Source organism: Cydia splendana, chromosome Z, assembly GCF_910591565.1.
Source record: "Cydia splendana chromosome Z, ilCydSple1.2, whole genome shotgun sequence".
NCBI classification, from domain to species: domain Eukaryota; kingdom Metazoa; phylum Arthropoda; class Insecta; order Lepidoptera; family Tortricidae; genus Cydia; species Cydia splendana.
Window position 1 is genome coordinate 8,408,824 of NC_085987.1, and position 144,179 is coordinate 8,553,002.

At 38.4% G+C, this 144,179-nt stretch overlaps 5 protein-coding genes across 14 annotated transcripts; 2 read left to right on the top strand and 3 right to left on the bottom strand.

Annotated features, from left to right (window-relative positions):
* Positions 1-41,108: 41,108 nt before the first annotated feature.
* Positions 41,109-53,570, top strand: LOC134804235 (uncharacterized). The gene is made up of 4 exons (XM_063777208.1): positions 41,109-41,184; positions 41,340-41,400; positions 50,270-50,388; positions 53,412-53,570. The coding sequence occupies exons 1-4, from the start codon at positions 41,136-41,138 to the stop codon at positions 53,549-53,551; spliced, it is 369 nt and encodes a 122-aa protein (XP_063633278.1). The 5' UTR covers positions 41,109-41,135; the 3' UTR covers positions 53,552-53,570.
* A 137-nt stretch (positions 53,571-53,707) lies between these two features.
* LOC134804229 (mediator of RNA polymerase II transcription subunit 18) lies at positions 53,708-57,463 on the bottom strand. The gene is made up of 5 exons (XM_063777196.1): positions 57,280-57,463; positions 56,985-57,116; positions 56,425-56,629; positions 56,030-56,142; positions 53,708-54,805 (listed from the first exon to the last, which is right to left on the bottom strand). The coding sequence occupies exons 1-5, from the start codon at positions 57,373-57,375 to the stop codon at positions 54,686-54,688; spliced, it is 666 nt and encodes a 221-aa protein (XP_063633266.1). The 5' UTR covers positions 57,376-57,463; the 3' UTR covers positions 53,708-54,685.
* Positions 57,464-59,137: 1,674 nt separating this feature from the next.
* On the top strand, positions 59,138-63,259 carry LOC134805220 (exosome complex component RRP4). Its single transcript, XM_063778529.1, has 5 exons — positions 59,138-59,338; positions 59,429-59,666; positions 60,369-60,503; positions 62,620-62,805; positions 62,987-63,259. The coding sequence occupies exons 1-5, from the start codon at positions 59,214-59,216 to the stop codon at positions 63,257-63,259; spliced, it is 957 nt and encodes a 318-aa protein (XP_063634599.1). The 5' UTR covers positions 59,138-59,213.
* A 343-nt stretch (positions 63,260-63,602) lies between these two features.
* LOC134804198 (choline transporter-like 2) lies at positions 63,603-89,581 on the bottom strand. Of its 5 annotated transcripts, XM_063777150.1 has the most exons (14): positions 80,579-80,703; positions 76,127-76,227; positions 72,194-72,316; positions 71,415-71,578; positions 70,816-71,008; positions 70,420-70,634; positions 68,081-68,246; positions 67,527-67,755; positions 66,989-67,160; positions 66,560-66,689; positions 65,977-66,130; positions 65,030-65,321; positions 64,445-64,670; positions 63,603-64,098 (listed from the first exon to the last, which is right to left on the bottom strand). In XM_063777150.1, exons 2-14 carry the CDS (start codon positions 76,170-76,172, stop codon positions 64,001-64,003), a joined length of 2,208 nt encoding a protein of 735 aa, XP_063633220.1. In that variant the 5' UTR covers positions 76,173-76,227; positions 80,579-80,703; the 3' UTR covers positions 63,603-64,000. The 5 variants fall into 5 exon arrangements, with proteins under 5 accessions (XP_063633220.1, XP_063633221.1, XP_063633223.1 ...); XM_063777151.1 differs by lacking the exons at positions 76,127-76,227; positions 80,579-80,703 and adding an exon at positions 89,382-89,581; XM_063777153.1 differs by lacking the exons at positions 70,420-70,634; positions 80,579-80,703 and adding an exon at positions 69,865-69,980 and having other exon boundaries at positions 68,081-68,234; positions 76,127-76,414.
* A 19,771-nt stretch (positions 89,582-109,352) lies between these two features.
* On the bottom strand, positions 109,353-140,132 carry LOC134804184 (protein PRRC2C). 6 transcript variants are annotated; one of them, XM_063777112.1, is made up of 15 exons: positions 139,948-140,132; positions 139,285-139,447; positions 137,940-138,085; positions 136,829-136,889; positions 130,691-130,862; positions 129,121-129,248; positions 128,537-128,799; positions 127,427-128,401; positions 123,991-127,291; positions 123,694-123,835; positions 123,099-123,388; positions 122,268-122,438; positions 116,665-116,853; positions 114,868-115,099; positions 109,353-114,292 (listed from the first exon to the last, which is right to left on the bottom strand). In XM_063777112.1, exons 2-15 carry the CDS (start codon positions 139,396-139,398, stop codon positions 114,180-114,182), a joined length of 6,297 nt encoding a protein of 2,098 aa, XP_063633182.1. In that variant the 5' UTR covers positions 139,399-139,447; positions 139,948-140,132; the 3' UTR covers positions 109,353-114,179. The 6 variants fall into 6 exon arrangements, with proteins under 6 accessions (XP_063633182.1, XP_063633184.1, XP_063633183.1 ...); XM_063777114.1 differs by having other exon boundaries at positions 114,901-115,099; positions 139,948-140,131; XM_063777113.1 differs by having other exon boundaries at positions 114,901-115,099; positions 122,268-122,441; positions 139,948-140,131.
* Positions 140,133-144,179: the final 4,047 nt, after the last annotated feature.

Here is a 144,179-nt window from a genome sequence, read left to right on the forward strand (position 1 = left end):
CCAAGGGTTTCGTTCATTACACAATTTTTAACAATGTATTTTTTTATGTGAAACGTGAGTGAAATGTCTATAATAACCCCGTAAATCAAAAACTAAGTAATTAAGTCCGATTCACGCTTGACTGCAAATTTCTAATAGGTTTTCCTGTTATCTATTCTAAATTATTTACTTTAAAATTATAAAATTAATACATTTGAGATTCTCACAGTGTGCTCTTTCATTTTTTATAGGTACTTATAACACGATATATTTTGAAATTTTTCTTATTTATCCCCCAAAAGTGCTCCCCATTTTTAAAATTCATTTGTTTACATTACAAGTCCGTCTTTGGGTCACAAACTTCCATATGTGTACCAAATCTGAGAAATTAGGCTGTGACAGACGGATAGACAGACAGACAGTCGCACGAGTGATCCTTTACGGGTTTCGTTTTTTCCTTTTGAGGTTCGGAACCCTAAAAAATAGTAAGTAGGTATGTTTTTTATATAGTGTTCGGATTTATGATAAAAATTAAAAATCCTCAAATGCGTTACACGATGAAATTGATGAATTCATTAATTTTGTAGGTATTTTTGTCAGTTCCTTGCAGCGATGACGGACGACGGACTGATCAACGTCACTACTAGGGTTGCCAACCGTACTATATTATATAGTATTGTACTATATTTTGGCTCTCTGTACTATATACTTTTGGAAAAATACTATATAATATATAGTACGCTAAAATACTATATTTCCAATTAAACGTATATTACACTCATGTTTAGTATTTTATCTAAAAGTACTATATTTTTTTTGAAATGTACTATATTTTTGATGCCTTATTTTGGAAAATACTATATTCCACCAAAAAAAGTTGGCAACTCTAGTCACTACGTTGATCAGTCCGTCAATTGTAGTTGGTGCCACTAGCTGGCCCCTTATTATTTTATGTCAATTGTAGGCTTGTTTAACCTATTGTTTATCGAACATGACGAATAAACATGTTAATCATCACAGTCAAGGAAAATATAACAATGGGCCCAAAGAATGACCCTACGTAACACCAGCAAGTCAACTTGTAGCGTAGCCACTAAGCTAAATTTAACGTTTATTGAGACACTCCACACTCTGTCATTGCAATGTGCAGCGTTAGTTTGAATAGTTTGGTCCGACTGTAACCGCGTCAAGTTCCATACGGTACAGAATCACAATGCAAAAAATAATTTAAGTACTTATTGAATAAGTACTAAGCACTGTTAACATTTTTTTGTGTTGTGCCCGATTTGCCCGAACTAACTAGGTAATTCATTTAAGATGTCACTAACCCCAGTGAATGTAGGTACCTATTGTACGTACCATCTACTTACTTTACGTCTAGAATAAACGATTTTTGTTTTTAGTATTTATTTATATAATATACAATTATAAGCGATATACAATTTAAAATCCGTGTCAATATTCCTTAGTTTTAAATACTTTATAGTTGTAGCAGCAGGTACTTGTTTTAAGTTAGGTGCTTTAATTATTCGTGTAGGTATATAAATTACTAAACTTATGTGTGCAATACACGGTTGAAATGAAAACTCGATAAGTAGCTAAGTGTTTGTTATGGGTGTTAACTACTGTAGGTAAGTACTATTTATTTCGACGTCCTGCTGTTTGGGCTTCAATAGAACAGCCCACGCCCGATTACCTACTGCGCAAAAACACGAATTGTTCAGTTTACGAGAACTAGTTTTTAATTAATAGAAGATCGTTTAAATACCTGCAGCTGTTTATTAATTGTATTAATTTACCGACCGTCCCTGCTCCAGTGCTCTCGCAACCATAACGACTTGTTTGGCTTAATGATAGATGTTTTGGTCGAGTAACCGTCCCACGGTATCGTTGTCATCTTGTACTGATCATTCGGTGACAGAACACTTGTAATTGTTCGTATCTTCTACAAGTAAATATAAGTGGCCGAGGTTGGATTATTAATGGCCAGTGATTCACCGACCTGTGAGGGTAGGGCTGGCTCTAGAGCAGCAAGTATTTCGGTGCTCGTGCCCCGGCCAGCCTGACGCGTTGGCGTCTTCGACAGACGTCACGTCACATTTTCGAACTTGGAACATTTTGCCCGGTTGCGTCATTTGCGAGCGTTGTGCGGCGTGGCCAGCCAGATATTTTATTAAAGTCCCTATATTTTGCAGGACGGAGAAGAATATTTTTCGAAAATCCGATACAATGCAGTTTTCGCGATGGCGTAGGTACAGAAACACAAGCGTGGCAGTGGCAAGTTGGCAACCAACGGTACCTAATTGCTAACTCGTGGAAAGTCTAATGAGCCTCTATAATTATGTTTTTAAGTTCGTAACCGGCTACAACGGACGTGGCCCTGCCTTATATAGGATGGGCCTGAACTTGGGGCTTTGGGCTTGGGGCTTCTTCCTTAAATTGCCAACTAGTTTAAGCAATAACTTGTGTTTAGTTTCTTAGTGCTTAAAAAATATTTTAGCAAGTTTGATATTTAAAGTAGAGTAGAGACCCTAAGAGAAGTCTGCAACGATATTGTGTGAATAGGCCTGTTGCAAGTAACAAAGAATCATGGAAATAATGGTTTCAACGAAACATATATGTTAATATGATTCTAAAAATTGGCCCAATCTCAGTATAAACTGAAGGATTATTAATATATTCAATAAAATAAAACTGCAAAATTCTCCAATCGGCCATTTTTACTGAAACGCCAATCAGAAACGTTCCAAACAGTGACGTCATCAATCCATAACATATTTCTTAGAGCAACATAGACAACCTCATTGACCGAAATATATACGTGGGCACCAAAGAGTTCGAAAGGTGCAAAAAAAATGTTATTTCGCCACTAAACATTTATTACGTCCAAAAAATATTATTACACGATATAAAGTACATATCTATTTGTTATTACTTAAATAAAATGCTAAATAATACGATATTTCAACAACAAACATTTTTAATTATTTGGCTGAATGGAACTATCATTGCCATGTTGGCTGTCGTAACTAGAAAAAATGAAAAATGAAAAAGTAAAACCGGCGTTCGGTGATTTTCACTCAAAATTTACATGTATCTAAATAATTCATCTTAAACTGCAACCGTGTGAGAGTTTTTGTGTAAAATGAGTTATTGTGATAAATTTTTGTAATGTATTTATCATCCCTAATCGTAATATATGGTGCTGAATTAACAATATCATTCGGATTCAAGGGAAATTCGTAACTGTAAGTATGTAAACAATATCTACCACCCTACCACGAACTAAATGCTGACGTCACAAATGGCATGCGAGGCGTTTTCGCGCGAAGTTTAAACTAGCTATAATAAAATGCAATTATCTATGTTAAATCTTATGAGTATAACTGAAATATAGTGTTTTTCGGAACTAATACAAGTGTACCGACGATATTAAAAGGGTTTTCAAAATTTGTCATCAGGCCTATTGTTATTTAAACGTCATAACTTCATAGAAGTTTGACGTTTAAAATAACACTTGCACTGCGTGTGCTATCAAAATCGTTGCACACTTATCTTGGTCTAACTCTACCTAAATGCATTTGTAGCGGGAAAATCCTCAATTGTAACCGAACTATACAATACCTAAAATTAGGTTAATTCAGAAGCAGTTTTTTGCACTTGCATACTTTTCTGAGGTGACAGTAATGTCAAAATACTGTTTTGAGAAGAACAACACCGCGCTTTTTGGCAGCGAACGACGCATCTGTTACGCTTAATAAGTAGATGAATGTAGCACACGTTTCCCGCACGTCGTCGCTGCATTTGCAAATGTACTCCGAAGCCATACGATATTTTACGAGTGCGCCGCGCGAATGTGATGGCCCATAAAGCACAAGTTGTAGCATAGCACAGCCCACGATGATGTCAAGGATATTCTTGGCACGGCACCAGCCCGCACTAGATGCGAAGTCTGCTTTGGATAATTTATTATAATATTTACTTGATTATGTAACAATACTTAAGCTTGCGTTGGAACTGTCACGCCACGCATAGCTACTTATTATTTTATAATCCTTGTCAGTGAATATTATCAAGTACCTAAGCGCGATTGGCATGACATTATGAGTATGTGAGTGAGTGTGAGGTAAGTATGTGACAATAACTAATGACACTAACTGCTTCTTGTCTTGTGTAGGTAAAATTTATCCTTTGGTAAAATATTCATTTTATTCAGCCTGTGGCCTGTAATACGAGCAAAAAATTAAACTGTAGGCTGTACTCCTCATACAGACCAACATTTGTTCAGCAACTTTTAAAAATAACTTGTGGTTTGATGTTTAATACACTTTAAAGTTTATTCTAAGACGCAATGTATTGCGAATTTTGTTATGTTTAAGGCGTGACAAGAAACGTCAATCACAATGATATGGCGTGGCGATGCTGTCCATTGAAGATAACATTTATTTTGTATGAAAAATAGGGACTATAAATACTTCATAATTTTTAAAAGTTGTTGAACAAAAGTGTCACCGTTTGAGGAGTACAGTCTATGTTTTAATTATTTGCTCGTGTAACAGGCCACACCCGGTATATAAAACTGCAGATACATAATAGCTTTCTCTGTGATCTACGGGTTGCCTATTTTTAATACAGTATGAGTAGGCAAGTAGGTAGTGTACTTAATTCCCCATTTCTACATACTAACGTGCGCTAATTTAGGTCCGGCTTGCCCACTCGCTAGTAAAGTGTCGCCCCGCTCGCTATTACTTAATATTTTTCAAGCTCCAGTCCGGAACCAATTACCATAATGCAATGATAAATCCTCGTGACAGATAACTCTTTTGGCCGCCCTTACCTGCCTGCAGCGAGCATTGTGCGCTGGTTGGTCCTATGAATGAGTATGTTTCTTCGACGCAAACAGCGAGTTATTAGGCGGCCCCTTTGTCCGTCTCTCCCAGAAATCCCTTTTGAAGTGTTGTTTGTGGTAACCGACTAATGTTGTTCCTTATAACTTCAGGACTGACCGTTTGTTAGAATATCTACCTACTCTTGCAGCTTCTATGTAGCTTATAGATTTTACAATTTTTAAAGTAAACGCATACCATATAAGAAATACAATAATGCAATTAATAATGAATTAGAATAATTAGATCAATCACGTGTCGCCACAAAACTAAACTATAAAACAAAAGATATCTACTAACCTCTTTTTCCGTAGATAAACTTTGTATATTTAAATTTAGGTTGTATAGTAAAAAATGTATTATTTTAGTTGACTCATAGAATAGGTATTGTATACAATAGTGATATAATTAAGCTCAGCAAGTTTCGTGGTCTAAACACAGATACTCGACTGAAAAGCTCTCCATTACTTATGTATATCTTTTACTTAAGCAGTTAGGTAAATCATGCGATAGTGACAACTGGTGTGACAACCCTAAGTTATTTTTGGTGATGGGCAATGTTGCCTTTTATAGGTCTGTAAATTACTGGGTTACATGTTACATTGCCCACCGTCGCAATTAACTTTTGTCTTATTAGGACTTTTTCGTTTAGACCGTAGCAGAAACAATCTACGCTCCATGTTTTATAAGTTTTATAACTGAAACCCGGAAATATTTATCAAAACTTATCCATTTTTAGGGTTCCGTACCTCAAAAGGAAAAAGCGGAACCCTTATAGGATCACTCGTGCGTCTGTCTGTCTGTCCGTCTGTCACAGCCTATTTTCTCGGAAACTACTGGACCAATTAAGTTGAAATTTGGTACACATTACACATGTGTACCAAATTAGTGACCCAAACATGGACATGTAACGTAAACAAATGAATTTTTGGGAGCCACTTTTGGGGGGGTAAATGAAAAAGTTTAAAAATAAAGTATATCGTGTTATATATCAAATGAAAGAGCTCATCTTGAGAATTTCAAATATGTATATTTTTATAATTTCAAAATACAGAAGTTCGAAGTTATTTAAGAAAATAGCCAAAAAATGACCATCCTCCCCCCCTTTATATCCGAAACTACTGAGTCTAAAATTTTGAAAAAAATACACATATTAGTTCTTTATACCTATAGATGACAGGAAAACCTATTAGAAATGTGCAGTCAAGCGCGAGTCGGACTTAATGTACGGAACCCTTGAAACGCGAGTCCAACTCGCACTTGGCCGGTTTTTTTTATAACTACATATATATACAAAAATATACCCTACATTTAACAACTCGCTGAAAATTCCCTAGTTAAGTTAAACACAATATGTGTATTATTGTATAGTCTTGTCACAAATATAACCCACTTTCTACTGAAAATAGTAGTACATATAACCTACAGTTATTAAATTACTATAATTGTAATACAATTACGTACTTACCTACATAAACAAAATTGTTTAAAAATGTGATTTTGCGCAAGTATACCCCTCGACGCAAAGTTGGCTAGTTTGACGGTACAGAACTTCGTACCATTAGTTTCAAACCTCCGACTCTCACTCTCAGAGCGTTTTTAAGTTGTGCGATCCGGTATCGGATGACGGATGACACCACCCAAACCAGATCTTCCGGGAAAAGTTAAAAGTAGGCTGATGCATACTGCCCTGCGACGATGTTCTGGAGTGGGTCGCGAGTAGGCAAGCTCCCGCGCGGTGTGAGTTCTTGCCGTCCATCAAGTAATCATTTTGCATTATGGTTTCAGCCTTCGACTCCCCCCGACGTCCTCTCACGGTCATTGATAATGCGTGTTGATAGGTTCTCATTTCAAACTGGGCCGGTGCGCAACAGATCACTCTACTCGCTTAGGATCCTCGATTTATTGAATGTACAAGGCACGCATACAATGTATACGGACAATATTTGGTGACAATGAACACAAACATAGTTAAATCAGGGATACATTTGATGTACGAGTACCTACACATTGTACATACTACATTACACTTCATCTATGTACAAATATAAGTAGATACTACCAATGCATAAATATGTGACAGTGATAATATTGTAGGTAATTGGTTTTTAGATAAATAAAATGTAGCTAATGCTCGTAATATTTGAGGAGTTCCCTTGATTCTTCATATTACCTTAACAGCAATATGGTTTGTAAACCTAACTTGCTGAACAAACATAAAATACGTGGCTTTAATTTGTTCCGTCCTGGTCTTCATCAGCAGCAGTTCCACTTCATCCAATACAAATAATTTATTATCATAAAAGTTGTATAGGTACATGTGCAGAGATATATCTATCAGACTCAACTAGGCTGAGCCTGTATCTTGGAAGTCTGCGAGAGCAATTGACAACTATATATATATTGTATATTCAATTTTTTTGATACAGTGCTTATACAATATAATGTCATTATCTATGCTAAAAAAATCTATGAAAAGCATTTTTCTTACATTGGTTGTTGTCATCATACGCATACATTTTTAAATCATCATTAAACCCACTTTATTGGCAATTTTGACGGCGGCAGGTAATGTTATCTCACGTCTTTGCCATCATTGCTCACGTCTACCTATATCCTATAGAAATAGAGCTCAAGGCGTTGAAACAAGGATCACTTCGAGATAAAGATTACCTACTTAATCCTTTCAAACGTATTAGGGTTTTTTAACTATGTAAACTTCTTTAAAAAAAAAAGGAGTGGGCAATGTCACCTAGGCGTTTTTATCTAGGGGCACGGTAGTGCCCCCGCCAAGACAAGCCAACCGAAGCGCAAGAGCACTACCAAAATTCTCGGAATATGAGGTCAATAGTGGACTTATTAAGCTTAAAAATATTCAATTGCATCCCATATAACCATTCCAGTCGCAGAATCACAAAGTGGTAACTAAATGTCAGATGTGTCGTAACAGAGTCCACACAATGTGTCTAGAATTGTTTCGAAACAAAGTGTCGTCGCCGTGTCTACACTTTTCCGTAACAAGGTGTCGACACATTTGTGTGCACTTTGCGTGCGGTTTGCGACTAAATCTGACAGCAAATTTGTGACAGCAAATGTCAATATAAAATACCTCTTGAAAACCAAGGTTTGTCAAACTACTATTAGTGTCTCGTGTGCTCGTAATTCTAGTAAGTCATCATGGGCAATGCAAATGATAATAATCGACCGAAACCATATAAACACCCAACACCCGTCAACCTTTTACAGAAAAGTTTTTAAAGAAATGCAATAAGCTACTTAGGTCAGGCAACGAATGCTCCAAAAGTTGTAGAGGGAAATGCTCGGAACACAATTTTTGACTCCGTAACTCGGTTTGACAAGTTAGGAGGTGAACATATCAAAAGTCCCCGGCCGTAGCCCTTGAGCGGGGGGGAGAGAGGGGGCTTTGAAGGTCCCATTTTCCGGTTTTTCGATTATATCTCGGAAACTATGCATCTCAGCGACATGGCCACTTATACAAAATGAAAGTTAATTTAATTTGTTACAAGTTTATTCAGTCAATTTTTTCGATATGTTGAATAGTTTTTGAGATATCCGCTCTTGAAAGTTTATTTAGGGCTCTCAATTTTATCTTGATATATCTATATCAGTGAAGGTGCTAGGCCGTGTTTGGTATCGTTTTCGTATAAATCTGGGGTGCTGAATTCATTTAAGGTATCACATTGACACCATTCCACAAAATAAAAAAAAATCTTTTTAGGGTTCCGTACCTCAAAAGGAAAAAACGGAACCCTTATAGGATCACTCGTGCGTCTGTATGTATGTCCGTCTGAATACACAAAATAGTTATTTACCTATAGATGACAGGAAAACCTATTAGAAATGTGCAGTCAAGCGCGAGTCGGACTTAATGTACGGAACCCTTAATACGCGAGTCCGACTCGCACTTGGCCGGTTTTATTGAAACTCCTCTTGACGCTTAACCGCTGAACCGATTTCGTTGAAATTTGGTATAGAAATAGTTTGCGTCCCGGAACAGGACATAGGATAGATCTTATAACCAAAATCATCTTTTGAAGGTGTGAAAAGTGGCGTGGAAATTTGTACGAGAAATCAATAACCGCTGAACCGATTTATATGAAATTTGGGATGGTCTACATCTTTGATTTAGTTAAAAATGATAAAAAAACATGACTTCAAACCTAAACTTAAACAGTATTAACTTCAAGAAGTCAATTCTGAATTCCCCCCTACACCTCATTTCACACCTTTAAAGGATGATTTTTGAGATAACTTATTATGTCCTGTCTCGGGACTCAAAATATATGTGTACCAAATTTAAATTAAAACTGTTCAGCAGTTTAAGCGTGAAGAGGAGTTTACTTCGGAATGGTGTCAATGTGATACCTTAACTAAATTTGGTACTGCGAATTTATACGAAAACGATACCAAACATGGCCTCGTAGCTTTACTGTTGTAGAAGTCAAAATAAAATTGAGAGCCCTAAATTCTTATTACTTGGCCAAACTTGTGTAGAAGGAAAAGGTAAAATAAAAGTCTTCGGCAGGAATATAAGGGGCTGTCCATAAATTACGTCATCGATTTTTGACGATTTTTGACCCCCCCCCCCCTATCATCATCCAAAAATCATGCTTCAAATGACCCCATTTCCTCCTACTTCATGCTACCGTCATCCGATGTCCAGACCCCCCCCCCCCCCCTAATTTGAAATGACGTAATTTATGAATAGCCCCTAAGACACAAATATATTTTTTTTTTGCGTTACTATTTCAATCATCAAATATAAACATACCTTGATTATATTATTCTAGTGAGATCCTCATAGATAAACAAAAACATTTACTTAAAAAATTACAAGGTCGAAATGTCACGGAACTTGTGAGAGTAATATGTGAAAAATAAAAACTTTTATGACAAAAAAATCTGGACACAATTTAAGAATCACCCAATTGCGTCGAGGAATCATCGGTATTTTTGCTTGTTTCATTACCTCCTCGCTTCTTTTTTGTCCTTTGGATTCTGTAGCAATTTGTTAGATCTGAAAATAAAGATAACTTGCGTCGTCACGGATGTCGATTTATAGGTTTTAGGGAGTGCAGAATTCGAAAACGATGATCATTTTATAATCCAAGATGGCGGCTACGTATTTTGTCATAAAAGTCGTCATGAATATCGTTTTATAGGTTTTAGGAAGTGCCGATTTCGAAAATGATGACCAGTTTGGAATCCAAGATAACTGCCGTGCACTTTGTCATAAAAGTCGTCATGGATATCGTTTTATAGGTTTAAGGGAGTGCAGAATTCGAAAATGATGACCATTTTGGATTCCAAGATGTCTGCCGTGCACTTTGTCATATGACCCGTCATGGATGTTGATTTATAGGTGTTAGGAAGAGTAGAATTCGAAAATGATGACCATGACCAACGTGCACGGCAGACATCTTAGATTCTAAAACGGTCATAATTTTCGAATTCTCCACTCCCTAATACCTATAAATCGAGATCCATGACGACTTTTATGACAAAGTGTACGGTAGACATCTTGGTTTCCAAAATGGTCATCATTTTCGAATTCTGCACACCCTAAAACCTATACATCGCCCCGAACTGTGAACTCGCGGTTCGCCAAACAGATCAATTGAATGCAGTGCTACTTAGTCTGAGATGGGCATTTCGTAATTGATTCCTGATTCCACGATTACTTGAAATTACTTTGTAATCTGATTACCGATTCCTAGATTACTTTGTAATCTAACAATACCGAATTACCAAGTACAATTCCATTTGAGGAATCAGGAATCAATTTTTCGAATACTACAATTACTAGTAATAGAAATCAATGTCGATTCTTCATTAGGTACAGGAATATATATTACTTGATTCCTTTCAGATTACATTTCGTACTACTACATAAGTACTATCAAAAGTACATTTCGATAGTAGATATAGATGTTGTTGACTTAGGGTCGGTTGCACCAAACTGTTCGTATCGTTAAAGAGTTCGCTAAATTTTTATGTATGGAAAGTTTCATAGTAAAGTGCCGGGGCGCGCCGGCTGACGTTGATCAGTCTGTCAAATGTGGTTGGTGCAACTGGCCCTTACTAGGATGCATCTACCGATACCTTATTTGAAACAGGTGTGCAGATTTCGAAATTGATGACCATGACCAATAAAACGACATCCATGACGACTTTTAACATAGTGCATGGCGGCCATCTTGGATTCCAAAATAGTTATTATTTTCGAAATCTGCGCTCCCTAAAACCTATAAAACGACAGCCATGACGACTTTTATGACATACTGCATGGCCGCCATTTTGGATTCCAAAATGGTCATCATTTTCGAAATCTGCGCCCCCTAAAACCTATAAAACGACATCCATGACGACTTTTATGACATAGTGCATGGCCGCCATCTTGGAATCCAAAATAGTCATCATTTTCGAAATCTGCGCCCCCTAAAACCTATAAAACGATATCCATGACGACTTTTATGACATAGTGCATTGCCGCCATTTTGAAATTGAAAATGTTATCATTTTCGAAATCTGTGCCCCCCAAAACCTATAAAACGACATCCATGACGACTTTTATGACATAGTGCATGGCCGCCATTTTGGATTCCAAAATGGTAATCATTTTAGAAATCTGCGCCCCCTAAAACCTATAAAACGACATCCATGACGACTTTTATGACATTGTGCATGGCCGCCATCTTGGAATCCAAAATAGTCATCATTTTCGAAATCTGCGCCCCCTAAAACCTATAAAACGATATCCATGACGACTTTTATGACATAGTGCATTGCCGCCATTTTGGAATCCAAAATGGTTATCATTTTCTAAATCTGCGCCCCCCAAAACCTATAAAACGACACCCATGACGACTTTTATGACATAGTGCATGGCCGCCATTTTGGATTTCAAAATGGTCATCATTTTCTAAATCGGGGCCCCCTAAAACCTATAAAACGACATCCATGACGACTTTTATGACATAGTGCATGGCCGCCATCTTGGAATCCAAAATGGTCATCATTTTCGAAATCTGCGCCCCCTAAAACCTATAAAACGACATCCATGACGACTTTTATGACATAGTGCATGGCCGCCATCTTGGAATCCAAAATGGTCATCATTTTCGAAATCTGCGCCCCCTAAAACCTATAAAACGACACCCATGACGACTTTTATGGCATAGTGCATGGCCGCCATTTTGGATTCCAAAATGGTCATCATTTTCAAAATTGGGGCCCCCTAAAACGTATAAAACGACATCCATGACGACTTTTATGACACAGTGCATGGCCGCCATTTCGGATTCCAAAATGGTCATTATTTTCGAAATCGGCACTCCCTAAAACCTATATATCGACACCCATCTCGACTTTCATGACAAAGTGTTTTGCTAATACCATCTGCATGCAAGACATTTCTATTATTTTTACGTACAAAAATGGCCCCCTGTCAACTTTCAATCGAGATTTAATGGATAATTTATTCGATTAATATTCAGATTAATTCAATTTCAATCTATGTTAGGTCGACTAAACTAATCGCGATTAAAATTTGAGAATTAACTTTTTTTATTCCATTAATTAGTCGAATAAACAGTTAATCGATGAAAGCCCATCTCTGACCACGGCATTTTTACACTTTGAGAATATCTGAAAACAAATCAACACAAGGAGCCATTTTGCAAATCCAGTAACATACCAGTAACTTTGTTATTACTTTTGACAGCGCGTGTCATGTGTCAACACAGAGTCGACACAAAGTCGAAACATTGCAACTACTTTGTGACTGCAATATTTCTCAGCCTTAAACCATATTTATACATCATAATTAACAAGTTTCGTAGTATGTAAAGCGTTATTTCTGTTATTTAAGTATAGTATACGCATCGAAGTACTAAAAATGCTTCAAATAATATAGTTATGAACATAGGCACTGAGAAGTAAACAATTTCATTTCCGGCTAAACTAAAACAATGTGGTGGCGCGTTGATTATATTACACTTAGTTTATCAAATCACTCGAGCAGTTTAATTCCCCATAATAATTTAAGTACTATTGTAATATAAATGCAAACAATATATTATTACGTCTTGTAATCCGTTTTAGAGATGGCGTATTAATGTCACTTATTTTTATTTAAGTATTTTTCCATCTGACAGTTTCCATTTGACAGGAACAAAATGAACGAATGAACGAATGATTTTGGCATAAAGTAGTCGCAAACCCGAAACAATGTGTGCACACGGCGACCACACTTTATGTCACTTTGTGTCATGTGTCGACCCTTCCCCATTTCTGGTAACTGTGTCGACACGGCGACGACTCTGCGACTGGAATTGTGACCGAAACAGACGGTGTCGACACAAGATGTGTCAACACCGCGTCGTAACGGCGACTGGAAATGGTTGTATGGGATAGCTCTTATACATGAGATTTTATTGATATCTAAATAAAACTGATTTCGTCACTGACTCACTCACTGATGATCATCAAAATCCTTAGGGTACTTCCTGAAGTCCTAGAACGCTGAAATTTGCCATGGAATAGTTTTAGTACACAAGTAACAAAAAAAATGCTAAAACATGGAACCAACCCCTTAAACTATGGAATGGAAGTATGTCAAACATCTATGAAATTATGGCGTATACAATATATTTAAATAACACTTGCAATGCGAATGCTACCAAAATCGTTGCAGACTTTTCTTGGTCTAATTCTATATGAGACTTCTGCAAATTTTGATGCTAGAGGCGTGAAAATTTAGGTAAAGTTGGTCAAGCAGATCTTGTCAGTAGAAAAAGGCGGCAAATTTGAAAAATGTAGGCGCGAAGGGATATCGTCTCACAGAAAATTTGAATTTCGCGCCTTTTTCTACTGACAAGATTTGCTTGACCATCTACATATAAGGCACTCCTTGTTTTAATTAATATAATACTTTTTATTTATTTATTATCTGAAGCTATAAGAAGCGGACTTGGGGGATTGGGCCTGTTAATAAGACCTTTTTTACTATTGTACATATCGGCCCTATCAAGTCCGTTTCTTATAGCTTCAGAAATTATGACAATAACATCCATATAAGTGAATACATATTTAAAAATAATTAAAATCTATTTATTTAGCATCTATTTGTGCCAACTTCATCCAATCTATTTGTGCCACGAAGATTTCGACGATTTCTACTCTACAATAAGTATGTGGTAGACATCTTCTACTGATCCACAGATGTCGCAGTTAGGAGAGTCGATCTGCTTCATTAGAAACCTTTATTTATTGAGGGGCACGGGGCACGGCACGTGACCAGTTCGTAATCTATGCGTTGTTACGGCAGTTTTTCGACCCATGTCAGCATTAAGGCACCAAGGAATCCGCGGAGGCTCACTTGCTATGGCCTTGTACCAAATCCCTTTTTCTTTAGAGCTGCTCCTATAGCGACTAAAAGAGTATAAAATACTTAGGGTAATGAAGTTTGAATAAAGAATATTGTCACAATTTACAAAAATAAGTGAAATCCCACCAAAAACATTCTGAATTGAAAACCTCTTCTTAATAGAATTTTGAAGGCGGTTAAAAATTTTAAATGGACGGCGGTCAGAGCGTAAGCTAAGTAACAGGGATCCAATGGACATTCCCTCGGGCCTAAAAAACTCGATCGTCAAATTAATTGGACTGTTTCAATAAACCTAACCGAAGGCGTTTAATTCAGGCCTTTTGGCGCCTTGGAACATCCTCGTACTCTCTGCCCCCGTCTAAATTAAGGCACCACTTAAACTCTCCCCTCCTCCCCTCCGCTAGGCCTTTGGCGATAGAGTCAGACCAAGAAAAGTCTGCAGCGGATTTGATAGCCTACGCAGTAGTACGCAGTGCAAGTGTTATTTTAAACGTCAAACTTCTATGAAATTATGGACGTATAAATAACACTTGCACTGCGTGGGCTATCAAATCCGCTGCAGACTTTTCTTGGTCCGACTCTACCAAGTTGCCCCTCCCCCCCCTAGTCCATCAGCTGGCGATGCCCTTGCCAAGCACATTTTTCCTTATCTATCTACCTGAGAATAACTTACTTAGTTTCAATTAAATCTTCTAAGCCCTACTAGTCATTACATAGCATTAATAATAGAAGTCGCATTTAAATCTCTGAGAGCTAAATTTCTAAATAAATCAGCTCACCGTCACACAAGCACATTAAAATAGCTCAAGTCACAAGACAGACGAGGCGGCGGCGGCGGCGCGGCGCGGGCACGGCCGCGCGCTAGTGACCGCGCGGTGATACCCACCTACCGGCTCCCTTTCCCTGCGAATCTAAAACGAGATAAGTTTAACAGTGAAATGAATCTCGCATGTAATTTGGCTTTAATAAGAAAAGTTTAAGTTCCAGTCTGAAAACGAAACGAACCATACGTAGCTAGGTACTGGACACCAGTTTCGATAGTCAAGGTCCTGGGCCTGGGAACGTTACGTAAAAGTCTTATGCGCTTTTAGCGATAGCAAACAAATAAACAATTTATGTTTTCATTCAGGCTGTATAATGCCCATCTCATTAAAAATTCCTTACAAGAAGGAAAGTGTGTAATGGTGATCGCGCTACGTGCGCTTGCGTTGCTCGGGCTGCGCCCTGCGCCGATCGCCCCGCTTGGCGCCAACGCGCTCCGCGTGTTATTTCCGACGCCATTACTCACACCGACTTCGACTAATTATAATATTATCACTGTGCTGCGGCTCACATTGCCAGCGTCCTCTGTGAACGCAGAGCACCCTGCCCTGTGGTGTACCTAACTAGTTACATCAGAGGTCCCTGGCAATTCTCCTTCGGGGCTGGTGGGGGGCACGTGGCATTTGCCCATTCTATCACCTTTAAGTAACTCCAGGTTGCTCGTTTTCTATGATTTTCACACGAAAACAACGCAAACAGTTGGTAATGTTTAGGGTAATTGATACGTCTTATCAACAGCGATAGGTGTCGGCGCTCTTCAGAAGTTGTGGACGAGGCGAATGCGCGCTGACGCAATCGGGACGCCCTCTGACTCTGGCCGCTCGAGCAAGTTAGTAGTGACCACTGTACCTATCTGACATCTGTTATTATTAATATGTAAGTAATGAAATTATTCTACTTGGTCTAGGTTCTAGGTACAGAAAGTCTTGGAACATCTTTTTAGGGGACAGTGAACAATGAACATACGTAAAGTTCTACTGGCACCAACCACTAGACAGCTTAGTGGTCTGATTAGTAATCAGTCTGACCACGAACCGATTAGGATAGTTGGTGTTATTATAATAGTTTATTGCCATATTTATCGACAATCCGTAGGTAGTACCTACACCTACAAACATATGCAGGTATATGTATTAAGCGTAGGTGTATTTCAGCGTAGAGGTCACAATTTATCCATGTAGGTTCCAAAATATTTCTGAACAAATGGGTACGTCAGAAAGTTAAAAAGGTGGCAATAAGTTTTTCTTTCTGACATTTTGTTCTGTTTGTCCTTTCTAGACTGTATCATGTACCTTGTTTGTATAAATACTGTCTATTATAAATTTCACAGTGTATTAGTCCGCTGTAATGCTGTGTAAATTATATGAATCTATAAAATAAAAAAAAATAAAAAAATTAGAGACCTTTAACTAAATAAATGTGTAAATATTTGTCTTAGGAGTTTGCTAGAATAACAATTTATAAATTAAATCGGAATATTAGAGTGGCCATGTTGCAGTCCATTAGGGAATTCCGTTATTTACTGGAATGACTAGTATTTCAAACAATCAATAAACCATTAGGTACCTATAACTGATGATTGTGTTTTTATCATTTGCTTCTATTTTAGGTTCACTATTAAGCAGACACGTTTTTAATTTGATTGCATTAAGGCACTTGGTTATTCCAGTTGTTGTTGCATTGTGTCAATGTTTATCCAAAGTTATTATTTCCCATCGCATGTAATTTGTAATTGAATTGATAATGATAAGTTTTTGATAAATAGGTACTTAATGCAATGCTGATCGATAACTACGTAGATATTATGCAAATTTTGGGCAGAATCGAATAATTTCTTACAACAAATTTATCCCTTGGGCTGCATGTGAGGTACAAATGTTTAATTTTGAGGTTCACAGTACGTAATACGTGCAGCTTCTTTTACAGATCACAGTGTAACGATGCATTCACATGAACGTTCAAAGAAAAGCCTTTGACTGTTGTAGGGTAGTACATTCTTCTTCTTCTTAGTCGGTTCCTCAAGGCTGAGGGTCGTGACCATCAGGAGTGCAGTTCTTCACCACCGCTCTCCAAACCCCCCTGTCTTGGGCCAGCTGTATTGACCCCTGGATGTTGACGCCCGTAGCGTCGCGTATGGCATCAGACCACCGAGTTGGAGCCCTGCCTCTACTCCTTCTCCCTTCGACGCACCCAACCAGAACGAGCTTTTCAAAGCTGGACGGGTCTTGGCGGGCCACATGGCCAAAGAAGGTCAACATTCTCTGGAAGCATGTAGTTGAAAGCCGGGTGGTAATATGTAGCTCTTCGAGAATAGACGCGTTGGTGCGGCGTTGCGTCCAGGATATGCCCAACATTTTGCGCCAGCACCACATCTCGAATGCGTCTATCTAGGTCTAGGGTAGTACATTAGGATGGCTGGTAATGCTTGTTTGCCACCGGCGTGGGGTATAAAATGAGAAGATAAAATGTGGGTAGGTACTTTAATCATTCTTCGGAGTTTTACAACGTACGCTGTACGGTATCGGTACCTACCTACCTACGTATGCTATACCTATTTTGCAGGGTATAAAAAAAGCTCGCACGTACTATCCATCCATTCCGTCCCACTCCGAGTTGAGGGCTCTGACGCGCATTGACAAATTTGTAGAATCAGTCATCTCATTAACCTTGGCGTAATGTCGGACGCTTCGCCTCGCAACGAGGGTCAATGCCGTGACAGTGACTTTTTACTTATTTCAGGAACGACGTCCGATCATGACATGACGTACTGTGAATGAAACTATATTACTATTATGTTTCAATTGTTAGAGATCAAAAATGCTCTTTGGCCTGATTTAGGTAACTAATTTACTATTTACAATTATTATCCTTAATTGAGAAATAATGTTAAATTTGTATTAAAATGTCCGTGCTACTACATACATAAACTTCTAAAATAATATACATAGTTACTTAAGTCAAGTTAGGTACTTAGTTTGCATGAGGTACTCAACATTTCATTTACGCACAATAAGTAGGAATCACAGACCAAGGAATATAACCTTTATAGTAGGTACATCCAATGGTGCTACTTTACCGCACTAGTGCGACAATTAGCACATTATGTAACTATGCCGAAAATGTAAAGGGCCATATGTATTGTATACTGTAAATAAACGTTGCCCGATACATGTGCGAATAGGTAATTCGCAATTAACTCGTATCGATTTAAACACTGCCTTCGCTCGTGTTCCTACTTTCCGCACTTGTATCGTAAATAGGTAACTATTATTTTAACGATAGATTAACAAAACAATGCTGAACGTGGTATATGCTTGGATTTTCGCTTTAGTTTCATTCCACCTTAATTTAATTTTACTCGTTTACCAAAATCCCTAGATCTCAATAAGGAATAGTGACAAAAATGCTGGAATCACTGAATGCCTATTTTTTTTCTCAAATTACCACACTCCCATTTCTTTGTATCGTCCAATTTCCAAAATACCTAAATGTCAAATTAATGTGTGCTATAATTTTATACAATTTTATCGTCCTTAATTGCCATTGTTACAAAATACCTAATTGTTAATACGACAAAGGCTATAAAAATGCACTTAAGTATAACATTGTTAAACTGAATATATTTAAAAAAGACGTTCCTATCGGAAATTCGGCATCTGATGAAACGTTCTGGGGGCCGATTTTTGAATTTCGATCGCACGATTTCGTCACTCGAAAATCGGTTGAAAACGGCGAAATGCTAATTTTTGAAATACGAGCGATAGAAATTGCGAATCGAGTGGTATTGACCACTCGTTTTCAATTCTATTAGTAGAATTTAAATGCCTAGTATTGGAGATATTATTGAACGAAATACACGAAATCGAGTGGGCGAAATTCAAAAATCGGCCCCCTGTTTGACATTTAGGTATTTTGAGACTTGGACGATATGAATAATAATCATGATGACATTCGGCCGTTTTTTTCAATTAATTATTATTAGGTAACGTAACTGTCTTGTTACACTTAAAATGTAAACGCTTGCCACTACTTTGGTTGATAAGATGTAAGTACTTACTAAGTATGTGCACGACCACCCGAGAGAGGACGTAATCGAAGTCGTAAATATCGTGGCGCAACGGGATGATGCCTCGCCTCGGTGCTTCTGTCACGTAATCCCTGATAAGCCAGATACGTCGAGCAGCTTTGTTTGACTTGTTAATCCACGAATCCTACGAAACATTAGCTACGAAAAGCAGTGGAAATGTGTAATTCTTATCAATATCTACTGGAAAATCGGAGGACTCCAGTGCGTGTTTGACCCGGTTAGTAAAACAAAGAATTAGTCAGTGCACTTGGTCGCTTACCCACCCTCGTGACTCGATTATCTTCGTATTTAATCATTGTGAAACTAGGTATGCAGATAGTGTTGGTCAAGATAGGTATAAATATACATATAAGTACATGATATAAATATAAGTACCTATTGTTACGCGTACCTACTCAAGTTTTTTTTAACCCAAAGCTAATGGAAAACTCAGTTCAGCCAAATATGATAACCACAAGAACGCAATTTAGTTATGCGTTATATTAATAACACATTAGTTATATGCGTCGAACAGGTTAGACGATGGGTGCGCCAAGCAATTTGCTGAGAGGCAACGGGGCAGAAGCTGCGGGCAGCGGGGCTCAGCGACAAGTTGTCTGGCAGGGCAGGCGCCCGGGCCGCAACCCCCCTCCGCCCGCCCGCGCCCTGCGCCCGCGCCACATCTAACCGCTTCTCGGAAACCGACACCACGCTAAGCCACGAACACATTGGCGCTACACACACGCGCTTTGATTGCGTACAGTCGTACGTCGTACACCTACCGGACAGAATCAAATACCTCATCAAGTAAACACGCTATTATAGGAATCTGTTATGCGACAAGATTAGACATTGATTCGCGATTGAGACCGGTACCTGTTAGAATATAATTTTAATATCAATTACAGTGGAAACTGGATAAGTGGAACCTGGGTTAGTGGAAAACCTCTTTAAGTGGACCCAAGTTCTCGGTTCCAGTCCCTTGGCAACGAATTACCTCTATAAGTGGAATTTTGGGACCTCTATAAGCGGAATCCATTTTTTCGAAAATTTCTTATTTTTACCTCTGTAACTGGAAGCAGCCGTCTCCGAAACCTCTATGAGTGGAATAGCTCGGCGTTATAAAATTTGTATTTTTAATAAACCGTCACAAGGAGGGTAGTTTGTTTCGTTAACATTATGGTTCGTGTTTTAACTACGTATTTTGTATGAGATCACACATCGTTCAGTTTTTTTTGCATTAAAGTACAATCGGTACATTGATTTATTTAACCATACTGGTTTCTCTTGCATAAATAAATATTAGGAGTGATTTTGTTTTTGTAATTTTGAAAATTGTATACGAGTAGGTACTGTGGATTATTTACAGTATTGCTTTTTTTAAAGTCAGGATTACATACCTATTTTTGTTAATACACACATATCTACATACATATTTAATAAAAGATGATTATTTAAGTCTTGATCATACCATACGTGACCTCTATAAGCGACATTACTAGCATCCACAACCTCTGTTAGCGAGAGCCTCTGTAAGTGAGAAAATGTTTTATTTGAACCTGGTTTAGTGGAAAACTGGATAAATGGAAAACCTGGATAAGCGGAACTAAACAGCCGGTCCCTTGCGATTCCACTTATCCAGTTTCCACTGTACATACATACATATATCATCTTTAATTAGGTAATTGCTAAGGATGGATAACAATTAAATTTGGTGCCTTTCGCTCATCTTTCAACTCTTTTAGGTACTTTACCTATATTTTTTTATTAAAAGGTACGTACTATGTTTTATGTACAATCTTATTAGGTACCTACTAGATACTTTGCCTATCCTAGATGCCTACCTATTAGATACTTTAATAATTTTAATTTTTAATTTTTTGGCTATTTTCTTAAATAACTTCTAACCTACCTATTTATCTTAAAATAATAAATAAAACATTTAAAATTCTCAAAATCAGCTCTTTCATATGACATATACCTACCACGGTATAGTTTAGAAAACTTTATTTTTTTATTTTCTCATTTACCTCCTAAAAGTGGCCCCCATGTTTAAAATTCATTTATTTACGTTACATGTCCGTCTTTGGGTCACTAATATACATATTGGTACATATAATATGTGTACCAAATTTCAACTTAATTGGTCCAGTAGTTTCCGAGAAAATAGGCTGTGACAGACGGACGGACAGACAGACAGACAGACGGACAGACAGACAGACAGGCAGACAGAAGCACGGCAGAACAGTCTTAAGTAGAGATGGGTAGTGACTAGTGAGTAAATACTCACGGGTAAATACCGAGTAAATACCTACTCCGTATTTATTCAATATACCCGTATTTACTCGTTTTTACCCAAATTGGTGGGTACAAACTATTTAGAGTATGTATATTTGAAATATAGGTGTATTTTGTAAGCCGCTACTGGATTAACTACTCAAAACTGTAAGAAATGTATTTTTAAGAGGGGCACTCCATACATGTAACTAATTGTCAGATAAAAAATCAGGGACCACCATCGTGTTGCACATCATTAAAAGGGTCTTTAATAATAACTGGAATATTTCTAAGAACTCTTTTCGATAAATTGAATATTGTTGGAAAAAAGCCGAAATAATGTTTATCCCAAATATCCCTCTATAACTTTCGAACCAAAGTTCAGAAAAAATAATAACGTATCGGGAGATTAGCCGTAGAATAGAGTACAAAAAACAATGTGTATTTTGACAATGATCGGTTGAACCATTTTTGAGTTTTCTTTAAAAAACCCTTAATAAACGGTCGTAAGTGCCGCGTAAACAGCTAAACACGCACTATTGCGCGACATGCAGTTATCTAGAATTCTAGAACATCGATAGAATTTAAGTCTCATAATTATAAAGTAAATAGAGTTACACCAAGAAAAGTCTGCAGCGATTTTGATAGCCCACTCAGTGCAAGTGTTATTCATACGTCATAATTTCATAGATGTTTGACGTTTAGAATAAGGCACGTATTTAACCGGTCAACTAATTAATCGAATTTGAGTAGTTTAATAAAATAGAAATGGGTACTAAAATTAATAGTTTGGCAACAAAAACAGAGCCTTAAAATATATCAATATGAGACAACATTTTAATGCCGTTACGGCTTTTGTTTATTTTTAGGCAGGTACCAACTACATATTTATTTGGCAACTGAATTATTATATTGGAGACCATTTATGAAGCACAGTTTATAAAGAAAACGGCTATCTATTAATTAAAAATTAAGTTCTTTAAAATATTTTGTTTGGTCACTACACGGTCAACCTAACACGATCCTCCTCGCTTCGCTCGTCGTCGCACCTATCTTATGACTCTTGCAGAACACAGTAATTAAAAAAATTTAAAGACCTAACGGCATAATGGCCATTAGGTGTTTCATGATTAGGAATTTCGACTATAAGTATGGTTACTGACCATTGGTAAATAAAATTGTAGTGTTTTGTGGATTAGGAAATTTGTCAATTTAAAGTACTAGGTATGCATATGTTTAAATTATTTAATAATTGAGTATTTAAAGCTTATGTATATAGGTATCTTAGGTATTCTGTTCAACAACCAAATTTTATGATCGCTTTACAATATTAGTTGCTAACTTATTATTTTAGACGCCAGCCTATCAATTCAAATTCCCTATAATTTTTTTGGGTGGCTTGATTTTGCTGCCAGTTTTTTAATAATATGATGCTTTGAGGCTAATATAAATTTATTGGCGCTAAAATATTAATGCACAGCCAAATTATATTATTATATGCCCAGTAAAAAATCCTGTTTAATATTTTAGTTGCCCGGTTAATAATAAGCCTTAGAATAACACTTGCATTGCGTGGGCTATCAAAATCGCTGCAGACACGTCTTGGTCTAACTCTACCTTCTTATTTAAAACAAAATAGTTACCTAACTATGCATCATCAATTCATCACAAATAGCCTCTCACTGATAATTACCTTAATTTTTCAAAAATAAGCGTCCTACCTACCAGTATAATTGTATTGTGCTTATGATCTGTTTGTACTCTACGCTATTATTAAATTAACATGTGCGGACCAACCAATTTGTATACAATACCTATGTGACAGATAAATGCAACTGAAATAGCATCGGCACAAAGGAAATAAATAGGTCCGCTTGTGGACACTGTCAGTGTTCTGGATCAACAGATAGGTACCTAGTACCTACATTTAAACGTACGGATACCTGCTAGTGTGTGCAGTGACGTGGAAACATGGTTTGCAAGTGTGTGGGTCGTGTTAGTTTTAATATGTGTCGGTGTGCGTGTATAATTTATCGGCAGGCGAAGCGCCGCCAAGCCGATGCTGTCTGTCCCCCGCCCCGCACCCTGCCTTAACATGCCCTAGCCCCCAGCTCTGTATGAGACAAGATTTACACAAGGAATCGCTAATGGGGCCTAGATCCTGGATAAGTGGCAAGCGCGGCTTTGATGTCATCATAGCATATGTATACCTACCTAATTGTAATATTTCAGACATCGCGAACACACGTGCTGCAAGAACCGCTAACCGCTCATTGTAAATAAAATTATACCAATAAATATAACTAAATATTTGTGAAAACCTATATAAGTTATATGAATGTGATCATTCGACGCCGGATGCGTGAGCGCAGTGAAAGTGGCGCCTCGCGCCTAGTCGCTTAAACCGCAGGCCCCGGCACACTGCCTGCACTCACACCGGTCACGCATTCCCATAAACTTACGTCGGCAAACTTTTAGTGGGATCCCGAAGCGGTCAAGCATGCTTGACACGCAGGTAACCTTACCAAATTTTGCGATTGATCACTGTCAAGCTCTTTATGGTAGTTTCAGGAATTTAAACGAGCCGTAAATACCTATAGATTTGCTTAGACTAATCAAGTAATCACTTATTTTTATTTAGAAACTAGAAGATTAGATAAGTAAAAGTAATATCTCACGTAATGTGGAATTGTCGACCCGCGGATTGTCGACATAGGTACTCTGACGTTTGGCAGTCCGAAACTGTAAACTCTGTAGACAGGTGCTTTGTAACTTAAAACCATATGATGATGATAAATTTATGTTTTCCATAATTGACACTAGGCAGTAAGTAGTTAGTTATAGGGTAGGGTAGGTTGCTAGCTACCCATTACCTTTGTCACTCTCACAGAAAACACGTCCGTCTTATACAGCATGACCTGAAAAGAAATGATTAAATTAAATGTTCTTGTATTTAAACCTAAACTAATCCTGGTTGTTTTTATACTTTTTATTTTGTAATATATAGTATATATACCTATAGTTAGCACCCCTATGATGGACGTGGGACGTGGAACCCGTAATGGTAGAAATAAATAGATAGACAAATCCTGTAAAATAACTAAAATATAACTTGGTCAAGCAGATCTTGTCAGTAGAAAAAGGCGGCAAATTTGAAAAATGTAGGCGCGAAGGGATATCGTCTCATAGAAAATTTGAATCAGGCGCCTTTTTCTACTGACAAGATTTGCTTGACCATCTCTAAGTATTTTATCATTAGTTCATTACCACAAATAAGTGCCATAGAGCTGCTTAAGTTTGATGTTTCATTGATGATTGTTTGTTTTAAAATAAATGGCGCCATACTGCCCATGACCCTAACAAAAATTTCAAAAAGAAAAAGTAATGTTCTTTTCAAATTGTGTTGTGTGCGGCAAAAGGAAAAATGTAGGCACAAACTACCTAATATCAATCTCCCATACAAATTTTGATGTTCGCGCCTTATTCTACTGACAAAGTAAGGACTGGCGAGAAACAGTTAATGTAGTTAGATATAAATGCAATATAGTTCACCCTATGAATGTGTAGTGCCTGTATATTACTTTGATTACAGACCCAGGCAGCGCAGTAACCTGTGCGATTTAATTTGCCATGGCTAATAGGTACATATTTAGTTAGGAAAATGCGCCGATTGCTATTTGCTTGACATCACGTGCAAGTGCCCATATCATGGCGGCCACACTCATCCAGTCACTCGACTACTTATGCGATACTGAAAAAAAATAAGTATAATTACTACAGTTCAAAATAATCTAAAAATGACAAAAAGCTTAGTTCTTATTTTATATGTACATAATGTATTGTATTATGTTAATATGAACTTTACAGCAAGTATAATTATGTACTATGTGCTGCTTTTATTTAGGTCGTCGGTAAATATACATATGTACTTACTAGTGTTACCAAAATGATGTCACAAAATGTCATGTCATGTCTAATGTTAATATAATATTAGTTAGTAAGTTAGTTACGTTAGTTATTAAATAACTTAGTTAAGAATTAGCTTTAAGTTTTTTGGTAGGGGACTGAAAATCAGCGGTCTCGCTTAGTAGGTAGTCTGTTCAAGAAACTGAAAACGGTGAAAAATAGAGATACTGCTCCTAAAAATACGTGTGATACCTCATTAGATTCGTCATGATGCCTAGAAAAAAATATTCGAAGCGTGTATTTTTATGGCTCCTCTTCACGTTGGGCCAACGCCAACGCCAACGAGGGACGCAGGCATGCGGTAGAATGAGATAGCAATATCACTTGCTCCCTCTAACGCATAAATGCGTCCCTCGTTGGCGTTGGCGTTGGCCCAACGTGAAGAGGAGTCATTAGGAGTAGTATCTCTATTTTTTACCATTTTCATCAGTTTCTCGAACAGACTATAGTTAGTCTCATCCATTTTACTACACAAATATTTCTAAATTCTACCCGATTTTTGATTTTACACTCAACTGTAAAAATATGGGTGGAGCCAATTTATTCAAAAATATGTCCCATAGTTCTTAATTCGCTGACATAAGAGCTATGGGACATATTTTTGAGATGATTTGTGCACCCATATTTTTACAGTTGAGTTGCAATTCATTGTTTTTTTTTGTTTGGTAAATATTAGGGATGTAGGTACCGACTAGTCGGGAAAGCCGACTATCCGGCCTCATTTGTAGTCGGCGATTAGTCGGCGACTAGTCGGCAAAATGGCCGATTAGTCGGCACTTTATAAAGTGACAGAAAACAGGGCAAAAAGAAATAAACAGCAAATATTTTCCATAAGCTTTTCACCTATTTTACCCAAATTCCTATTTAGGGTGCTTACGATAACTTTTGCTCGAATTATTAACCGTCCCGTCCGATCTCTCTTTCTTGTCTTTCTTGTCCGATTGTCCGGTTGTCGTGTGAAATATATCTTTAGGATTCTTAGACAAAACTAATGATCTGGCAGACAAGCCGACAAGTCGGCCGACTAATCGGCCATTGGACCGCCGATTAGTCGGCTAGTCGGCCAAATCGATAGTCGGCACATCACTATTAAATATATATCTTTTTATTTATTTATTATTATTATTTATTTAATTAATGTCACACTAATAGCGAAAAATGTTAAGAATTAACAATCGCCGAATAGGTATGATCAATTGATCATTTCAGAAATTACTTAACCCTTCAATTGACGCCAGCGAAAACACGAATTAAGTAGGTAGTCAAGTGGCGCAGCGGATTTGCGCAAAAGCAGTCACGTGACGGGGCCCTGATGGGTGGTCAGTGCAGATTAAGAGAATTTTACAAAATCGACGATTTAAGCTTTTCTATGTTTGAAAGTATATTAAATCACATATCGTTATAATCAGCTTCAAATACATTATTTGAATATAGCAATAAAACTATTATAATGTTTATACATACATTTGGCCATACCTAATCAAACTCCGGAAGTATACAGTTTTCCGGTTTCCTTGTTAAAAATGACTACCACCATAAAACAAATTGATGATTGGAGGTAATTGCTAGTTAATTATCAAAGCAAGACATTTATTTTTAAGATTAAATCATTAAAAGGGACCTAACATAAGTACAATTAATTTAACAAAAAACCTCTTAAACGTCTAGACTGAACTCGGACTAGGCGGTCGCTCCGGAATGAATGGTCCAACAATTTTTTTTACCAAGTGTTTTGTGTTTCTTACGCTAAACACTTGGTAAAAATTATGCTATCTTTGTCTAACTCGTTACCAAAATTTTTTGCGCTAGAAGAGTGTAACTATACTTAAATGCGTTCAACTTCACCTCTAAATACACCTCATTAGCCACTCACTGGTGGCCGACAATTTACTGGTTTTCGCATCGACCATTAACGGGTTGACCGCCACTTGAAGGGTTATACTCACTACACTGCATAGACCGTATAATACCTACCTATCATGTCGATCATGAAATGCCGCCATTTCATGATCTCATTCAAACAAGTTTATAATAAGCTTTGCGAAATCCTATTTATAAGATTTAAGCTTAATATTAAGCATGCAGTTATAAGCGAGCTTAAAACTTATTAATAGTTTTCATTTCATTTTTTATATATGTACGAGTAGGTATTTTTAACTAAGACAGTTTAGACATTTTAGTAGACAGTAAAATATATTGGAGACCCACTTCGAAATAAATTAATGCAAGTATGTATAACATATGTATTTAAGTAGCTATATTGGGCAATGTTGGAACTTATGCTTCAAATAATAATAGCCACATTTTTTATCATACTTACTTAGCTAATGTATTGAATTCCATTTAGATGACACAAGAAAGTAGGTAGGTACCTAAATTAATCACCTAAAAGCATATAAATAAATATTGTAGGACGTTTCTTACACTACAGCTACACTGTACAGTGTAACAGTTGCTGTATCATGTATGTACTTACTTTGTTTTTACACCCAAACCTTTGCTCCCTAATCAAAATGTATTTTAAATCTGTAACCGAAGAGCTGGCGGCTACCTCGCACAACGTATCAGCATTGCGATACAGCGAGGAAAAGCCGCCAGCATCCTTGGTACAATGCATCAAGGGCCTATTTTAGATTTAAGCTAGTTATTAATTTCGTTTAGTAGTACCACTGTACATATCTTGTATGCAAATAAATGGTTTAAATTTTAACTCTTTACATTCTATAGGTAACAATAATTATCAGAGCTGACTTCTACTGATTGCTTGCAACGATGCTTGGTAAGCGTTTTTTGTGTTGTTGTTTGAACACCTATTGTTTCCAGAATGTCTACACGATACAAGTGAACACCTGGCTGGCCATAATAATAATCTTAGTAACGTTTTCTCAAAGAGCTGTCTTAGCAATTAAGGACATTAATGAGTAAGGGGCATTCTTAAGGGCTTACTGAATGCACAGACACGCGGCCAGTGCAGCGGAGCGGTGAAGGCCGCAGATCGAGTTACAAATGCCCTGCCACATAATATATTGTAACTCATACCTCAATGACTCAGACCTTAACTAATAGCTATTCAATAGTTCGATGTTTAGAATATAAGTTTGTATATATGTACATAATTATGTACTTATATATTGTTTTGTATTGTTAACATATAAATTTAGCTCTAGGATTAGGGTCACCCTCTATTATACCTTCAATGACCAAGTTTTAAGGCGTAATACAGTGTGCAAATTCAACACGGGTGAATATTTAGAGGGTGGTTAGCATATGTTATACAACCTATGAATTATATTGAGATACATTTTGCTTAGAAATTGTACAATTAAAATATTAACCATACAAAATCATCTCGCAATGTAAAGCAACACACAAATTACGAGATACGAGTACGAGCTTTTTAAAGTAACTGCCTGATGACCAGTAATATATTGATCACGCACCATGTTGCGGAATTTCATTGGAACGAATTTTTAACAAGCTTTTATTAGGTCGACCTGTATGTATTTAACTAGCTATTATGTAATGGAATCTAAGGTAACTAATTTAACCATCTTCCAAGGATCGTAGCGTCATGAAAATTGGCAGCTGTATGTAGTTCTGATGACAATACAATAATATGGTACTGTCGAACTGATCTGATGATGGAAACAGGAGGTGGTCATAGGAACTCTGTGATGAAACAACGCAACCTAATTGTGTTAGGGGTTTTTAGCATTGTCTTGATGAGTATTAGTTGTCTGTCGTAAGAAAAGTACAGTCAGCGATAAAAGCTTGTACCAAAAATGAAATTTTTGCCAAAAACTTATTATAGTAGGTAAAGCCTGACCAGTAATATAAGTATGATCATTGTCCAAAGGGCGCTGATGTCATTTACCTAGAGTTAGACCAAGAAAAGTCTGCAGAGATTTTGATAGCCCACGCAGTGCAAGTCCTTGGAAGATGGTTAAATTAGTTACCTTAGATTCCATTACATAGTTAGTTACATACATATGTACAGGTCGACCTAATAAAAGCTTGTTAAAAACTTCGTATTTCGTAATGTACCATGTGTTGTAATGTTTGCTTTATTATTACCTACGAGCTACGTATCGCTGTGTAGGTACGTGTCGTTCATTTGCAAAACAATAAAATCGGTTTACTCTCCAAAGTTATTAGAAAAGGATTGGACTGACGAGCGGCGAGTGGCGGGTAGGTAGCGCCGCCAAGTCTGGTCGGACGGCGGCGCCCCACCGCTGGAAACCAGAACATTAGACAAGCTCGGCCAAGCAGGTTTGCGTCGCGCGCCTGCCCACGCATCGCATTTCCACAATACTCCAACACTTGTGACTTCCTACCGATTTTATAAGTCAATTTCATGGCGTTACTTGTTTTTTTTTATGCAGGTAGCGGATAGAAATTATAACCGTTTGGTACCTTTGAGCAAGATTAAAAATACATTAATGAAAAAACAACTTCAAAAAGGATAACATAAAATTGTCGGTGCCAAGACGTAATAAGACTATGTAGCTATACATAGATCGATTTATCGCCCCCGAAAACCCCCTTTCACCAAAAATCGTCAGAGCCGTTTCCGAGATCCCTGAAATTATAATATATGTATATAAACAAGAATTGCTCGTTTAAAGGTTAGATTAGATAGATTACTGATTGAAAGCTCATGTCTTTCAGTCTTATAATAGCGATTAATGCTTAGCTTACTTTAAAGGGGATAGCAGGATAGCCTTTGAAAAATTGCCCCCAGCGTTTTTGGGTCGAAACTATAATCAAACGATGCCCTTTGAAGAGGTAATACCCTGCACAAAGTTTTATCCCTCTGTTACCCCCTGGGGGTGAAAAACACCCGATTAACCTCAAAACTGTTTTATTTATTTTTTCCTAAACTATGAAAGTGACGAATTTCAGATTTTGTCAAATATTAATGAGACTAAAAACTTTAAATTAAAAAAATATGACCCTCCTAACCATTTAAATTCTGGTAAAAAAAAAATTATCACCCTGTATAACAAGTTCGACTCTTGGCACAATCACCATTTTTTTTTTCAAATATGAACCAATTTGTATTCTACATCATACAAAATTTTCATCGTCCTAGCCCAGAAGGAACATTGCGAAATTAATATGAATTGGCTCTTTGGTGCCTACTATTCATATAACTCCCTACTAAGAGCCTAATATAATACAGGGCGTACCACGGCTATGCCACATGGAGGGAAAGTACTCTGAATATTGTAGATGGAACATTTTACTGAAAGAAGACATTATTTTAATTTAAAAAACTTTTAAAGTGCATTCATAGATTTTTAAATAATTACATGGTTGAACCGGGAATAGAACCCGCTACACGAGAAAATAAATTATTATCCTGTAGCTTTATCATACCTATCGAAAGGCTTCATCATAAGGATTATTTTTAGCTAAATAACATAGTGTCGGAAATAAAAGGAAGACCATGAATTTTAACATTATTAATTCAAAATTAATCAATTTATAATTTATCAAATGCTCAAAATGAGTCCCATTCTGTTGAATACAAAGTCGCACTCTTTTGATTATTTCGCTAAATTTCATATCAAATGTTAAAATTCCTGGTCTTCCTTTTATTTCCGACACTATGTTATTTAGCTAATAAGTTATTGGCAAAAATTTAATTTTTGGTACAAGCTTTTAGGTTGTCTATTGTTTGTCCGAATATTATATAAAATAATACTCATATGCCCGAATTTTATTTGCCCGAATTTCATTTGCCCGAATTGTTTGTTTACCATAAAAATGATGGGACATACTCTTTGTTTACCCGATTATTAGATTCCAGAACGTACGAGTGCCATACGTGTTGTTGTCCATATTATTAATTGTAATAATATTATTTAATAGAATATTTAACCTCACCTAACCCACTTTTCCAGTAGTATTTCTTTTCTGTAAGGGTCGCAGTTCAAACCTAACCTAACCCATTTTTCTAGTAGCATTTGGTTTCTGTAAGGGTCGCAATTCAAACCTAACCTAACCCACTTTTCTGATAGCATTTCTTTTCTGTAAGGGTCGCAGTTCAAACCTAACCTAACCTACTTTTCTAGGAGCATTTATTTTCTGTATGGGTCGCAGTTCAAACCTAACCTAACCCACTTTTCCAATAGCATTTCTTTTCTGTAAGGGTCGCAGTTCAAACCTAACCTAACCCACTTTTCCAGTAGCATTACTTTTCTGTAAGGGTCGCAGTTCAAACCTAAGCTAACCCATTTTTCTAGTAGCATTTGGTTTCTGTAAAAAAAATATATTATGGCTAGTAGACGTGCGCGCCGGTCGAAAAAAATCGGGCGGCGGCGCGCCACGAAAAAATCCACGGCGGCGGCGTAACGCCGGCGGCGTGGGATTTTTCAACTTTTCAATATTAAAACGTATATAATGAAAGCCACGCTTAACCCTTAAATCGACAAGGGAAAAAAATCTCAAAAAACTGTGTTAGTATCATTTTTTAGTGTTATTATCTTATTATGTGCTTTCACCCAGCAGATGGGATATGCAGTCAGCCCCAAAACGGTTAAAGAAAAAGAAAAAAGTAAAATAATAACCTGACTGTAGAACAAACGAAGCTTAAATAATAATAAAATCTTATTATGTGGTTGTTTATTGTAGAAAAATCATAAAAATCATCTATTTATAATAGTTTCGAAAAAACATAGGTACCTATGTCAAATATGTTGGATGTTGCCAGGTTTAGTGTAAATAAAAAGATACGCCGCATAATGTAAGACGTCCAGTATTTTGGACGTTGCCGAGTATACATACCTATACTTTATGTGTATAAGGTTTTTTTTTGTCAAATTCATGTTTTTTTAAATAAATATAGAATAAATGCATTTTTTAATTACAAATACACTCACTGATAATGTCAAGTCAACTTATGTTAATATGAATTTAAGTAAAACTCATTTTTTTTCCATAAACTATATAGCTCGTAGGTGGTAAAATTTTACCAGTCATTGACGTCATTTATTAAACTTAGCGGGGTATCGTAGGTTGCAGCAACATCTGAGCAATGGTTTTTACAATAATGCATGCAATTATATAAATATTTTCGTAAGAAAATTGTCAAATTAAATCGGGTCTGTCTCTTGATGTCTTGATGAACGCACAGGAAAAAAAATCCGTAAAAATATTTTTATCTATTTGGTTCATTACGTTGTAATACGACAAGTAATGACTTTTTAAAACGTTTTGTAACACCTAACATCCATCTGTTTAATTTATTTACCATAAAAATTACTAGAATATTTGATAATTTTACTCTTCACATACTTGGCAATGTCCAACATACTGGACTTAGCAAAAGTGCCGTGTAATTGACAACGGTCAAAACACTGGACATTATACTTTGTAAATGTGTTTTACCCATACATACAACACATTTTTATGTATGATTTACATAAACTACTGCCACATAAGAAATAGTTAGTATGGTGTTGGTGCGACATAAAATAGTAGTAGAAATTAAATTATATAAGTAACCAAAAAATTTCCGTACTAAATTATTGCCATGTTTAAGTAAGAAGTATTTTACGTCAAAAATGTGTGAGTTACGTAGGAAGTGGCGCTCGCAATAATTTTCAACTATTTTTTATCGGACTATATAACCTATTACATATTTTAACGATGCATAATACTGTCATATAAAAAAATATTCGGCGCGAATTTTAAACTACCGGCGGCGGCGGCGGCGCGCTGACTCCTTATGGCGGCGGCGCGCCGCGGCGGCGCGCACGTCTAATGGCTAGTGATAATTATGGCTTACAATGATGATGACAAATGATATTATTGAAATTGATTTTATGGGAAACAAATTTTCTGGCACGTGACTAATATAGTAAACAATAAGTATTGCATATGTAATTATGGGAAACAATATAATGGCTGTTGACTATTATGACAAATGAAATTATGGCAAATGAAATTCTGGCAAGTGGGTGTATACCAAGCTTTTATCGCTGACTGTACTTTTCTTACGACAGACAACTAATACTCATCGAGACAATTCTAAAAACCCCTAACACAATTAGGTTGCGTTGTTTCATCACAGAGTTCCTATGGCCACCTGCTGTCTCCATCATCAGATTAGTTCGACAGTACCATATTATTGTATTGTCATCAGAGCTACATACAGCTGCCAATTTTCATGACAATACGATCCTTGGAAGATGGTTAAATTAGTTACCTTAGATTCCATTACATAGTTAGTTACATACAGGTCGACCTAATAAAAGCTTGTTAAAAATAAGTTTTTGGCAAAAATTTCATTTTTGGTACAAGCTTTTATCGCTGACTGTACTTTTCTTACGACAGACAACTAATACTCATCGAGACAATTCTAAAAACCCCTAACACAATTAGGTTGCGTTGTTTCATCACGGAGTTCCTATGGCCACCTCCTGTCTCCATCATCAGATCAGTTCGACAGTACCATATTATTGTATTGTCATCAGAACTACATACAGGCTACAGCTGCCAATTTTGATGACGCTACGATCCTTGGAAGATGGTTAAATTAGTTACCTTAGATTCCATTAGGTACATGTTAGTTATACATACAGGTCGACCTAATAAAAGCTTGTTAATAATCCTTATGATGAAGCCTTTCGATCGGTATGATAAAGCTACAGGGTAATTTTTTTTCTCGTGTAGCGGGTTCTATTCCCGGTTCAACCATGTAATTATTTAAAAATCTATGAATGCACTTAGCCTATAATAGCCTTTTATAAGCTGAAATCTTACATAAGAAGGGTAATAAACTTGAAAGCTAAATTATAAAATAATCAAATAAATATTGTGAATTGCAGCAATAAGAAATCAGGTACTTAGCTTTATTAGCAGTCATTTAACACCCCTAGTCGTGCTGTCATTGAGACGCGAGACCGAGAACAAATGAAATATTATAAAACAGTGGACATTTGAGCGTTTCGAGGGTTTCAAGACATGAGGGTAAAACAAAGTTTGTTGCCGAATTAAACAGGATTTTTCACCACAGCACTGAGAGGAAAATTTTACATACTTGGTATGGATAGTAGATACGTGAGTAACACACGTCACGTTGAACTTAAATATTTATGTCATAGACAATTATTAATTACTAAAACTTATGAAATTTTTACATCGTCAAACAGTTTCCTTGCGAAGTACAAGAATAATAGGCACATATTTTCTTAATATATACACTATTTCATTTAAATGTATGTGGACGTACGGTATTAATGAATCAAAACAAATCGGACGGTGTAATATCGGCTTAATGCGGCTATTAAAGGACTTCGGACGTCTGGTCAGCATTATCATACCTTGGGGTTACGGGGCACATGTAATGGCGTATAGGTAATTATAAATAAACTCATTATAATTATCACGGGTCGCTGATCCGCGATAGGATCGCCAAGAAGCCGACAATTACATGACACAATTCTTTACATGAGTTACGAGTATGATCAATACAATTAAGGTTCCCCAGGCTGACCTGCTGGATGGGGTATTCTTTTTATGATCGGGGTTTTTATGTATAGGTGTAGTAGTAGCTGTGTAAGTGTAGTTCAAATTGTTATTCAATTTAATTTAAATTATTTTTTATGTGTATAATTTTTAATTGTATTTAATTTTAAGTTATATAATTTATATTTTAATTTAATTTTATTAATTTGATTTGTTATAATACTTATGAACTAAATATATCCACGGCTTGAAATATATACAAAGAGAAAAAAAATTAAATAGTAAAATCCTCTCGTAACTTTATATATTATTTCCCTTCTACATAGACCTCATAACATTGGACCCACGTGTAGTGTAGCTTTTTTTAAACCTAAGTACCAGAAGTTCTCTGTATCTCGAAGGGTCTATCTCTATAGTCTATATTGAAACGCATAATTTATGTCCTGCCTAATTTCACTTCGCATAACAACTATTGGCATAACAATTGATCTAAATAAATTGAATATCTTAATTTTTATGCGCTTAAGCTTGTCTTACTCAAGAGTTATACTTCCTACGGATTACTTAAGAGCGCTATTACATTTCGCCGTTGAGCGAGTTTAGGTATTTTACGCGCTGCGGCAGGCCGTGCGAGCTCAGTACGCCGATCCCTTCTACCACACTCGCACTACAATGATGGATTAAACATTCTTGATCCTTCGCGAAGCATATTGAAATCAACCATAACAACACTAACTGTACTTAACTTTTAAAGTTCTAAAACTGTTATTTGGTAAGTACGAAAATACTAAATGCAGTGCAAATGTACATAGGGGCTGTTCATAAATTACGTCATCTATTTTTGACGATTTTTGACCCCCCCCCCCCCCCCCCTCAAATCATCCAAAAATCAAGCTTCGGATGAATCTGTTTCCTCCTACGTCATGTTACCATCATCCGATGTCCAGACCCCCACACTCCTCCCATTTGAAACGACGTAATTTATGAATAGCCCCATACTTGTACTTATGAAGGTATATTACTCGAAAGAAATTATAGGTACCTACTCGCTTATTTACATGTTTCGTCATTGCATTTGGTACCTATAGGTTGTAAAGTTTGTATCAACGAGGGTTTAAAAACGAACTGGTACTGAGGATCTGATGATGATTAAGGTGGTCACGGATACCAATCAACCATGTAGTAACATGATTAGGCTCGTTTGATTCGTCTCAACAAGATCTTTGACACTGAAGATACACAGGGTCTGATGATGGAGCTTGAAGGTGGCCACGGGTACCAGTCTATCATGTAACTAAACAACTTCGTGTTTGGGCTCGTTTGATTCGTCTCAACAAGATCTTTGACACAAGACAGTACTCAGGGTCTGATGATGGAGCTGGAAGGTACCATTACCAATCAACCATGCAACTAAACCACATCGTGTTCAGGATCGTTTGATTCGTCTCAACAAGATCTTTGACACTAGGTGATACTCAGAGTCTGATGATGGAGCTGGAAGGTGGTCACCGGTACCAATCAACCATGCAACTAAACCATTTCGTGTTTAGGCTCGTTTTATTCGTTTCAACAAGATCTTTGACACAAGATAGTACTCAGGGTCTGATGTTGGAGCCGGAAGGTGGTCACCGGTACCAATCAACCATGCAACTAAACCATTTCGTGTTTAGGCACGTTTTATTCATCTCAACAAGATCTTTGACACAAGGTAGTACTCAGGGTCTGATGATGGAGCGCGAAGGTGGCGACGGGTACCTGTCTGTCATCATCAGCTCCATCATCAGACCCTGAGTAGTATCTTGTGTCAAACACCTTATTGCGACGAATCAAACGAGCCCAAACACGAAGTGGTTCAGTTACATGGTAGACTGGTACCCGTGGCCACAGTCCAGCTCCATCATCAGACCCTGAGTACTAACTTGTGTCAAAGATCTTGTTGCGACGAATCGAACGAAGCCAAACACGAAGTGGTTTAGTTGCATGGTTGATTGGTACCGGTGACCACCTTCCGGATCCATCATCAGACCCTCAGTACTACCTTGTGTCAAAGATCTTGTTGCGACAAATCAAACGAGCCCAAACACGAAGTGGTTCAGTTACATGGTAGACTGGTACCCGTGGCCACAGTCCAGCTCCATCATCAGACCCTGAGTACTAACTTGTGTCAAAGATCTTGTTGCGACGAATCGAACGAAGCCAAACACGAAGTGGTTTAGTTGCATGGTTGATTGGTACCGGTCACCACCTTCCGGATCCATCATCAGACCCTCAGTACTACCTTGTGTCAAAGATCTTGTTGCGACAAATAAAACGAGCCCAAACACGAAGTGGTTCAGTTACACGGTAGACTGGTACCCGTGGCCACCTTCCAGCTCCATCATCAGATCATGAGTACTATCTTGTGTCCAAGGTCTTGTTGAGACGAATCAAACGAGCCTAAACACGAAGTGGTTTAGTTGCATGGTTGATTGGTACCGGTGACCACCTTCCGGCTCCAACATCAGACCCTGAGTACTATCTTGTGTCAAAGATCTTATAGAAACGAATAAAACGAGCCTAAACACGAAGTGGTTTAGTCGCATGGTTGATTGGTACCGGTGACCACCTGCCGGCTCCATCATCAGACCCTGAGTACTATCTTGTGTCAAAGATCTTGTTGAGACGAATCAAACGAGCCTAAACACGAAGTGGTTTAGTTGCATGGTTGATTGGTACCGGTGACCACCTTCCGGATCCATCATCAGACCCTCAGTACTACCTTGTGTCAAAGATCTTGTTGCGACAAATAAAACGAGCCCAAACACGAAGTGGTTCAGTTACACGGTAGACTGGTACCCGTGGCCACCTTCCAGCTCCATCATCAGATCCTGAGTACTATCTTGTGTCCAAGGTCTTGTTGAGACGAATCAAACGAGCCTAAACACGAAGTGGTTTAGTTGCATGGTTGATTGGTACCGGTGACCACCTTCCGGCTCCAACATCAGACCCTGAGTACTATCTTGTGTCAAAGATCTTATAGAAACGAATAAAACGAGCCTAAACACGAAGTGGTTTAGTCGCATGGTTGATTGGTACCGGTGACCACCTGCCGGCTCCATCATCAGACCCTGAGTACTATCTTGTGTCAAAGATCTTGTTGAGACGAATCAAACGAGCCTAAACACGAAGTGGTTTAGTTGCATGGTTGATTGGTACCGGTGACCACCTTCCGGCTCCATCATCAGACCCTGAGTATTATCTTGTGCCAAAGATCTTGTTGAGACGAATCAAACGAGCCCAAACACGAAGTGGTTTAGTTGCATGGTTGATTGGTACCGGTGACCACCTTCCGGCTCCATCATCAGACCCTGAGTACTATCTTAAGTCAAAGATCTTGTTGAGACGAATAAAACGAGCCTAAACACGAAGTGGTTTAGTTGCATTGTTGATTGGTACTGGTGACCACCTTCCGGCTCCATCATCAGACCCTGAGTACTATCTTAAGTCAAAGATCTTGTTGAGCCGAATCAAACGAGCCCAAACACGAAGTGGTTTAGTTGCATGGTTGATTGGTACCGGTGACCACCTTCCGGCTCCATCATCAGACCCTGAGTACTATCTTGTGTCAAAGATCTTGTTGAGATGAATAAAACGAGCCTAAACACGAAGTGGTTTAGTTGCATGGTTGATTGGTACCGGTGACCACCTTCCGGCTCCATCATCAGACCCTGAGTACTATCTTGAGTCAAATAAATACATATAGAATGTCAGGTCGTTTCAAATATTTTTAATCCTGTCCGGTAGTTTATTAAACTGTACCATTATAAATTATAATACTATAAAAACGGTGCTAGGATCAAAGTCTCTCGTTGCGGTTTACACGCACACAGTATAGCGTTTTACACGGCGCCCGCCGCACACAATGATAAAAAACCTCGTCGTCGCCGTTGAAAATGTGCGGAGCCGACCGACACACGTCCTGCCTCTACAAGCTCTGCCGCGGCACTGAGCTGGCGCAGCGCGCGTCATCGGTAATATAGAGTAGTTTTCAAAAAATTGCCAAAAAATTATAGTAGAATTTCATAAACACTAATGTATACCAACAGTATAAGCAAACGTTGCAGATTGCTTGAGTATGAAAATGACTTCGATATTAAGTAGATTTTCGTAGGAATTGACACTTGTTTCGGAGAGAAAATCGAGTTCGTTTTACTTTGATTTTCTCTTTCTCAAAGGTATGTAGGAAAAATATAGTTTGATATGCCTAAAGTACAGGGTATTAGTAATACAAAATAGCCAGGTTTAGCAGAGTAAAATTCTCAACATTTCCAAATAAGAGCTCGCCATTCAGTGCTTCACGGGGTTTTTCGGAAACGACCATCAGAAAAAAAATCATAACTAATTTAATAAGTCCTTTTTCTAATATTTACAACGATATTTATAAAGATAAGAAGACGCTTTTACTGGAACAAGTACTCATTGTTTCTAATAATGAGCGCAAAGTCCTGAATTTCGTCGACTAGTATCATCAATTTTGCATTATTTCGACTTTTCTTGTAAGAGCGCTCTTAAATATTTTTTTTTTTTGTCGAATCTTTCATTCTATACGCCGGTATAGCATAGGTACCTAAATTTGAATAGCTTAAATACTAATTTAATGTCAGTTACCTAATATTTACTTTTCATATAATTTTGATATATTACGTAGGTACTTGCGTACTTTTCGGGCCGCAGTTCGGTTCTGTATGGGCAACAGTTCTAACCTGACCTAACCCACTTTTCTGTTAGTAGGTACTTCGGTTCTATGAAGGTCGCAGTAGTAGTCGGTTCTGTAAGGGTCACAGTTCTAACCCAACCTAACCTAGCCCACTTTTTGATAGCGGTTCGACTATTATGTAAGGGTTGCAGTTCTAAACTCTCCAAGTCATTATAATGTTAGCATTTTCATAATTAGGAGATACACCTGTTCTACGTCTTGAATATTATGAACTTTGATGTTAGGAAAAGCCTACTTGAGTTACTTTATACACGGGGAAAGAATAGAATATTATGCGAATAATATTTTAGGGAAACTGCTTACCTATTAGGTGAATTGAAGGACCTATTATTACGAGTATAATGATTTTTAGAGTCTGGCTAGCCAAAAATTGTTGACAAATATTTGGTTGTTGTATCACATTGTCTATGATTTAAAAAAAAGCTAAAAGTCAGTTGTCAATTTATGTTATTCATTCAAATTGTTTGCGGTTTATAATGGGTTTATTTTAAATAATATTAATAATGTCTATACTGAGTGAGGTTCGCAAACTATTATTTAAGCTGTTAAATAATTACGACAATGTGCGAAGTCGACGTGTAGCGTTGTATAACAAAAAACTGCAATGTTTACAACTCCTAAACAAATGTAAACAAATTCGGAGGTTGGTGCTCTATAAATATTTTGATACTTAGCATTTAGCATATTTGGAATAGTACTTATGTATTTTTTGGTGATGGATTAATATTACGGTATTATCGAGCTAGGTCTTATTTATACTACATTTCATTTTTCGCCTTGTAACAATGGTATATGGTGAGAAAATGTTAACATATGTGTTTATTGTTGACTGTACTTTTCATAGTGGTAGAAATTATGTGAGCTGACTTTGAGTGCACGTCAACGTATATTTAACTTATATCCTTAGGTACCTTACGTGTGCACAGAAAATAAAAAATATTTTCTAGTATCAAAACTATAATTCCTACTACACAAAGTGTGACCAGCCCAAGATTTTTTGAATTTCCCGCCAAACATTTGTGTAATATTTCAGTAGCCAGACTCTATATGCGAAATTGCGACGATCAACTTTATGCGAAGAAGAGGGTCTCGGAAATGGATTGTGTTAATAAGGAATAAATGTCATTTCGGGCTATACTAAGATTACTTAGGTATTATTAAACCCTGTATATTACATCTGATTGATTGATTCATGATGCAGTTTGTAAGAATGTTCTACAACCACTACTAAGCCAAGTAAGTATTTTTGTTAATTTTGCTGATTAAAACTGCACAGCTAATTAGTTTGTGCGAATCGACCAACAGAAACATGTTTCAATATCTAACGTTGAGTTCAACTTTGTGATCAGGCAAAAGACGATATGAGACGCAATCAAAAAAGATACACAACACTGATTTTCAAATTAAGTCTAACGAATGAATTAAAAATTGCACAAGCAGTAAAATAATTTTAATTAAGCGATATACCTACCTATACTCTTTTATTCCTATATAGCAGCCATGTTGCCCGCATGGTTATTAAATTGTACAGTTTTTATGGGTTTACTTGGTAAAATCTTTGTTTTGCTTACTTATTACAAGTTTAATTAAGCCAAAATTTTGAGACATTGCTGCTCTTTCAATTGGGCCTTATTGGTAGTAGGCATTTATGATTGAATAAGTCTGGTTTCAGAAAATAAAATTACCTAACTAAACCTATTTCAGGTTATTATAATGTCCTTGGTGAAATAAAGTACAGAAAAAATCCGGCACCGGACGGACACAGGTCAGTTAACGCTATTTTGGGGAACTGTATATGTTATTAAATTGTACAACGGGACAATCGCGTATTAAAGTTTTAAGATTTACCTCCGACGTTTCGAGGACTGCGTTGTCCCCGTGGTCTCGGAGAAGACTGGCTAAAGTTGGTTAAAGTTGAACTTAAATACGCGATTAAGTCCCGTTGTACAATTTAATAATATGTAAAAATAGTGAAAGTTTAAATCAGTGAACTGTATGTACGAGTATATAGTCTAAGATCCCAAGTAAGGTTGACATTCAATAATTTCAATGATCTGTTAACCGGATGAAATTTATATTTTACGTAGTAATAAAATGTTCCTGAACATTTACCAATAAGGGCAATAAGGTTGCCTAAAAAATATGTTCATGGCTATTATATATTAAATAATAAAATAAAAAAAATTGTTCACCGAACGAACTATAAAAGCCCGGCAACTATTTTTTATGGCATATCTCCCCATTTCATTTATTTTCGCTTCAATGTAGTGTCGTTGGATAGGTCTTTCAAAATGAATAGCTCCGAAATATAAAAAAAAAACCGGTCAAGTACGAGTTCGTTTAACTCGCACACCGAGTGATCCGTGCAAAGAACGTAGCCGTGTTTACATGGAAAAGCGGCCCTTTCACCAAATGTTTACTGTTTTTTTTTTATTAACTGCCCTTATGACTAGTTTTATTTCCTGTAAGTTTCAGCTTCATATCTTTGTTATTTTATTGAGATACGATTTTTTTAAATTTTTCATATAAATGCTTTGTTTTTCACATTCACTAATGTAATTTACGCAAACTTTTGGTACAGTATTTGATATACAGGGTGATTGGAAATTCGCCGTATTCCTTGAAAGGGGTTATTCTATGGGTCATTTGCAATGATTTAAGTCCAGTCAACCAGGGGTCAAAACTCATTGGTTTACAAGTTATTTCAGTTTTAGAGTTTTGTTTAAAAACCCGCCTTTCGACTAAAAAGTGGTAATTGTGAAAAAACTACTCCAATTTGGAATTAAAAAAAAGCATTAGTCTAATAGCCAATAAACTACTGGTTACGTGAAATAAAAAAAGAATGCCAAAACTTTCCAAAATTTTCAAAAAAAAAGGATTTGAAGTCACAATTTTTTTGTAATTTTCCCAAGACTTCGTAACATTTTAAGGCATTACTTTAAAAAAAAGTATGACACCTTGCGTACAAAATACAGAAATAAGTTCCTCAGTTCCTCAGCTTTCCAAAAAAGTACGAATGTCGACATTTTCTCTTAAACTTTTTAAAATAATAATAATAATAGCAGTGCAGGCGGAAGATTTGACCTAGCGTACGTGACCATTAATCGGTTGTTTATGTCACTTCATTATCTCCATGGGCTTTATTTGTCCCTTAATCGGTTCGTTTATGTCATTTTAGTATCTTCTTGGGCTTTATTTGTCTTCTTTACCTTATCTTATCTTATTTTCTTGGGGTAAGGGTCACATCCTTGCCTTCGGTGACACAAACTAACTAATTAAGGGTCATTACGGTAATTAGTTTCTACGTAAGCATTTTTTATCTTCGGTACCTTATCTTATCTTATATTCAAGGGGTGAGGCTGCTTTCCATGGAAAGAAAGTTGAAACTAAGTGATTGATTACTTACTGCACGAAGATTAAATAAGGCTCGGTTGGTCCCAACCCTACTCCATGGAAAGCACCCCCACCCCTTGAAAATAAGATAAGATAAGGTACCGAAGATAAAAAATTCTTACGTAGAAACTAATTACCGTAATGACCCTTAATTAGTTAGTTTGTGTCACCGAAGGCAAGGATGTGACCCCTACCCCAAGAAAATAAGATAAGATAAGGTAAAGAAGACAAATAAAGCCCAAGAAGATACTAAAATGACATAAACGAACCGATTAAGGGACAAATAAAGCCCATGGAGATAATGAAGTGACATAAACAACCGATTAATCCCAAGTAGCATGGAAGTGTCGGCAACATCAATATAGCAGCCAATTAAGAACTTAGAGTGATTTAAGGGACGTATAAGAGTGTCAGAAAAGATTTAAGCTGTATAAAAGGTACTTTACAGACATTAAACAGCTCAAGCTGTATAAAATCATTATAAAGGATTCTGCGGAAGCATGGGGTGCTTTCTCAGAATATAAAAATTCTACTATAAAACGAAAAGTGTTGTGAGAGACTACAAGCTAATTCTATCGTAAAAGCTGTATACAGGCTGTATTGTAGTAACACTTGGCACTTTTAGCTGTACAAAAGTATCTGTCAACTCGGTTTTAAAACATTAAGTGTTGTGAAACACTACAAGCTAATTTTATCGTAAAAGCTGTATACAGGCTGTATTGTAGTATCACTTGGCACTTGTAGCTGTACAAATGTATCTGTCAACCCCGTTTTAAAGCTATTTCTTATGGCGTAATCTTACTCTCCTATAAGAATAGTAGTTGTATAACTTCTGTCTGTAAGGGTATTATAAAACCAAATGAATAAATGGCAGCTATAGTACAGCTTTTTTCTGTATTACTGATAGAGTCGCTTATAACAATCTTTTGGCGTAATTTTACACTCGCATAAGTATAGTAGTGTAATGATTTCTGAAAATAAGTGTATTATAAAACTAAAGGAATATATGACAGTTACACTACAGGTTTTTTATTTGTTATACGGATCTCTAAAGAGAATTATAACTTATGTACGGAGAACCGAAATACAGCCAAACGAATACAAATATTCTATTATAAAGCTGTTTTAATTACAAAAGCTGTAAAAGACACTCCATTTATTACACAGCACAGCTACTAAGATTATAATGCTCTCCAACTATCCTGTAGGCTGTGTGTGCTGTTTAAAAATTGTCGCCATTTTACAATAAAAAAAAAACGTATTTGTAAATATAATTAAAGAAATACTTGCAAATATTTAGCAGACTAACGCCGTGTTATGATTACCAGCTAAAATAAATTGTTTAGCCTTAGAATTTTTATAAATATTTTTGATACTCTAAGCTTAAAAACAAACAGTAACTTTACCGATTTTTGATATTTTCCTTATGGTTTCTCTTTGTTATTTTGCAGGCGCGTAAATATTTTGCCAGAAAAGATACACAGGTTCACAATAAATAATAATCCGCACTTACCAATAATGTAATATTCCATTCAAGTCCTGTATAATATTTACTTTTACTTTTACCATCCACTATAACACTTTATTGTCGCCATTACTATATTACGAATGAACAAGATTAAGACATTTTAGTTTCTTAAATGATTATTATTCTCTTGTAATTCTTTCTTATAACTCATTTAAAACTTAAATTCTTATATCGTACTTATAAGAGATTATCTGTAGTGTTAAGGTTTCCTGTTACACCGAAATATAGCTGTAATGCAGTTATTATGCAGCTTATGTATTGCTTATACAGCTACTCTACAGCTCTAATAACGCCAAAGGCTGTATAATTTGGGCCCTTTTTTTACTTATAAGGGCTGTATAAGCGCTTATACAGCATTTGTACAGCCTAACTGTACAGCTTATAGTATACAAATAAACTTTAATACAGCTTATATACAGCTTGCGATGCTACTTGGGATGGTCACGTACGCTAGGTCAAATCTTCCGCCTGCTCTGCTATTATTATTATAATTTTATAAAGTTTAAGAGAAAATGTCGACATTCGTACTTTTTTGGAAAGCTGAGGAACTGAGGAACTTATTTCTGTATTTTGTACGCAAAGTGTCATACTTTTTTTTAAAGTAATACCTTAAAATGTTACAAAGTCTTGGAAAAATTTACAAAAAAATTGTGACTTCAAATCCTTTTTTTTGGAAACGTTTGGATAGTTTTGTCACTTTTTTTTATTTCACGTAATCAGTAGTTTATCGGCTATTAGATGAATGCTTTTTTTAATTCCAAATTTGAGTAGTTTTTTCACAATTACCACTTTTTAGTCGAAAGGCGGTTTTTTTAAACAAAAAACTAAAAACTCAAATAACTTGAAAACCAATGAGTTTTGACTGGACTTAAATCATTGCAAATGACCCGTAGAATAACCCCTTTCAAGGAATACGGCGAATTTTCAATCACCCTGTATAATATAGAGACTTACAAATACTATAATAGTATTTTATCGTGATATAATAGAGAGTTTTTCAGTCGAGTACGGTGTTTAGGCAACGAAGCTTGCTGAGTTGCCTAAGTAAGGTACGAGATTGAAAAACTTGATTATATCACTATTGTATACAATACTTTTTCTACGAGTTAACTAAAATAAATAATGAATAATACCATACTTTCTACTTCTACTACCTGACTTATTTTACTCAAGTTAACAGAAATAGTAAAACAGTTAATATAAAAAACTACTACGTACTTTTTTTTTAAGGTGCATTGGGGGTAATTACGGAAAAAAATAAAAAATATAGTGTTACCAAAATTAACCCAATGCAATACTTAGTTCTACTAATGAATAATGCAACCCTCAATCTAATCACGTTTCCTGAGTAGTGGGCAACATATTTTCATCGCTGTCACTCATTTTCAGTTAGTATTTTTAACAGTTTCACTCACAAAACAAAAACTTCAACACTTTTACAAGTTTTCTAATTTCAATGCAGAGAAAATCTCGTGGGCGTCCATTGTGAAAAAAAGTTTGAGTTGGCCAACTAATCACAAAGCAGACGCGACGCAGCAGCGTGTTTAAGTAGACGGAAGTATGACAGATGCCGCGACGGTATTAGTTCCGAAACGCCATCGTTGGCTAATTTGTATGGAGTCGAGTCTCCTTAAACAAGCAATATTTTATCGAAATGTATGAATGATTGTTCATATAAAGGCCTGCAACATATATTTTTTCAAAATAATCCAGTTGGTACTTCATACTAGAAAATGTAAAGCAAACACGGCTACGCTCTTTTGAATCATCTCATGCCATCATTAAAACGAAAGATTTTTTACCAGAAGTATTTATACTAAGAATAATAATTATAACATCACCAATCGGCGAACTAATTTGAGTGACCTACCTAGCCTACCTATATTAAATATGTAGTATTAGCATGTATGTCGGCGGCCGATCGTAAGATCGGGCATATCGTGAAATTCCTAGGCATATCGTGAAACGTGAAAATCTTTGACTCCTTCCCTGAGTCGACGGAGCCCCGCTACGCGGGGCTCCTATTCCTGGGCAGTTTGCCCTTCGGGCATCTGAAGCAACCTAACGAACCTATCCTACCTATATAAAACATTACACAGGAACATTACGATCTGCCTGATCTTACGATCGGCCGCCGACATGTATATTAGGTTGGTTTTTCAGGGACAATTCTTTATCATGTAAACCGATATTTTATTTGAAAGCAGCGGGCTCAGCACGGTTCCATTTTTATCGACTATCACTATGCGCGTCCCTTTCGCACTTACATACTTGTTAGAACGTGACAGGCATGGTGACAAGGGATAAAAACACGACCGTGCTAAGCCGCCTGGTGTCTTTAGAGTAATCTCATATAAATTCATTTTTAGGGTTGCGTACCTCAAAAGGAAATAAAACGGAACTCTTATAGGATCACTCGTGGGTCATTCCATAATAAACGCTACCAAGGGTTCAAAAATGAAAATTCGTTTAAGAAGTCAACACTAACCTATTTCCATAGAAAACATACCAAACCTTTATGTCAGAAAAAAAAAAACCGAAAAAAAAATCAATTTTTACATGTTTTTCATGTACTTGATCGCAACGTTTAAATGATAGGCGTAAAACTAATTTTATACAGCGATATTGGCAAGACTAATTAAAAAGAAAGTAACTGTAAACTGTTACAAATTTCCCGCAGTTATTTCAGGTAAAATATCGTAATTTTATAATTTGTCTTTTAAAATATTAAAAAGCATGGATTAATCGGTTTTTAGAAGAGTATTCTAGACTGTGGTCTCAAAGTAACACCCGAAACGAAAAAGAGATAAAAGTATGTGTAACTTTTCCCGTAATTAACTATAGCCAAACATGTTTTGCCAAAGAAAGGCTATGATGTGAACCTATGCAAATGTGTAATAGTTGTTGTTTTAGCGTCTGCTTTAGTCGTATGTTTTAAAGTTTGAAGTTGTGTAACACCCGAAACGTGTTGATCGTCCGCCTGTCAGTCCCCGGTAGAGATGGGTAGTGAGTAAATACTCACGGGTAAATACCGAGTAAATACTCAGTATTTACTCAATATACCCGTATTTACTCGTTTATACCCAAATTGGTGGGTATAAACTATTTAGAGTGCTGAAAGGGGCATATAAATTTGAAATATAGGTGTATTTTGTAAGCCGCTACTGGATTAAGCACTCAAAATAGTAAGAAATGTATTTTTAAGAGGGGCACTCCATACATGTAACTAATTGTCACAAAAAAAAAATTCAGAAACGACCAACGTGTTGCACATCATTAAATGGGTCTTTAAAAATAACTGGTATGTTTCTAAGAACATTTTTGGATAAATTGAATATTTTGGGAAAAAAACCGTTTTGAAAGGCCAAAATAATGTTTATCTCTCTATAACTTTAGAACCAAAGTTCAGAAAAAATATAAAAACATATCGGGAGATTAGCCGTATAATAGAGTACAAAAAACAATATTTTGAACATCATCGGTTGAGCCATTTTTGAGTTTTCTTTAAAAAACCCTCAATAAAAGGTCGTAAGTGCCGCGTAAACACGCACTTTTGCGCGACATGCAGTTATCTAGAACATCGATAGAATTTAAGTACCATACTTTTAAAGTAAATACCTTCTTATTTAAAACAAAATTGTTAACTATGCATTATCACAATTTGCCTCTCACTAATAATTACCTTTTTTTTTCTAAATTAAGCGTTCTATATGCTTTTTATTTTATAGATATTGTTAATACACGTTAGCACTCTTCAATAAAAGACAATTTCGTTCTTAAATCTCCCTTTTTGAATATTTTATAAGCAATCGTTTTTACCCACCTAAATGAGTAAATACGGGTATTTATCGGGTGCTTTGAGTAAATACCGAGTAAATACTCAGTATTTACTCACCCCTACCCATCTCTAGTCCCCGGCTTTTCGCCGTGATGGTTAGTGCTAGAAAGCTGCAATTTGGCATGGATACTTAAATCAATCATGGCGACAAAATAGTAACACAAAAACTACAAAAAAAATTTTTTTTAGGTTTGCTCCTGTACAAAATATTTTTAATTTTTTTGCGACTTTAATCCTGTGATGTGGGGTGTCGTTGGATAGATCTTTCAAAATGAATAGGTGTCACCATCAACCATTTTTTGATTAAGTGAATATTTTCGGTAATATTCGCATCGAAAGAAAAATAATTATGATATCTTCGAGAAACAGTTTTTATTGTTAAGATTAATGTATTTTATAATAATTCAGCATTTATTACTTATGTTTTTAATCGAATTTATTAAAAAGACAATAATTTCAATAAAATGAGCCATAATTTCGTATAAATCTGTCTTAATTTCGTACTCGTAACACCCGAAACGAACCATGAGTAACACCCGAAACAGGTAATTTATTTTATTAAAATTAATTGAAAAGTGATACTAAGTGTTACTTCAGTGTTTCAGTAGACTATACTAACTATTATTACTTGACATAAATAAAACTGGAGGTTACTTGACAAAATTCGCTAAATTATGCATTTTGGTACTGATGGTCAGAAGGTATAGGCCAATTCCCGTAACGCCCGAAACAGCTACTTTTTAGTGATTCTCTCGTTATTGCTCTTATACTTTAATTATGCGTGTACAGGAAAAGAAAATATTATCAAAGTAGTAGATGAATCAATAGTTATAACCTCCTAGTTCCTGTTACAATATCGAATAAAACCTTATTTTAAGAGTTCAAGTGTAACACCCGAAACGGTGGAATGACCCTCGTGTGTCTGGCTGTCCGTCTGTCACAGCCTATTTTCTCCGAAACTACTGAACGAATTAAGTTGAAATTTGGTACACATACCTTATATGTAAGTCTGTGACCCGAAGACGGACATGTAACATAAATAAATGAATTTTAAACATAGGCGGCACTTTTGGAGGGTTAATGAGACAATTAAAAAACAAAGTTTTGCAAATTATATCGCGTTTATATCAAATGAAAGAGCTCATTGTGAGAATCTCAATTTTTTTTAATAATTTTGAAATAAATAGCTTATGTAGAAGTAATTTAAGAAAATAGGCAAACCCCCCCCCCTTTTTCTCCGAAACTACTGGTTCTAAAAATCCATTTTTTAGGGTTCCGTACCCAAAGGGTAAAACGGGACCCTATTACTAAGACTCCGCTGTCCGTCCGTCCGTCTGTCACCAGGCTATATCTCGTGATCTGTGATAGCTAGACAGCTGAAATTTTCACAGATGATGTATTTCTGTTGCCGCTATAACAACAAATACTAAAAACAGAATAAAATAAAGATTTAAGTGGGGCTCCCATACAACAAAATTGATTTTTGACCGAAGTTAAGCAACGTCGGGCGGGGTCAGTACTTGGATGGGTGACCGTGTTTTTTGCCGTTTTTTGCATTATGGTACGGAACCCTTCGTGTGCGAGTCCGACTCGCACTTGCCCGGTTTTCTTTGTCCATGCGTGCTATATGGCCGCCGGCCGGCCCATTTCCATTTGAGTTTCTGTCTTTTAATCTTATATTAATAAGTACACTCAGTTCCATTGCACTCTGACTTACTTGTATTTTATTTTTTTATTATATATCTACGTTTGGGAGCCGTATATTAGGCACTTGCTGTCATATAGCACTCTCTAAAAGTCATTCGATACGGCATGTGAAATGAAAACGCTCCAAAACTAACGTCCTACTTGATCTACGCCACGATTTTTTTGCAGGTGCGGCATCTGTCCTACGTACTACCGGAAAATCTGCGCATTCGACTTTACAACTAATTTAACGTACATATTCGACAACCACTGCGTAATGGATCTATACAACTGTATCCACGCTACTGGTTGGTAGCGTTTGAAGCCTCCTCCTACTTCCTCTCACTCTCACTGGTGGGACCACGGGATATTAGGGCTCATTTAGACAATGCGAGAACTCACATGCGAGGTTTATTACATTGCGGGTTTTGATTTGTCGTTTGAATTGGACATAACTAACAGTCCGCAATGTAACTCAAATCGCATGCGAGTACGCGCGCCATCTAAATCAGCCCTAACGGTGCTTCTGCACTAAATATTGCCATTTACTACATATACCTACCCTCAGAAAAAGTAGGTAAGTACATATGTCGTAAACAAAGGCAGGTGTAGTGGGTTGAAACATAGATTTATTGAAAATTAACAAACTGACATGCGAATTTTTGTTACTTACATTTTTAGTGCAGTGGTCCCACCAGTGGGAAATATTTGTTGGTCCAGGGGCCCAAAAGGAACTAGATAATCTACTTCAATTACGGGGATAATTATTTTTTAGCGTCTGCCCCTAAATTCACAAATTGGCACAACTCAGATTGCTCGGATTACATAGTCTAATAAAACATGGTCTTCTCTTCCCAGAGTGACACAAGCCTACGTCACAATAACATTGCCACTTTGTATAGCGCTATTGCATCCCATTATATAGCGCAGTCGCATGATGACGTAGGCTTGTGTCAGTCGCGTGGTCGGAAGAGACTACCAGGCGGAGTATATTATTATACCATGCTCGGATTACTTATACACGGTGGCCAAAAAATAAGTGCATTCCCGTTGCCAGGGAGGTTTTGGGATTATACTGAGCAACTTTTACTATGGGACCAACCCCGAAATCGGGAAAAAAAGTTACCCTCCCATAGAAAATGGACCGGCCAAAATGTATGAAACAGCCAAATTTTTTTTCGCGATTTCGGGTTTAGTCCCGTAGTAAAAGTTGCTCGGTATAATCCCAAAACCTCCATGGCAACGGGAATGCACTTATTTTTTGGCCATCCTGTATATTACTTCGTAAAGACTTCAGGGCCTGACGGGCGGTACGAGGTGGGCCAGTAGTCCAGTACATTGGTGCACAAATCGCGTGCACGACGCAATAAGTCAATGTACGATTGCTGTTTATGGCGATGTTATCACATGTGAATAGAGCCTTATGTTTTAACCGTATGTTGCCTTATGAAAGTATTTATACGATAAAATAAACAACCCGATTCGACTTACACTCGGGTGCAAAGAAATCGGACCACCCCAGCATTTTTATCATTTTTTCAATTTCTGTAAAAACTGTATGTGCTACTGTGACATATTATATACCTAATGAAAGGTTGGCTTTTCCTCTATAAATTGATGTGCTTTTCACAGGTTTACTTCCAATATTTTCAGGCTTTCAGGGCTAAGAACTTTGTCACCCTAAAAATGCATACAGGAGTGAAACTTATGCATAATGGGAAAACTGCGATTCTAAAGATATCAAGCAAAAATTAAAACAATTTTCAGCATTTTAATACCGTATATTGCCTCCTCTAGCCCTACGACATGCAGTCATTCGGTTTTTCATTGATCTTATGAATTTTTTTACAGTGTCTTGAGGGATGCCCGCCCATTCTTCTTCGATCGCAGTCTTTAGCTCCAGTAAGGATTCAGGGGCGGGATTTCTGGCCCGGATTCTTCTTTTCAGCTCGTCCCAAATGTGCTCGATCGGGTTTAGGTCAGGACTGCGGGCTGGCCACTCCATGACTCTGATGCCGACCTCCTCCAAGTACTCCTTAGTGATCCGGGCTGTATGCGGCCGAGCGTTATCTTGCATGAGGATGAACTCATCGCCGATATAACCCGCAAATGGGACCACATGATCAGCCAGGATTTCCTCCACGTACCGACGTGCAGTCAAACCGCCTGAATTCGGTCTGGTACCTGGCCCTGTGATGAACACAATGTCCGTCTTCGCTTCCAAAGAAATACCAGCCCAGACCATGATTGACCCCCCACCATAAGCAACACGTTCCTCGATGCAGCATTGAGAGAACCGCTCCCCAGGTCTTCGGTAGACTCGTACCCGTCCGTCATTGCCAGACAAAGTTATCCTGCACTCGTCGGAAAAAAGTACGGAACTCCATTGCTGAAGGGTCCATTCTTCATGTTCGCGAGCGAAGACGCGTCGTTGTCCACGATGTATTGGGGTGAGTTTTGGGCCATTTGCAGCTCTGTGAGCTGTCAATTCCTTCTCCTTCAGTCGTCTTCTAACTGTCCATCGGCTGATAGACACATTCCTGGTCTCTAGGAGCTTCTGCTGAAGCTGAACGGCATTCAGTCGACGATTTCGTAGCGAGGTAAGAACGATGAAACGGTCATCTCTCTCAGAAGTGATGCGAGTTCTGCCAGTTCCGGGTCTTCTGGATAACGTCTGATCTACGCGGAATCTCTGGAAGACACGTTGAACCGATGACTTCGATAGGTTGAGTTGTCGAGCCACTGCACGTTGACTAAGCCCTCCCTGCAATAGGGCAACTGCTTGGCCGGCTTCAGTCGAGGTAGTATCCATTTTTCTCCAGTTTTTCCAGGTTCAGGCGATGAGAGTAGTGTTCAGGAAGACGTACCAATCACGAATGATGCATAAACAATGATAATGACTGTTTTTATACCTAATGATAAGTGGTCAATTAATGCATGCGCTAATGAGGCAGTTGGAGGGGGGTGATTTCCAGGCCCATATTTTGCACAATATCCATCCCCACCCCTGAATATTGATGTCATTTGATAGGGCAGAAAATTATCTACCACGTGGTATTTAAATTATCATGATCGAGGTTACAGTTTTTACACAAATTGAAAAAATGTTGAAAATGCTGGGGTGGTCCGATTTCTTTGCACCCGAGTGTATTTCAATGACCATGGCCATATACCTAAGTACTTATGACACCGGCAACCGGCGAACCGAAAATTATGATTTTCATAAATAAATAAAGTAGATGCTATATGTATGTAGTTGCCGAAAATAAAACTGCATCATTCGCTCGAACTGAATAAAATCAATATGAAATCGTGGCCTGTGTTCTTATAGATTTCGAGCAAACCAATTACCGGGAGTGCATGTACTTCGGTAACTTTGCGTACGTGCACGGCTGGAAGTACGAGGATGACGACTACGACGAAGATCACATTAAGGTCATGGGCGCCAAGAAAAACCCGGATTTCGCTTAATAAATCCTTTATTCCATCATTATGTATTACTGCATCAATGTATGTTAATTATTAGCGACTGTACACCTACAAGTAATAAGAGCGAGCAATATTTTTGCGAGCTTCGGCTAAATTTCTATGTCTATGTGCAAAACTGGGGCACTTGATATCCGAGAATTACAACTTTGGGAATGCCCATAGGAGGGACGAATTTAATGAGTCATTAATAATGACTGTGAATGGCTATTATTTATGAATTTCAGATATTAATTATAGGGTCTATATATTTCCTTGACTTAGTACATTTAAACTTCTAGTATAAAAATCACCGCACCACAGTGCAAGTATATTACCTAAAGATAGTTGTTAAAGGCATAACTAATAAGTACCTAAGTAATATCAGGCGATTAGTGACTTACTAGTAGGCTTATTTCCAGATATTAATACATCACGTATGGCATTTGATTTCATTCAAACCAGGTGTACTCAATACAATACCTATTATTCAATAATATCCCTTACTTTAGATGTATTTATTGTAATGTCTTCTTATGATTGAATAAATTGCATACTTTCTATGAATATATGTTACGATGTAAGTGTATAAAGCTTTTGCTACTTTGACGAATATAATAAAAGTATCATGTAAATCATGTTCCAAGTCTACTGGGTAGCTTTTAATAATTTGTATATACCTATATCCATTTTCTTAGAACTGAAGGTATCTTATCCTCTAGCGGCCCACCATACAAGATAAAATAGCAGTCAAAAATTTTGAATCAATAGAAAAAAAAAATTAAAGTGTAGTTTTAAAATCGACCAAAACATATGCACGACCTTAGCACTAAAAAGAGGAAAGTACAAAGTTTGTTTCTCATTGCGTTTACGGAGTGTCAGAAGATTGTTTACTAAATATTTACTGTACAACATTCCCAAGCGCTAGCTGTTGCGGGGCAGTAGTAAACGAATTAAATCACAATTAAAATATGATTAGTGTAAGACTACTTGTAGGCATGAAACGATACGAACGAAGTAAAACGGACGCAATCGCATCAAGAGCAGCCTCCCAGCGGAGCGTGGCTGAGGCGGCGTCGCCCGGCGCGGCGCGGCGGCGGCGGCGGCGGCGGTCGGCGCGGCCTAAGCCAGGAACATGGGCTATGTCATGTGCCCGAGCCGCTTGTAGTCGATCTTGTCGAGTTGCACCAGCGGCCGCAGCTGGTCGGCGAACGCGCGCATGTCCTCCGCGATCGCGTCCTGGCCTTGAGGGGCCAGCACCTGCCAATGACAATGGTAGATATTGTTAAACAAGGGATGAAAAACACCCATTTTTGACGAGGTGTTATGGCGCTCGAACGGAGTAAATTAAACACTCTATTTTTCATTTCGAATACGAGGAAAGTAAAATCATGTATATAAACTTTATAGTAATAAGTACTTATTTTTTGACGGTACTCTCAATTGACATTTTAAATAAAAGGATCGTTATTTATGGGATCGGGAGTTAAATACCAGAATGGAATTTTACAGCAAATCAATTTAGAACCGAGTTTTCATTGCTTATACTCCGGGAGCGCCGGCAGAAGTGAAAACTCAATGACTAGTGCAAAATGTCTGCAGCACTATGTATAATTGAGGTAAACGCTATCTAGCGTTATTTCGTCGCATTACTTGAAACCCCTAAGCACATCACTGTTAGTACTAGAGTTATATTAGTACTAGTTAGAGGGAAACTCACTAGATGGCATTTAAATCAATAAAGAAAAACTCAATGACATTGTAACAGTTTTTCGATCAGGTCACGTGTCCGTCTTACGTCTTACGAATGTTACGGTCACGTGACACCTGTTACGAGTTTAACATTTTTTCCCCATCACAAAAAGTGCACAGCGCCGCTAAAGAAGTTTTCACCTAAAAATAAACTTGGAATGTACAACGCGTTATATAGCGCAAAAACGTATCACTTTCAGACCGCTTCCTAGATAAACAACGAGAAACTTTAAAAGCATGGGAAATGAAATTATTAATCAATCGTCCAACAGTAGCCTTACCATGACTGCCTTAGCAGTGTCAACATGACATATTTGCTAACGTCTGAGCTTACTATCTAGTTATAAATCTCGCTCGCACTAATATGCGAGTACGAGCGAGATGCGTAGAATGTAAGTTACGCACACGCTGTGTCAAACTGGGGGTAGCCGTACAGGTTAGGCCTCGGTCCCGGTTGACGCCGTATGTTATATTACATGTCACTTTCTATAGAAATGTTGCGACGTTGTTCGAAAAGCACACGACGTCAACAAGGCCACGGCTTTATCGGCGTTTACATCGAGGTGACAAAGTCCTTCCTTGGTTTTAGGATAAGAACTTAATCGGTACATATATTTGCTAGGACTGCATACTAGGTATTTTTAGCGCCGAATGACGTCTTTACATACCAACTTGAATTGGATTTTGGACAAAATACTATAAAAATGTAATAATATATAAACAAATACTTACCGACAACTCAACTAGATAGCTCTGTGAAATGGGCTCGGGAGGCATAGAGTTCTGTGGTATCTTGAATACTTTTGCAACTGTTATCTTCATCCTTCCTTTCCGAAACATGTACCCTGCAGAAATAAAATAAAATATTTAAATGTAAACACATCAAACAGATCATTCAATAACAAAATTTTAGGCACTAGGCAAAGCTAGCAAAATGCTTAAATCCATTCATTGTTCAATATGTCAAGGGCCACTTGCACCATCCCACTAACACGGGGTTAACCGGTTAAACCTGGAGTTACCATGGTTACCAGTACAATTTCACACTGGGTTAAAGGTTTACCAGTTAACCCCGGGTTAGTGGGATGGTGCAAGTGGCGCTAAATATGTTAAGGGGAAGAACCCACCTTTAACACTATATTCAAACTCGATCCTGCAGCCAAGCTCACTGAGGAACTCCAAAAGCATGCCATTGCAGGCAATGTCGAGGCTGGACCGCACCACAGTAGGACGATTCTTGTCACCCAGATCTGGTTGTCCAATGTAACGGAGTTGGTATGGCATGTCCCGCGCGTCCAGGGCCTTGCGCACTCGTAACATCAGTGGGGCTGTCTGGAAGTTATGCATTGAATTATAAGCATTGATGGAAATACTAATAATGAGTCATTATATATGTACAGATAGGCTCTTTAGAGCATGTCAATTAACAATGACTGTCTGAATGTAAGCAAATCTATACTAATATTATAAATGTCAAAGTGTATATCTCAGTTACCTTTTCACGCCTAAGCCGCTGTACTGATTTAGACAAAATTAAACCAACTCAGTAGAAAGAACATGAGACCACCCTAAAAATCATTCTGTTTTGTAAGAGAAACATTCATGAGTTTAAGAATGGCTCTACTCAACAGAAAGTTGTATGAACAAATCTGTTAATTTACTGGCAAGGCTAAAGTGAAAATGGCACCTGTTGATTAGGGTCTCGAAGACTGAAGCAGACTTCTTGGTCGTCAAAGGTCTCAGGGCCGGCGTCGACATTGTCACACAGCCCACGCAGCCGATGCAGCAATACCTCCACGGCAGAGTCCAATACTGAACCCTGTCACACATACAAAAACCTTTTATTTACAAAATACAATATCTCGGGGCTCCACAATAGGCTTTGCCTGTATCGCGGAGGACCAGTTTAGACGATTTATCTACAAGTAAAATTCCATTGCTTATAAACTGACAGTGTAAATACCATGAATATTAAAGTTTACCTGTAATAAGTATTCTTGGTTGGGGATGATATTAGCCTTCAACGCTTGGGTAAGGCTGTCCGTAGCGGTGATGGGCGCTGCGTTTGCAGCAGACATTGTTATTGGTTGTGTTATATCAGTCTGTTAATTCAATTACTTAACTCAAAACAACCCGAATCTTAGACACAAGCCGAGCAGTTTGTTGCTTTGCTAGCCTCACGCTAGCCTGTCAGTGTCCAGTGTTGCCAGAGCGTTTACAGCTTATGTACGTGCGTACGTCATAAAAGGTACGATTTTGATAAAAAAAAGTACGGTTTTTTTATTAGTAAAATTTTCTTACAGAAACAATATTTATATGGGTGGGTGGGTAATATGGTGGGTAGATGAGTATAGTTTTCCTGATTGTTACTGACTGACAATGACAAATTGGTTTGACCAACTATAAATGTAGTGTACACGTCATATTTAACCAATTTTGTTTTACATTGATATAGGTACATGAAAAATAAAGCCTGTCAAGCCATTTCCGTCAGTTGAAAAAAGCGGCAAATTTAAAAAAAAAAGACGAGGTGCACTCCGGGAGTGCCGGCAGAAGTGAAAACTCAATGACATTGTAACGTCTCGTGTCCGTCTTACGTCTTACGAATCTTACGGTCACGTGACCTGTTGCGAGTTCAACATTTTTTCCCCATCACAAAAAGTGCACAGCGCCGCTAAAGAAGTTTTCACTTCAAAAAATTGGCGCGAAGGGTTATGGCAGGGGTGCGAAACTCCTGACTTCGGTCAAACTCGGCTCCGCTCGGCTCATCATTGCTCCGAGCAATTATTAGGGTTGGCACCACTTGACTTCCTTTTGCGTGCACGACCACAGATAAGATAATCACTTGATTTTTGACAACCCTAAATAGCCGAAAGGGATAGTGCCATATATTAGAAAGGGACAGCATGATTCGACCCTGAACCGCTGTCAAACTTCGTTTTTGTAGGAAGTTTCCTTTCTGTACGGTAGTACTATTAATTATTCTGTGGTTATGGTTCAATAGAAAATTTGAATTTCACGCCTTTTTCTACTGAATAAGTTGTTTGACCGACTATAATGGCCGGCTGAATTTCAAAATGTACCTGAGTTTTGTAATTTGGATAATAATACCAAATAAAACGAAATACACTCGGATGACTAAGTAACTTTCTACTGGATATGCAAATGTATATAAATTAAAAAGAATGCATTTGAATAAGATTGATAAGATAAACAAGTAGGATTTATTGACATGACTTAGATACCCGATAGCCCAAGGTACTTTTTTATGTTGGCTATTATTGTCAGATTAGAAATTATGCCCTGAACAAACCATCCTGAACTAACGTAACGAAAAAAAAAGTTGATAAACAATCATACATCAAAAGGTACGTTTTTAGTACGATGTACGCTGCGTACAAAAAAGGTACGCAAGGGTCCAAAAATAGTACGCAAAACCGTACTAAAAGGTACGATCTGGCAACACTGTCAGTGTCAGGGCTATAACCGCAAAAATCGAAGTTCGCAAATTGCGGGCATTTTTCTCTGTCACTCTTATTACGCCTTCATTGGAGTAAGAGAGAAAGATCCCCGCAATTTGCGAATTTCGGTTTTCGCGGTAGCCCCTCTGTCATCGTGCCCATCGTGGTGATTTTTTTTATGAAACAGATAACTCATATAGTCCATGGTATAGTACATATACAAATCCTCTTAGTTCTAGAGTAAATTCAACGTATAATCAGTTTAGCCAATCTTGAAAAAAAAAAAGTGTTAAACTTTATTTAAAAAAAAATTGTAGCATAGTCTATGCTGTGGTAACTGTCATAATATCGGACATGTATCGGATGTCGGATGGACCTTCTTTATTGTTTATTTAAGTGTGTGATTTAATTCGACTAACTATTTTGTAATAAAGTATTTGACAATAGCCATTAAAATGTCTGGTCGCGTTTCTATTAGATTAGCATCTGAAAGGGTTAATCATAGTGTAGCATCTAGCACAGATTTGCCCAGGTTTTATACGCCCGGTGAGGTTATAACTGGCATGCAAGATTTTATGCGGTAAGATCATTGATAAATAAAATCAGTATCATATTCAAGCGGACTTCAAATATGCAATAGTGTTTTATAAATATATCTGGTTCTTTTCAGTGGTCATGGAACATCATCGGTTGGCGACAATCTCGTGGCGTCAGTGGCTGGAGTCATGCAAAAAGTCAACAAATTGATCTGTATTCAGCCTATTCGTAGCCGCTACGTGGGTGAGATAGGCGATGTAGTGGTCGGGAGAGTCGTCGAGGTCCAACAGAAGCGATGGAAGGTGGAGACCAATGCACGTTTGGACTCGATATTGCAGCTTTCGGCCGTAAATCTACCTGGTGGGGAACTGGTAAGTTTTGCAATGATTGCAGTATTCTATAAGCTTATATTTCCGGTCACTAGTGACTGCTATCTAAACAAAAATGTAATTATTTCTAATCCTAATATATATATATATATATATATATATATATATATATATATTTTATAATTTATTTATGTAAACAAACAGCCACTACAAATAGTACTTACTAAACTAATTAGTGTAATGTCTACAATATGTCTGGCCCACACCGGTGCTTACCACTTTTTACAAAGATATGGGTTATTTAGTGTCCCGGGTTAGATAAAAATTAAAATCCTACCTTCAAAAAACAATATTTGTATTTTATTTTATATTTGTGATTTCCCAATTATATTGGACAGGACATGAGATTGTAAAGTAAGTTTTTTTTATTTCTTTCATATCATTATTAGAATAAGAATAGAGTTGTAATCATCACAGTAGGTTTAAAATTGTATTCTGTTGTTTATTAGGCCTATCACTCATATTTCATTCTTATTTGAATAACTCTTTAATGGTTGTGAGTGTGAGATAAAGCCTGATAGTGATAAATTAAAATATTTTGTAATAACTATTACCTGTATGTCACATAAAGATATAATAAAAAAAATCTTGACTTATCAGGATGGACATAACACTGTCACAATTAGTAGCAATATTTCACTTTTGTCTCCCACACTTTGGTTCTGTACGAAGGTTGTGTTGTAGCGCCGCAGGTCTGCAGAAGACGAGCAAATGATGAGGAAGCATCTACAAGAAGGGGACCTGATCAGTGCTGAAGTGCAGAATGTCTTCCACGATGGATCCTTGTCCTTGCACACTAGGAGCTTGAAATATGGAAAGGTATGATTGTTTTAACTAAATGGCTATACTAAAACCAATCACTCTCCACACAAATACATAGTGTGTTTTCTGTCACACCTACTCACTGTAGGTAGGCATAACAGAGAGCACACTGCATATTTGCATGCAGTGGGTGTATGATTTTAGTATATTGCCACTAACACTTTATTACTACTGCTACTGCTGTTGCAGCTCCAGCATATTAATTTGCAGATAACTAATTTAAAATGAAAACTGTGTTACCATTAGCTGTATATTTTTGATATAAACCAATTTCAATGTTATAGTTGTAAATGTTCAAACATCAAACATCAACATTTATTCAGCAAATAGGCCACAAGGGCACTTTTACACGTCAACATTGAATTTACATACAAGCAAAAATAATAACATCAACAATTTTATAAAATAAAACTAACAATTCAATCTAACATATTACAATTACTAAGAGATGTATATGGTCTCTTAATGTCGAATTACATACAAAATACAGATACAAAACACAAAAAAAAACTATAATATTTAGAGGTGTAAATGTCTCTAGGTGTCAGAACTATAAGATTATATAGTTTATCAAGTTATCCTTAGAGATGTATAGGGTCTCCAAGAGTCAATATCCTGTATAATTAATACATTCATTAAGAGAAAAGAAACATACGAGAGCAGAATGAGGCGTCTCACTGTAATTAATTAATAAAAATAAAGTTACTAAGTATAATAGCTTGTGTTAGCTTAAACAGACCAGTCTCCACAAACAGCACCCGTTCACGAGTATGACGCGTATCTCAGCCATCGCCTCCCTCAACCTTCATTCGGGAAAGTGGCGACCCGATCAACGACGCCACCGTAAGCAAAGACTTTTAAGCGAGCATGGCATGTTCAAGCTACCGGCCTATATTAATATTAAAATAGTAATAACATGTAGCTGTAAGACACGGCATTTTGTGCTCGTATGTTACATAAAAAGACAGTATAGCTTCGCATAATTACTAGCCTAAGTTGACTTAGAGATGTAAAGGTCTCTAAGTGTCAGAAACATTAAATATATAGGTATGTACAATCAAAAATAAAGTATATAAATAAATACTTAGAGATGTATAAGGTCTCCAAGTGTCCAAAACTAAAATTAAATTAAACAATTTAATCAAGCGAGAACATCATTGTCTCATGTGTCAATTCTACTGGACACTAGCATATTTAATTCACAATGTAAAAAAAAAAACAATATTTTATTACTTTTATACTAATGAAATCAAGCTACCGCCTTAAAGGCATCTCTATCGTTTATAAAATCATTTACAGTGTAGTACGCCTTACTTAACAAGAAGCGCTTAATGTGCGACTTAAATTTGTGAAGTGGTAAATTCACTACATCAGTGGGGACTTTGTTATAAAAACGTGTACAGTTCCCGACGAAAGACGTACTAACCTTACGGAGGCGGTGGGCGGGCACAGCAAGTTTATGTTTGTTTCTAGTGTTATAGTTATGGACATCACTGTTAACCTTGAATTCGTGGATGTTTTTCCGAACATACATAATATTCTCTAGTATGTAATGAGATGCAACGGTAAGAATGTAAACTTCTTTGAATTTCTCTCTTAGGGATACTCGAGCGCCCAGTCCATAGATGGAACGTACAGCTCGTTTTTGCAGCACAAGTATTGTCTGAATGTCTGCCGCTTTTCCCCACAACAGAATTCCATACGACATAACACTATGGAAGTAACTAAAGTATACCAGCCTGGCCGTCTCTACGTTTGTTAGCTGTTTGATTCTCCTCACTGCATAGGCTGCTGAACTACGTTTTCCGGCTAGAGTGCCTATATGTGCATGCCATTGCAGTTTGGAGTCTAGAGTGACTCCCAGGAAAACAGTTCGATCCTCAAATTCCAGCGTATCACCTTTTATTTTAATCTTGCTGTTATTTACCTGCTTGACGTTAGGTAGCGTAAACTTGATGCATTTGGTTTTCTTGGCGTTCAAAAGCAAATTGTTTGCCGTAAACCAGTTTACTATGGTAGATAGCGCGTCATTAATGCTCTCGAAGCTATTTTCCTTTCTGTCCACTTTAAATATAAGGGAAGTGTCATCTGCTAACATCTGTTAACATTGCAGTTGCCCCAAGGAATGCTGGTAAAAGTGTTCCCATCTTTAATAAAGCGGAGGAAAAACCATTTCCACAATTTGCCCTGTGGCATATCAATGATAATTGGCAACAATGGCTACATATGGCTTAGCCCACAGCGGCAGGACATTATGGCAGAGGAAAATAAGGAAGAAATACAGAATTATGAGACACAGGTTGGTCAAGCTATTATTATCACTGCAATACCCATCCTAGACTGTATGCACAACATCCATAATTTGAACCTTTTCCTTCATACTTGAGTAAAATCTTCAACTAGTTAGAGAGAACAATTTGGTCCTGTCTCTTATGCAGCAAGCTTTAAAAAAGCTATTTTTATATGTACTTCATCTACAGCCCGTAAGCCTGGCAGACCGCGAGGCCATGGCGCGCGTGAAGAACTGCATCGCAGCGCTCGTGGCGTCGCAGGTGATGCTGGACGACACCAGCATCAACTTCGCGTACGAGGAGAGCCTCAAGTATGATGCTGTCAAAGACTTCCTCGCGCCCGAGGCTATGCTGGACGTCGCCTTCCTCACGCAGCATAGAATTAAACATCTAATGGATTCTTATAAAATGTTTCATTTCAATCCTCTTTTTGTACCAAGAGGTGCAAGCAAGCCTGCTTAATTTTCAAGAATAACTGTATTCATCAACATAGGTGCACTCATGCACTGCCGTACTCAGCTAACTTGGATAGAGCCAAATTCTAGAACCCAGCTGAGTTGGATATTAATGGCCTATCAGCCTAGCAGCTTTGTATAAAAAAAAGCTTTGTTTATAACTCAGGAAAAACCATTTGAAACCACAAAAAAAATTCGATTGTTCAGTTTCTTTTATTAGTGACATTTATACTTAGGTTCAATTTCTAAATGAATTCGGAATTTAGTACTAGTGGATTTGGTGTTATTGCGAGGCTTGTTGCCTTCTGGGTCTGGGTCACACAGAAACGGGAAAAAATAAAACAGTGCAGTTATCTAAAAGTATATCAATAGAAATCTATAATCAATCATATCACAATTAGTAACGTAAATACTAACATTATAAAAGTAGACAATCTCTGGCACTCAATTGCACATCATTATTATGCTATAATAATTATTATTATTTTGAGACATTCGATTTATTTCATAATAATCTACAGCAATTACGTATGTAACTGCGACCTGTTTATTTATTTGGCTTGTAGCATTAATTAATTAAGGTACTTTAAAAGAGGCGTAAAAAATGTAAAAATTTACAAATATCTTCATAATTAATAATTTGGACATGATAGTCGTAGAAAAACGTTACATTTAAATTGCATTAGGTAACGAGTACATGAATCATATACCATGTGAACAAATTACTCCAAATTTACAATGACTCGAATTAATCTTTCTTATTCTTTTTACCGAGTATCCTCATAAGTTCTTTCGACATTAAATACTTCTTCTCAGAAGAGCCGTCGTTGCGTTCACAGTCTTCCACTGAAACAAACAATACATTCGAAATTAAACCACAAATCATAGCGATGCGTAACTACACTTTGAATAAATATAGCTCGGAACAAAAATAGACATGTAGCAGTTGTAATACCGAGTCAGGGCCCTTCGAAGCAAATTTAACCGTTATTCTGTGATTGAGAAGGATCCTTATATAATTTTTCAGCATATTTTTCGACACGTTTTTTCTTCTCTATGCGGTACGGCCAAAATTTGATATGACTATTTTAGGCCACCATAGTCACCATACACATACGAAAGGTTAAGTCGCTTCCACGAAAGCGTTGATGTGAAAGGAGAAGAAACAACCGGCCATTAACTAGTGACTTACAAAAGCAGAGGAACAACGTATCCACCGCCATGGCGTACACGTTGAAGAATATGGTACTGATGAGATAGGTGGCCACGCCCAGCAGGATGGCGGGCACGTAGTTGGAGTGCAGCCGCTGGCCCTGCGTCACCTCGTACACGAGCCCCCACTCCATCAGGTAGTATACGGCGAAGCCCACGCCGATGGATAGTAGCAGCTTGGACAGGAAGAAGATGAAGTCCGTCACCTAAAACAAAAGTGAGCTCAATTAAAAACTTTTTAAAGTAGGTAATTTTGTCTTCTCTGAAATTTGTTATTGTAATATACAAGGAGCTTTCGACTATGCGTGGAGGCCAGTTTCTGAAACAAAGATATGTTGATCTGTTCGGGTAATTTCCAAAATCAATGTTGACTGGGCTTGTGCGTCGTACACGAAAACATGCTAACTGTGGTCCTTACGCATCATCCAATCGATTCCTTGCAGCCGCATGGTATCGTTCATAATTGAGTCCACGGTGCAGAGGCACGAAATTAACCCAGCATGACCAGGCTGACAGTCCAAAAATAAGTGCAGGATGTGGGAAATATTAACCAAACTTAACTAACCTTATCTAAAACGACCACTCGTATGATGTTCCTCATGAGCAGAGAGAAGGCATCGCGCGCGCTAGCGCAGAAGTTCTTCCCGTGCACGGCGCACATTATGTACGCGTTCTTGTTGATGAACTTGAGGAAGCTCTCCAAGCACCAGAAGCAGCACTTGCAGCAGCAGAGGATGCAGCGCGTCAAGGGGTTGTCGAACTTCTTCAGCTTGTGGTCGATGTATTCCAGCATTATTCGGATCACGCGGACGATGGCGATGATCAGAGCGCCAAATGCGACGGTCCCTAAGTGGAAGCTGAAAATATCAAAAAAGTTCAAGTTGTTATCTTGACAAAAATCACTGGAGATAATGTTGTAATTGTGCTGTGGCGTACCGACGCAACGTATTTAATCAGTTTGAAGTTTGTCTTACTAAGGCGCTAAGGCGTTAGGCATGTTTATTTGATTTAACAGTTAAATAATACCTTGCAAACCAAAAATAGGCGGCGTTTAGCACAATAATATGCTCATTCAGCTGGCTTTATCTTCGAAGCTTTAAAATCACCCAACCCAAATTTATTATTAGCATCGATGTTAATTAGTTAATAACCATGCAAAGAAATGCTGAGTTAAAAACAAAAATAAATAAATATTATAGGACATTTTTTACACAAATTTACTAAGCCCCACGGTAAGCTCAAGAAGGCTTGTGTTGTGGGTACTCAGACAACGATAAATATAATATACAAATACTTAAATACATAGAAAACATCCATGACTTAGGAACAAACATCTGCGCTCATCACACAAATAAATGTCCTTACCGGGATTCGAACCCAGGACCATCGGCTTCACAGGCAGGGTCACTACCCACTTGGCCAGACCGAAAAAAAAAACAAATACATTTATGAATGGAATAAATGTAAAATTAAATTATTTGACCAAAACATTATGTAGGTAAATCAACATACCAAACTGTTCTATAGATGGCAGCAGTAAGGGTCCAGAAAGGCACGTTCCTCTTGTCAAAGGTCCAGTACCACTTGGAGAAGGCGCCAGCGAGGATCATGTCCGCGCAGCCGCTGATGAAGAACATCGCCCAGCAGCAGCCCAGTAGGTTCACAACTGTACAAACCAATCATTATACCAGGGACCGGTCCTTCAAGGGCTCTCAAAGGGGGTTTCCGTAAGGCTTTGCTAAACAGTCATAGCGTAGCACCCTAAAAACCTGCAAATTTTTCCAAACGCTTATGCAGATAAGTATTTTACTTTTACTCTTGCCCTAAGATACAATATTCTGATAATTTTTAAGAGTTTTAATTAAACGCAGTTTTAGTGGTACCTAGTTTAGTTTTTTGGGGCTATTGATTGATCGACTAAGCCATTCATAGGGTTATTCTGGGAAGGGGTTGACATTTCTCTTCATTTTTTTTACCATGCAACAACTATCTATGAGAAGTGTATCAACGATCAACGCTCGGTTTAATTTAAAGGTTACAATTTCATAAAATACTAGCGACGGTCAGTGTCCCGACCCGGATTATATAAACTTACAGTGCATGTAGTTGACCTCGTGAGGACTGACCAAGCCGGAGAAGTGGCAGATGGCGTCCTCGCACGCCCTCGTGGTCCCGGCTTGTTTACACTTCTCCAGGAACACCGACGGGTTGCAGGTGTCTTGGTCCTGCAAATAAGATACTTATAGTACTTACCTACGATATTATTTAAAATTTTTACTCTTCGCGTTTTAGAACGTAACGTCCTAACGACTAACGTCTGTACTCAACTTAAATACTTCAATATACAGCGAGCTGAAAAGTGCATGGACACATTATGAATGAAATCCATTCATAAAGTATTTTACGGCATTTTACGTAATGTTCCCGGTTTTGCGTTCTTGACTTCATATATAACGTGATCGGTAATCGTATTTTAGCAGCTCCTACCGTAGAATATGCTATATTTGGCTAGAATAGGCTATACCTTATAAGTAATCCCGCAGTCGCAGGTTTCGTTCAGGCCGACCACCTTAAACTCTGGCTCGCCGATGGACAGCAGATACACTAGCACTGTGGCGAAGTACGCCAACACGCCGCATTGGATTATCCAAGGGAATATCGGGAAGAACACCGTCGATTTTATGTCGATCACGGCTCTATGGAGTTAAGAAAAAGCTGTTACAACTTGTTTAATTTGTCAGGTTCCTGTATTTCATATCATAACAAAGATATTTTATAGTTTCATACATATAACATTTCAATAATAGATACGAAGGTTAGATACAGGCGTTTGTTAAAGGACTTCTCAAATGTAATTGGTCAAAGCTAATGTATAAATTTGGTTATGTAGGTACCAAAATAATTGACGAAATATTACGTCATCCCTTCATTACCTACAGTACCAATTGAATAATAAAATAAATTTATAATTCGCGAGACGCTTGTACTTGATTGATGGTGCGGGACGTCAGATGCGAAACGTTTTTTCTGGTTTTCTATCAAATAACCAATAAAGGACTTACTTGCTTCCCTCACGGATAAGTGCAATGGCGATGGTGATTCTGCTTCTCAGGAAGATAACTATGAGGAGCACGATGGTCAGGATGATGGCAAGGATAATGAGCAGCGCCAGCCAGGTCTGGTGCTTGGAGAACATCGTTTGGAAGAAGCCCTGCAGGCTGTAGCTCGTGGTGTAGAGCCCCGCAGATTTGCCCCGATAGAACACGTACTGATCGTAACAGAGGTAGCATGCTAGAAGAAACGTAATTTTTCATTTTAATTTTTCATTGGAGAAGATCCTAGACTTTAAATCTAGAGTCTAATGGCGTTATTCAATTAACGCGCTACAAGCTTCGTTGGTCCCGTATACGAGTATGACAGGAGATGTCGATCCGATTAAGAAGCCCTGAGGAATTCTAAGAGTTAAGTTACTCATTAACTTGCAAATCAAATTTCCTTTCTGACGTGGAACCGGGTGGATTCACACCAATTTGGGATTAGGCACTTAAAGAGATCCGAATAAAAAGGAAAGTAATACTTGTGCTATTTAGACAGGCCACTGACTACGGATTCTTACAGAATGCCAGCAATGCGAGCAGCCCGACGATGGAGACCCATACGACGGGTGTCACCACCCAACGTAGTATGAGGATGTAGAGGAAACATAGCACCACGACGGCCACCAGCGCGCCCAACATGTACCAGCGCGACTGCACCAAGTCTTGCGCTATCTGGGAAGACAACTGCAAGCAAACAACACGTCACCACTCCGCCTCGAGATGCAACTGGGATCGCATACAACTTTACTGATAAACATGCAAAGTTAAAGAAGAATTAGTATGATTAAAATACATCGCCAATGACAACGCCATTTTATTGACCACTGGATTTGATCCGGGATACTTTGCATGTGCAATGAACTTTACACTTCTCTGTATTATTATAGGGCAGTTGTATGTGGTCTAAGGCTAACGAACAAGTGAATAAAACACTTAAGTAATCGATTTATTTAATTGTGCATTGAGACTTGCATCTTTATAAGCCAATTGCCTACGCCTTTATAAACGTATTAGCTAAACATACCTACATATATCTAAGCTAATCTATATACCTACCCTTTCAGTTATTTAACAGATATACCCATCGAACATAAACTGAAGTGAACTAAATGTAGATTCAATGTTGTTTATTTAAATTCGCTATCATAACCAACTAGGTATCTAAATGGAATTCTACACTATCTAGGTATATGTGTATTGCGTGTGTACCGCTAAATATTATATTATTGTAAGCAATTTTATAGTTACCAAAAATTACGTATTTCGAGGATCTCTTCGGAAACATTGCAATTGTTTGGCAAGTAACCGTCTGTTTCTGTATACATATAATTCAGAGTGGTAAATTACGGTAGGTATTCTAGTTGCTTTAGATATTAGGGTATCATTGTGCATGCTTGAATTAATAAACAGTTATGTTATAGACCTGGGGACTATATCCAACAGAGGACATATTTTCCTAAATCACTGATCTCGATTTAATAATATTAGTGGAGTGCGGTTATCGAATTATCCCTGTTCATTACGTTTAGCTATCTCTATCGCGCTCAGGTGCATGGTCTACTTGTAACATCCAAACTACCGATTTTTCATTTAAACAATTCATACTAATATTATAAATGTAAAAGTAACTCTGTCTGCCAGTCTAGTGTCTGTTACCTCTTCATGCTTTGCCGTTGAACCGGTTTAGATAAAAATTGGTATGGAGATATGTAGTTTCAGTCCCGGGGCCTTCTCCGGGCATAGAATATGGAATAGTTGCTATCCCGGAAATCACCCGTTGAGACAGTGAAAATGGGGGGGGGGGGGGGGGGGGGGGATATTACTATGGCTATATGGAAATACTATTAACTCCACGCAGACGAAGTTGCGGGCAGAAACTAGTTCTTAATGTATAAGTTGATAGTATGACCTAAGTCCATGTCCATAAGTAAATCTTTAACTCAACTGTATACATATATGATGGCCGGTCGTCATATAGGTATATGTCTATAATTACCACAACGAGCATAATGCAATAATAATTATTAATAATCTACAAAAAATAATCATCTCTCTCTCGGCTTTGCACAATCTCTTTCCCAGTTTTCATATGTTTGTGTTACAGGTTTAATAAGTAATAGGCGAGAATTAATCTAAAACTAATAAACAAAGGATCAGAATCAAAAGATATTAGTAATGATTAATATCAAATTAAAATAGCGTTAACATTTAACAAACTAATATTTAAGTATAATTGATTAGTGACCGCGGATCCACATTTTCCAAGTAGGTAAATACTGATAGGTGTGCGCTTTCTACTTACTTGTTTATATCGTAACAAGTTGCTGAGGTTATTGACGATATCATCTTCGGTGTAATTGACGAATGCTTCTATTTTCTCTATGGCTTCCGTGACGTTGATGAAGCATCTGCCAAGCACTGCGACCATATGCCACCACCGTGGTGTTAGTGGAGTAGGTAAGTATAATATAGGTACATGTACAAGAATAGCATAGGTACGTTAAGGTAGGGGGCGGCAAACTGTCGTGGCTCGCCAGCCTCACGCTGCCCATTTGAGGTAGGTACAATTGGTAAAAAATATATAAATATTAAGATATACCAAATGAACATTGTTCTTTTTATTCCTCTTTTTTCAGATGTTTGCCGACCCCAGTGTTAGGGAATGTGCACATGGTATAACCGCGCTCGCGGAAACGAGCTCATTCGAGACAATACATTTGTGAATGGTTCAGGGATTAATTCATAGTGCGGTCAGGCAACATGTTAGATAGTTAGGTTATAAGTTCATGCGGAGTTACTGTACACGAGCAGGACACGTGCTACACGGACGTGCGGCCACCTGGGCCGGGCTACCTACAATGTGGGCGTCTCGCTCGTTTCCGCTGGTGAAGAACGTCACCCATTTGGCAGCCAGCCACCCCACGTACGAGTCCAGGACCGTTGCTTTCTCACGCAACTGTTTCTGGACCTCTTTAGGGTTTCTCACACATTTCATATCCGTGCTCTGAGAGGTCCCACTCGCCTGATCCTTGCACTCCATTTCAGTCAGGTAACCGATGCATCGAGACAGCACTGGAGCGTATTATACATACATATCTAAATGGGTCCGGTTAGAGAAAACAGGCAGATATTTGTATAGGCAAAAATGCAATTTAAGGAACTATCATCACTCGAGTTAGTGGCAAATAAGTCAAATAACACCGGGTGTCACGCGAAACAAAAAACTTATTGGTTTAAATAGAATAAAAGTTACCTGACTGGCTTTTCAACACATAGCTGGCACATTTGGTGTCCTTCATATACTGCGTGGCCTCAGCGTGAGTCATGGTGGCAGTGTTTATCCCGTCGACACAAATCATTTTCGATCTCCAATTGTTGAAGGTTGCTGCCGTGTAACTGCCGGTATTGAACACTATCGTTTCTTTCGGACATTCGTTAACACATACCTGAAATATAGGTTTGAATGTATAGGTAGGTCGATCGCTACTTGCAATCACATACCTATAGTAGTAGAATAGAATAGAAAAACGTTTATTGCAATAACCATCCATATATACAGCACAACCAAAAAAATTCCAAAGAAAGAAGATCTTATACACTAAACATTTAAATCTACTCGTAGTTTATGCTAACATGCAATAATTACAGTATTGATGCTGCTATAGAGGCTGCAAATGGACACCACTCAGCATATGCTATAACATATAATATTGCTACAGCGCTGGTCTTCGGTGGAGCCCAGGGCAGGAAGATAGTTCAGAACAGTAAAGGCAGTAACAAAATGTGATTTAGCAAGTAGGTTAGACCGTCACTGGGAAACAATTACAAAAAGTACGTGGTTCTGTTTCTTACTTGTGGAGTTTTACAACCAGAGATAGCGGTTGTGGGCGAGAGGCACTCGCTGATATCGAAGAAAACTAGGTACTTCTTGTCTTGAAGCGTCGAGTCCAGCCCGCACCGTCTTCCCTTCATATCCATGGGCGCCAAAAGCTGTTCTACATTTCCGTGTTTTATACCTAGAAAATATAAGGAATTTAGAAAAAAATTGGCATTTTTCATTGAGAACCAGCGGAGCATGTAGGTACCTAGTCTCATGGACAACTGCGCATTCTCTAAAAATATAGCCGTCCCTAAAAATTTTGATGCTGACTGATGCCGACAGCCCTAAGGAAATGGTTAGTCCAGGTGGAACCATTAACGGTTTATTAGTTACAGCAGCTAGGCATTTTTCTCTCGACGTTTAAACCCCCGAGAAACTTTATTGCACCTACTCGTTTATTAAAGTCTTAGCGTCAGCGAAGCCGGCGGTGGCGAGCGGCCAATGTCCCACTCGGGCAAGAATTCATTTCAATTACTTTTGTAATAAAAAACTACAGCTATTCATTAGCGGAAATTGAGCAAAAATGTAAGTCTCTTTAGGTGTAAGTAATTTTGTTATAAGTTCTCATACAGTGATTAAACATGTAACCCTCTCTTTTTGTTACAATAAACCTTTCAGAGTTTCAGTACCTAACATAGAGATTTTATAGTTAGGTAAGTAGACTTGTAGAATTCAATAGAAAAATTTACCTTGACCATTTTTACGTACCTATTGTAAGCTGTTAAAAATGTGTAGTGTCGGTGATACATACCATAGTAACCCACGTAGCCCCACGCACCCAGGAACAGTATGAAGACGATCAGCCACACGACGTCGGTGCAGGAGCGGGTGCGGACGGGCCCGCTGAACTCAGGGTCATGCCGCAGCGGGTCCCCTGCAAACCACACGTTTTTTTTACATATTATTTATCGTGAGTCTGTAGGTACTATTGGCAAAATGTTCTCATTTCCTAATTCAGAAAAAATAGTACCTTAAGAGAAAAGAGTAAGTACTAATTAAGTCCGCTTCTCCATAGAAACGTAGTTCCCATTTTCCTCTCTGGATATTAATATTAACATTATATAAAATATTTTTACGCATTTTTATGTAGGTATATTATATTAACCACAGGCATAAACTGTTCGTTTTTTTATGTGTATTATTTATTACTAGCAAAAAGCAGAGCTTTGTAAGGGCTCGCGGAGGTTTTCTACCTTAACGTACCGAACCGGTTGCTGTCCGGTACGCCTGTCTGTTACAGCTTTTAGTTTGTCCTTTAAAAACGTGTCCAGACGACAAAATCAAATTGCCAATATCATCCACACGTAATATACAATTTCATAAGTGCTTATTACATCCTACACGGCCGCCCAGTACTTTTTGTAAGGAACCCAACTGGCTTTCCTACATAATGTTGGGTCAGCGAGCCAATGTTCTTGAATTTATTTTTGCGTCCACTCCACACAATTGATCGAAAAACTATCCCATCTGGATACCTACTGGCGGTAATCACGCTGCTCCACACATAAACTAACACACACAGTTCCACTAGGTACAGCCAGGGTCCAGCATCAGCTCTATCTTGGGTACTGCTCTTCCAAGTTCCCATTAAGACGTGTCAGATGACCAAAACAGCGTGTGCCTATGTTGTACCAAACCTGAGTTCCACTAGGTACAGCCAGGGTTTAGCATCAGCTCTATCTTGGGTACTAATCTCCTAAGTGCTCATCAAGACGAGTCGGACGGCCAAAACAGCGTGTGCCTATGTTGCAACAAACCTGAGTTCCACTAGGTACTGCCAGGGTTCAGCATGAGTTCTATCTTGGGTACTGTTCTCCCAAGTGCTCATCATGACGAGTCGGATGTCCAAAATAGCGTGTGTCTATGTTGCATCAAACCTGATCGAGTTCCACTAGGTACAGCCAGGGTTCAGCATCAGCTCTATCTTGGGTACTACTTTCCTAAGTTCTCATCAAGACGAGTTGCATGACCAAAACAGCGTGTGTCTATGTTGTATAAAACCCGAGCTCCATTAGGCACTCTCAGGGTTCAGCATCAGCTATCTTGGGTACTGAAAGTACTGATCTACCCAGTGATCATCATGACGAGTCGGATATCCAAAACAGCGTGTGTCTATGTATGTTGCATCAAACCCGAGCTCCACTAGGTACTGCCAGGGTTCGGCATCGGCTCTTTCTTGGGTACTACTCTCCTAAGTGCTCATCAAGATGAGTCGGATGACCAAACCATAATGTGCCTTTGTTACACCAAACCTGAGTTCCACTAGGTACTGCCAGGATACTGGGTCATTTTGCTGAACTGCACGCCGACGTTTCGATTGGCTTGGCGTGCAGTTCCCATACAAGTTGCAGTCGGGTTGTAGTCCGTCTGTATCGGCCCTAAGTTACTGAAGTTTGTATTAATTATGCTTATCTTTATTTATAATTTTAGCAGTTCCAAGCAATAGTAACACTAAAGGCGCCATTCATTAATTACGTAAGACAATTTTTGCCAGCTTTTGACCCCCTCCCTCCCCTATGTAAGAAATAATAAGAATAGGCTGACCCCGTCCCCCTCCCACCAATATAATTTATTTTCAAAAAAATATTTTTATGAATGTTTATTTGTACCTGTACAAAGGTACTTGAGCTCGTTTAAGCTAACTCTGCCGTGTTTGATAGCATAGAGTGTGGAAGTATTATTTTAAACGTCATAACTTCATAGAAATTAAAAAAAATATCGCATCTTTGTGATCTTACTTAAGAACTATGAAAACCCCCTCCCACCCCCTTGTAAGAAAAAATAAGATATGTTCGACCCCCCTCCACCCCAAATTCGTCTTACGTAATAAATTAATGGCGCCAAAACTATCTCGAACTGAAAATACCCGATTTAAGTTTGCTAACACAACATGACTTATCATCACATCGTCAGCGTCACAAAACATACGAGTAAATTGACCTCCGCAGTAAATATACAGCAAGATTGATTGTTCTAGTAGGTATTCACAAAAACTTAATTGCTAAAATGGGAATCAAACCAAGTGAAGCGAGGTGGGTTGAATCCAAAATTGTACCCACTCTGGTATTCATCGTTGTTAATGGCGTAAGCGCCATCGACATTATTGAACTTGAAAACACCACATAGGTATCGTATTGTCTGAATACCCACAACACAAGCCTTCTTAAGTAGTCAATTTGTATAAGAATGTCCAATATTTATTTATTTATTACTAACGCCATCTGTTAGAGAGATAAATAATTAACATTAGCACGAATGTTAATTCATCATTTTGCCAACAGATGGCGCTAGTAGTAATACAAAGTGTTATTACTTTATTTTATTTTTTTAGGTTTATAAAATGATATTTTTATGTTTGATAACACATCTAGACATGAATTTAAATTACTATGTTAAATTTCAAACCTAACAGTGCGGTAGTTTTTCCGTAAAGTGTACCACAAGAATGCATAGTTCGTCGATTAGTGATAGGGCTCGCTTCGCTCGCCCTAACAAGAATGCATAGTTCGTCGATTAGTGATAGGGCTCGCTTCGCTCGCCCTAATAAGAGCTTGAGCTTTTCAAATTGTGTATGGAATGTGTTTTTCGCTCCTAATTCTTATAATAATCCAAAAATCTATGTCAGTCGATTCCATTCAGTAAAGCAACGACACGACACGTAAAATACAGTCGCAAAATATGCAGCATATATTTGACATAATATTCCGTACTTAGTACGTTTTTTAGATGAACACTCGCCATGCTTGCTTATGACTATTTCGCTTCGCATTGAATTAAAAATATCTGAAAAACCGCACCTCGACTGATTTTAACAATAATGCGTGAGTGACCCGTTTAAAATAATTTTAATATCCCCGACTTATTGATATTTAGAAATGCTAAATAGTATATATGCTCGTATTGTATATTTATATTTGTGTAAATGCTATTTCCTTGTGCATGCATTTTTTAGCAATTTGGCAGAATTTTATCATATTTGCAAATATGATAAAATTCGATGGTAAAAATATTCACTCAGTCGAATAACTAATTTAAGTATATCCTTGATTTGATATGCTGCTTTCACGGTAATCAGCCCTAGCTGTAATCGTTGAACATAGAACGGATATTGTTCCGGTCCGATCTGTGGCCCTTGAGATGCGACTCTCTAATCGCGAGCCGATCCTAAGTACAACCTGCAGTTTTCTTCCGGTGCCTAATGTGCCTATACAGCATTATTGTTTTGTTTAAAAAGTGATTAGTATATGTATTAGAAAACCTAGCTCGTTCGAAATTCCAGTCTACGCTCTACCGTCTGAATAGAAAAAGGGACAGAGTTTATTCTCGGTTACCTACATATTTTTGATTAAGTCCACTGCTTTGCGGATTGGAGAAAATTTTCTCTGTAGAAAAAACAATCTTGAATATTTTTCCTTCTTTAACCCTAAACCACACACATAAAGCAATACAACAAAGTTAATAATATAGAATTTAATTTGACCAAAACACTTAAAGAAGTGAAATTAATCATAACATACTCGTACAAAAGATTCTCATATTCTTCGTGATCTTTTGCTAAAGGCTAAAGATAGATAGGTACTTTAAATGCATTGCATCTCTTTCTTTCGTGCCCGTGCGTGGGCTTGGTTCAGCAGTCAGCACCGACCTACTGATTAATTTAACCTTAATACATGTTTTAACTTACTGGACTCTTTCGAGGGAACAGCACAACAGTCTCCACAGCAGCCCATTGTTCAATTTATATCACTAACATCACTTCATTTTTTGAGACTTGCATGAATTGTTCTGTATTCTGATGAATTCGATGTGTTCGGTGTTATGAGTAATCGCATACTAATACTACTAGTGCGTTATTTCTCATGCCTTATCGGTGCTGATAACGCCGGTTTGGTTGTCTGGATAATTTTGATACAGATGATTTTGTCAATTTACCTACGGGCATAGCTTACGAGAGTTCATTGGCTAGTCAAATAGCGAAACGTGACAACAGTGTGATTAAAGCTGGAGTTATTTGTATTTTCGATTGTGGTCAAAAAAGTAAGAGTAATGATTTGATAACCTACTAGTATAATCTAAGATTGTAACTAAGTAGGTACGAGAAGGCTAGATTATGTTGATATTCGTGATAAATAGGTGTGCATATAATTATTTTCCTTCATATTTTCACGGAAACGTACGAACGTGTCCTTGCTATTTCAGTCAGTCTCGGTACAAAAAGTACTGAGGTTGACTGAAGTAGCATGACAAATACGAACGTTTCCGAGAAAATACGAAGGAAAACAATTATGCACTAACTACATCTGTAGGTAATGTATTTCGTCAGGCTTTAAGTCAAAGAATCCTTCGAACAATCGATTTATATTGCTGAAATTTCTTTGCCCCGTATCCCCAATTGATCATGTCACATATAGAGAGGTGTCTGCATCTGGATGGAGGACTCAGGACTGCAGAGTCATACCAGCGCGCAAGCGCAGGTTCATGCGCGACAATAATATTCATCACAAAGGAAGCGGCAAATTATACATACATACAATATTACTTAAGGGCCACTTGCGCGTTCCAAGCTTAGCCAACTAATTCGAAGTTAACCGTTTATACAGTACAACAGTTTAACCCTGTATAAACGGTTAACTCCGAGTTATTTGACCCTTCTTTATATTCCACCAGAGGTTAGAGAAAATACCTAAAAAAAATATGAATCGTACTGGTACTAAGTAGAGGCTTCATACTTCTAATAGATTTTAATCTCTCTAAAAAGGCTAAACGCTAACTTGTACGAGTAGAGGTACGTATATTAATTTATCCCTTATCCACTGAGCCTAATGTGTTGACAGTGTTTATTAATTTTAACTGCAGTAAACACGACACGTCACTAATGATTACTTGGTAGAGATTGTACGGTTACGGAGTGCGGCCGCTACTGAGTTTGTTATCAATGTGACCATGACCTGCATGGTCCCTTGTATTTTTTAAACAAAACGTAAATTTTGGTTATCTTGTATGTAATTCCCCACTCGCAATTTCGGGGGCAAAACTTACCAGTGCTGGTCATTAATTAAATATCATTCATATATTGTAATTCCGTTATAATATTTAAAAATTTCATAATGGTAATTGCTGTCTTACGTCATAATCATAATTTTATCAGCATAGACTTATTACTTAGTAAGTTCTTGTCCTCAGGGGTATGTTAGTTCATTTATTGCAATTATTTTTGTTAGTTATTCTGCGTGCTAGTTAGGTACCTAGTTTATAAAGCAGGGGCAACGACCAGGTTTTAACAAACGTTCTTACTCTCAACCGTTAATTACGCGATTGCTCGTGTTAATTGTTTCAAGTGGGTCTTCACCAAAGGGCGGAATTGCTCATGGCAAAAATCAAACGTCAACAGAGTTAGAACGTTGAATTTTACCGACTTTTTCAGCTATCGATAAGTTCAGTCACCTTTTATATTTCCGAGTTTAGCATTTATGATGTTAACTTTAGAACTCTACGTTTGATTTTGACTTTTTCATGCAATTGTCAATTACCTAATGAGATTGATGTCAGATTGTAGGTTTAGCCATTAATATCTTTTTGCGTGAAATTGCACAAACGTGAAAACAAAGCCTACAGCAGATACGAAGACCACTCAGGTTTGGTTAAACACCCAAATAAATCATGTATGTCCTTCCTTAAAAACTGCCAAAAATGTACATAATATTGTTAAGCGGTGCATGGGCACAGACGAAGGCAATGACCGGGTTAATTAGGCAACCACTCATGCAGTTTCTGTAACCTGTCATTTTCCTTGACTGGTCGCTTTTATACCAATCGACTTCGTACAGTGAAGTACGTTACTGCAGATTTTATTAAAATATTGTATTGATCTAAAATCAACAACATTAATACAATATTATTTACAAAATAAGGAAAGGCCACCAGACGAGGAAGCCTCGTTCTATTTTTCTCAAGTAAGTTCTGGACGAGTAAGTATAATATACACTGATTTAAACTTTCACGATTATTAAACATTATCAAACTGCACAACGGGACTTAATCGCGTATTTAAGTTTTACCTGTCAGTGTGTGTAGGTGCCAGTGTGTGTAGGTGTGTAGGTTGGTCGAGTAGACGGAACCCTAACTCATACTGTTTAGGGATCATCCATTAATTACGTCACACGAATTTCTAGGTTTTTTTACCCCTCCCCCCCCCTCCTTGTCACACTTGGTCACATTTTGCAAACCCCTTCCCCCCTGGTGTGACGTCACATTTTAGGCAATTTTGTTTTCAACGAATTCGACAATATTAACTCGGCATTATTTTTTTATTAAAAAAATATTTTTGATATATGTATTAATATTAGTAATTTTATAACACAACGAAAGTTACATCCAAAATCTCATTATTTAACTGTACAGCGAATAAAAAAATATAAATTAATTTTCGGTTACTGATGTAGTTAAAGTGACATCACAATGTTTGTGACTCCCCCCTCCCCCATGTCACAACATGTCACATTTTCTTGACCCCCTCCCTCCCCCTAAACGTGTGACGTAATTAATGGATGACCCCTTATAGGAAACCTTAAGACGAGGGTTTTAAGATCTCATCCACATGGAATCCAGTCATTAGTACAGGAAACAAATATCGACAGTCGATAAATCGAATATCGTTAGTGTTGTGTGTCGACAGAGTGACATCCCTAGTGCGCAAAACGTTCAATCTGATAAACAAGACCAAGTGCGGGTAGTTCGAAAAACTCGCGCGGCTAGAAGATGTTGATGTCAACTTGAGCCAGTCTTCTCCGAGACCACGGGGACAACGCCGTCCTCGAAACGTCGGAGGTAAATCTTAAAACTTAAATACGCGATTAAGTCCCGTTGTGCAGTTTGATAAGTATAATATAGTTCTGAAAGAAAGAGCTTTGACAAAAAATTACAATTGTACTTGTAGTGATAAGTAGTATTTTAAACAATAGCGTGGTTTAGCCGAAGTTTAGCTCTATTAGATTCAATAGTAATTTTGGAAACCCAGCAAGAGCACACTTACGTTAGCAATTGTTATCAATCAATGATAGGTAGTAATTTTAGTGACAACGCATGCTACTAAAATAGTATTGTAATTTGTATCCCATCTTTTTAACCCTATAATTATATCTACGGTAAACATCTTGTCACCTACTAACTTATGTAGTATAATTATTTTCTATGTGTATGTGATGTGTGTGTCAATTATATTAAAGGTCGTCTAGGACTTACAGTTACAAACCACATGTATTTTTCGGAAAGGTATTTTAGTAATGTTACATTTTTGTCTCCTCTGCTTAGAAATGGACCAGTAGTCTTTGAGTACCTACGCTGTATAATAATAAACTATTAGATAGCCTCCTATTAGTTACTTACACGAATGTACTTGTACATAATAAATGTCGTAATATTTGTAATCATCAGTTGGTAACATCACATTAACATATGATTTAAATCGCGGTTTTAAACACGGATCGTCATCATAAGTTACGTCATTGAACAAATAGATACAAATATACTTTTAGTAGGTAGATGCCTGTGGTAACAAACTGCTAACATGTTTTTACGTCAAAAGAGGCATACGACGAGGTCACGCATAGTCAATGTAAACAATGATTTTTATCTTAACGTTACCTAGGTAAATAGGCAGGTAGTTCTCAGAAACCATTAACGATTTTTTTGTCAACAAAAACTTCTCGTAAAGTGCCCTATACATATACAGGGACTTTCGAAGCTGACTGTAGGCACTGTACATTAACTAGGTACATGTGTAATTTGTATACCTAACAAATATGATACATAGTAGTTTAGAAACAGCAAAACTGATCGCCTAACTACCTACCTAGTTTTAATAATATCCCCGACATTAAATAATGTGGGTAACGTATCGTGCGTTACTTATATTTAGAAATGGGACATTTCAGGCGCACACATTTGTAATTTAGGATCCCTTGTAGAAGAAAACCGGATAGACAAATAACATGTAACGAACTTAAATACCTATGTGAACAGTTACTAGCAGCGTGGAGATGAAGACAACAATCAATAAATATTGCCATAGTTATAAATAATACTAACTACTTATTATGTACTTAATTGAAAATGTATTGAAAAATAACAAATTAACCAGACTATTATGAATTGCTTAACTTCGCGGCCACATCGAATTCACTACTTTTTCCGATTCACTGAATCACTGTTTATGTTTTTTTATTGCTATGGGACATGTGTACCCAATAAAGTCACGTCGAAGACTGATTCGCTTGTGTAAGAGGTACGTGAGCGGGCAGAATAAAGAACATTTCACATGAGTCACCTCGGCTTAGGGATTGCAAATATTCGAAACTTTCAGGTATTCGAATATTCGACTTTTTATGACGAGATATTCGAATATTCCAATAAGTATTCGAATATTTTTAAAAAATAAGAAAAGGAATGAAAAATCGGTTTATTATCGTTTTATTCAAAATCTTTTTTCACATATTGCTAAAATTAATGATATTTTGCAGAAATCCACTTAATTGACTAGATTTTATCATCCTATTCTGAGATGCCCACGTTTATAAAAGGAAGTAAAACGCAAAAATTAGACGTTTTCAATATTTCTAGATAAAACTTTTTATTATAAATGCGTCGTTACGTGACTTAATATAACTTTAACCATCTAAACACGTATGTAAGAGAGAAAACATTTTAGTAGGTAATCACTAATCATTTTCTGATTTAAATTAACTTCTAGTCGTTAAGAGGCCTGTAAAATGCCCTTTAATTCCATTGTATTTTGAATCTTTATTGACCTTATTTGTCTTGGCAAGTTTAGTTTTGATTCCTAATGGTCGGCTATTATATAAGTTATATAATTGGTATTGGAATATTTAAGGGAAAAAGTTGGCTGACTACTGGGTGGATTATTCGTTAGCTAAAGGTGCATGGTTAGATTACCAAGTTCGGTAGGTTTGGTATGATCAAATTTGCGAATTGCGATAAAGGGCAAGGTTTAGACATCGAATATTCGCTTAAGGTACGCTTGTACTCAATAAACAGAATGACCTTTTATCTTAAAACTTACGTAACGTTGCTTGTACCTAGAAAAAGCATTAGCCGCACCGTAATAAAACATACTTTTTGATTTCGTTTTCTTTGTAATTGAGTTAGGTTTAACTGTATTCACGAAGCCTATCGAGAGGAATACAGTAAAAACATTATTTCCTTCCCATTTGGGTACCTACCGTTCCTCATTCACTGTAAATACCCGGCAAAACACACAGAAACTGTAACTATAGCGGATGAAAATAGATTTTTTCTAGTAATATTAAATATTCGAATATTCGAAACCTGAGCGGCCGAATATTCGAATATCAAAACAGGTCGAATATTCGAATTGCAAGCCCTACCTCGGCTAGAGACTGCGGATTAATAGATTAGGTATATTAAAACTACTTGACATTAATTGAGTCTCGAGGATAACCATTATAACTCTAAACGGGTTGTATTTTTTGCTAAGATCAGGATGCTTGCATGTATGTAGTTAGTAGTAGCAAGTATTACAACGAACATTTGCACGTCACACACGCATCCGGTGCGCATAGGTCTTAAAAATGAGGCATTTGTTCTAGTGTAAGTGTAAGTGCATTCAATACCCATTTCTTAGATTATAAAGACTTTATGCTATAAATATATGTATATTATCAATATTATCATTCTAGCTTTGTATTTAGCGATCGCTACATATAAGTAGAGCCTCGAGGCTCTACTTATATGTAGGTAATTGATTGTCTTTTGTTTAACAGTAAAAAACGTACCAATTGAATAAAACAGTTGTGCATTGTGGTCTCCGGCTAATGTGTACTAATAGTATGATCAATGTGTGAATGGCTGACGGTATCTTTATTTACGTCCCGCGGTGCGATCACCGTCCGGCGGCATTCAGGACTGTTCCAGCATGCCATGCACAATCAAGATAACCAATATAAGTATTACTCCAGCTACGCGCAGTAGTTACACTTTTTGAGGTCAAAGTTAGACTAGCTCATCTGAATAAGTAAGCTAAGCTTTGGGAATACAAGGCCAGTTAGAAACAACATTGGTGCATCAATCATTGAAATCTAACTCTTAGTGTCTCGCATTAAGGTCCTCGCCCAATATCGCGCGTTTTACAATTTACGGTGAATAGTCGCGGTTTTATGGAACCACGCTACCGTGGGCACACGCCCAATAAATGTGCCTACTGCGTATGTGCATGAGTGCGTAACTGCGTACCTACTATATTTACGCGTGTCATATTTATCTCTATCACCGAAGATTATAAATAAAACTTGAATGGCAACCTATGCGTCAAATATTTTTACATGATGTTGCATGTAAAAGATGGATCCCTATTTTTTGTAAAAAAATTCACATAGAAGGATGTTTCCTTTTCACAATTTTCTAAAGGAAACGAAATTAAACTTCCTTTTATATAACTATTAAAAAACCGGGAGCTTTTCCAACTTTTTCGAACATTCCATCCATTGCACATCCATGTGGGATAGTCATGCGTCCTTGCGATAAGAAAGTTTAACTTTTTTTTTTAAATAAAAACAATAGTAGGTACCACTTTAGAAACCTTGGAAATGATTCTTTAAATGAAAAACATAAAATAGTAGGTAAATACCATTAGAATATTGCATGCAATATTTAGGTTAAGAGTTAGAGTGAAGGATGAGTCGGGCGTCGGGATCGGAAACAAGTGTCACGTAGGCGCACGCAGGCAGGACTCGCAAGTCGCATGTCGCCATATCTGTTGCAGGCGTTAATATCCAAGGAATGTAATCATTGTTACCGTTTGATCAGATCTGATTTGATTAAAGCGAAGTACCTACGTACATACTCTTTTATTCACGATTGATATGAATTGGGGAGAGACGACCTTAACACCCGCGCTCTAACCTACAGTTAGATAAGTATTATTTGTGTTTATGCATTTAAATTTAATAATTTAATCCACATTGACATAGATTCAAAAATGGTTCCTCTTGCTACGTACGTAATACGTAGTGACATACACACATTATAAGGATCTGAAAATAGGATACAAAACTAAATAAACTTAACAAAATCATGTTGTTTATTAGTATGCCAAACTAACTGCACCGCAAAACTGAGCTATTCAGATTTGAGCTTTTCCTATGGAGTCAAAATAATGGAGTCCTTTAACCTGCCTCGTAAAATTCTTGCAAATAATTTTAAATAAGTAACACTATTTTGCTCTCATTCACAGAAGTAATTCAGATAGACGTATAGACGTCACTTTCCACAATAAGCTATAATAAACCATATAGATCTTTGATCAAGTATAGTGATTAGGTAAAATACAAAGCACTTCAAATCAATGTCATTTATGAATCATGTTAAATGTGATCTAGTTAACCTATCTAGGGGGAAACACAACACGTGAAGTGTTAATTATATCGTCATCCTATCGCTAAGTATCGCTTATCGCGCCGAGTGCACTCTGCCTATTCACAAAACATCATACGATCAGGTACTATGAAATGAGCTTTCTTGTTTCATTATGTTGTAGACTAGCCCCCTTATTCATAAAACTTTACGGGCATGATTTAGTTAAATTATGTTTTATCCCTTTCTTACAAATACATAAGTCAAAATGACAGATAAAGACAAACGATTATTAGGTAATTGAGGCTTGTAGCGCGTTTATGAATAAGGGGGTAGGTGCAGTCAGCCATGAAAGTGGTCTACCACTTTCTTGGCCGACCGTACCTACAATATAATTCCGTAATCTAGATATTCTAGATGATCAGACCGGGTGTCATCAATCAGTTTTTGTGAGTGAGCTGGCCGTTATAGCTAGCATCAGTGCGCTTGTAAAAACAGGTGTCTTTGGAAATTTTCGTGATTAGTCAGCCAAAGCGGGCCTTGAAAGAATGAAAACTAAAAATGCAACATGTTAAAAGAATGCAACATGAGAAGCGAGATCTTAAAAATGAAAGAAGGATACCAAATACAGTGGTCCACTTTATTTTGATAGCAAATGTTCTAACAGCTCATTACAGCAACACATAATTTTGACCATGATTATCCAAACATTTGTGTTGCATCTCTTTCTATTATATCATAAGAGATAGTGAATATAGTGATACTTCCATATGCTTGGTATGACATTCAAGTGCTCGCGACAAACGTGAGAGCGCATTTGACAAGTGAGTCATACGCTTGTTGAAAAACCCTGCTGCATTGTCCTTGTCATATTGGTCTTCCATTATTACTACTCTTGTTTGTTCACTTTTCTTATCGCACATTTAGCAATCGCTTTTCCTCTTTTACGCGCTATTATGTAGGTACTCATTTCATTTCGTACGCTGTTTCTAATAATTATTGATGATGATGACGAGTATATAGGACAATCCATTTCCTAAAGTCGTAGGTTTTCGTGTTCTTCTTCTTCCGTAATCTTTTCTCAGTCCGTTTTGGGTCAGCCCTCTTGAATTCATCATTATTTGAACCTACTGAAAAAATCGCCATCACTAAAAAATCCGACTTAACTGTAAAGATAAAATTTAACATATATGTATTATATGTAATAGGATAACCTGTAACCTTATGCCATTGTTAATCGAGGTCTAATATATTATCATATCAGTTGGTAAAGTTTTTTTTATACACAATATCAAAGTTACATTAATCGGACTGCACCACTAGGGAGTGCTCCCGGTACCGGTTTTCTATACAAACACTGTACCGGAACCGGGAATTCCCGGTTCTCGCCATACAAACTTAGTACTGGGAGCATTCCCTATGCACCACTAAATTCAGAAATGGAAGTTACAAGATGTAGTCTAACTATAATTTTAGTACGATTCTAATCATGCTCAATGTACCTAGTCCGCCGTAAAGATAAATATTATATAAATTTTGCAATTTTTGCTCAGTTACCGAGAGAAAAAAACCCAAGATGTGCCCATGTCAAAGTACCACAAGTATAAGTTTATATGATACCTACCTCATATTTACGTACATGTCATTATTGACGTGCATTATGCATTGTGCGAGTGTTCTCATGTTACCCCTAACAACATTATCTTGGCTACCTATGAACTAAGCGGACTGGCAGCGATCTATATAGCTACGTACCTATTTATGTACAGACTTAGTTCCGTACACTTAGGGTTACCAGATGACAGGAATTTTCCTGACATGTCAGGAATTTTGGCCTTTTGTCAGGAATGGGGACGGAACACGAAAATGTCAGGAGTTTTTTTTGAATTGATAGACTTTTTTATAAATCTTTACTCAAGCATACATACATAGATGTTTTAGAAATCGAAATCATGTCTAATATTCGCATTTGCATAAGAAGTATCATCTGCCTCTGTGATTAAAAATAATACTTTTAGGGCAGCGTAACGCGTTGACGCGGCTATCAGCTCAATCGGGTGGCCATCGCTAACGGCTAGACCCCCCCCCCCCCCTCGTCAAAACTATGAATATATATTCTAATTTTGTATCTGGTAACCCTACGTACACTGCCTTGTGTAGGTACAATTAGGCCGTTATCACACTGCATAGCCATCATTTCTATACTTACTCCTACCACTACACCAATTGTTGCATTTATAATTCCCAAATCCGGTTAGGTAAGTGGATATAAGGGAATATGCTATGCTAGTACATTGGTTATGAATAATTAGAGCTATTGAATATTATCACTCATGATATCCTTATTATTTTTTATATGTTGTATCACACTGACCACTGGGAATTTCAAACGCATCAGAAGTGTTGCGGTTTGTACATAAATTTATACGTAAAATATATTTATATTATGTGCAGGAAAATACTATTTTCCTTTTTTAAGTTCATAGGTACCTACAGTTAGGCCAGTTAGTACCAAAAGTGGCAGCTCAGACTGCGCGTCAAAACGTATCTAACATTCTCTAACAGCTTAAAAACAAAAAAAGGATACTATGACTTCAAATGTAGAACAATTAGACGCGCTGTAGAGATACATATGTAGCTTTCCATCAGAGAAGTGTCCTTATTATGCTCGATGGTCTTAAGTGAAAGGCCAATGCCTTTTTTCTTAGGTTTTCCCAAAGCATCACCTACAAACCACGAACTTTGCCATGCTTGGAATAAATGTAACAATGACATAAAGGAAATAGTCAGTTGCACATTTATAAGCCGGTTATAATGAATCTCGATAAGGTTAACGACTGTTTAATAAAACTTGGACCCTCGATCTTCTTCAATCGATTTCAAAGTGTAAGTATGTTCTACCTATTTATTTTGGGGTACCTATATGATTTTGTGGGTACTAAAGTAGAGTCCAAATAAGCTTTATATGTAGTACCTATACTTCTTAGGTATATCAGGCGATTGGTTAAAGAAGTTTCGCGGTGATTAGTTTAAGCCAGGGGTCGGCAAACTTTTGAGATAATGAGCCAACAGCAGTACCTAGACATCACCAGTTTTAGGAAACTCCAAGAGCCGCAAATAGCAATGTGAGATACGAGATTTTTTCAAAGCAGTGACGAAATACTGATAAGAATGTTAAATTTTAACATGCATTTAATGCTATCGCGTTCAGTTCGTTGTTAAAGGTCAAATTAAATCTTTTTGTTATCTGCTAGAGGAAGGGACAATACTTACATGTATACCTACCTACCTAATGTGTTGTAGAGAGAGACCATTAGTCGAGGGTGGAAGCCCTAAACGACGGCGTTGCATGAACAAAAGATTTCCTTTGGCAGGATTGGTCCTTAAGACCCCAAGGATGGATTTAAGAAGTGGAGCCACCGAGATTTTTGATGTAATTTTTTAGGGGGGGGGGGGGGCTCTCAACTTTATCTTGATATTTATATCATTTTAGTTACTAGGCCAAGTTTGGTATCGTTTTCGTATAAATCGGGGATGCCGAATTCATTTATGATATCATTCCGGCACCATTCCGAAGTAAAAACACATAAAATATGAAAAAAATACTACTTTTTTTTTATTCCTCTTCACGCTTAAACTGCTGAACCATTTTAGTTGGAATTTGGTATAGAGATGGTTTGAGCCCCAAGGAAGAACATAGGATACTTTTAATGTCAAAAATAATCCCTAAAGGGTGTAAAAAGGGAGGTGGAAATTTGTATGAGGATTCAATAACCGCTGAACCGATTTAGATAAAATTTGCTATAGAGATAGTTTGAGTCCCGGGGAAGAACATAGGATAGTTTTTATTCCCAAAAAAATCCCTTAAAAATGAAAGGTAAGGTGTAGGATTGTATGGGAAATCAATAAATGCTGAACCGATTTGGATGAAATCTATGTCTACATCTTTGATTTAGTTGAAAATGATACTAAACTTGACTTAGAACCTAAACTTAAAGAATTATTAACCTCAGACGTCGCAAACGCTTAAAAACCCCCCCACCCCCCACCTGCATCAAAAATCTGGGTGGCTCCACTTCTTAAATCCATCCTTGGGTCCTAAGGACCAATCCTGCCAAAGCAAATCTCTTGTTCATGCAACGCCGTGGTTGACCTTTTTATGCTCTGAGCACACTCAACTACATCCCATGCATTACATACATACTCGTACTGAATATAAATGTTCTTCCCGCGGTAAAAGTACTTATTTGTAAACCTTTTTTAGGGTTCCGTACCCAAAGGGTAAAACGGGACCCTATTACTAAGACTCCGCTGTCCGTCCGTCCGTCTGTCACCAGGCTGTATCTCACGAACCGTGATAGCTAGACAGTTGAAATTTTCACAGATGATGTATTTCTGTTGCCGCTATAACAACAAATACTAAAAACAGAATACAATAAAGATTTAAGTGGGGCTCCCATACAACAAACGTGATTTTTGACCGAAGTAAAGCAACGTCGGGCGGGGTCAGTACTTGGATGGGTGACCGGTTTTTTTTTTTTTGCCGTTTTTTGCATTATGGTACGGAACCCTTCGTGCGCGAGTCCGACTCGCACTTGCACGGTTTTTTTTGCCGTTTTGTGCATTATGGTACGGAACCCTTCGTGCGCGAGTCCGACTCGCACTTGCCCGGTTTTTTTAAAGTTTCCCCCCTGATACCTGTTATTGTAGTTCAAATCTAGTATTTATTAAGTAGTATATGGGCCAAACGAACTGTAATTTTATAATAAAAACACAGCTTTAAGTAGGTAGGTCCCTCTATATGTTTCTTAATCTCTTTCATAAAACCTACCTACTAACTAGAGCCAAATTATGAGAAAAGTCAGAATAGAGAGCGCACATTTCATATTATACTTACCTAATATTCGCATTAGCAATAACATTAGAAGTGACGTGAAAGTGCAAGTTTGATTATGCGGTTAGGTATGGTCATACATTAGGTAACATATCGCTGGCCCAATATTACAGGGTTCTATGTTACATTTTCAAGATAGTTGGAATGCGACCTAATGTCACTATGACAATGTTTCCTGTAATATTGGGCCAGCGATATTATATCCCATTAGTCTAAACTTACTTGCACAGAACAGATTAATTAAGTAAAACATGACCACACTGATGTAGGTTCTTTTGGGAAGGATCACGAAGTGTTATTAATTATTCTATGTCAATTCTTTTGTTGTCTTGTCTTGTCGTGCACTAGTTTTTTAAATCTTTTCAGCTAACGTAATCGCATTTCGTTGTGGGTCTGGATTATATCCTGGTTCCTGCCCACACTTATGTCTGGAGGTCATTCAAATTCTAAGTTTAAGTTTGAGCTTGTACACATAATATTTATGAAGTAAAATTGGAGGGTAGATTACTAGAGATCAAAAGTAAAAGCGCGCGCGCAAAACTTACACAGGGTACCTACCTAAGTCTGAAACACAGACTTCCCCAAATGCATCATGATATTCATGATCCTTATGTATTAGAATAAATTATGTAGTTAAATAAATGTAACGTTGACTTACCATAGTCCGTTCCCATTGTGCTTTAATTAGAGGTCGTCACTTAACCACGAACGCTGAACCACTATTTTTTTCAACTTTCTTGCATTGTTGAGAAATAGTTTGTCAAATGTCACTTCCTCGCAAGTTCCTTCCCACTTCTTGTGAGTAAAATTACAGTTAAATGTTTTCAATTCAACCTATTTGTTTATAGCTACGAAAGTGAAAGTTTAAAGTTGTATTTGCAATTTTGCAGTTCGAGGCAAGTGGAGACGGCGGTGACGCGTTTCACCGCGCAGAGCTACCGCGCCAGACTGAATTAACAAGCGCAGTGCTCGTGCTCCTCTCCCTGTCGCCGCCGTGTGGTTTGCATTGCGATCTCATTCTGATTCATACTATACTAGTCCACTCTCTTTGACAATGGTGCTAAAGAGTATAACTTCTGCAAATCTGCAAATGAAAATGGCTTAATACTTTTGAGGAAGATTAAAAATAAATTAGCGCACCTAAATAAGGTTAACGGTTAATATACCGTACACTAGCAAGTTAACGATTGAAAATAATCAAATCTCATCAGAAACGAAGCACGTAAACAATGGAAGTCTATGTAGGTATTTAGGCGGTTAGTTTATCTGCCGGCCTAGCCAAGGTTACAATCGCTATCGCTTCGACGACGAAAAGCATTATGTCTCTCTATCACTCTTCCATATTAGTGTGACAGTGACCGTTGCGTTTCGATCGCTACGGAGCGTCAGCGATTGACATCTTGGCTACGCGGCCGGTACCTAATGAAGGTACCTATTACCTTTCTATGGCAGCATCTGTCCAACGACTTTTATCATAAATTGTTACCTAATTAATAACTTGATCAACAAGACTTATATGTATTTTACTTTGTTGATCAACACCATATATCGCTAATTTAAAATTAATTAGCATGATTATAATCTAAAAATGTGTTAGACCTAGCTACTATGTTTACATATACTTATTTTTTCATTGTCCTAGGATACCTAACTTTGACTATCAGTGTAACTAATTTCAATTTCGCACTCCGGAGATAAGGAAGGAAAGTAAACAGTAGGCTAATTGTAATAGTAACCTTTAAACTAAGGGAATAGTACATTACTACAGGTGCCGGGACGAAAGGGGTTGCCGGCCGAAGACATATAGACGGCCGAGCGAAGCGAGGCCGGATAGGTCTGAGCGCGGGCAACCCCATTTCCCGCCGAGGTATGTATAGTGCTTTTCTCAAACATGCAATGAAATAAATAAAATAAAAAATCCACGAAACCCAAATTTTATTTATAGAAAAAAGTAAAGTACACCCAAAATATAACCAACACGTACCTATATCATTATCACGCGTATGTTTTACACGAGTCGTGTATTTTTACTAAGTACCCGTATATTTTCATGTATCTTTGATTTTTTCGCCTTGTATCCGTCTGACTGTCGTTTTCGTCACATATGTTTACATAGTATTTCATGTTGATATCATGTTTCACATACATCGTTGCTTTATGCACGGAGTAAATAAGTATAATTTCCACAGTGTTGACGAATTTGTAGTTACATTCATTTAAAATATGCCACAAAACTGTTTCTAATAAACTGTAAGCCATTTTTCTTAGTTTCTCAAATAATAAAATTGCCATAAGCAACCATATACATACTTCGTCTTTGACTTGGCGGCAGAGGCAGCAAGTTATTAAAATCAATTCTGCTTACGCTGCCAATTCCAACGCCTACGATTACAATTAATATTAATTTCATTATTTCGTCGGAACTCATATTAAAGTCAAAAAATCAACAACGCACCATAAATCCAATAAAACAGAATGAATATTTTTCAACTTTACCTCCATAACAATTTAAAAAATATAACTACGCGTGTTTGAGTAGACCTTTTTACCGCTAACGTTTAGATCAGTTTAGATGAAATATTTTAAATGTTTTTATTTGTGTAGTTAAATTTATAATTTAAAATTATAAAATTAAGAATGTATTATTTATTAAGTTCATGTTGATTTTATACAAATAAAACTGCAAATTATAGCAAACATTGTTTTTTTTTTTTTTTTTTATAGGCGTAGTGGCAGAGTGTCATTACGAACCATAAAGCAAATACTGCCTCTAGTTTTTTTTTATGGATGAATGCCACGATGCTGTGTCACAAATATCTGTGAAATGTTAAGTAAAAAAGAGGACTTTGCCGGCCTAGGCCTGCAAGATGTGTATGAAATTCCATTAACGACCTTTTGTCCTAGCCGCACCTGAAACGTCATACTTCGCAGCCTATTATAAGGAACATAACATCAATATTTCATTGCATGTTTGAGAAAATGATATTATTTCTCGTTGGTTCATTTTCCCTTAAAAAGTTATCCAATTCTTAATTTGAACCTTGTTCTATAAGTAAATTGGAAAGAATATCGTTTGTTTTAAAAATTAATGAAACAAAAGAAATGCTACATTATTTGGTTCATAAAAGGATCTAATTACTATTTACTCTAATTTGATTGCGACGAATATACTGTACATTGTAATGTAGGTACATCACGAGGAGCACGAGGTTAATATTTTCTGAATAGCATTTTTTTTAATGTGACTAACTTTAGTCACATACATTTGTAGCGCTAGATCTAGCTAGATGCTTACTCTGCATTGACGTTGATGTACTAAAGTTATACATAAATGTGCCACTGTAATTATATTTTCGTAGATGACAATTACACTCGGGAGCAAAAAAATCGACTCAATTCGCATTATTTAGTTTTTGTCGTGTTTTTCGAAAACGGTCAATATTTTTAATAAAAATGAGATTGCAATATTATTGTTTATTTATTAAGCTATCAAAAACATTAATAACCCATAAAATCGGTTAGGTAATTTTCAGGTAGTTGTTATTTTTGTAGAAAATGAGATTTTACCTGCTTTGATTACGCACGAGTTGAGCCCCTTTGAGAGCCATAAAAACCGGTTTTATCAGTCGCTTATCAGAAGTTGACCTGTGCATATCTCACGCAATTATTCACTGGAATCACCTGGATAAAATGGACACCACAGAAACTGAAGCCAGCCAAGTCATCGTCTTGCTGAATTAAGGCTTTAATCAGCGTGAAGTTGCTAAACAGCTGAATTTAAGCCAGTCTGCTGCCTCCAGAGTCTACCAAAAGTTCACATGGACTGGAAGGCTTGCTCAGAAACCTGGATCTGGCCGTCCCAGGTGCACATCGAAGAGAGAGGACCACTTCATTGTTGGGGCCAGTCTGCATGATGGACACCGTACCGGCGTTCCCAAACTGACCGGGAGGCACTCGGTTCTCCCCTCCATTGATATCCCCGCCCAAATTATGACGGAACCTCCACCGTAGGCGACTGTCTCGGAGATGCAGTATGGCGCAAACCGTTCTCCAGGTACTCTTCGGTACACCCGTCCTCTTCTGTTACTGCCATGGAAACACACCCTGCACTCATCACTGAAGAGTACGCGGCTCCATTGCCCGTACGTTCAATTTTCATAAGTCGAAACGAAATCCACGCGAGCGTCCCGGTGCCTCCCTGTCAGTTTCGGCGCTGTAGCAGGCCTTTTTGGGGTGAGGTTGGCTTCCTTAAGTCTTCGTTGAACTGTCCAAGAGCTCACTGGTTCCTCTCGGTCCTGTATCAGCTGCGGATGTCAACGCCGGTACGGTGTCGATCACGCAGACCGGCCGCAACAATGAAGTGGTCCTCTCTCCTCGATATGCTCCTGGGACGGCCAGATACAGGTTTCTGAGCAAGCCTTCCAGTCCATCTGAACTTTTGGTAGACTCTGAAGACAGCAGACTGACTTAAATTCAGCTGTTCAGCAACTTCACGCTGCTTAAGGCCTTGATTCAGCAAGACGATGACTTGGCTGGCTTCAGTTTCTGTGGTGTCCATTTTATCCAGGTGATTCCAGTGAATAATTACGTGAGATATGCACAGGTCAACTTCTGATAAGTGACTGATAAGAAATAACCGGTTAAATCGGTTTTTATGGCTCTCAAAGGGGCTCAACTCGTGCGTATTCAAGGCAGGTAAAATCTCATTTTCTACAAAAATAACAATTACCTGAAAATTACCTAGCCGATTTTATGGGTTATTAATGTTTTTGATAGCTTAATAAATAAACAATAATATTGCAATCTCACTTTTACTAAAATATTGACCGTTTTCGAAAAACACGACAAAAACTAAAAAATGCGACTTAAGTCGATTTTTTTGCTCCCGAGTGTATTGCAAAGTCTGTGTACTTAGTTTGGTCCGACTTTAGTTTAAGTTTTTATTTAGGTACCTATCATAAAAGATAAAAAAAATCCCAGTACGCATTACGTTATTACGTTGTTTATTGACACGTTATAATACCTACATATTAAGCTCCGGTTTCCGCAGCCTTATCTGATTCGTGCTGAAACATTGCGTTTATGTTGCCTACTTACATATCTCGATTCTCGACATTCTTAACCATTTTTTTTGTTAGCCTAGTTTAGTGTCCCACTGCTGGGCAAAGGCCTTCCCTCCTTTCCTTCACTCAACCCTATCGTTTGTACTTTCCCGCCAATCCGGATAAAATGCGTCCAAGTCGTCCCGCCATCTCCTTTTCAACCAACCATTAATTAAGTCAAATGTTTATGAAAATATGATATTTCTATTGACACTCCCTCACTTTGTTTTGTTCAATTCGGTGCAAATTACCTTAGACGGAGTCTATGGATATTAAAAAGGACGTGTCTACAGATTTTTAAGAATCAACAACCTTAGAGTCCTTAGACTTACTAACGTCCAGTACCATCAGGCAGTATGATTGATTGCCACTGACGTGGTATAAAAACATTCAACTTTTAACGAGCGAAGCGGTAAACATTTTACAGTTACTACCTATCAATGAAATATCAAAAATACCCCGAGTTTTCTTTTAAATGTCTCATCATGTTTTCTCTTAAATATTACCAAGCATTTCGTTAATGTTAATCTTGTTCAATCTGTACTTATATCAATAACGGATATGAGCGTTTCTTTTATTTTGTGCCATTTTATATATTGTGACATTTTTTGTCACTTATGTGATATTTGTAGTCAGGATCGCGAGTCCTTTTCATCCTTATAGGAGAAAAAAAGTGTCTTAAAATTTCCATACATTTTTCAATGCTATGGCAAGTAGTCACCGTAGCCTATGGACGCCTGCAACTCCTATTCGTCTATTATGTTTTTGACGTGCTTGAAATGTAATGAAAGATTGGTTTCATTTCAACATAATTAACAAATTATAAATACATACCTACATAAGTTTTTTTCTCCAGACAGTATTGCGCCATTTCTTTTAAAACAGGCAGAAATTAATGAAACCTCAAACTAAAACGTCTCAATGACTCTTGGTTATGATAAAATATAGGGCGTTTAAAATCCAATTATATAAATATCTACTTATTGTACAGGATTTGTAATTATACGGTTCATGAGATACAGCCTGGTGACAGTAGACGGACGGACGGACGGACGGACAGCGAAGTCTTAGTAATAGGGTCCCGTTTTTACCCTTTGGGTACGGAACCCTAAAAATACAAGCGATTTCAAGGACTTTTGGTTATTTTAGAAACTGCTAGACCCTAAGTTTTTTAAAAGGTCAAAAAAGTGATACTTAATAGTCATAATTTGTCAGAGACGCCGGTCAAAGGAACTGAGGTGGAAAGCTTCCAAATTAGTAATTCATTAAAAAACCTATTTTGTTATTTCTACTATTATTTTATGGGGGTCACTTCCCCATCGCTATTTCATGTTATCAGTGCAAATACCACGAACAATTATTAGAAGGCATAAAAGCAAAGCAAAGCTTCACCCCGGAATTTCTTAACAAAAGTTTAAAGTCACGAAAAATCGGCTAACACACTCGTACATGGGGTATATTCTGATAATCCACGACGATGATTCTAAAAAAATTTTTGGGCGTCAAGGTTTGGACCAGCCTAAAGGACAGGGTGGCTAAAAATAAATGCATTTCTGTTGCCAGGGAGGTTTTGGGATTATACTGAGCAACTTTTACTATGAGTCCAACCCCTAAGTCGCGAAAAAATATTTGGCTGTTTCCTACATTTTGGCTGGTCCATTTTCTATGGGAGGGTAAACTTTTTTTCGCGATTTCGGGGTTGGTCCCGTAGTAAAAATTGCTCAGTATAGTCCCAAAACCACCCTGGCAACGAGAATGTAGTTATTTTTTAGCCATCCCTGTATAGTACTGTCGTCCGCATATCGATGAATGTCGTCGATAAACAACATGTCACAGATATGCGGCAGCAGCAGCTATTGGAGCAGCCGGCCTAGCCAAGGTTACAATCGCTATCGCTTCGACAACGAAAAGCATTAATTCTCTCTCTATCACTCTTCGTTATTAATGTCACAGTGACAGTTGCGTTTCAATCGCTACAGAGCGTAAGCGATTGGCATCTTGGCTCCGCGGCCAGGTTCCGTCTACTACGGCTCATATGCGCCTGCCGGACAAAGGGCTAGCGATCCATTTGCATAGGTAGTCTCTAGGACAGTCCATAAGATGGTAACTTCGACAGGAGACCCCTAATGGAAAAGACGCGCTAACACGGGACACAACTCTGAAGCACTCGGCCCGCTCGCCTTATAAAACGAAAGCATAGCAACTCCCGCCGAATATCCCTCTGCTTGATAGAAGTTTCTGGCATAGAGTATTCGCACTGCGGGATGATGGGTTGTAGGGCGCTACCGTCGTCTTTCAAGGTCGAGTTCGAGGCAAAAAGAGTACCTAAAAGATCGGCTTTCTCTTTTGCGCTGTGGGCCAGATTACCATCCGCATTTCACACTTCACAGTGGTGGTAAATACGACTGACAAAAGTTTCCCTGCTGCCTTTTGGCAAGGCGGAGAGGTAGTCTTTTGCCCATTTTGGCGCCCCCCCTTGGACGGCGCCCAGGGCACGTGCCCCCTCCAACCCCCCCCTAGTTACGCCACTGAGTCCAGATAAAATATTTTACAGTTAGGTAACACTAAATAAAACTACACTCCAAAATCAATAGTTTTTTTCGCCCTTATTAAATTTTACACGTGATTTTAACGACAGAGTAGTAGGTGTATATCGGACGATACAGTAAGGTATACGCGCGCGAGCGAAAGCGAAGCGGCCTGCCTGGCTAGAGCGCCACTCACCGTGGTCTTCTTCAGACTCCTGAGGAAGACCGCGTGCCGTTTGTAACCTCAATGCGTTGCGAGACTTTCGCGAATGATTCGATTTTTTTCGGGAAGGCTTGACTCCGCAAACGACCAGTGCCGGATATTTTGATGCCCTAAGCATTTCTAGACCATGGTGCCCCCTCTCCCTAGGGTCATCAAGATTACATTGAATTTTTTTGGTAAATTGAGTGACATTCATTGACGCATTACAGCTGAGAATGGAAATCAGTCACATCATTTTATCACGAAAATTGACAGTGCCGCAGCACTAACGTTGCAACAGAGTACCTAATGCTGCTGCAGTCGCCATATCTTAGAATGTTATTGAAAACGCGAGCGTAGCGAGCGAGAAAATGTTTCGATATAAAAACGCAATTTGATAGACAGTTGTACATTTTTACTTTTAGTATGGAAATCAGTCACATCATTTTATCACGAAAATTGATAGTGCTGCAGCAGTAACGTAGCAACAGAGTAATGCTGCTGCAGTCGCCACCCGAATGTCACCTTTGTCATATCTTAGAAAGTAATAGAAAACGCGAGCGAAGCGAGCGCAAAAATTTTTCGATATAAAAAACGCAATTTGATAGACAGTTGTACATTTTAACTTTTAGTATGGAAATCAGTCACATCATTTTATCACGAAAATTTACAGTGCTGCAGCAGTTACGTAGCAACAGAATAATGCTGCTGCAGTCGCCACCCGAATGTCACCTTTGTCATATCTTAGAAAGTAATTGAAAACGCGAACGAAGCGAGCGCGAAAATTGATCGATATAAAAAACGCAATTTGATAGACAGGTTTACATTTTTACTTTTAGTATGGAAATCAGACACATCATTTTATCACGAAAATTGACAGTGCTGCAGCAGTAACGTTGCAACAGAATAATGCTGCTGCAGTCGCCACCCGAATGTCACCTTTATCATATGTTAGAAAGTTATTAAAACCCAAGCGAAGCGAGCGCGAAAATTTTTCAATATAAAAAACGCAATTTGATAGACAGTTGTACATTTTTACTTTTAGTATGGAAATCAGTTACATCATTTCTGTGCATGTAATCACGTCTCTTCTACTGCTCGCTCTTTGGCTTCACTCGAAAGCACTACTTGATAGGATGCTTTTAGTTTTCGTATTTCACGGGGTCCCTTATAACACTTTGACAGTTAGGTCTCAGGATCGCGGCTAAGGAGCAACTCGGCTTGACCGACAAATCTGGCGTGCAAGAGAGCAAAATTCGCTATAAAATCGGTAACCTATGTCGAAAAATCGGCTGGCCGCAAGCCCGAAAGCAAGATTTTATTCCATGACTTTAAGGGCCTCCGCGTAAGGTCAAATCGAAAGCCTACGTTGGAGATGTTCTTACGTACCCTCACTCTCTTACTTGATCCCTACGACCCTTCGTTATTAGATGGGTACTTGTACACGTATAAAAGTTTCATGTAGGTACCTACTCCACGACTGCAATGCTGATGCAGCCTGCGCGTTTTTTTGCCTACGGTTTTGGTGCCCCCTAGACGTGGTGCCCTAAGCAAGTGCTTATTTTGCTTAAAAGGGATAATCCGGCACTGCAAATGACAGAGATCAATGTTTTTTTTTTCAAAGTACCCACCTTCGTGGCCATTATTAAGTGCTGTAGGTATACGTATGAATATGGATTTGATATGGATGCGATATAATTACGATTAGGTATAATTCATGACGGAGAAAATTAATAATTTTAAATAATTATGCAATTATACGCGTGTTGATATGTGTGTTTATTTTACCACTACGTAACTATGTAAACTCATTTTTAGTTTTCTTGGTTACTTAATATTTACTCAGTTCCCCAAAAGATGGCACAATTAATTTACTGTCATTTAATTTTGTTGTATTATTAAATCAACATAATTATTCAATTAAATTTGTTGAAATCCGTACCCTCTCTTCTAAACTTAGAGTTAATTTGGCAAAATCCTTCCTCGGTGGCTTATTCATGTCAACACGTATTAAATTCAGCGCCATCTGTTAGTTTACCAGGGTACTCTAAAGTGGTAGCACATATTTGAAAAAAGTTTGCCCCTCCTTCCTAAGTAGCGCCATAAGATTTAGGGGCAAACTTAAGTCAATCGAGTGGTGTGGCTACCCCCCCTTTTAGGGGTTAAATTTTTATAGCCTATAACCTGGCCGGGATTAGTAAAGTTTGCATCAAAATCCGTTCAGCCGTTTTCACGTGATGCGCGTTCAAATAAACAGACAAACAGATAAACAGACAAACAGACAAAAATTCTAAAAACTGTTGGAACGTGTTCTGTTATCGATTCTAAGTATCCCCAGCCAACTTTTTTTCGAATATCTTCCATGTACAGACTTTCGACCCTCTTCAGCTTTATTATATGTATAGATGACTTTGATAGCGGCGCTGACACACTTGGAATACTATTGGCAGACTATTATTCTAAATAAAGTGCCTAAGATGCACTTTGCCCTATTTTTTAAAAGTTACAAGTACCTGTAGAACATTGAATCTATAAGGTACAAACAGCAACACTCCTAACTGTACATCGGGGTACCTATTACAAAAGGCATAAGGTCCACCGATGTACAGGAAACAGTGTGGGCGATGGTACCTATAAATCGTCCATTGTTGAATCTAAATATTAATGCAGCGCTTGTTAAACTTATTTTCAAGTAGGTACCGATTTTTATGATAAGTCTATCACGTTAGTAGGAAGATTCGATGAATTCATTAGGTACGTTGTTATAGTCGGTTCTTAATCAAAGAATGTTAGTCCACTAGCACTTGGCAAGAAAACGAAGGTATCATCTTATTATGGGTAGGTATTCCTTTTCTTATGGGTCATTGTCCTTTAGGAACAAAGACCTCGGAGTCTAGTTAACGGGAGGCAAATTTAGTTTAATGTAATACTCGTATTAACGTAGACACTATATTCAAGAATTTAATTAATTAGTTTATCATTAGTAGCTCTGTGAGTGGTAGACCTCGCGGACCCCTTTTCTTCGCCACGCCATTTTGGAAAATAAGTAAGTACCTATAGGTATCGGTTGAGAAACGCAAGCAGAGTAGAACAGCTAGGCATATACGTTAACATTTTTGCTCAATCTAAAACGGGGATGTTTAGCGCACACTCCGACAATTATAGGTAGGTACCTATGTATACGTCCCATAGATGGATACCTACAGTACCTAGGCAAGGTACCCAGATCCTCTATCATAAATACATAACTCTACTTTATAAATATAAATACTGACTCGTATTGATTCATCGTGCAAACATGCCGTGGTAGGTATTTGTAAACTTCATACTTTTAACACTTACTAGGATGATATAGAGAGCTGTGTTTAGAAACAAATGAAACAATCAGTGAAATATTTTTGAGTCTAGGCTACTTCAAGCTTCACGACAAACCTTTAATTATTTTAAGAAGTTAGGTACCTACCTACATCATAATATCACACAGAGTAAAATAGGTATGTGCTTAAATAAGTACCTATAATAGGTTCTGATCAAGTGATCACGCTAACTTTGTACAAACTTGGCAGTAAGATGCATACATATAGGGAGCTTATCCCTTTACCAGCCAGGCTATGGGATATATACCGGGTGTGGCCTGTAACATGAGCAAATAATTAAAACAAAGATTGTACTCCTCAAACGGCGCCACTTTTGTTCAACAACTTAAAAAAATTATGAAGTATTTAGACTCCCTATTTTTCATACAAAATAAATATTATCTTCAATGGACGCCATCGCCACGCCATATCATTGTGATTGACGTTGCTTGTCACGCCTTAAACATAACAAAATTCGCAATACATTGCGTCTTAGAATAAACTTTAAAGTGTATTAAAAATCAAACCACAAGTTATTTATAAAAGTTGCTGAACAAATGTTGGTCAGTATGAGGAGTACAGCCTACAGTTTAATTTTTTGCTCGAATTACAGGCCACACCCGGTATATCCCACATACGGCACTTCAAACATGTGTTCTATTTTCGATGATTTTTTTTTTCTTTTTCGTCCATCAGGACAGGCTAAAGCTCTAAGCAATACTGCCTAGTCATAAGTAAATTTTTTGTCTTTTCAGTAAGTTCAATCCGGTAAACGTCTTCAGTAAATACTATTCATATTAGGTAAATTCCGATAGTAATGTCTTCAGTAGTCTACATTTTCAAAATACTTTAAGTAAAAGCGTCTCTTCCCGTTATTTGGTCATATCCATTAAACATCCATTCTCATTGGTGATTTAGCTCTTGTAAAGCGATAGCGAACTTTACAAGGAACACATGGACAACCGGCCGTAGACTCCAAAATGACGGCTAAACGTGCTTCAAGACCAATTCTCCATTCACTGCACACTACCACATTAGTTTACTGTATAATAGGCTATCGATATTACACTTTAAACAATATTAATGAGCAAAAAACAAAGCAATCGATCCCAACGCGCGCCAGTTAAGATGGCGCTCAAACCGGAAGTCCTATTTTCGATGAGTATGACTGACATTCTATTGTCATTTTTGAAATGTCAGCCTGGTAAAGGGTTATAGGAATAAGCTCCATACTGGTCTTCCGGTTCGAGCGCCATCTTGATGGCACGCGGCGAGATTAATTGATTCGTTTTTTGCTCATTAATATTGTTTAAAGTGTAATATCGATAGCCTATTATACAGTAAACTAATGTGGTAGTGTGCAGTGAATGGAGAATTTATCTTGAAGCACGTTTAACCATCATTTTGGAGTCAACGGCCGGTTGTCCACGTGTTTCCGCGTGTGTCCGCTATCGCTTTACAAGAGCTAAATCACCGTACACTGTCTTGTACTAACCGTACAATTTCAATCGTTTTACCCTGCTACGACGACCTTGACACTGGCGAAATAGCCCCAATGGGCTGAAGCCATAATTTTAAAAGAATGAATGAATGAAGCTCCATACTTGTCGTAGCACTTGGCATGAAAACAGCGTGGTCCGATTCTATAGGGTTGATCACTCTCTCTGTCGCAGCCAACTTGTCTGAAACTACCTGGAACGATTGAGTTGGTATTTTGGTACAGTCACGTCTGAAAATATCGATACAGACAAAGTGCCAAAAATATGTATACCTACCTATTACCTACACTATCATATGCGCAATAAAGTCGTGGCACTTTGACCTTATCGATATTTTCCGACGTTACTGTACACAGTACTGCATATATGTATGCAAGCCGCGGCTAGCCGGTGATAACCCAAAGACGTACGTGTACCGTAAATATAATCGAGAGATGAGAGGCCTTTTATAGTTCAATTCAGCAAGGCCCTTTAGTTAGTTAAATATTCTAGTTTTCATTTCGAATATAATGTGTATTTTACAAAGCAAGGATAAACTTAATATTTCCTTTGTATTATTATCCTTTCTTTTACACAAAAGAAACCGAAAATCGATTTATTCTGTATTAACTTTATCGTAGCTAAAGGTATAAGTGTGTAGGTAATGTAAATCGATGAACCACCTGCATCGTCTATGGAGATGCAGTTCACAGAGGTCACAGCCTGCAGGGTACAGTACAGCCAGGGTAACGGCCCAGGATACGGGCAAAGCTCCGTGTTGTCTGGGCGTTGAACCTGGATCCCCGGGACTACGCGGGTAGACGTAGCTATTAATGCTAAGTAAGTAATGCATTTTCGAACTTTTTAACGACATTGTCTTTAGAAATTTATTATACTAGTAGGAGCCTACTGAAAACGGATAACTTTGTACAAAAGTTCAGAAACTTACTAATTGGCTTTAAAGTGCGTAAACCAAAATTTTGCAACATGGGAACATTTCGAAACCATTTCGAGCCTTTCGAGGCTCGCTGTACCTATAATACACCGTGTTTTTAGGGTTCCGTACCCAAAGGGTAAAACGGGACCCTATTACTAAGACTTCGCTGTCCGTCCGTCCGGCCGTCCGTCCGTCTGTCACCAGGCTGTATCTCACGAACCGTGATAGCTAGACAGTTGAAATTTTCACAGATGATGTATTTCTGTTGCCGCTATAACAACAAATACTAAAAACAGAATAAAATAAAGATTTAAATGGGGCTCCCATACAACAAACGTGATTTTTGACCAAAGTTAAGCAACGTCGGGAGTGGTCAGTACTTGGATGGGTGACCGTTTTTTTTGTGCTTTTTTTTTTTTTTATTTTTTTTATATGGTACGGAACCCTTCGTGCGCGAGTCCGACTCGCACTTGCCCGTTTTTTATTTAATACAGTTAACTTCGGGGTATGGTTTAAGTACTTTAAAGAAAACTAAATAGCATAGTCAATTTAAAAAAAATACTTTTTCTTGTTATCATTATTTTGTAAAATTAAATAAATGTTGCATATAGCGTTGTTGTAACACAGGCAATTAAGTCAACAATTGAAAACTGTGTCAAAATCATTTCGAACATCGATGTTGATGCTCTTGATGATGGTGGATGGATGATCGGGTGATCGGGAGTTCGAGTTAAACTTAAGTTTAGTAGCAAATGTATGAGCTCGTACTAAACACTATTAATCAATATGTAAACAGGCCCTAAGGCAAGTCTACACGCTCGTCGCTCGTAGGGGCCTTATCAGAAAAACAAAAATTATTGATTATCCCCGAAATGGTTATCCTATTGTTGGGTTATTTGTTGCTTCTATGATACAGTTGTTTTTAATATTAATTTGGCTTTCTTTAACCTCTATGAGCGTGTAATCAGATGCTCATCTAAAAAAATATATAGATATTAAAATACCGAGAATCCCATTACAATATGTGTCGATCTTTTGGTATCTCCCATTACTATTAAGGTATGGAAATTCTATAAAAAAGTATTATGAATCGAATTGTATGTATGTACCTACCTATCGAGCGTGTTATCGAGCGATTACCTACCTACGTTACAACTGAAGTTTTAACAAATAAAATGTGGTATGCTCAAACAGGAAAGAAATCACATTAGGTATGTTAATATTATATACCTAGCCTATTATTATCCCTGTAAGGCCTATTTAGTGTCCCCTCTGGGTTTGAAAGTCAGACGGCATTTCATAAAGCTACGGTCTGCGCCGATTCTCGGGATTTGATTGCCATACCGGGGCTTTACGGATGCAACTCATGCAACAGGTATAAGATAAGGAGCAGGAAAAAACATCAGCTCACTTCGGTAGAGCCTTATTTTTATAAGGCATTAAAACTGTATAAGTAAAATTGTTAAAATCTTATTGACATTGTCCGAGGCGCCGGCTCGACGGGAGACTACCCCTGGCCACGGGAGCACTGGGGTGTCGAAAACTGGCACGGCGCCAAACACGCATTGCTCTAAATGTAAATACATACTTGTTTTCGCTTCGGCTTGCAAAAGTAAATAGTACATGTGTATGATAAGCGTAAGCTTTGTTTAAAGAGGAACTAAAAGCGATAATAATGTTTAATGAGTTACCTACCTTAATACCTATTCAAGGCGTTGGCTTAACCGACAATGGAAACATTAAGGTGGTAGTTTGTTAGTTTTTAGATAAGTACAGAGGCACTCATGGCGACAGGCGAAGTAGAGTCAGACCAAGATAGCATTATTTGTAAAGAAAAAGTGGGACAATTTCATCATCCCTCACTTTATTCTTTTAAGAGCCCATCAACGTACACACTAGCGCCACAGCTAAATAGTCGTAATTATTTAAATTTAACGAAAGATATTGAAAAAAGGGGCCGCTACGTACTGTATTGTGTATTTAAGAGCGCTCTTACAAGAAAAGTCGAAATAATGCAAAATTGATGATACTAGGCGACGAAATTCAGGACTTTGCGCTCATTATTAGAAACAATGAGTACTTGTTCCAGTAAAAGCGTCTTCTTATCTTTATAAATATCGTTGTAAATATTAGAAAAAGGACTTATTAAATTAGTAATGATTTTTTTTCTGATGGTCCTTTCCGAAAAACCCCGTGAAGCACTGAATGGCGAGCTCTTATTTGGAAATGTTGAGAATTTTACTCTGCTAAACCTGGCTATTTTGTATTACTAATACCCTGTACTTTAGGCATATCAAACTATATTTTTCCTACATACCTTTGAGAAAGAGAAAATCAAAGTAAAACGAACTTGATTTTCTCTCCGAAAGAAGTGTCAATTCCTACGAAAATCTACTTAATATCGAAGTCATATTCATACTCAAGCAATCTGCAACGTTTGCTTATACTGTTGGTATACATTAGTGTTTATGAAATTCTACTATAATTTTTTGGCAATTTTTTGAAAACTATCTATATTACCGATGACGCGCGCTGCGCCAGCTCAGTGCCGCGGCAGAGCTTGTAGAGGCAGGACGTGTGTCGGTCGGCTCCGCACATTTTCAACGGCGACGACGAGGTTTTTTATCATTGTGTGCGGCGGGCGCCGTGTAAAACGCTATACTGTGTGCGTGTAAACCGCAACGAGAGACTTTGATCCTAGCACTGTTTTTATAGTATTATAATTTATAATGGTACAGTTTAATAAACTACCGGACAGGATTGAAAATATTTGAAACGACCTGACATTCTATATGTATTTATTTGACTCAAGATAGTACTCAGGGTCTGATGATGGAGCCGGAAGGTGGTCACCGGTACCAATCAACCATGCAACTAAACCACTTCGTGTTTAGGCTCGTTTTATTCATCTCAACAAGATCTTTGACACAAGATAGTACTCAGGGTCTGATGATGGAGCCGGAAGGTGGTCACCGGTACCAATCAACCATGCAACTAAACCACTTCGTGTTTGAGCTCGTTTGATTCGGCTCAACAAGATCTTTGACTTAAGATAGTACTCAGGGTCTGATGATGGAGCCGGAAGGTGGTCACCAGTACCAATCAACAATGCAACTAAACCACTTCGTGTTTAGGCTCGTTTTATTCGTCTCAACAAGATCTTTGACTTAAGATAGTACTCAGGGTCTGATGATGGAGCCGGAAGGTGGTCACCGGTACCAATCAACCATGCAACTAAACCACTTCGTGTTTGGGCTCGTTTGATTCGTCTCAACAAGATCTTTGGCACAAGATACTACTCAGGGTCTGATGATGGAGCCGGAAGGTGGTCACCGGTACCAATCAACCATGCAACTAAACCACTTCGTGTTTAGGCTCGTTTGATTCGTCTCAACAAGATCTTTGACACAAGATAGTACTCAGGGTCTGATGATGGAGCCGGCAGGTGGTCACCGGTACCAATCAACCATGCCACTAAACCACTTCGTGTTTAGGCTCGTTTTATTCGTTTCTATAAGATCTTTGACACAAGATAGTACTCAGGGTCTGATATTGGAGCCGGAAGGTGGTCACCGGTACCAATCAACCATGCAACTAACCCACTTCGTGTTTAGGCTCGTTTGATTCGTCTCAACAAGACCTTGGACACAAGATAGTACTCAGGATCTGATGATGGAGCTGGAAGGTGGCCACGGGTACCAGTCTACCATGTAACTGAACCACTTCGTGTTTGGGCTCGTTTGATTTGTCGCAACAAGATCTTTGACACAAGGTAGTACTGAGGGTCTGATGATGGATCCGGAAGGTGGTGACCGGTACCAATCAACCATGCAACTAAACCACTTCGTGTTTGGCTTCGTTCGATTCGTCGCAACAAGATCTTTGACACAAGTTAGTACTCAGTGTCTGATGATGGAGCTGGACTGTGGCCACGGGTACCAGTCTACCATGTAACTGAACCACTTCGTGTTTGGGCTCGTTTGATTTGTCGCAACAAGATCTTTGACACAAGGTAGTACTGAGGGTATGATGATGGATCCGGAAGGTGGTCACCGGTACCAATCAACCATGAAACTACACCACTTCGTGTTTGGCTTCGTTCGATTCGTCGCAACAAGATCTTTGACACAAGTTAGTACTCAGGGTCTGATGATGGAGCTGGACTGTGGCCACGGGTACCAGTCTACCATGTAACTGAACCACTTCGTGTTTGGGCTCGTTTGATTCGTCGCAATAAGATGTTTGACACAAGATACTACTCAGGGTCTGATGATGGAGCTGATGATGATAGACAGGTACCCGTCGCCACCTTCGCGCTCCATCATCAGACCCTGTGTATCTTCAGTGTCAAAGATCTTGTTGAGACGAATCAAACGAGCCTAATCATGTTACTACATGGTTGATTGGTATCCGTGACCACCTTAATCATCATCAGATCCTCAGTACCAGTTCGTTTTTAAACCCTCGTTGATACAAACTTTACAACGTATAGGTACCAAATGCAATGACGAAACATGTAAATAAGCGAGTAGGTACCTATAATTTCTTTCGAGTAATATACCTTCATAAGTACGAGTATGGGGCTATTCATAAATTACGTCGTTTCAAATGGGAGGAGTGGGGGGGGGGGGGGTCTGGACATCGGATGATGGTAACATGACGTAGGAGGAAACAGATTCATCCGAAGCTTGATTTTTGGATGATTTGAGGGGGGGGGGGGTCAAAAATCGTCAAAAATAGATGACGTAATTTATGAACAGCCCCTATGTACATTTGCACTGCATTTAGTATTTTCGTACTTACCAAATAACAGTTTTAGAACTTTAAAAGTTAAGTACAGTTAGTGTTGTTATGGTTGATTTCAATATGCTTCGCGAAGGATCAAGAATGTTTAATCCATCATTGTAGTGCGAGTGTGGTAGAAGGGATCGGCATACTGAGCTCGCACGGCCCGCAGCGCGTAAAATACCTAAACTCGCTCAACGCCGAAATGTAATAGCGCTCTTAAGTACCTTTTGAATACATCAAACTAGTTTTTATGTTGCTGGATTCGTCAATCTATGCGTGCAAAGTTAAAACGGCCCTTTTTGTTTTGAGTTCCTAGATCGACGAAACCAGCAACATAAAAAACTAGTTTGATGTATTCAAAAGGTACTTAAATACACAATACAGTACGTAGCGGCCCCATTTTTTCAATATAATTCGTTAAATTTAAATAATCACGATTATTTAGCTGTGGCGCTAGTGTGCACGTTGATGGGCTCTTAACCCTTTACCAGGCTAAAAGGGAGATATATTTCAAACTTATGTTCTATTTTCAATTAGTAAAATTGACATGATTGTCATCTTTAAACTGTCAGCCTGATAAAGGGTTAAAATCTGTTAGTCTTAGTCTTATGCCTTACGGGAAACGGTCGAGGAGATAGGTTGTTCAGAGGGCTTACCGCGTACACCGAATTAAGGCGTAATTATAGAGCGACAGAGAAAGATGCCCGCAATTTGAGCACTTCGGTGTTCGCTGCATGGCCTCTGAAGCGGAAACCGCTAACAAATTCTAATATTTTGTTGGGCATGGTGTTAGGTCTCCAAAACTGCCGGGAGACAGCGGCGAGGCCAACTAGGTACTTCAGCGGTCTCATCAAATTGACTCCGACCTCGTTTTGAATACTACATATTGCACCCAAACTATGTACCTATTTTACATACACGTGTGGGGTATACATTTTTTAAAGTAAGTATATTTTGGAAAGCAGAGTGTCTGAACACAATGTAGTATAATTATTTAATCTGCTTTCATTTGATACCTCACACGTGTATGTGAAATACATAGTTTGGGTGCAATATTCACAACGAGGCGAGTAATTCTGAAGACGTCATTCCGCTGAAGTAGATGGCCGGCGCCGCTTTAGAGACCCAATGCCATGCCCAACAGTACCTATACTAAAAGTTGGTAGCGGTTTCCAACTCTGAACAGGACTATTATGTACTAAGTTAGCTTAGACAAACTCTACATTAATTGCGTACCTAAATGCTACTTATTTATTTAGTGACATTTCTAGGATATTATGTTATTTCTACTTAAAATCACGTTTTTTGCCATCCCAACAGGAAAACCATTGTCCCTAAAGATTGCATAGGTAGCTATATATTTTATAAACTTTCTGTTGTTTCCGCCATACAAAATATTATATATAGAAATATGGTGACAGAATAGGTAAATTTGTTATTATGATCAATGCCGTAGGCTGTTAGGTAGGTAACCTAACTCGTGCTCGTGAATACCCCATACTCATGTTACAGTAAAGTTCCCAGTTTGTCCCATTTTTGGAATGGCCCATAGCATATAGCATAGTCCCATGTGAATTGAGGGAACTCCTCAAATCTTGATGGATTCAGATCCAGACCTTGAAAAGTAGGTACGCGAAGCGCGAAACTGTTTAGTGATAATGACTGTTTGGCCTTAACTTACTCGCATCAGAGAGCCTACCGCGAAAACCGAAATCCGCAAAATTGGGGGAATCTTTCTCTTTTACTCCAATGAAGGCGTAATTAGAGTGTCAGAAAGATCCCGCAATTTGAGAACTTAGATTTTTGCGTTCGGCGCTTACGACGTTTTGGTCGCGTGGTAAAGGTTGCGATTGCGACGATGGCTTCTCTCTATTAGTAAACTAATAATAGATCAATGACCATCAGGGTCGACATTCAGTTCGCCAGTTTGTTGCCGCTTTTAAGATTTGTGGCTGAATTTTTGTCCCGTCCGCGGAAAAATCCCTTTAGATAATTATAGAAATTGAAAAAGTTCACTACGATCTAGTTATAACTAAGTATGTAAGTATGTTTTAAAAGCGACTTGGGCCATACTATGGACTATTTCCAGATTTTAATGCATAGGTACTGGCCTTTTCGAGAAGGGGGATTTTTTTGTTTAAACATACACAGAGAGATTTGGCGAGAGCCATTTCATTTTGTATGAACTCATGACATTTGTGGAACTCAGTATAAGGATTTCTAAATAAAAGCTATAAATCGATCATAATATTTTTATTCGCATACAATAATTGATTATGATACATTGAGCGCAAAACGCGCGTCGCTAGCGGCCGTCTAGCGAGCAAACGCTCGCTCGCCTTTCGCTTCAAATTACATTACAATATTCATTTATATTGCAGCTTTCATGTTGCAATAACCGTCGCTACATATTCACTAGTGAGAAGTCTAGAGGCAGCATCTGTCAGTACGTGTCGGCGCGGGCGCCTTCGCACGAGGCCGCTAACCGTTCGCGTATATACTTAAATATAGCAGTCCAATAGACTATCCCTTGTCTCTTCATCAAATATATTTACATACAGACAAACGGCGCGGCAGGCGCGCCGACGCCGATCCCGGCCCGCGCGGCGAATCCGGGCGGCAGACGGATCCACCATACACTTCCAAAGTACTCTAACAGATCCTTTTCTTGCAAGCCTCAATGCCCTTACACGGCTCAAATACAAATATAGTTAGTTATTTGCAAGAAAGAAGGTACATAACGGTGTTTCTTTATAATAAGAACCTTCGGCATCCTACAACTGGATTGATGTTATATTCGTATTAACTATCATGCGATACATTCAACATTATATTACACATGCAACAGGTAAGCGTAAACCAAGTCACTGACTGTTCATAAAAGGAGATCAGGAGTAAATGGGAGCTCCGAGCGCAACGCTTGGCTCCTCCCCTCACATTAGCACAGAGATTGATTTGTCTCATTAGTCCGTAACGCAGTCGTAGACAACCTCTGGATTTAATCAAAGTACTCTAAGGCAGTATCATAACGTGTAGTAGGATGTACACAACAATGGAAGAAAACGGTTGTAATTATTACACGACTATCTAAATCTAGCTATAAACAACACCGTTGCCCGGACCGGACGCATGTTATATAAGCTCGTCGGTTGGCTAAGTAATCGTGCCCATACACACAGCTTGCTACAAGTCTTGATATATTTTATCGAGACGCCACGCGTGCAGATGCGTTACACTAGAATAGACATGCCAAATAAGTATGGAATTGTGATCGTGATCAAATTCTCTTGATATAATAACATTATAACTGGGCCACCCGTGCAAAGGTGAAGTCTTACGAACTTTTCATAAGTAAGGTGGTTGTTCTGATTGATTAAAATACTTACCTATACCTGTCATTATATCTATATGTACATTCTTTTCTAGTGTCGGTATAATACACAATGATGGCATAAATGATTTTTAAGTATGTATGTGACCAAAATAGCGTAAAATGTGTCAAAACTTGTAGAAAACGTACCGATAACTACTTATTAGAACCAAGACCATCTCCCGCCTCCTGCGATGCTAGCCGCTTGCATGCAGTCTTTGCCACTGGCGCAGAGGCTGCAGCTCAAAGGTACGGCTTTCGGCGCCTAAGAATCACGCAAGCGAATGTCTCTAATTCCAACCACCACTTTTACTCAGAATGCTGCTTAAAACGGTGGAGGTCTATAATTAGTAACATCCAGTTGCAGAAAGTATGCATTAAACCAATATTATATCTAAGTCTTATTCGATTCTAACTCGTCTACTTTATTTTATCAAAAGGACTGTATAAGTTCTATGTGAGGAAGTTGAAACTAAATAACTAAATGTATCAATAAACAGATGTAGCTTTATAGTGAGTCTAAAATAGAGTTAGACCAAGATAAGTCAGCTACGATTTTGATATCACAGCAGTCCAAGTGTTTTACACGTCATAGGATGGTATTCCACCTATCCAATTTCTTTGTCCAATCTGTATTGCGTCTCACATTTTTCTTTAGTGAGAGAGTGAGACATGCACTGACATTGGACAAATAAATTGGACAGATGGAATACCAACCATAATTTCATAGAAGTTTGACGTTTAAAATAACACCTGCACTGCGTGTGCTATCAAAATCTAAATTGCAGACCTTATGTTGGTTTAACTCTGTTTTGATAGAATTTGCGTCGTATTGGCGAATTGAGTCTGGCGTGTGTATCGCTGTGGGGTAAAGTGGGGCCGGGACAGAGGGCCGGGCCGCCGTTGCTCGGACAGCTTTTCTAACTTGTAGCAGTCACGAGTAATGATAAGGTATCTATATGTGTAAAGTTATAAAACACTAAGACAATGCCGTTCTTATAATTTATTCCTTTCCAATAGCGTAGCCGTAAACTTTTTGTGGAATAGAAAACAGTCTGCCTATGTCAGATACATACACACAATGCATTCGCTTTTGAAATATATCATCGCAAACAGCTATATAGGTAGAAAAAAAACCAACGGTTTCGACCCCACCACACCACCACATCCAGTTGTCGACGAAATTATAGAATGTCGTATCTGAGATACGTATCTGAGTTGGTGAGCCAACTTTGAGTTGAATGCAAAAAATATATGACCCCGTTTTAAAGAAATTATTAATAAAAAACGCACACGCAAATCAGTCGCGTTTTCTAATTTTGTATTGAGCTAAACTTATAAAATGTAGTGCCATCAATTGTAAACAAATGATAAAACAAAAGGCCACTGCATTTTAAATAATTTAGGTCATTTCCAAGATAATGCTAATACATGCTGGATAAAGTGTATTTAGAAATTAACCTAGTTTATGCACAGGCACTTGTAGGATTGCTTCTTGATGTTTGTAAAAATCATTCTAGTGTATTGCTTTTTATAATACTACATATAAAATTGGCAAAACAGTCGGCCGCCACTTAACACGGATTGCCGGTGCTACATTTCTGTTATTTCCATCTTAACGGAATTGGTGTACGCCTTGTATGCAATATGCTACCAACTAAGCTACATAATAGTTACAGCAAGGGTGTGCGATGTACGTGTAGACTGAGAGGGCAACACTAGAAGTGAGGTGCGTGTTCAACTAATTCATAAATGCGCCGTATTCAAGCAATGGGGTACCTACTTACTGTTGGTTGTTGGTAAGGAGAAGGCGCTAACGCCATTAAGATTCAATTAGAATTAACCTTATCAACAGCGGATAATATGGTATATCCCTTGTTTGAAAACGTCACAAATTTTTGAACTTGTGATAAACTGACAGGATGTTCTAATTACTCGGCGGATAAATTAAGCAGAGGGCATCCAACAGCCCCCTGTTGGCCTACTACAACATCAACTCCACACTTTGGCTATATATCAGAAAAATAAATAAATTTAACTCGCACTATGTTCTTATGGCGTCTGTTAGCAATGCCTCTGTCTTATATCAAAGATTGCTGTGAACTGATGATTGATTTTACCTAAAGTTGTACAGAAGTAAAAGAGTTGAGAATGGTAAAGAGAGAATGAGTCCACTTAAGAAAAATATTTGGCTACTTAGTTCAGTTTGATTTTACGGAGCGACCCCATTGAGGTATTTTAACAAGTCATAATCGTCTAGTAGTGAATATACTAGAATTTAAATTTTAGAAACTATATAAACCATTAATTATCAGAAGTAAATTTAGTCTCATATCATAATCATTACATAATTTAATAAATAAATTACTCTTAAGCATTATTGCTATTTCATAATACAATTTAGAGTTAATACAAATTATACACATACAATTCGAATTTCAAGTAGTCAGTATCAAATACAAAAGCCGCCAAAATGTTCAGATCCATCGGGAATCGGGACTGGAGTCCTCAACGCGCGGAATAGGCGACCCGAAGTATTTGAACAGCTTGACTACCCCCTACTTTATGGCCGGCGTCCACTAACGCCAGGATAATTATTGTAGACAAACAGTAATTGATCTTAATATTATAAGTTAAGGTAGCAATTTAAATGACTACGAGAATACTTAATTTTGGCGTAGATTGGCCAGTTAGCATTGAGATTACGCTAGTAACTCCACTACATTAAGTTTCATTACTGTTCGTATAATGAGCGCCAGCCATTACCGTTCAACCGTCTGTAAAATGTTCATTCAAAGGCATCATATATGTAATCATATTTACGTACATTTTGTACGGAGATCAGTGCTTGCTACGTTACCTACAGAAGACCTAATGAAAACTCTAGTATAATAATAATAGGTATTGCACAGATATCATAACGAGCGAGTATTTATGAGTCATACGGAATGACAAGATCGTATGCGGATTACATGTGATAGAATTAATAGCGAATCAATAAATGTATGTAAGTTATAGTATAAATAAAATAGTTGTTGATTGTCGGATGTTATGCTGTTAACCGCCATTCACAATTCTTTGACATCAGACAGAGTGTGCGGTCGATATAGTTATAAATATATAGACACAGTTTGATGAGAAATGTAATAGCTGCATTTTGAGGACTTTTGACATAGATATTTTAAGTAACTAATATTACACGTTAAAAGCACTTTGAAGTTCATGCTTGTAATTAAAACCATAGCATCTAGTTTGCTATAAATCATAATAACACTATATTTATTATTATATTTTGAAATAAATCAATTAAAAGTAGTAATTCTAGAAACTAGTTTCCGATCAATCATTACAATTATTAATCATAATATCCAGTTCACAGAAAACTCATTATAAAGTGTGAACAATCTACGAGCGAACTCAGTATTATGTCGTAAATTAATACTTGTCGTCGCAGCCTTTTTCGGCCGGACTGGACAATGCAATAAATTCATTAAAATACAATAATGTCAATAATTCAAATAATAACATTGTATGCATAAGTGCATTGAGATTTGTATGAAAAAAAATTGTCTGCCAGTGTTTGCACCTCACATAATCTTAATCTTCGATAATTTACGTTTAACTTATAATACCGAAATCGTCGGTCGGCGTTTTGCTTGTTTGGGTAGAGGCGGGCGGAGCCGCGCGGCGCGCGCTCACTCGGCCTTCACCTCGGCGGGCTGCGCCTCCACGGGCGGCGCCTCCGCCTCCTCGGGCGCCGCGACCGGCTCGCCGCCCTCCGAGGGCCGCTCCATCACGCCGCCGCCATCTGTACCCACATTATACTATGTATAATACACATAAGCTGCCTACTTTTACCTTCATTCAAGTTTCGCATAAGTTACATAAACATATTGACATAGTTATACATAAGTAAAAGCGTTTCAGTAATCAAATATTTCGAGAGCTAACGCATGTAATCAAAACTCCAAATGGCTCAGTAAAAAGTAGTAAGATTCAAATAAAAAACATTTTTTCAAGAAGTTTCTTTTTATATGGAAGGGTTATTGATGCATGGTGGCAACTGATTCCATAGCAGTCATTCGGTACACATTAATCGCGTATTATTATGTTTTTTTAAAAACAGTTAATTGACCCTAACGTGTTAAGATTCCATCATCCTATATACAAAGTGTATACACCACCTACTGAAAACCTCAAAACAGTTTGCTCAGAATTGAGCCAAGATTGAATCAAAGCAACTTTAATGATGTAATATTTTCACCAAGCCCAATCTTAAAAATGTAACGTAAATGAAGGAAGGAAAGAATTGTCCGTAGTTTATCAGTAGTCAATGTTACACGTCATATACGCCACAGGACTCACGAGTACTTTTCAGCGTACATATGTATGGTAGTTGTTGCAGTGGATACTGACTGCGCTGGTGGTGGTGGTAGTAGAGATTGTGTCGCGGCGGCGCGTGGTGCGGGCGTGCGGGCGCGGGCGGCGCGCGGTACAGCGGCATGGCGGGCGCATGCGGCCGCTGGATGGGCGCGGGGTAGCGCGGCGCCGCCAGTCCGCCGCGCGGCATGCCGCCGCCGCCGCCGCCGCACCGCCCGTTGTTGCCGCCGCCCATCTGAAATAATACCCACATGGGAATGAGCTACAATGTCAAGATAAATCAACTTCTTTATGTCACTTCTTGCCATGTTTATGTTCCCATTGGACTTTCTTTAGTCGCCCTAGTTTTATGCCACGTAAATTAAATGATGTATATTTGTGGTAGTTATAACTGTTATAAGCCCATTTCACAACAGACAATCTACCAAGCATTTTTAGTACAATGAACTAGAATAGGTAACAAGTCTGACTAGAGCTCAAAAATGACCCCACGTACACATGCCCACCCCACATGCACTCAACTATAAAGCACACAGTTTGACGTCAAATATTGTAATGCCGCCAATTAAAACTTTTATTGACTAATCACATCTTTTTAATAAGCAACTGGGTAATATTGAATGCTGCGGGCTAAGTTTATTTATGGAGAAGGGATAACTGTCGGTGGTATGTGTCAGTCATATCTTAGACAGTTTTCGCCAAAAATGCACTACAGTAGAATCCGTTTATTATGACTCCGCTTATACTGACCAACCGCTTACAATGACGTAATTACTATGCGAAGTTTGGTTTCCATATAAAATTCTTTGTGACAAATTCGGATAAGATGACTTCGCTTATAGTGACAAATCGCTTACTATGACCTAAAAATCCTATTTCCATGAAATTATGTCCGGTTACACTGACACATTCGCTGGTTTTCATGGCCGTCACCACGTCTTTCCCTGCGAGGACGTTTGGTGCATTCGTGGCGTGTAAGGTATTTTAGTTTTGATTCTCAGTGACAAGTTGATATTTGTTACAAGTTTAATAAAACTCATTTCTTACAAAGGAATTTGAGATTAATTTGGAAAACATAACAAAAATAAGAAGTTGTACAACTATGTTTTATATGACATCCGCTTAGTATGGCGTGTTTGTCATTTCCCTTCGATGTCATTATAAGCGGATTCTACTGTATATACAATTTTTTAATAAACAGATAGGTCTGAAAGCGTACATTCGAAATTTATAATAAAGGGGGAAAAAATTGGTTAAGAGCAACGCACGGATTGCGCAGGTTGCCGATTCAAGTCCCGCCGGAAGCGTAATTTATTCCATTTTTTCCTTTAATATAAAATTTGTACTGATGAAATTCGAACGAACTATGTATAGTATACCTATTAAGACACCTGCGCCGAAGGCCTGGGCCTTAACCTTGCCTACTTCATATTTTTATAAATAGATGCTGTTAAGCAATAATGGTCAACCCTCAAACCGCATATTATTGCAAAAAGATGTCAACTCAAAAAAATGCGCTTACTAGACAATTGGATAAGTGGGGATGTTACCATTCACATGATTAATATGAAATTGCAGTTTTGTCTATGGTACATGAGTACATTACATGGGTATGAGGATATTAAACATTTGAAACTAAAAAAACCATGTACCTTCTTTAGTCCAGGTAGGTACCAAATTAGGTAGTTATTCTACTCGTAACAAACGTTGCAAAATAACAAGAAATTGCGATTTAGGTATAGTGAGCTGCAAAGTGCATGGACATCTATTGTGACGTGATACTATGATATTGCATCTAACCTGCTGCTGATGTTGCTGATGCTGTTGGTGCTGTGGGTGCTGTTGGTGCTGCGGGTGTTGCTGGTGTTGCTGGTGCTGCGGGTGCTGCGGATGCTGCGGGTGGTGCTGGTGCGGAGTGTGCGCGGGCGGCGGGTGCGGCGGCGGCGCGTGGTACTTGTGCTGCGGCGGGGAGTGCGGCGGCTTTTGTACCTACACAACAACGCATTGCGTATTCATACAAAGTCATTCTAGTCTGTTTCTTGTTCCAACTGATTTTGATAACGCTTAAACATAAAACAGTACATATTCAAGTATGTATGTAGCATGACAAATACGAACACTTCCGAGAAAATACAATGGTAAAGAACATCACACACACTACATCTGTACACAGAGAATACTACAGGTTGTTTGGTAGGTAGGTACAGTGGCGTTCACTTTTGAACGCCAGTGTACAAAGCCTTTTTCTGTTTCTAAATTTCTTATATATTCTTATTTTATCTAACTAAAATTTGTACCTGCATAACTACAACACAACCTGGACACTAGTGATCACAATTTGGCAATGACGGTGTATCTAGTGCTTGATACATTACGGGGAAAGAATTTTTTTTTTTTAATCAAAATGAAAATCAACTCGTCTTTTTTATCTAAAATAACTTGAGTTTGGGACCAGGGATCGGATACCGGTATTTTATGTACGGGTACGAACCCGGGATTTTTTCGTTCTTTTTTAATTATTTCATTTCTAATTGGGCAATCTAATAATACGAAGTCGTTACCTAAAAACACATTTGGAGTAAAAAATAATTCGAAATATATGTTTATTTCGAGGTGCATGCAAAATAATGAACAAAAAGAAAACCAAAATAAATTAACTTAATATCATTTCTTTTTAAAAAAAAAGGGAACCACCTTCAAAAAACCAACCCACTGAAAAGCACAAAATAATTTTTATATGGCACCCCTATACGTGTCCAGTCCCTATTCCGTCGTAAAGCAAATTTCTGCCAAAAAGTAATTAATACCTAATAATAAGAAAATTAATAATCATCCGGGTAATTACTTAGTTTTTGAAGTCCACTAGGTACAGCCAGGGTTCAGCATCAGCTCTATCGTGGGTACTGCTCTCCCGAGTGCTCATCAAGATATGACGGATGACCAAAACAGCGGGTGCCTATGTTGCACCAAACCTGAGTTCCACTAGGTACAGCCAGGGTTCAGCATCAGATCAGATCTATGTATACTAAAACCTTCTCCAGAATGTAACAAACACTTTTCTGAAAACCGCATCAAAATCGGTTCAACCAAACGCGAGATAATCGCGAACAAACATACATACATACATAGGTACATACATACATACATACATACATACGGGTCAAACTGAGAACCTCCTTTTTTTTTGAAGGCGGTTAAAAATGACGGCGTGGGTTAGAGACGACTTACGAATATTTTATTACAATATTTACATTTTCAAAGTATAAATACGTTTTTAATAAGTAAATTCAAAAAGAAGTATAATTCATGACTAAATAAAGGCTGCTATTTAACTGATCACCAGATTTAGTAAAATTTAATACCAAAAAAATCTATTTTACCACCCTAAAATCATGAATGATCACCAAAATTATAACACCATTTTAATGTGAAATGATTACCAATTTTATTACATTTTACTATCCTTTTAAAGGAAATGACACCAAAGTAATCATTATTAACCCAAAAATAGTCAATGATTACCAAATTTCAATCCCCATTTTAATGTGAAATGATAACCAAATTTTTACATCTTGCTATCCTATTAAAGAAAATGACACCAAAATAAATATTGTAAACCCAAAAATAGTAAATGACCACCAAAATTAGAACTCCATTTTAATGTAAAATGATAACCAAATTTTTAAATCTTGCTATCCTATTAAAGCAAATGGCTCCAAAATAATCATTGTAAACTCAAAAATAGTAAATGATCACAAAATTGTAACCACATTTTAATTAAAAATGTGCAATCATTTAATATACGTTATCCTATTAAATGAATTAATCCACTTCGTCACCTTTTTCTAGTAGCATTTTATTTCTGTAACAGTCGCAGCTCTAACCTAACCTAACCCACTTTTCTAGTAGCATTTTGTTTCTGTAAGGGTCGCAGTTCAAACCTAACCTAACCCACTTTTCTAGTAGCATTTCTTTTCTGCAAGGGTCGCAGTTCAAACCTAACCTAACCCACTTTTCTAGTAGCATTTCGTTTCTGTATGGGTCGCAGTTCAAACCTAACCTAACCCACTTTTCTAGTAGCATTTCTTTTCTGTAAGGGTCGCAGTTCAAACCTAACCTAACCCACTTTTCTAGTAGCGTTTCGTATCTGTATGGGTAGCAGTTGAAACTTAACCTAACCTACTTTTCTAGTACCATTTCGTTTCTGTAAGGGTCGCAGTGCTAACCTAACCTAACCCACTTAACTGATAGCAGTTTAACTTACTTTTCTAGTAGCATAACGAAATGCTACTAGAAAAGTAGATTAGGTTAGGTAGGTATGCGGTGCGGGCTACGGGGGGTTGAGCGGGAGGGGCTAGTAATTTTGGCATCAGTTTACTTTATTTGGTAATATGTATAAATTTTTTGGTAATCATAGTGGTTTATTTAGGTGAAAATATCGCATTAATTTGGTCTTCAAGATTTGGTGATCATTAATGATTTTTGGTGATCATTCAATATATTTGGTATTTGAATACAATTTGAAGTGCAGTCGTAATTAAAGTGGTGGTACTTTTGTATTTTTAGGCCTTATTTTTTTGGTGTTCAGTAATTTTTTTTGGTAAGCATGATTTTTTTATTTAGGGTACCAAAGTATTTTTTGGTGGTCATTATATTTGTAGCCCTAAATAAATATCGTGTTACAAGTACTATACCTATAGTGCGTCAAGCAAATCTTGTCAGTAGCAATGTAAAGCAAACTAAAGTAGGGCAACACTCAAAGAGTAGTATTGCGCTAAGAAAAGCAGCAATGAGCAATGTACATCGACCCAAAACTTTCTTTTCCGCTGAGCGCGCCCTATTACGTACGTCAATTCAAATTGTCACTCGCGAATTTCTCTATTGAAAATGTTTGAAATTGTTATTAATAGGTATGGACGGACAATTTAAAAGCGGTGTGTGATGTTGATAAAAATATTAACTAATTTGAAGATCTCAAAATAAAATTAGAAGTGGATTATACCGTTAAACAAGAATGTATGAATAAAAACATTGTTTCACCAGGTAGATGTCCAACTGGATTTCAATATTTTATTAGATTTCTCAGTTGGCACTGTAGGCATTGTAGGCACCTTTTAGCTTTGATTAAGCACAATCTTATTTAATATATTGGTATTTAATAGCAGAAATATCTCTTGAAATAGAATCGATTCAAAATGTAAACAAAGATGATGGCTGTCATTCGCGGTCCACATTCCACAGATAAAACACAGATGACACGCGATTTTCGAATTATTCGAACACAGTGTTGCTAACCCGCGATTTTTCAAATTTGCCGCCGTTTGCTACTGACAAGATTTGCTTGACCCAGTATATCTTACTAACTTAACTTTTTAATAAGATGTAACCTAAAATTAAATTGTAAACTAAACTAACATTAAAATAAACCTACTAAAAATTAAACAACAATAGAAAAAATACCCACCTATGAAAGGTCCCCCAAGTCTGTGCCCTGCGGAAGGGTGCCCATGAGGCTGGCTACATTACCCCGCTGGATGGCTATGCCTATTAAGTTAAATGTTTTCCCGCCAAACACTGTCTTTGTTTTACAGTAGCGGAAAAAATCTATCATATTGTGATTTTTCTGTAAAATATATCAAAATAGATGAAACCAGGGACTGAATTTGTTAATAACTAATAAAAAAAGGTTGCATTGATTTAGGGCCAGTTGCACCAACCACATTTGACAGACTGATCAACGTCAGCCGGCGCGCCCCGGCGCCTTACTATGAAACTTTCCATACATCAAAAATTAGCGAACTCTTTAACGGTACGAACAGTTTGGTGCAACTGACCCTTATTCTAGGCCCAATATATGCTAACAGGCCGGGTACGGTACATATTTCAAAAATCTATTTGAATTCGTATTTCTGGAACATGACGTCCGGTCACGTGTAGTATATAAGTCGATAAAAAACAGAATATCGTGTTAATTCGTAACAATATTTGTAAGAATTATGAGTTCCGTCATGGGGAGACCTCGTGGAAATAAAAACTTATCATATCAGTAGCTATAAAAGAAGCAATTGTAATGGGGTACAAAAATGGCTTAACGCAATCGACGCTGGTTAAGCAATTTCAACTTCATCAGTCGACTATATCGAAGGTTTTAAAACGCGAAAAGCTTCACGGATGTGTAAAAAAGCCCAACAAACCTGGTCGCCCACGCTGTTCATCACATTTGGTTGACCGCAACATTTTGAGATTAGCCAGAGACAATCCATGATTCACGGCGAGCGACATTATGCGAGAAATATCGGCTGGAGATTCAGTTTCTGTGACCGTACGTACGTACTATAAGAAATCGTCTGATTGATGGTGGACTTCGTGCTCGTCGCCCTGCTAAGAAACCACTTATTTCCAAGAAGAATCGGACAGCTAGAAAAAAATATGCGAAAGAACATCTTTCTTGGACTGCCGAAATGTGGGAAAAGGTAATTTGGAGCAACGAATCCATGTTTTTACTGTTTGGAACAGATGGAATTACGTACGTACGACGCCCCGACAATGCTCGCTATGACCCCAAGTACCAGCTCCCTACAGTCAAGCACGGCGGCGGCTCCCTTATGGTATGGGGATGTTTCAGTGCAAGTGGCGTTCGTCCGTTACATCGAATAAACGGGATTATGACAAAGGAAGTATATGAAGAAATATTACAAGATGTTTTTCTTCCCTGGGCACGCCAAAATTTCGGCAGGGCGTTTATATTTCAACAAGATAATGACCCGAAACATTCATCGAATCTTGTTAAGCAGTGGTTCAAAAAACGTAGAGTGAGGAATTTGGAATGGCCCAGTCAAAGTCCGGACTTGAATCCGATAGAAAATCTATGGAAGGAGCTAGGACGTCGTGTGAGTGCAAGAAAAGCAAGAAATATCAATGAAAGATTTGAGCAATTAAAGGAAGAATGGGAACGCATTCCAAATTATTTCCTCGCAAAGCTGATTGCATCACTGCCCCGAAGATGCCAAGCTGTTCTTGATGCAAAGGGTTTCAGTACCAAGTACTAATCATATATTTTGATTTTCAGTCAAGAATCTGTTATTTTTGTTGTTTTTTTTTGTTAATAAACCACTTTTACCTATACTTTGCGTTTTAGTTATTTTAGGTACTTTTAAATAAATTTGTGCAAAACGAGTGTCTTTTATGATATCATATGAATGTAATATATGATTATACTCTCCATTTAAAGAGCTTTCATATGATAATAGTTAAGGTATGTTTAGTCGATCACATATAGAAATATTTAATAAAAACACAAATATGATAATTTTTTTCCGCTACTGTATATTTGTCTATTGCAAAATTTATCGAGTGACCTAATATGTATAATGTGCCAAAAAAAAGGTATGGTGTGTACTCACGTTGGGCTTGGATTGCTTGCCCTGCGGCGTGGGCGAGGCGGGCTCGCAGAGCGGCGCGAAGCCGTTGGCGTGCTCGTGAAGCGGGCTCTTGAGCTGCTGCGGCGGCGGGCGCTGCTGCGCGGCCGAGGGCGGCGGCGCGAACTGCTGCTGTAGCGGTGCGCGGAACTGTTGCTGCTGTATCAACAATAGTTTCTTTTTATTACTTTCACCAGTCAATAAAGGGTTTTGACAAATTATAATCAGATAAATATATCCAGAGTTCAGCCATCAACAAAAATATATAACCGAATATACAAAACTGAAGAATTTTGTCTTTACCGAAACGTCAGCTGGGCATTTCTATTTAAAGTTGTACCAAATAATTTTATATCATTTCTACTCAGAATCACGAGCTTTTTCCATTTTTACCGAAAAAAAAGTGTCCCCAAAATTATTGCTGACGGTTTTCAATACCACCTTCTATGACCATAACAAAATGGACAAAAAAAATTGTATGAAATTTTGAGGACACTTTTTTCTCGTATTAGGATCGAAAAAGCTCGTGATTCTTAGTGGAAATACAATAAAAAATCCGAAATTTAAAATGCAAGATGGGGGTACAACTTTAAATAGAAATGCCCAGCTTCGCAACTTAGCAACGATGCTTTCTATGATGTGAGAAACCTATCAAATATTAAGATTTATGTTCTCCCGTTTGCCAAGCTGATTTTAGAAAATAGGTTAATGACAAAATAGATTTATTATATGTAATTCTAAAAAATGTAACAAAAAAGCTGCATCGGTATTTATGTTCAATCTCACACAGAGAGCGGACTGTTGTGAATAAGTTACCTGCATCTGCTGGACGGCTGCTGCGACCTGTAGTTGGTTCGACAAGAACTGCGAGCTGAACGCCCCCGACTGCGCAGGCTGTGTGAACTGCAGCGGGTAGGTTGGCGCCGGCGCGGCGGGCGGCTGGTACGGCGAGTAGTACGAGCTCGCGGGCGGCGCGGGCCGCGGCATGAGGCCCTGCAGCGAGTACGGCGCGTCGCCGACCGGCCCGGAGTAGCCTAAGTATTGTTGCTGGTAGGTATTCACTCCGCCCACGCCGCCGACGCCACCGACGCCGCCACCTTTGCTACCTGAAAGGTTTAATATATGTAATGTACAGTAATGAAAACTGGTCGCAACGACATCGAAGAAATTTGTACTTTGTTCTGTTAAACTGGTGCTATTTTTAAGATTCCGTGCCATAAGGGTAAAAAGGAACCCCTATGCTGCGCCTCTGTTCTACTACAATTTTGCGTTAGAATTCATGGGTTTCTAAAGATTTTGAAACTGTAACTTTAAAACTGTGCAATTTTTTCATTGTAGTATTTTAACAATGTCGATTTTATCACTGTTGAGACTGAAAGTGCAGTAATTAGTTTGATCATACCGAACATACCTATGGCGCCGATCTGTTGCGTAGAGGGCTTGACGGAGGCAGACATGAGCGAGTTGGAAGTGCTGGAGATGAGCACCGTGCTGGGACTGTTGCCGAGCTGGCCGGACTGGCCGAACGCCGCGCCGCCGCCCGCTGCTGCCGCCTGTATACACAATTACACCAACTAATGTGTTGTGTCATATTTTTAAATAAGTGAGTCTGATACAAAAGCAGTATTTTTTTATTAAAGTAAACGTAAACTACATATTTCACCAATTATAACCATTAAATTTAACCTATTAAATTAATCAAACTTACCATGCGGTACTGATTAGGAAGGCTCTGGAACATGTCAGGCGGAGGTTGATAGTTGTAAGGTGCTGCGGAGCCGGCACCGTACGGCGTCCCGGGGAAGCCTCCGAACTGGCCCCGGCTCTGGTCGAGGAAGGCACCATACAGCCCGCCCTGCTGCGGCAGCTGCTGCGACGAACCCAGCAGTTGCTGCGACGAATTGAATAGCACCGCGGGCGGCGACGGCACCGACAGCCCGCCGTATCCGCCTTGGTATCCCATGTGGTTGTAGTGCTGTGGGGGCGGCGACTGCAGCTGTTGCGTCGGTTTAACCTTGCACACGTTCGGGGGAGCACCCGTTTCCGTATGGCCCTCCTCGAAACCTGCAAACTGCAATTCTTCACTCCCTTCGGCCACCGCAGACATCTCCCATACTTTCTTGACGCTGGCGATTTTTAAATTGAGATCCGCTGCCAACGGCGAAATTGTGTTTGAAGTGCTCATGTGCGTTCCACGCGGCAAACCTAGCGCAGATTTGGCAGACTTATCCTCAGTCAATTGACCGAGATCCGAATCGAAAGCGAAATCTAATTTCATATCGGACGAATCCTCGGCTTTCTGAGTCGTGTCGAACGACATCGGCAAGCCCAGAGTGCTCTCCCCGTCAGTCACCGGTCTATCTGATATTAATTCTTGAATAGAACGCGGCGGCGGTCTCACGTCCCCATTGAACGAGAGCGCTCGGGCGTCAACTTCCGTAGGCATTTCCTCGCCTTGCGGTTGCGGCTTGGCTGTATTTGCACTAGGTTGATACTTCTGTTTGAGAGCCTCGGCGGGTGGAGCAGTCTTGTAGTTAGTATTTTCGAATATAATAGTTTCCACAGGCGGCGTGGTCCCGTCAAGAACCCCAGTCTTATCAGTGGCGAGGGACGGAGCGCCGGCAGGCCCCATTGGCGTCGGTTTGCTCTCGGCGGGAGCATCGCCTGGCGTGCTACGCTGACTCGGTGGACCAGACTTGTTTTCGATCGGCTCGGAGGTTTCTTCAACATTACCCCGCAGAGTTTGCGAAATAGGTTTATCCCAAGCATTAACTGCCGGCGGCGGAGGGGCCGCACCTGTATCCGGTCCAAAAGCGGTCACCAAGCCCATTTGCTGCTTCTGTCTCTGCTTCACAAAACGCGGTGCCAGGTTAGCCTGTCGCGTTCGATCGTACTGCGGCCCGGTCTTACCAGACACGGGGGCGGAACCTCTTGCGTTAGATTTATCGCTAGTATTTCTAGTAGTCGATCCATTTCGGCCACCGCCCTGGTTTGAGTGAGATCTAGGCTGTTTGGCAATGTTCTGAGTTTCTTCTTTTACAGTAGGTCCTCTAGTGTCCTTTGAATTTTTCTTATTACGCACCTCCTGGAAACCGTCGTCCGCGACCTCATCTTCTTTCTTAACAATCTTAAGATCAGTCATAGCCTCCGTAATATCACCAGTTTTATTATCTACTAGAGCATCTTTCTTGCCCGGCTGTGAGTTGCGGCCACTGTTGTTTTGGCGGTTTCCGGATGCCTGGTTGCGCCCTTGCCCTTTAAGGGACTGGCTCGACATTCGACCGCCAACGGATCTTCGACGGCCACTGGATCCTCCTCCTTCGGAATGTTCAGAAGTCGTTTCCCAATTTTCATCTTCCCCACTAAGCGGCCCCGGCCCGGTTCCCTTCGGGCGGCGGTCTCGGCCTCTGCCGAGAGACGAGCCGGTGCGAGACTTGTTGCCAGGTTTCCCCTTGTCGTCCAGCGGCGCATTGTCTTTTACTTCGTCCATATCCTTAACGGCGCGATTTGCCTGACTAAACGGACTTTTGGTATTCGGCGGCCCATAGCCAGTAACCCTTTTAGCGGGCGCCGGCGGCCGCGCGGTACCCTGGAAGCCACCTCGCCCCCGTCGAGAAGGCTGGCCTCGAGGTGCAAAGGGCTCACGATTTTCCATATTATCCATGGGAGGAGGTTGGTCAACAAGTAGAGGGCGATTAGGATCGTCGATTCTGTCAGGTTTCTTCATGCCCCTAGGGCTGCGCGGTGCGCGGCGCCGCTCCTTCCGCTCGGCGTTGGGCGCGCCGTCAGTGGAGCCGTCCGACTCGCTGGCTCGGTTGTTGGAGTGCGAGCTGCGGTGCGAGCGTCTCCCGCGTGACTCTCGCTGTCCCCAGCCTCGGTAGACGCCGCACCCGACTCCACCTCCGTACCCTCTTCCTTTCTTTTCTGAACCGGAGCCACTAGATTTCCTTTCAATAGGTTCTTTATTAGGAATTTTATTAAACGCCTCTGTAAACCTTTCGTGTCTTTTGTCATCAACATTGCGCTTTTGAGAGTCTGTCCCGCTGTGAAGAGATTCTACGGAGTGTGCCTCGTTAGGCTTGGGCATCGTGGGGGCTGCAGGATCCGTACTCGACTTGGAACAGATTGATTCAGATTCTGAGAGTTCCTTCTCCGACTTTTGCGGCGTAAATATTGGTTTGACGTTCATCGCCATTGGATCAGATGTAGGCGGATTTTGTAAATGCGGGTTGGTTAGAGGTTCCAGTAGATTTTTACTTATAGATATATTCGAAGTTTTAGAAACTTGGGCGTCCGTAAAGGACTGAGAATGACTTAGAGAGGTGACAGGTTGGGTTTGAGGTTGGACATTTGTAAAAGAAATAGATGGTTGATTATGAGAGAAGTTTTGTACCGCAATGCCGTGATTCTTGTTTTGACTTTGAGCGGAGAATGGAGTCATGTTTGTTTGCATTGCTGTCTGTTGCAGGGGAGGTCCTGCGCTGGGTGGTAGAGACTGACGCTTGGGTTCCTCCTCTTTAAGAACAGGATCTTTAGGCTTCTGTTCATTCTCACTGGAATGTCCAATTTTGTCAGCGGGAGATTTTGATGAAAAGTGACCGAGATCTTCTTGCGAGGCTTCGGCCCAGGAAGTTTTACCAAAGTCTCTCTCGGATGATTCGCGCTGAGAATTGGACGCAGGCGAATTACGTACATCAGTCGTAGGCGCGTGGGAAGACGAGTCTGATGAAAAAGCTTCCGTTATTCCAATACTCTTCCGTTCAAAAACTTCTGACAGTTTGTCAGCAGCGGAAGGCTTGCTGATTTGTTCCGTGGATCGTTCCACAGATTTCCGGTCGGATTCGCTTCTCCTGTCTTTATGATCGCCATAGTCTTTATAGGACTCCTTGGAGTTAGATCTGTCCAATTCACGGCCCACTTTCTCATAATCTTGCATTTCGGATCGCCAGTGTTGCCCAGATCCTTCTTTGCTGTCCCTTCTGAACTCATCTTCGCGGTCCGAGTAATCCCTGAAATAAGACAAACGTAAAGATAAACTTTCGGATAAACGGAAATATTATCTTATCTATGGAGTGTGAAATTTCTGTAGGAATTGTGTTGATCATAAAAAAAATTATTCAGAAAGATTCCAAAAAAACAAGTACCTGGAATAGGAACGGCGGCCATTGTGCGGCGCATGACGGGGAGCGTTGTAGGATGGTGGCTCCTGGCGGCGCGGCGCCTGCTTGCCGGAGAACGCCCAGCCCTTGTGCTGCTCGTCCTGCTGTCTGTTCTGCTGTTGTTTTAGGAATCGAGGCGGAATATTTTGTTGGAAGGTCTTGGAAAACGCGGGATTGTTCTGATCATGTTGGCGTCCGTAGTCCCTGTCGCGGAAGTCCCGGTCGCGATCCCTTTCCCGGTCCCCTCGTTCGCGATCGCCGCGGTCGCGGTCGCCACGGTCGCGGTCGCCGCGCTCGCGGTCCCTGTTGTCTGTGCGCTCTCGCTCCCGGTCAAACCGGTCGCGATCTGTGCGCTCTCTATTATCGTTGCGGTCTCTGTCGCGGTTGTCCGCTCTTTCCTTTTCGCCATCTTGGCGCTCTCTGTTATCCATGCGACCTCGGTTGTCTCGGTTTTCTCCGCGATCGCGAGTATCCATGCGGTCGCGGTCTCGGTCCCTATTGTCGAACCGATCCCTGTTATCCATGCGATCTCTGTCGCGGTTATCGACACGCTCCTTGTCCCGGGTGTCGCGAATTTCGTTATTAACTTTATCCCTATTGTCTACGCGGTCCCTGTTGTCGGTCCGCTCCCTGTCTCGGTTATCAGTCCTTTCTTTGTCCCTAGCGTCGGGCTCGCGGTCCCTGCTGTCCTTGGCGGGCGGCGGCGGCGCGCCCGAGTCGGACATCTGCCGCCGCTGCTCCTCGGCTTTGCGCTGCCGCGCCCGCGCCACTGCCTGAGCGATCTCGTTGCTTTGCTTCTGTCGCCGCTCCGCCCACAATTGTTCCTCGTCACCCACTTCCTGTATTTTCGAATCTCCTACCCGATCCATGTCAATAGCCGCTCTATTGTGATTGTTTTTGTGATTCCCCTTACCCGCGGAGGGCATCGAGGATTCTCCGTCAGAAAAGTCCAATTTTTGACTGAAAGAAAACAAAATGATAATTAATTTGTGAAATTCGATCACTATGTACCTAATTATAAATATTATGAAAAATAGCGTAAAGATGAACGAAGTGTCCAGGTAACATTCCTTTGGCGACAGGATCAAAACGTACTCATAATCGATGTCATCATGTTGCGCCCATCCAGCGTCGCGCGAGATGTCGTCGAGCGAGGATATCTGCTCCTCGCGCAGGATGGGGCGCGCAGTGAGCACCTCGACGGCGCGGGGCGTGGCGGGCGGGCGAGGGGCGGGCCGCGGCGCGCCGCCGCCGCCGCCGCGGCTGTCGCGGAGCGCGCCCAGAGACCCCAACCCTAGCCCGCTGCCGCTGCTACCTTTTATCAGCTGCGGCGATAATGGAGAATTTGTACAATCCAACTATCAGACAATAGAAAAATATACACTGTAGTTAGACTATTAGGAGAGCGTCACAAACAAATATGATGGATATACCCACTTATAGCTTGAGAAGTAAAAACCGTGTCTAGATTGATTTAACTATCACTTCAGAAGTAAAATCTTACATTATCAGAAGAACTCAAGGGAAGTACATAAGAAACATAAAGAACACTTGCAAGTTGAGCTTGTATAATTCGCCATATGAAAGCTGCTTATAATCATATTTATAATTATGATATTAGGACATTTCCCGAGCAACCTAACAGCGTGGGTACTCCAATAAAATATGTGAATACGTACGAATGAGGGCAGAATGGCACGGTAGTGGGGCGGCTGGGCGGCCGCGTTGGGCACAGGGACGGCGGGCGCGGGCGACGCGCCCTCGGGCCTCACGCCGGCGGTGCCACCGCACGTCCAACTGCCTTCCGCTGCAACAGACAGAGACACTAAGATCACGTTAAACACACAGCAGAGGGCCACGGAACCAGGGACCGGAAAACCCCTCTTTAAAATTAAGTCATTCATATGGATTTAGCCTATCGCCAATGAATCGTTTGTTTGGGTTGACATCTGATTTTGTTCATTTTATATGAAGTTAATCTCATTACTACATTAAGCTTATGATTACTACATTAATTAATCGTTAAACTGACAGGTTATTGTGTAAGCGCTTTGATAGGGTTGTTGATGGGGTTAATTCTGAAACTAAGCGCCCTTTTTTTGTCGTCTTTTTTTTGCGTCGGTTGTCATGGTAACATCTTTCCCACTCCATGTGACGTGCTGGCGTGATTCAATAATTTTGTCAAAACAGCACTTTCGTGTTAAGTTTGATTTTGGAACTGCAAATCTTAAGCTTAGATTTATGGAACATAAGAATTATATCACGTTGTAGAATTATGTAGTTAAAAATTCATTGAATTAATTGTATCAAAGAGATTAGACATTTTAACTAAACTCGATCTAATAACTACGACTGTTAAGATAAATTTAGTTTGCGCTCAGTCATTAATCAGTCTATTCGCAATTAATTCTATATCGGGTTAATCTTTTACAAGCTGAACCGGTGATACAATGAATCCGAATTATGAGGTTTCTCAAAACAATCTTTTTCATAACTCGATTAAAAACCTCGATTAGGGTAAGCGGTTACGGTCCCTGCACGGAACACACTTTTGTCGCTGACGCCGACCGTCATACATTTATTTTAACCAATTATTGGTGATCGGCGTCAGTGTTGAGCGCAGCGTGAGTTTCGTGGCCCTAATCCTAAAAACAATCTCCACTTTTGGAATGTTTCAATGTTCACTATCTAAAGATATTTATTATAAGACTACACTTGGGTTCTGATGCTCTTTTATTGTAAATATACACGAGTACGTGTACACAGCTGCAAACGATCAGTAACATATGTTAACAACGGCCCTGACAAGGTGTTGCGGCGTAATTCGTAAACTTTAGTCAGGAAACAAGAAAAATGTCTTTGATGTTGTGATGTACTATGGAAAGGTAGCAGAGTGCATAACTATTAAACCGGAGATCGAGGTATCTAAACATTAAGGAATAAACAGGCAAATCGCTCTGAAGAAACGTTGGTAACTACGCCCTACCACCAAAGAGTTCTACTATCCATCTTCTGTCTTCACCATCAGATCAGCTCAATGGTATCAACATTCCTGTATTATAGTAGGCTAAAACTGACTTGCAAGAATTTATTACATGGTTAGTTACAAGTGAAGTTTGTCCACCCCCTCTAGCTGCCCCAAAATGCAAAATTTACTTGTCAAAATAAAGATTAAAAAATAATGGAATAAGAGACCCTTTTATAGGCCTCTGGGCGGGTAGAGGACAAGTGTTAGTAAAAAGTACTCACTTTGTGGTCTGAGTTGCGGCTGCGGTGCCGCGTGTTCTGCGGAGCGGTGCGAGGGCTGAGCAGCAGCCTCGAGCGAGGGGAATTCTGTGCGCGAGTACGGCGCCGAGGGCGGCGGCAGCGGCACCCAGCCGCCGGGGGCGCCCGCAGCCGCACTGCTGGGAGGTGCGACAGTCTGCAGTACAAAAAGTTTTTTGTCAATAATTACATTTTTGACACAAGCCTTAATCGCGGACTGTACTTTTCTTTTATCTGTCAAGGCAATTCTAACAAACCCAAAGTCAATGAGTTCGCGTTGTTTTATATCAGAGTTTCTATGGCCACCTCCAGTCTCCATCATAAGACAGGGGCTATTAAGTGATTTTGTGTGTAAATTCTTGCAAGCTTATATTTTATTATGCAATAGGCCCCAGCCCCATGGTAACATAATATTTCATTGTCCCCCAACTTACTTAAGCGTGTGAAGTTTCAGCTCGATCGAATAATGGGAAATAGGCCTTATTTATATAACTTGTAAGATTTGATTACATACAGACAACAGACGAAACAAAATAAAAGCTAATTTTTTAACACGCAGATACATCTGCAAGCGATACTACAAATTATATATTATATTAAAGAAAAAATGGAAAACTTTACGCTTCCGGCACCGGTATGGTACCTGCTGTATTACAGACTCCAACCAAAGAGTCACTGATCCGATTGTTGAAAATGTATAATGTCTGACAGCAAAAGTAGATGGCGCTGAACGGCCAAACGGCCATACATGTGGCCTTAGATGGTAGCATAATGTCCGGAGTCTTACCGAGTCACTTTCGTTTCAGAGTAGGTACGTCATGTCAGATTTACGGACAGTATGGACATAGTAACGTCATACATATTGTAGGATATCGTGGTTAATATCAACAATTACGCAATGATGACTAATACATACGTTACGGCAGGGGGCCATAACTGATCCTTTCGGGCATTCTCAACTCCGTCCGGCTCAGCATTGTTCCGAGCAATTATTAGGGTTGACACAACTTGGCGTCCCTTTGCGTTTAAGACCACAGATAAGATAATGACTTGAATTTTGACAACCCTAAATAGCCTAAAGGGATAGTACCATACATAAGAAAGGGATAGCATGAATCGTCCCTGAATCGCTGTCAAACTTCGGTTTTGTAGGAAGTTTATTTTCTGTACGGTAGTACTATTACTTATTCTGTGGTTACGGGCTTTATCATCGGGACTTTGATATAATAAATAATGTACATGTGTATCCTTTATCACATGTGATTAGAATAAAATGTTAATGTGTATACTTACATGTTTTGGTCGTGACTGTAGGAATTAGTAGATCACGCTCGACGTGGCAAAAATGTACATTTTCGTGGGCGCAATATTCATACCATTAGGAATCTGTCAACTGTCAAATAACTCGTCCCATAGCCGTCATACTCGTACGTGTATATCATTATGTGATATTGTTTCTCCTAATTAAAGTTTTTCTTATGTGTCGTGTACCTTATGCTATTTATCGTTATCAGTTTATGTGCCTAACTGCCCAAGTCTTACCTCCCAGAGGTTGATATTTGCTAGCCACAAAATGAACTTGTATTTTAGAAGTAAATTTTAAGACTGCTAACACGATATAGAGTCGGAAGTTAGGAAAGGTCGGTACATTTCCATAGAATATTTACTTTGTCATCTTGTCACCTTGGCTACACCCCCAGTAATATACTTTGTACATTTTTTTTCTCAAAAAAATCCATTCGACAGGAGTCAGCTGTCAGGGGCCTATATAAAATACAAGCTAATACTATTATTAATTTTACATACAAAATCGCTAAAGCTTGTATTTTATTATATGCAATAGGCCCCAGGTCGTAGATTTTCAAACATATACGCTTATTCGGGGGCACCTATTAAGCGTGTTAACAGTAAAAAAAAGTGTTGTCTTAATGTCGTTGTTGACGAGACATACTAACTATATATATCGTGTATAAATAATATAAACATTTGTACACGATGTTTGATTTAGTAGTAGGTAGAAATACTAGATATTACAAACCATGTTTTGTTTGGCGCCTGAAGATTTCGTCTTGTTGCGGACTATTCGGCAAAATAAAGCTTTCCAAGCAATAGTTAAAGGTATCGCCGTCGATATATGTACTTGTTTTTTTTAGCAATCGGAACTCGTATTAAAAATATTCAAAAGTGTCCTCAACTTTTTCAGCAAAGTAGGGTTGGGCAGTAACATTCAAGAAACATGTCACCAGAATTTGTTGGCAAATTAAGTGTCAATTTATTGTTGACACAGCTGTTGGGGGTCAGATCATGACTTTTAATTTACCTGAAGAAAAAAAAAATACGACAATTTTAAAAGCACCTACTGAAAACATAATTATGCTTGATGAGAATAGGTAATATTTAAAAAGGCAAAGCAAAAAATAAGTAACAGTTGTAGGTAGTAAGTAAACAATGAATAGAAACATAAATTTACATTGTAGTATTTACGGTTAAAAGTGAACGACCTGACAATGACTTGAGGACGATGTGTTACACATACAAAGCCAAAGTACCTAAATATGTATCTTTTACTATTTATATTCGTTTTTAAAATATAAAAATATATTTCAATAAAAAAATTGTGACTGGAAAGTATCAAACATTGTAGTGCTGTACAATAGCAGCTGGTATCACATACGGAAATACAATTAAAATACCCAAAGCAACACTTTTTCGATAAATAAAGACAAGTAAATGCTTTTTGAAGTTTTCGCCCGCGATATACAGTGTTTGTCCAACTCCAGCGAAGTGCATAACAGCGACCGGCGCGGCGCTGCACCGACCTGCACTAACTGCGCACTTCGCAATAACATTCCAATACATGTCGGCATTAGCGTCCAACATCGCACATAGATAGCGAAGTCAAGTGAAAGTAATAGTAATAGTCAACAACCATGCGCTCTAATATAACACCAACAAAATAAAAACATCAAGTACAACGATGAATGTAGGTTAGGTCAGTTGTTCATCGTAGCTCACACGGCGGGACATTCAGAAGCGAATTGAAATCTACCTAGTTACGATGGCCACTCCTGTAGATTGTGGACGGGCATCGAAAAACGTGGGGAAAGCTGACAATAGCTACCAAGATACTTTGTTAGAAAATAAGATAGTAGACTCAAACAGAAAAGATAGTCACGATCGATAACTTGGCGCATGCGCATGGCGGCGTCGGCGAGAGAGCGTGCGCGCCATCTCGGCTGCCCATTGGCCCACTCAAATGATATCCACACTCGCGCGCTAAAGCAATAATAAAAACTTTCGCAAAGCTGGAAACTTAATGAAATTCAGTCCATAACATGTTCTCTTAAATTGATCGGGTTTATATTAGCTTTAAAACTTTTATCATGTATATTCTTGAATATAATACTATATTCAGAAATTGCAAAGATTGAGGGAGGTTGATGCATTAAAATGACCTATTAATTTACTATTTAGAAACTTAAATGAAGGATGTTTAAAATTCAAATGTAATTTAGTAGACAGCAGGTTGTAAGTAGTGGTTTGACGGGCGTTGGGCGCATGCAGCCGGCAAGGATGCGGTGTGATCGGCTGCAATAACCCAACCGCCCGTAGGTAATCAACTAGTTCCCGTTAACTACGGTAGAAGGCAACTCTAGGGAGTTCATTCTTTATTTCATACCATTTTGTTCTAATGGCATTTATGAAACTCGTGTGACCTATTTCCAGAGATTTTAATTATATAATATAAATAATGTGTAGATATCAGTCGTAAAGTAATAAATCAAAATGTCCAATATCTCAGATAAGGTTATTATACTAATAACAACACGACCTATGTGAATAACGAGTAAAAAAATCGCATTGCATTAATATCTTCAAATTATATATACAATTTTTTTATAATAGATTAAAGATAATTAAAAATATGCACAAACAAAAATTATGTGAGAAAGTCTGTGATAAGCTATAGATTATCTATGCGCATTCCTAACGTTAGAATGTCTTAAATAAATACGTGTACCTATATCAAAAAATTGTATTGTACATGCATGTCAAACTTACACCTTATTCAAGTAGGTATGTAGTATCAAAATACTTTCTTACAGACAAATCTTAAAATATAAATCCCTGACATTCACTGTACATTATATCATGGCTTTGACTGTAGGTACCTACTGATTTAGCAGTCTATACATTATGTTTATCTAACAAAGCTTAAACAAGGAAACTATATCTAGCTTTCCCCACGCATTTACGTAAGTGACCAACTGATCAGTTAATGGTGAAATATCATGACATGAAGATGACATAAAGATGGATCGAATTATGGCTTGCTGTTATTCTCTTCTGTCAGTCAGTAAACATAGGATGGTTGCCATCATCTATCGTGTCATGTGTAACTCTCGCTCTAACATACTTGTTAATAAGTGACGGCCACTTAGGCTTACAAGAGACGACAGTAACACGGTTCGCTAGAAAGCCACCAAGTACATAGCACATACAGGCGTGGCTCACTCGGCGATTTCGTCGCTTTGCAACAAGTACATCCGTTCCACACCAATTTTGGTGGCTAGCCATAAGCCGCGCGTGGCGCTGTCGCCACCTAGCGGCCATATCTGTCCTGATCGTAACAGACGCGTTTTGTTAGTGAGTCTTCTGTACCTAGTACTATTATTTATTCTGTGGCACAGAGTAGAATGGCTTATAAGTTCAACTTGATGGAAGAGGTACGACAGTGCTGTTTCAAGCTGATTCTATCCGTGCAGTTTACAAGCGTCAGCGTCCCACGGTCCGAGCTGCCCCGGCATCAAATTAGTCGCCGAGAGTGCAATGTGACACTGCGTTTCATGTATTTGGAATTATATAGTTTTTTACACAGTTTACACAGACACCCCGTTATGAAGCGTTTACGATGAGCGCGAGGTCACCACACATAGGTGCAATGTTACACGTAAAATTCGACGCCGCCTGCGTATATCTGAGTTGGATCCTGCACCCTTTTATATAAGTTATTTTTAATTTACATGAGTACAGGCCATTAAAGTAGACGCTACTGAATTAAGCGCACGCGCTCCCATACTTAAATATTATGTTAGCATCTAGCTGTGTATGCGTGACCGCGAATCGTTATTAAGCTGTTAGTTATGGTGATTTGTGAGTAAACTGGCACACAATATTGAACACCACCATAGATAAAAAATGAGACTTAAATAAAATGTTGGCGAACAAATTCCGTTTTAATGAAGGAGGAAGGAAGATCATTTTATTTTAATATTTGGGAAACCAAGCTTTTTCGACTTTTCTAAAAAACGAAATTCCCAAAACAGTAGATGTAGCTTAATATTATCTGTCTCTCTCTCTCTCTCTTTGAGCAGTAGCTTAATATTTTCTCTCTCTACTATAAATTACGTTAGTATAGTCATTTTCGTCAAGGGGTTAAACAAAAGTGCATTTTGGTTATATTACCGATGTCCCTTGATAAACTTATGTCAATAAGTACAATAAGTACATACTAAAAACTGTCTACTCGTAGTTATCTTAAGAATTTTATATTTGTTGATTTGTTTTAAGATTCCCTTTGGATTGCTGAGTCAAAATAGTTAGTTGTTTTAAGATGATTACTTATTGCTGCTCACAAAACAGTATGTCGATGATGTAAGGTTTCCATTCATTACGCCTGAATTTATAAACTAACCCTACCACTGCAAGTTGGATATGCTATATCAAGGCTAAGATAAATTATTTAATAATCCCTGTGGACGAACTTCGAAGTTTACGGCCATAACCCAAAGTAGCTCTTTTCTATAGCGTCAGTTTACAGTCTACGTAGAGGTAAAGCACCGGTGCAACCTCAGTATGAATGGCGCACACGTCTGCCAATCAGGAATAAATATCGCGTGGTACACCGCTTTTGCACCAAGTCAGGAGAGAGCCTTAGTACAGTCAGCAGCAATAGTTGCTAAGCGGGCGAGGTGTTAAAAATGATCTTGACGCGACTTTATTGTAAAGAGAATAAGTGCGCGTCAAGGTAATTCTGACCACCTCGCCCGCTAGCAACTTCTGCTGCTGACTGTACATATGTAATATTTTTGGGAAATCCTAGTAGTAAAATAAATTTCTTACCGTAGTCTGAGTAGTGCATGTTGCTGGTGCAGGTGCAGTAGTGGCAGCAGTAGAGACGGCGCTGAAAACAAAGCTTGCATTTAAAGTCACCCTTAATGTAATACCCTAGACCAGCGGTCGGCAACCTTTTAGCAGCCAAGGGCCACATAATAGTTAACGGAGGTGACGCAGGCCGTACTTTGTTAATATTTATGACTTTATGAGGCATTGTCGTTTGTCACTATTACATACAAAATAGCCAAGGCGCCTCTCGGGCCGCAAGTGACAGGTTCGCGAGCCGCATGCGGCCCGCGGGCCGCAGTTTGCCGACCGCTGCTCTAGACTATTGAATGTTAATGGAATCAAACAGTACTAGGCTATTGGGTGAGAGCAATGGACTAATTACTGGGCTATTTGGGCTATTGAATAGGAAACTGAATGCCTGCCTAATCAAACACTATCCCATTTTGTCTCCAGGAGACTGAAACTCGCCCTCAGTAGATAGGCCCCCAAAAAAGTAACATCACAGATGTCTCGGTGCAGTAGGCTATGAAGATGTATTTGTAATACTCATTATTAAACACTTTCATTGTCACCTAGGTGGCAATTCAATGTTAACTAACCAAGTATAATTAGTACTTCATTTGTTGAAGGAAATACTTCATTAAAGATTTTATCATAAATAATACTAGGCTATCTACAAGGAAATCTCAGACATTTATGTCATTAATACAGCATTTTATAACCACTTCTTTGTTCCACTTCCTCAGCAGTGAAAATGCTGGTTAACATGGAAGATGACCTGAAGAAGTAGATATTATGAAATTAAAGTTTGGTTTTTCTAAATAACTCTTTTAACAGATATCAATTTAGAATGATGAAATTTTGCATGATCACCTTTGAAACTATGGGGTTTGTTGCTAATGTCACTAGGTATCTATTTTATTCAGTACTAAAAATACACAGTGAATGAATGTGGTATGTTCCCTTATGTGAAGAAAGATTGTTATAGGATTTGCATTTATCACCTAGCCAAAATCCATAAATACATTAACTAAAGATTATTTCCTGAAATACATTAACATTCAGTCATTAACAGTCCCACACCTAATAAAGTGACAGTTATGCTTACTTAGTGTTGGGATCTTGTCCAGTTTCAGTTTTCAAAGAAGGCAAGTTGGCAGGTGGACGCCGGGCTGAGGGTACTTTTCCGAGACTTTGCATTCCATGTTTACGGCTTAGTTGAGATTTCACAGATGACGGTTCAGAGCTCTCGTTCTGAAAAGATTAAAATTTTTATACATAGTCTATAATTCAGTAACATTAACTTTAGCATTATCCATTTTTCATAAAAAATCAACTCAGTAAAAAGAAATTTGTAGCACTGGCAGAAATTAAATAATATGCATATGAAAATATAAAAAAGGTACAATGTCAGTGCTACAAATTTCTTTTTACTAAGATATTTGCAATATCAATTATAGTATATCTGTTATATTATATGAAGAACCTTATTTTATACCAAATTTTTCAGATTTTGTATTTCTACAGACCAAATATACTAAGTATAAGGTATAGATTTACATTTACAAAGCACTAATAATTTCCCCAATAAATTATTCTTTCAGGTTTCTATGACAGACACCTAGTTTCAATATAACTTCCAGCAACTACCACTAACAAACTGAAGGTCAATTTATTCAGTTTAGAATGATTCTGTTCCTCTCTATTGCACAATTTGTATTGAAAGTAGGAAATGGCCTCTAAATCTGACACAATAGCAACTGGGCAGTCATCTCTTCATAGTGTACTGAAGAAACTTGAACAATTGATGTTTGTATAGTCTGTTTTTTAACTAAAGTGCTATGTCACATATTTTATTGCAAGAAACAAATGAACTGTCCATACTATTTGCTATGAGTAGTTAGTTCATACTTAATAAAAATACAGACTATAGTCTTCGGTTTCTTAGTAAATACAGACTAGTCAGTCAAGAAAATCTATAAATTTGAACTGTAAACTAATGAATATTAAACATCATTATTACAATGGGCAGCAACAAGTTTACATTTTGTTGAGCAATGTACTGTATCAATTCTATGAGTAACAATGAGAACAGTAGTTCCTTGCTTACACACATAAAGTAAACATATCCATATGAAAGCTGCACCTGGTAAATTAAAATCAGCATTAAGAAAAGACTTCTTCTAAAGTCTTAGTCAAAATTCTGTATTCAATGAAAAGTTAGTCACATATAAAGGGATCACTGACCTATGATTTAATTCAGTTTGTCGGGTAATTCTGTAATGGTTGGTATGTGTAGATCTAGTTTAAGCAATTGTTACTTTCAGACAATAACATGAATCACACACAGCTAAATCTTAAAACACCATGTAGTCAACCATAATTAGTCATCACCTACTCATTACAAACTAGCAGAGTTACCCAGTACATATAAAAAAACTAGTATAACTTACTTTGTTGGTACAGTACAAGCTATTGATGTCCAACTTCTGATACTTTTGCTTGCCGGACGTCGGCTTGCTCTGCGCCGAAGTGCCTCCGCCGCCCGGCGTCGAGAGTGCAGACATGCTGCGATATACACACCATCAGGAGGTCACCCTCGCAACTGACCACCAACTGCAACCAACGCAACTCACCACTTTACACCAAATTACTTCATCACTCGAATAACAGTAGACCCAATTCCGCTAATCTACAATCGTAAAGATACAATTCTAACAAATTAAAAGTTAATACAGTCAGGCATATGTCTATAGTTGCACTACGTTAAAACGATTTACTCTAACAAAGTAGAGACCGTATTAAAGAAGCCACAGATCACAGGAACAGAAATCACTTTCACAGCACTGATAGGACAATAAATTGGAGCCCTGCCCTTCGAGGTCTTTATTGACGTGTTACATCCGTACAACGAATGCTGGATCGATCACTTTTAGTTTTTATTGCATTAAATTCTATACACAATATTGCCAATAAGTTGAGAAATAATCTCCATTGCGGATATGAAGAATCTAGCTCGTAATAACGGTACTAGACAAGACTGAAGCAGAAGAACGGTAAATAACAAACTAATTTCGAAAAATTCATGTAACAACAAAAGCAAAATAGAAATGTACCTTGGTCCGTTATACCTGATATCACAATATTAATAATATCTAAGCTCGATTGCTAATGTCTTATAGGAGATTACTTTGGATTTTTAATATAATCTACCCTACCGAAACTTATATCACTTTATTTTTAAGATGGCGTCTCTAAAAGACGATCTCCTTTCAATCAATAGAGTGACGTCACAAAGACGCAGCGAAGCGAACTCTGGCGGAAAGATTGTCAACTAAGTTTTTTTTTTTATTTGGATACTAGGCCGGCTCAATAATTGAAACGGAATGAACAGATGTTTCGACCTTTACAGGCTTAAAGGACTAAATTGAAAATGTCGTTTAACATAATAAATAACGTAATTATGTAATTTTTTTATACTAATTAACTTTTATTACTTGAAATTTTGAGATATTAACAAAGTCGTGATATAGCTACGTAGGCCAAAACAATGGGATCCAGTATTCCTCTTGAGTTGCCAGCACCCAAATTTAATTTTCCAAAAATAAAGACGAGAAACGTGTACACGACTGAAATTGATTCCATTAAACCAAGTTCACACGTATAAATAGTATCCGGTTTAGTGAGTATTATCTCTGGTATTACATTCTTTGATCCGGTTATTCTGGTTCAGAGTTGCTAAATGCTCTGTCTGATAGCTCCTCTACACGAATGGCCAACGCCGGCCAATCCAAGGGACGCAGCCATGTGGTAGACTGAGATAGCAATATCACTTGCTCCCTCTAATGCATAAATGCGTCCCTTGGATTGGCCGGCGTTGGCCATTCGTGTAGAGGAGCCATCAGGGTTTAGACTTCAGACCAAAGAATATAACGTCAGGTGACAAGCAAACTCACTAATTACTAAAAACATATTAAACAAAAATCAACCTTATTTAGGTATTCATATGGTTCACTATGGCTATTAACATGTGGTAGTAATTAGTGAGTTTTGCTTGTCACCTGACGATAATACCTACGTTCAGACAATTCACATTAATGAAAGCTATTAAAAAAAAGTTGGAGCGAGCTAAGTTGGCAGTGATTTTGATAGCCCAGACTATGGAGTGTAGAAGTAACCTCTGCCTTCCATAGCCCAGACCTCGGAGTAATTAACAATGGAGCCGCCATTAACAGGCGTTCCCCTCTGTCGAAAATAGGCGGCCAATGGTCAACCACATGTCAACCATATGTATGGACTGACGTTTATCTGACATGACGTACCTATACATTTGATGTGCCCCTCCCCCGCAAAAAACGGCAGACTATTTTGTACCGAAAATTTTAGACATGGCGTCTCCGTTGGTTATATCCTCTAAGGCCCAGACTGTGGGTTATTTTAAACGTCAAACTTCTATGAAATTCTGACGTTTAAAATAACACTTGCATAGTCTGGGCTATTAAAATAGCTGCCAACTTAAGGCGTAGCCAGATTAGTCAATTTTTCACCAATCTGATTCAATTGCCCGATCGAATCAGGTGGTGCGGACGCAAATACCTTGACTCGCCGAATTCAACCGCCGATAATGGCCGATAAAATGAGGTGCGGACGCAAGAATACCAATTTGTGAGGTTTTCGTTTTTCAATTTAGAGGGCTCTAATATCACCATAAATCTAAAATTGGAGATTGACGCCAATTTCATTTCTGATTAAATCGACTGATTTGATCAGTCCCGTCTGGATACCACTTTAGATTGGTATAACTCTAGTGCTATACCTGGTCAAGCAGATCTTGTTAGTAGAAAAAGGCGGCAAATTTGAAAAAAGTAGGCGCGAAGGGATAGCGTCTCATAGAAAATGTGAATTTCGCGCCTTTTTCTTCTGACAAGATTTGCTTGACCATTACAGTGAAACCTGGTTAAGTGGGACCCAGGTCCCACTACATTACAGTGAAACCTGGTTAAGTGGGACCCAGGTCCCACTTAACCAGGTTTCACTGTAATCCAGTATCCAGATCCTGTATCCAGATAAGTGAGAAACCTCTATAGCTGGGACTCATGGTGCGGTCCCGACACTTATAGCACTGAATTACCTCTGTTAGTGAGATAAAACGAACCTCTATAACTGGGATTAGTTGTTGTGATTTTATAGTCCCATTTACCTCTATAATTGAGACAAAGAGTTTATTTTACCTCTTTTACTGAGACTATATTTAAAAGATTACATTTTCCTAATTGTTTTTTAGAATTTTATAGGAATTGACCTCTGTATCTGAGATAACGTCAATCTATGACCTCTCTAACTTGGACTGTATTGCTCAATTTCCGTATTCTTACTAACTCTTAATCTATCCATATATTCCGCATTTGCTTAATTGTGTCTAAACGACTTCAAGTTTGATTAGTTACTTTATGTAGTTAAAACTATAGAAACGAAAGCTGAAATCTTGATAAGTAACACGAATAAACAAATTTTCATTTAATAAATATCTAAGACGCAATGAAGTCCGTATCAAATTTTATTTTATTTTAAAATATCTATCCTTTGGAGAAACATTCAAAATAAATTCAAAGAAATATAAATAACAGACTTGAAAAATATTTAGGGACAAGGATTATTTTACCTTATTTATATTTAAAGATAATTACAAAATACCTTATTAACCACCTCTTTAACTTAAATATACTCAATCCTCACCTATATTAATGGAACCCTCTGTAAATGAGAAAGAAATTTATTTGTACCTGGCTAACTGAGAGCCTGGGTAAGTGGAATACCTCTTTAAGTGAGACAAATCTGCTCGTCCCTTGAAGTCTCACTTATCCAGGTTTCACTGTATTTGGTGATATTAATATATGTATACCGATCGTAATTTCGCTCACCAGGCAGCGCCACTCATGCGTGAGGTTACTCGGAGTTTGTATGGCGCGAAACTCGCGCGAAACCAAAATTAGCATTAATTTATTTTAATTAATTCGTGCCATGCATAAGATTCGATCCAAAGAGAAAGAGAATATAAAATACATGACATATGAGACAAAATTCAGTGATTTCCCCGAAACAATTAATTTTCGCTGACCATACATGGGGGTCAAATCGGGTTTAGTCCTGTAACATTAGCCTTCGTTTGATTCATACTAAACGCGACATCCTGTATCTAGTTATCTATCTAATACCTTAAAACGAGCAATTTTTGTATATTTATTTATTTATATATATATTTCGGGGATCTCGGAAGCGGCTCTAACGATTTCGATGAAATTTGGTAAATGGCATTTCTATTTAAAGTTGTACCCAAAAATTATGGGGACACTTTTTACTCAGTAAAAATGGAAAAAGCTCATGATTCTGAGTAGAAATAATATAAAGATTCCCAATTATAATTAGAACACAAAAATTTTTGGCATTCAACTTCAAATAAAAATGCCCATATGAGGGTTTTCGGGGCCGTAAAATCGATCTAGCTAGGTCTTATCACTGGAAAAATGCGCATTTTTAAGTTTTTATACGTTTTCCGAGCAATACCGAGCATTGCCTCCAGCAAGGTGGGCCTCATTGTTAATCGTACACTAAACAAAAGTGGCAACAGTGACAGGTCGCTGAGACACCGTCTCTATATATTATAACCCATACAACCATTTCCAGTCGCCGTTACGACGCGGTGTTGACACATCTTGTGTCGACACCGTCTGTTTCGGTCACAATTCCAGTCGCAGAGTCGTCGCCGTGTCGACACAGTTACCAGAAATGGGGAAGGGTCGACACATGACACAAAGTGACATAAAGTGTGGTCGCCGTGTGCACACATTGTTTCGGGTTTGCGACTACTTTATGGCTACAAATATAATGACCACCAAAAAATACTTTGGTACCCTAAATAAAAAAATCATGCTTACCAAAAAAAATTACTGAACACCAAAAAAATAAGGCCTAAAAATACAAAAGTACCACCACTTTAATTACGACTGCACTTCAAATTGTATTCAAATACCAAATATATTGAATGATCACCAAAAATCATTAATGATCACCAAATCTTGAAGACCAAATTAATGCGATATTTTCACCTAAATAAACCACTATGATTACCAAAAAATTTATACATATTACCAAATAAAGTAAACTGATGCCAAAATTACTAGCCCCTCCCGCTCAACCCCCCGTAGCCCGCACCGCATACCTACCTAACCTAATCTACTTTTCTAGTAGCATTTCGTTATGCTACTAGAAAAGTAAGTTAAACTGCTATCAGTTAAGTGGGTTAGGTTAGCACTGCGACCCTTACAGAAACGAAATGGTACTAGAAAAG

What these genes read in the sequence shown, in the direction of transcription:
- LOC134805220 (XM_063778529.1), top strand. Translation starts at nt 59,214, where the DNA reads ATGTCTGGTCGCGTTTCTATTAGATTAGCATCTGAAAGGGTTAATCAT. An exon ending in ATCTACCTGGTGGGGAACTG is followed by an intron (nt 59,667 to 60,368) that starts GTAAGTTTTGCA and finishes GTTGTGTTGTAG; the next exon opens with CGCCGCAGGTCTGCAGAAGA. An exon ending in GGAGCTTGAAATATGGAAAG is followed by an intron (nt 60,504 to 62,619) that starts GTATGATTGTTT and finishes TTAACATTGCAG; the next exon opens with TTGCCCCAAGGAATGCTGGT.
- LOC134804184 (XM_063777111.1), bottom strand. Translation starts at nt 139,398, where the DNA reads ATGTCTGCACTCTCGACGCCGGGCGGCGGAGGCACTTCGGCGCAGAGC. An exon ending in GCAAGCAATCCAAGCCCAAC is followed by an intron (nt 116,854 to 122,267) that starts GTGAGTACACAC and finishes GTTGTTGTGTAG; the next exon opens with GTACAAAAGCCGCCGCACTC. An exon ending in GCAACAACTACCATACATAT is followed by an intron (nt 114,293 to 114,867) that starts GTACGCTGAAAA and finishes ATGTGGGTACAG; the next exon opens with ATGGCGGCGGCGTGATGGAG.
- LOC134804235 (XM_063777208.1), top strand. Translation starts at nt 41,136, where the DNA reads ATGTTGCCCGCATGGTTATTAAATTGTACAGTTTTTATGGGTTTACTT. An exon ending in AGTTTTTATGGGTTTACTTG is followed by an intron (nt 41,185 to 41,339) that starts GTAAAATCTTTG and finishes AACCTATTTCAG; the next exon opens with GTTATTATAATGTCCTTGGT. An exon ending in CAACTGTATCCACGCTACTG is followed by an intron (nt 50,389 to 53,411) that starts GTTGGTAGCGTT and finishes GTGTTCTTATAG; the next exon opens with ATTTCGAGCAAACCAATTAC.
- LOC134804229 (XM_063777196.1), bottom strand. Translation starts at nt 57,375, where the DNA reads ATGTCTGCTGCAAACGCAGCGCCCATCACCGCTACGGACAGCCTTACC. An exon ending in ACCAAGAATACTTATTACAG is followed by an intron (nt 57,117 to 57,279) that starts GTAAACTTTAAT and finishes TATGTGTGACAG; the next exon opens with GGTTCAGTATTGGACTCTGC. An exon ending in GCTATCTAGTTGAGTTGTCG is followed by an intron (nt 54,806 to 56,029) that starts GTAAGTATTTGT and finishes TGTCATTGGCAG; the next exon opens with GTGCTGGCCCCTCAAGGCCA.
- LOC134804198 (XM_063777150.1), bottom strand. Translation starts at nt 76,172, where the DNA reads ATGGGCTGCTGTGGAGACTGTTGTGCTGTTCCCTCGAAAGAGTCCA. An exon ending in ACTGCGGGATTACTTATAAG is followed by an intron (nt 66,690 to 66,988) that starts GTATAGCCTATT and finishes TCTTATTTGCAG; the next exon opens with GACCAAGACACCTGCAACCC. An exon ending in GCCATCTATAGAACAGTTTG is followed by an intron (nt 65,322 to 65,976) that starts GTATGTTGATTT and finishes TGATATTTTCAG; the next exon opens with CTTCCACTTAGGGACCGTCG.